Genomic DNA, 144,179 nt, shown 5'->3' on the forward strand with positions numbered 1-144,179 from the left:
TACTGAATAGAACTACCCGTTAAAGACAGCAGAAGTTAAGGATGAAAAACGTCCTACGAGGAGTCGGCCCTCACCCGGCGCCCCCAAACTGAGGACGGGAGAGGTTGGCTGCCGGGGCCTCCCCACCCTCCACTCCCGCCGCACCCTCCCGGGCAGCGGAGCGCTGCTGCTGGGCCGGCTGTCCCGCCCGGCTCTTTCCCTCCTCAGCTCCTTTCCGCTTTCCTCCTCTCCTGAGGAGATGCCGAGGCCGCAGCGCCAGGACGGCCGGCGGGCGGGTGGAGCCCCTCACCTGCTCGAGCAGCCCGCCCGCCTGCCGCCGACGGCCGGTTCTGGCCCCGCCCTCAGCCACACGCCCCTCTTCCCTACCTTGTTTGCTTTCTCAAAACCACACCGGGGGGGGGGGGGGGGGAAGGAAGGGAAAAAAAAAAGCGAGCAGTAGCCACCCTCCCAGGAAAAGCGGCCGCTCCGGAGGCAGCAGCCGCTTCGGCCGCCGCAGAGCCAGGCCCCCGCCCTTCCTCCGCCCGCTGTAGCGCACCCACCTTCTCCCCTTGCCCACTCGACCTTTCCCGCCACCCATCCCTCTTCCCCCTCCTCCCTCCGCAGCCGCCTGAGCGCCGCGGACAATCCCCCTCTAATTGCTTTGCACCCTCAGCGAGGCCGTTGGCAGTAGCGGGGGGATTCGTGCTAAAATCTCCTGGGCGTGGGACTCCATCCCCCACAACGCCTCGCTGCGGCGGACCCCGCAGTGTGCGAGGAGCCCATTGGCAAAGCCGCTGCTCCGCGGGAAGCCTATCGCCTCCCCGCTCCTTGTGCGGGGCCGGCAACCGCTGCACACAGAGAGCGAGCGATGCGCGTCGCTCCCGAGCGTCGCCTCAGCCTCCGCCGCCCCGCTCGCAGCCGGGCAGAGCCATGAATCTGGGGTAAGGAGGGAGAGGAGGAAGGGACTCGCTGGGCTGGCAGCGAGAGCCACTCCCACCGGCTGGGCCGCGGCCCTGCCCGGGGAGGGGCTGCCCGGGAACCTGCCCGGCCTTCTCCTGCGGCTCGGAGGGGAGTCGCGCGGCCCGCCGGCGTTAAAGCGCCGAGGCGCTGGTAACGGGAGCGATCTGCGTGACAAGGCCGAGGCGTTAACGGGCCCTTCTCTGGGGAGGGCCCCGGGAAGGGGTCTGGAAAGCGGTCTCGGGGGGTGAGCTATTCAAAATGCCCTGTTTCAGCGGCGTGAGAGGACCGCCTGTGCCGTCCGTAGGGTGAGCGAGGCGTACAGCTTTCGGACCCAGCCGGTCGCGCCCCCTCAAGGCCGGGCAGCCCCCAGCGCGCCGGCAAGGGGCGGGGGGCGGCAGCGGCGCCCGTGGGCCAGCTCCTGCGTGACCGCGCCAGAACCCGAACCCCTCCCGCGGCCCCGCCGCCGGCGTTCGTTGCATCCTGCCCCACCGCCTCCCGCCGACACAAACCCTCTACAAAGCAGAATAGGTGCTGGGCTCGGCTTAGCTGCCGTATACTACTTGAACGGCTAGAATTACAGCTTCGAGCACTTCTGTGCTGCCATGTTAATTAGAAAGTTGCTTGCGAGTTTTAGATGTATTAGATTTTTTTTTTAGGTAAGCGTTATTTTGAGCATTACTCTTCATATTAGATTTCTCAAATTAACGCATGGAAGAAAGAAAAGCGTTTGGGTACTTCACACTCATACACCTAAACACTGCCAACTTTTTTCCTTAATTTAAAGGCTTATACTAACGTTTCTTCCACTTTAAAATGTGGACTGTTTTGCATAGAAGCACAATTAAAGACTGTTTCCAGAATACAGCCCCTCTTTGTGATCAGCGCTGGCATTCAGGGAGACTTGTTTAGCATTTTTTTGTAGCACGCAGTTTATATTGTTGGACTATTAAGCTCTTGAGGGAGGTGTATTGCTATGTATAACAATATAGAGTTGCACCTTCGGCGTGAAGATTTACTTTGTAACATGCAAATCCAAATTTTCCAGTATCAATAATAAAAATATACCCTCTTCAAGACCTGTTGATTTCTTTGTATTAAGTAATTTCTCACAAACGTAAAAAGCTGGGGGTAAAAAAGACCATCTGGACCAACAGTAAATACAGTGTTATAATTAAATACAATTGTCATTGTTATTAATGTAAAAAATCTTACTGTTGTCAGATTACTTAATATTTCAGATTCCACACCCTCTCTCTCTCTCATTTTGCAGAGATGGACTGAAGCTTGAAACTGAAGTGTTGGATGGAAAGCCTAGGCTAATTTTAGCTGCTTCTGGTATTTTTTTTTTTTACTCATTTATCTCGAGTAATCTTTAAAGCTTCTTCAAGTTAAACTGAAGATCCAAGCAATATGAAGCACAGCTTTATCGAAATACATTTCAAACTAGGAAGAATATTTGTGTATTGTTATTTACATATCCTCTTACCTACTGGCTTGTCACTGGTCTAGGTTGATACTGAACTTCTGAGTAGTTTGTCCACTGGTGAACAGCTGGCAAATAGTCTTGACTCTTTATAGCTTGTTTCTCCACTCATAAAAAAACCCTTAAGTACTATTACATATTGACTGACATAACTTGAGACTTTCCGTAACTTTATAGCACCTTATTTACCAAGGGAAGAGACCTGGTAACTCTCTGCTTAATTTACACAGAATCATATCATTACAGTCACATTTGTGACTTTAAAGCAGCTTTAGTATTTGGCAGTTGACGTTTATAATTTTCAGTAAGCAGTTTATTTAGGCCAGATTTCATTACTACCATCTGAGGTCAACTTTTTCAGTATATGTTCATAATTAAGCTTTAATAAATTCTATTTTTGTGATTTGTCAGATGTGTTTCTATACAAGCACAAGTCCACTTTCCCTTAACTGTTCTACATAGCAGTGAGGATACAGAAATTCTCTGTTTAATGCCCTCTAAATTACATTTCATTTTCTACATTTACCACACAGCTGTCTAATGAGGCATTATGAGATATTTTGAGTCACTAAGGAATACCAGTCTACTGGAAACAAAACCTTGCAACACCTCTAAAACAGCAGTGCTACAGCTTTCACTTTTTCCAACCATCATTAACATCAGCAGCTGGCTAGGGATAGTGTACATTCCAGAGCGCTCTAAGATAAAGCATTACCATTGACATTGAACTAGCCTTGAACAAGCAGTCTTCTTCAGGAATTAGCATATTTATACAACTGATATAAACAGCACTTCCTTGAATTGAATTGTATCAAAAATTGCATCAGATTGTATTACTTCTGAATTTCAGTTTTCTGCACTGTCAAATACTGCTCACAGTCTTAGGGGCTAGAGTAGGATCATTCTGTAGTAGCTTAAGCTGCTACTTGAGATAGTTTTTTCTTTTTACACAGGAAAAAAAAGAAAATAACCCATAAGCAGCACTTTGGAGTTCCCCATTGTGTATCTCCCCACTATGATGGTGAAGACCCTATTTATGTCTCTTTATCCTTTCCGCAGAGAAGTTGGATTTGCATAGCACATAGAATCCCGAAATAGCCAGCAAGAAGTCAAAAAGTGTCTTTTACCTACTCAGATGAGTGTTGAACGCTTGAGAACCCAGTGATAAAGATGGCCACAGAACACCCTTACTACTGAAATATTATCACGATGGTTCAGGATTTAATGCCTGTGTTTACAAGACAACAATTTAGCATACAATATTCATCTAGGTTGCAAACTATTAATAGTGTAGTTTTGCAGACTTTTAAGAACAGTGTTCCCCAATGTCTTTTAATTGGTAATGCAAAAAGAAAAAAAAAAAAGTATGGGTGCTACCAGTGCAGAATGTGCAACAACCACTGCCACAGCAATAATTGCATAGTGCAGCTGAAGAAGCCTTGTTTCCAACAGATGTGTTCCACTAAAATATCATTCCTACTATTTTCTCCCCCTTTTCCACTAGCCATTAGTGCAGGATTTCTTGTGTTCAGTACCACATTCCCTGTATTAATCAATATTACCATATTCTTTATTAATAAGTATTATATTAAACATAGTATATTATTTTTGAGACCACTACATCTCTGTGCATCCTTCTAGGATTTTAGTTAAAAGACTGAAGAGTATTTCAGGGCATACGTAAGGGGCACAGTAATGGATGTTGTGATTATGCAAGTATTGTTCCTTTAGGCTGTCAGTGATGGAGAGAGAGAATATCGTGTACTAAGGTGGGGTTGGATGCAGGGACTATCCTGGGAGGATGTGACACACAAAGCAATCTGAAAAATCACAAAAAGCAAACAATTAAAAATAAGCCATTACCACAGGGCGCTCTGAGAAACAGAATGAATAGCAGGGGAGGATCAGACTCACACAATAATTTTATTAGAGCTGTATAAAACTGGAAATAGTTACTGAAATATGTCTAATTTTTTTCTAACGTACTTTCGAAGTATGTATACTGAAATAAAAAAAAAAAGTAAAATAATACAATTGGGGCAGATGTTATGGGGAAAGTACTTCCCCCCTGCCTTACAAAAATGAGATGAATGTAACAGTTTATTAATAATTTCTCAAGATTGTTTTTCAGGAGGAAGTTGTTATTAAATACTTCTCTTATATGTTTGCATTTGTTTCCCAAAAGATAAATCAAAGCCTGCAATGAAGGTAAGTGGAAAAATTACTTTTTGTTAGAACGCACAAATTAACTAGTTAATTTAACAGAAATTTGAGAACACATTTGAACTATCTAAATGCTTGTAATCATTGATGTTTATGAAAGATAAATATGTATTTCTCAGGTTCATAATAGCTGTTAAAAGGGATGAATTAGAAGTTCTATGACTACTTTCACCTTTGCAAAATGCTTTAGTTCACTTTGCCAAGAAGTTACAGCAGCACAGGGAATCATCTAAATCAGAACTTTCAGAGACCTTAAGGTGCTGTATTCTCTTCCAAGGTATTCCAAGTACTTAAGAAGATACTTCATTAGTTTATACTGAATTAGTTTCTATTGATATAACAGAGAAGAAAAATGACACTTATTTTACTTGTTGCTTCAATCTTGTTTTCGTTTGTTACCCATGCAAATTTATTTCCTTATTTAATATTTGATGAAATCTTACTGCTTTAACAGATGGGTAATAAAGCCAGAGCACCTAAACAGGCATTGAGAATAAGGCATACTGGACATGTTCCAAGGTCAACACAAAATGCTTGTATCAAGCAGGAAAACTTAACAAAACCAAGGAGTGAATCAAGCTTATCAATGACAAAAGGCGAAAAACTGCAAGTTACTAAACACTCCTCACATGAAGCCGCAACTAAAGATCACTCTTTGATTTTCCAAAGAGATAGCACAAACAGATGTCCTGATTCAGAGAATCCTAATGTTAAAAAAAGTAAACAGAAACCTCAAAACCCGTGTGTATCAGGTGAAGACCTAAGAAGTTTGGTGTATTTAACACAAGAACAGCTTCAACAGATTTTGATGACACTAAAAGAAGGAAGTAGAAGCATCTCTGAGACTCATAATGAAAACCAAGAGGAAAGGGGTAAGATACCAATAGTTGAGTAAGTTAGTTTCATGGAAACAGAGCAAAATGTGAAAGCTTAACTTTGAATTCATAATTTAAATTTATTTGCAGGTTGCAGAGATGTTAGGAACCAAGCATTGATAATTTTAACAGTAAAAACTAAGGATTGCTTGATAGTATTGCAGTACTTTGAAGAGCAAAACAGCAAGCAATTCTGTCAACATTTCATGCAAAAAAGGAACCATTTTACGTTGGGGGAATAGACATAGTAGAACTGCACTGTACCGTTACCATTAGGAGTTGGAGAAAAAAAAAAGCAATACCTCAAAGAGATAGGCCTTTCTGGTTTTCTGAAGAGTTCAGGTCTTGCTATGTGTCTCAAGAGCAGTAGTGCCATTTTCCTCTGGCCTGAAGATGTATATGTATCTTTTTGCCTAACTGTAATATTACTGTTGAATAGTATTTTTTTTTCCCAATTCTTCTACTCAGAAGTGTAAGAACTATTGCGTATCTTCTTGTATTACATCCTTACTCCTGTTCGTGGACCTATAGAGGTGGTCAGCTCTTTGCTGCCAAGAACAAGACACACTGCAATTAAGTAATTAGAGTCCCAAAGTCTGAGCTCTTAGCCAAGAATTGTGTTTACTGTAAGTCTAGCATTCTAAAAATACCCTGTGATGTTGTCACTTACGTGCCTTAACCATACAAGCAGGGCTGAAAACAGTTTTGTTAAGGAGTGGGAAATTTGCAAATTTCTGCCGTTCTTAAAGTATTTACTCAATGCTGAAGAAAGTTCAGTGATCATATATATATATTTATATATATTTTTATATATTCTACCACAGCTACTAATGAGGCATCAGAGGAGAACATTATAGTGTTGCTCCAAAAAGCTTGTGAAGTTTCATCTGTTCCAGATGAAGCTAACTCTGATCCAGGCAGGAAACAAGAAGCATATCCGCAACCAGGACAGAAAGTTATGTATGTAGATCTGTGTTATTGTCTACAAAAATGGTATCTCCAATAAATATTTGTACTGTAATTCTTAATCACAGTAAGAATCTTTATAAATACTAATTAAAAAGTTACCTTTAAAATTAACAGATTAGCTTTTTAGGTAATTTTTTTCCCCCCTCCTTTTCTCTAGAAAGGATTCATGGAAACCTGCTGACATGTTTAGTACCTTGGGTGAAAGAGAAGGGGAGAAAGCCTTACTAGAATTTAGAAGGACCCAATGGAAGAAGGAATTAGGTACTTATGATACACAGAATATATTTTTGATCAATTTATTACACTCAGGATGCCAAGAAACTTTGTGTTCCTTATGCTCTTTTAAATTTCCTTATATCAGTGCAGTTGCTACAAATCGGGAAGTATATAGTTTTATATATATTAGTCTCCAAGACAGATTAAGATTCTTGAATTTCAAAATTTTATGCAAAGATTATCTATAACTTCTTGTAAAAATGCTTTTTAGCCAAATAAATATTACCACAAATAAATATATTCAGTTATGCCTCATACTTTAGGAGTTACTTGCCACTGATTTTGTCACATTCTGCCAGTAGTTGATAGCCATTATCATTAACAAATTGATTTGTTTTTTAATGGGAAAAGTGTGACCCTAATCTACAAGCATGACTGAATATACCAAATTGCAATTTGAACTTGAAACAGTTTGCAGTCTTGCCCCATCACCAGAATGTTTAACACAGTAGTAAATTCTCTCTGACAAATTAAGCTTTTTATGATTCATATGCAGGAGTGTTCTGTTTTGTTTTCAACTTGGATGTAGACCATCTGGTTTCAGAGTTTGATTCTGCATTGTCAGTAGCTTCCATGTGTAGTTCCATTGGTTTTAATAACATTACAGTATTCTAAGACGGGTATAATAAAATGGAGAGAATTGACATACTTGGTTATTTCTGTTCGTTTTCCCTTTTCCCGTGGGACATTGTTAAGCCTTCAGTGTTTTGTAGTCTTCTCAGAGTTTCCCCAATTACTTCTGCAGCTCTGGGCAGAAACTCAGCCACCATCCTCTTAAGAGCAAAGTCATGTTTAGACTGATGGGTCAGTCAATGGCGACTTACTCTTGTAGTCCATGCATTGCAGGGGGGTTTTTTGTTTGTTTTTTTTTTTTTTAAAAAACCCTGCTACAGATCTGTATTAGGAACTCTTACTAGAGTTTGGTTTTTTGAAGATGAACAGGTAGCACTGAAGAAGAAACTGAAAGAAACTTTGGAGGGAGAGGTGGGTTATTTCTGGGCAAAACCTGGCAATAACAAAGCCCATAAAGAGAAAGTGGAAACAGCTAACCCAGATCAGGTAAGGTTATCAATAAACACAAAAAGAGCACACAGTTTCTATAGCACTGTTCCAGAACTGTTCAACTTTTAATTCATACAAGATTTTTTTTTCTGTATGAATTCAGTAGAATCCAATCTCAGTGAGCTCTTTCATGGCATGAACTGCTGCAACTCCCTGTTGCACACTTACCTATCGCTCCAGTTTGTAGCTTCACAAATTTAAGATCTTTGTAGCATGAACAACCCATTCCTGTCCTTCCATGTTGATTCCTAACTAAAAGGTATAAATCTTTTCCAGTTTTGTTTTGAGGAATAGTCTCAAATGTAATTCCTGGTTATATAATTACTTACATTGTTCATGAGCTCTCACCTATATTTGATTGCTTGGATAATAAGGATAGCAATTTGACTTTGATTCTAACCTGCCCTTTTAAAAGTCAGCTGTCACTCTGAAAATGCTGTGTCAGATAAATATATTGTACTCAGATAAGACTGCTTCTCTAGCAAAATTGATTGCTGTTAAACAGAAGTTAGAGTTGTAAATTGCTGCTTTTTTTTGTGGCATATTCAGCATTCCTAGAAAAGTTACCACTCTGCCCCATAAGAATTTGTTTCAATCTACATAATTAAGAAATACTGGATATGAAATGCTTAGTTACAAGTTTTGGTTGAAGTTTTAATGTATAGCAGCTTCTAGAAGCATAATTTACTTGTTTATTATATGATAAGGGCTATTTAATACAAATAAAACAGGTGAGCTAAATAAGTCTTAAACAACAGTGGTCACTTTATTTTCAGACAGTGTTTCCAGCTGACTCAGTTATTACCACTGAGGAAAACTGTGTCTGTACAACTGCTTTAACCACAGAGGCTAATAAAGTTCCACTGAATGTTTCAAGCGCTCCAGCTGGACAGTCTTCTGATTTCAGTTCTTCTGACTTAGCAGCTGTCAATTGCACAGCATTTGTTTTAGGGGTAAGATTTTAAATTGCATGCAGTTTTTTATTTACTTATTTATTGACAACAGAGGTATATCTTCAGTAGTTCTTTTAAACCAGGAGAATTCAGTAGACCTTTTTGCTCTGCCTAGAGAATTGTGTCTGAATGAATGTTTATCAAAATACTAATGCTTTGAAGACTGAGCATTTTCAAGGCTGATGTGAGGAACAGTACTAGAGGTGTGAGCCAAAGTGTTACTTAGCTTTTTAAGTATGCATTAAAGAAAGAGAGAAGTGGGAACCTATGAGAAATAGAAGACTTTAAAAAAAAATATTGATGGCAGAAGGTTCAAGAAGTAATTTTGGAGTTATTGCTAGTAGGCACCGATTGAAGAGTGGCTTTTGTCAGGTAGCATTGAAAGTTCTCAGTTCTGAGTTTGTTAAATAATACAGATATCCATTAAGAAGCAGGAACCGAAGATAGTATCTAGAATTTACTTGAGGACAGATGACCGCTAATTAGATCATGATGCTGAATCTACCTGGAACACAGACTGAGCAGTGAACCATAGGTAGAAGGAAAGGATTTTTATTCATGATACATATAAGTAAGTTTTTTTGGAGTGAGAGGCTGATGGTTCAAGTTAGACTAGTATTCAAAGACTGGCTTATTTAGCATCTTTTTAACAACTGAAGCATTTTTATGGAGCACTCAGAGACTTGCTACAGCTACAAACTTACTTACATTTTTTTGTGCAAGAGAACATTCCAGTTATGCCTAGCAACTGAAGGCAAAGTTTTCTGCCAAGTCTTTACTGTGTAGCTAGACAAGTTACTGAACGTTTTGTACAAGGAAAAGACTAGCACTTACCTTGTTTCAGGAAGTTGTGCCGCAGGAACGACCTTTTAGTGCTTTGAAGCATGAGCAACAGAGGAAGTGGCTTGAAGAGCTGGACAAACAGAAGGAAGAAGCTAAGCTACGAAAAATAGAAGAAAAACTTAATTTATCAAAGGTATCTGTGGTTTAGAGGGACTTTTTGGAATAATAGAAGTTTTTCTCTCCATTTTTGTTCTAAGAAGTAAGAGATGAAATCATAGACCTAATGAAGTAAGTAGCGACAAAAGATATAATTACCTGCAGCACGGCCAGGTTTTCACCATAAGTCCATAGGACAGTCTAATCGAACATTCAGCCAGTAGCTGCTCCAGTATTTAGTGGCAGAGAACAGACTACCATCTGTCTGGTGTGTGATATTACAGTATTATTACTATACTTTTTTTTTTCCCCCCACCATTTTATTAAAGCACTAGGGTTTGGAAGGTGGTGTAGAGACACTGGCCAGACACTTTGTGAAAAGACATTTTCTATAGACTACGTAAGGAGATGAGAAAAAGAGAAGGAAAGTTGTAAACAACTGCAGTCTGTTACAGTGGTGTTCAAATCCTGTTTCTAAAAATATTCTTTTGATATGCATGTATGTGCACACATGTATACTCTTATGAAACTTTTTTAAACACTTGTACTCCAAAAAGTATTGAAGAAAATAGCTTTACCTTTTTTACCCTTTGGTTTTTGCAGGCTGTTGAATGTAGGTCTCTTGTGCTGGGTCTAGAAGGAAACTGTGGCTAATACAATTGCTTTGCAGGTGGAACACCTGAAGGGACTTTTAATACTGTCACTGTTGGCTAATTTAGTTAATATATCTTTTACCCCTGGAGGTTCTTCATATAGAAGCTGAATTCTTTCCTTTACATGTTACAATTTCTACTATATTAGTAGTTTTAAGGTCAATGGAATACTCTGCATTCTTATACAGCCTGATACTGACACACTCTTCCAAAGGCTGTTTGTCGTTTGAAGTGAAGAAACGTGCAGTGAGATTGTACTATTGCTAGAACCCAGATTTCCAAATTACCATGTGCAGCCTTAAACCCAGGATTATATCTTTCACCATGCATGAGATGTATTCACATCATGAAATCTTCTGTATTACTAGTGGATGAGAATCTTGGTTACCAAAACTTGATTGATATGAATGCTCATAGTCTGTGGCCTTCTGGATTAAAAGGCTACAGTTTTTACTGTCAAGTGAAGCATTTACAGCAATTACACAATTCCTAGATAGAAACACTTAGTTTTTAATTCCACAGTTTGTAGTACTAGCAGAGAGCTTTACTACCCACCCTCAAAAAAAACCCCTTGTTACCAGGGTTGGTTACATACCTACACACAACACTAGTTTTTTCGTTTCCTGAGTTGTTGAAGGAATCAAATTTCCTTTGCAAATTGAGCTTTGTAACTGTGAAGGGAACACAGCTATGAAAGGTTCCTTCATTAGCTGCCTTGGTTTTTAATTTGATAGCTGTACTGTGGGAAGATGGTTGCAGTCACCTATTGGTAATCTCACTTCCAGCCTTTTTTTGAAAGGAATTATGTGCACTTAATCTCGTTTTCTTCAACATTTTTTTTTCAGGTCTTGTGTTATGCTCTCAACCCTTCTGCTTATTGTACCATAGACTTGCATAAGAATAAAGTAGATTTTCCAACTACTCTGATCTGCTTCTGCATCACAGAGTATTCAAAGGGAACAAAACTCAGGGAACAGGAGGAAGAATTATTTGGATTCTTATTATCTGGACTATGATTTTCTTGCTTCTTTTAAAATAGGTGTGAAACACGTCTGACACAAGGGAATTTTTGTTTAAGGAAAGGACTCCCAGAAAGCTGATCAGATTAGATTAGATTATGTTAAGTTTTTTCCTGCAGAATCAAGTTTTGAGGCAGACATTCTCCAGTCCCTCTAGAGAAACAGTTCGTCTTTTAGTCAGAAGAGAAGACCTTTTCAGTACCTATAGCAAAAACAAAGGCCCCTTAAGTAAAAATCTTTTATTAGTGATACATTGGAATGTCCCAATTGCCAACACTGAGCCAAAAAGATAAACGTGGGTGGTACAGAAGAGAGTGTTAAACCCTGTGTCACTTCTACAAAAGTTTTAGGTACTTTGCTAGGATAGTAGTGGTGGCTGCTGCGGGTGGAAGAGATTTTGAAAGAAGGCTTATTGTACAATGGGCCTGTCTAGCTGAAAATAGGAGGTTAGAGATTAATATCTCTGCCCAAAGCACATTAATTCTGTTATTATTCAGAATTAAAATGGAGGGGGTAAATGTAGGACAGTATAAAAGATGCCACTTGTTCAAGACCAGCCTGGTTAGCTCAGTTGGTTAGAGCATGGTGCTAATAATGCCAAGGTCACAGGTTCAATCCCTGCTCACTGCAGGGGGCGTGGGCTCGATGATCTCTCAAGGTCCCTTCCAACCCAAAGCATTCTATGATTCTATGTTACTAGAGAGAGAATATGTACACAACAGGAGGAGAGGAGAGGAGAGTATGGCAGAGTGGACAGGGTACTGACCTCTCAATCAAGCAGTTCCCAGAATTATTAGAAAAATGATGGAATGGAATGGTAATATAAATTGGAAAAGCAGTACAAAAAAAGCCTGAATCCATGTTAACTCATTTTTTTTATTTTTCGATTTATTTTTTTCACTTTCTAATTCTTCCCCCCCCACCCCCCCCCACCCCGAAAATATAAGTAGCAATATGTTTTTGCTGACCAAGTATATGGATCAGCAGTATAATTTCTGATCTGACTTGCATTTTAAGCAACAGAGAGAATTCTGTTTTCATATTTAGGGAATTAACTACTGTCTGTATTGTAGCCCCATAACAGAGCTTTTCGAATGTTCCTGTTTTACTAAATGTGTATTGTCTGTTTTGTTAACCATGCTTTATAGAAACAGTGTAATTGAGTGAGTTTCTGATTTTTTTGTTGCTTCCTATTTACTTAGGCTGAAGAGCATGACAGATGGGCAATGCATTTTGATTCCTTAAAGAACCACCTTAATGCTAATGCACAACACCCCTTAAATGGAATGTACGAAAAGCAGCCTGAAAGTCTTTGCCTGTCACCTGACCCTAAGGCATTGACTACTTTTATTCACCCTTTTTCACCTGCAGCTTTAGGCAACCTCATGCCGTCAAAGGTGGGAAATGCAGAAAAAGCTGCTAAAAACAGTGCTTTGGAACACAGTCAGAAAGTCAGGTGAGTGAGCTTTGTAAGGATGATCGTCTTTCCCAGACTACGTTTCTGATACCTCCTCAGAAATTAAAAAAAAAAATTGAATAAGATTCTTTAAATCTGATCTTTAGATCTTACTAATTTGGCTTTTGGTTTTTTTCAGAAATACCTGTTGTTTCACTTTTGAAAGACACAAGTGCTTCCATTGTTCATTAATAAAACTTACTGCAAATAACCTTACTTTGTTCCTTAGTAAAATTAATTTCACAATTGTAAATTAATACAATGCAATAACCTCAATATGAAGATATTACTTGAAATCTAACTGGTTCTAATTAAGAAAGGCTTTAGAATTATTTTCTTATGATTAAAAACATTTACATGTTTCTTTGTTCATAGTTTCCTCCGTTCAATGACAGCTCTCCTGGACCCTGCACAGATTGAAGAGAGAGACAGGCGGCGGCAGAAACAGTTGGAGCATCAGGTAGACTTCTGGTTTACTAACACTATTTTAATGAGAAGAAAGGATGAAAGGTAGTGTTGTCACATGAATAAAGCATGAGATTTAATACCAGAATCCAGTGAGGTACTTGACTTTTATGCTTCAGATTACATGTTTACAGTTGTTTAACAGTATTTCATTCAGTTAGACTCTACAGTTTTCTTTTGTTTGTACAGAGATGATTGCACTTCTGTAACTGAATTCTTGCCTCAAAAAATGTACAGTGCAGTCTTTAGAGCCTAGTAGGTTTGTGTGCATTTTTCTTCAGACTCTGCCATCATCAGGAGGACTGATATTTACAGGTACCCACTCCATGAATCTTTAAATTTTTATCTACTTTACTGTCATTTACATTACTTCTGTGTCACTAACTGAATGTATATCTGCATGATGATGTCTCTAGCACAGTGTAAAGAAGCCTTAGTATAAATGTACTGAGCCTGTTCTGGTCAAACTGTTATTCTGCTAGATCGGAATACTAGCTTTCAGTATGTAAGGTAAAAATCAGATCACCATTTCTTTACAAGAAAAACAAAAGCATTTTTGAAAACATAAAAAAAAAGGAAGGCAGCTACCTCTCTTGTGAGAAGTTAAAAGAAACAAAAGTGTTTGAAAGAAATTGTCTTGATTTTTTTTTTTTTTTAAATTTGGTCCAAATCCAATTGTTATACACATTGTATGGAAGTATATGAATATATAGCTTATCATACCTTTAATGTCAGATCTTTTAATTTTCCTTTTTTTCTGATATTACTAGAAGGCAATAATGGCTCAGGTAGAAGAAAAACGGAAGAAGAAGCAACTGGAAGAAGAGCAGAGAAAATGGGAAGAACAAGAGGAAGAACAGCGCTTAGCACGAGAAAAAGAACAAATGCAGAAACAGTTTGAAGAAGATATGCTGAAACAAAAACAAAAGGAGGTGGTGTTTTGCATTTTCTTTAGCGCAGATAGTCTGTAATAATACTGGATTTTGAGGAAAATGGTTCTTGTTCTTCACCTTCAAAATGGTGTCGCCGCATCATTTTGAAAATTAAAACTATCTGAAATTTAGATGTTTGAAACCAAATTCTGTTTCCTCAGTCAATAAACTCGTAACACCATATGAGTTTAAGGCAGGTTTCTTTTTTTGGACAAGGGCTTTTTAAGGAAGAGAAATGGATAAGAACTGGCAAAAATGGAATTGTAGTTTTAGATAATGCAGAAACATGCATTTTTAAATGCAAATTCTAAATTTAAAAAACCCCTCCAAGTATGTGATCCAGTTATTGTTGTTGGTAACTTGATGCTTTTAAGATGCTTCAGTACCATGAACTTTATCTGAGTGGATGTGCTTTCACTCTGGATTAAAGATTTTTCCAAATATATTCTGGAAAAATGATTTTAAAAGTTGTTCATGTTCGAGAGCTTTCTCCTCTGTAACTATTGCTGAGCTTTACATATTCCTTTCATATAAAAGTTAAATCAAAAGTAACATTTTGACTTTTGGTAAGTACAAATTTTGCATTTATATACATTCTTACCTGTTACAGAAGAGTCTGTAGGAGGTTAAAAGACTTGTCTGATGTTTTAGTCTTCCTTTTGGCACAGTAGCAGCTATTACTGTTTGCTTCATATTTGGAACAGTAGCGGAATTCCATGATGTCATAAGACAGTGCGATTCCAAAAACACAGCCGCCTCTAAAACGTGCAGAAAAATGGATCCCTGATTTCTCAGTGTTTTCTGGACAGAAATGTATAGCATCTGCCTGTAGATGCTAGAACGAACTGGTAAAAAATAGGGAAAGTCATCTTTCTCTGTAATAGCTCAGCTCCTTCAAAACATATTATGCTATCAGTTGTGTTTCTTACCACCTGCAAATGCTGTAGGAAGCGGGGATGAGATGGTAATAGCAGTCTGGAAAGGAGATTTTCCTTGGCCCAGTCTCCTGCACCTTTAACCTGCTGAGCCTGGAAACTGTAACCCTCATATTTAGGAATGTTCTGCCTTTCTTAGGGAGGCTTCTACTGTCTCCTTTCTGTGGAAGTAGGAGGAAGGTGGGTTTTTTAATTCTTTTTATTTAGGCTTCTTTTATTTTATTAAACCACATGATCTAGGAAGTCATAGATGGCTGAAATCAGATTATGTTTAAGAAAAGATGAATTTATTACAAAGGAGATAAATATCCAAATAACTTTGAGGATAAAAGTTACCTGTTACATATTGCATCTACTCAACTAGTTTTGTTTTAAAAAGAAAGGCTTTACTCAAGAATATATGTAAACTTGAGGATTATATGGAGATTAAATAATCCTATTTATTCTCCAAATAAATGATCACATGTATTTACTTTTTTTAAAGGAACTCGTGACTCTTAAAACAAATGAGCTTTATCAGACAATGCAGAAAGCTCAAGAATTAGCACAGAGATTAAAACAAGAACAGCGCATTCGAGACTTGGCTCAGAAGGGACATGACATCTCAAAACTTCAGAAGAATCTTGGTGGTGGTAAGTACAAGTCTTTTCACATTCAGTTTGCCTATTCCTTTGGTGTTTGCATGCAAGTTGGTGGTGGTTTTTGTTTTGGTTTTCTTTCCCCCTTCTGCATTTGGGTCTGAAATTGCTCCTGTGCTTCACAAACTGAATTTCATTTCAGCTTATTTAAAGAGCCTTCCAAACAAATATCAGTGTTAACTAATATGGAGAATATTGTATTTTAGTAAGCTTCAAATACTATATTGCATAAAGGAAGAAATATAAAGATATTGTCAGGATTGTATAGGGAATATTCAGACTTATGTGCTGTCAATATAGATTTGCAGTGAAAAAGGGAGGGTATTAGGATCTGAACCATAGTTCTCAGTCTTGCTTTGAGTTCTAAACCACAATAGTGTCATAACTTGATAGCATGGTTTAACTGGAACATATGTTACTAAATTGAACAATTTTACTTACTTCTTTCTATGTGATACAGAATTTGAAAATTGTAATACTGACCTTTCACATCAAAGTCACAATTTTTCTGATGACATTAAGAGCCACATTGATCAGCAGACTTCTCCTCGGAAAGACACTGCTGTACAGACAGGTATGCAGCCGTTAAATTTAATTACTCTGATGGAGGAAGTAATTGATGCCTACTTAAGAGGGACAGTAGAACAGCATATTGGTGAAACTGAGCTATAGGGCCAAATCAGTGTCATTCAGAAAGGAATAAAACTAGAAAGAAATACTTGGATAGACACAGGCATGTTGGAATATTACAATATATCACTGTATTCTTCTAAATAAATTATATGTCTGTATATTTGATACTTACCAGTTACAGATTCAAATCACCCAGTCTGAAATACAGCGTTGACTTAGAGTCATGGTCACAAGCCATGTAGGACTAAATTTATTAATGTATTTAAACATATATTTGTAGTAGTCTTCAGTGTGAATGTTCACAGGTTTACATAACGTGGTTTGGTTATCGAGCAGGGCTGGGCTCCTAATGAATCCTTGAAAATACTGGTAGGAACATTATCAATAATTCTGGAATTAGAAAACTAGATTTATTAGAAAATGAGAGCTTACATTCAAATGTTTAGAAGAGCTTTCTACAATTCTTAATAAATACCCAGATGCAATTGCAGGTCCATCTAGATAGACTACTTTCCAGTCTTTATCTTGATTTTTGTATCACACCATTAAAAAACCCAGATCAAACTTGGTCTGCATCTATTAATGTTGGAGATGAGGTGTGAATGAGCAGATTCAGTGGAAACTTACAGTCACTTTATGCCTTGTATTTAGAAATTTATTAGCTTCTTATCACTTGTGAAGTAGAAGCTTTATTTTATTTCTATTTGCTTAAGTAACAATTAATATTTTTGGTTTTGACAGCGCTGGTAGAAATTTTACATGAATTTGGAGAGTTTACAAATTAAATAATGGTTTTGTGTATGCTCCTTAGTAAAGAAAGAAGCTGGATTGTGAGTAATTGAAAAATTGAACAAAATACTTCCATTGGAAGACAAGGATTAGGAAAGTGAGTTATTCCCAGTAGCACTGTGAATATGACCAAACCATCAGCATACTGGAAAGACTAAACAGAAGCTGTGTTTTGCTCTTTACCATTGGGTACCATGACAGAAATAGAATTCTACATTTTAAAATAATAATAGTTTCATTTTACATAAATTATTTTGCTTTACAGTGACTTAATTTTGTTGTCCAATCTTTTTTTCCCCTCCTTACTGAGTTTGCTTCTACTAGTCCTATCTATCTTCCGCATCAAAAAGAATAAAAAACATTATAAAATGGTAACAACCAATTTTTGAATAAAATCAGTAATGGTAGATTGATACACATACAAAAGTCAAACAAGTCATTTGAATAGCTTAGACTTGGAGTTAATTTTTTTTTTTTTTTTAGATGACTTTAATACTTCAGCATACACTGAGTCAGCTGAGGAAAGAACTGTGTGTTGCACATCGCCTGATATTTCCATAGAATATAAAGAAACCTCTAGCAGCAAGAAATACCAGAAGGAAGTAGAGTATATAGATAAAAATAAAATTTCAGGAAAAGAGAATGGTGGCATTTACAGTGATCTATACGAACAATATGCCAGAAAAGAAAGACACATTAAGCCTTCAGAAAAATACAGCAAAAGACCTGACTGGAACATAAACAAGCCTGGGAAAAGATACATTCCAGCATCAGAAAGATACCCTAAACAGCTACAAAAACAAAGGGAAGAAAACAGAGTAAGACGACAAATGGAGCTGCTTCAGCTGGTAGAAAGAAATACCCCTGGGAATCTCTGCCCAAAAAAAGGTGGTTATTCAGACAGGTCTCCTTCACCTCACGAAGAAATAAATATGAAGAATAAGGGACATAGAGTCAGAAAGGTAACTGTTTGGTCTTTAACAACAATGGTGTGTATTTTTAAGACTTGTTTCACACAGTTTTGCCTGGATGTGAATGCAGCTATGTAACTCAAGCATTGACAATTTTCCTATTACTACCCTTTGTGTAAAGAATGGTATTACAGCATTGTTTCATTCTTCATGATCAGAATATATTCAGATTTTGTGACTTAGCTTTTAGTGTTATTTCAGTCTGCCAAAGTGTTTATTCTCTTTCATTTATTCATTATCATCAATTCATTATGTAAACAAGGAGCTTGATTGAAAGCAGTGTGCAGGATAGAATGACATCACTGACTTGCTCTTTTTGGTCCAGTCATTATGTTGTGGTGATGGTTAAGGTATAGGAGTACCTGTTCAAGAAAACAATCTTTATTTCTGCAAAGAATATGGATTACTGAGGATGTACTCTGTTGTCATAAAAATGCATCCTTCTTAGAGGAGTAATTTCTTCTCCATTTGCAGTAAGCATATATCTGTATAGCTTGTGGATGGGGGAAAAAAAAATTCGTTTAAAGAAAATACTACCAAATATGTTCATGCCTTCTCTCTTCCCCTCCCCCCCTTGCTTGCTCACTCTCTGTATGTGTATATATATATATGCATGTGTATGCATAAACACCTCACTTTCTCACACCTTCCAATAGAAAAAATCTGGTGTAGAAAAGGTAGCCACTTCACTTCTGTTTAGCCATTTGTCTGCTGTGGCTCCATACACGTACTTTAGAAGCTGTGGATGTTAAAAAGTATCTTTAAAGATTTATTAATTTGTTAAACTGAGTTTGTTGGTTTATTTGAGCTTACTGGTAAATCTAAGTTTTGTGCTTACGGTATTGAAAGGTAAATGTTCAAGAATTTTGTACCTGAGAAATGGGGCAATGAATTTTAAGCAGATTTTTAAGATAAATAAGCATTATCTGATACCATAAGAAGCATGGCATACGTTAATATTTTTCATTTAAATAGAAAACTTCTACTGACTGTATCTAGAAACACAACCTTTCCTTTAATAATCATTGTCTTGGGCTGAATCTTTCAGGTTTATAAATGCAGCTTTCCAAGGTCATTGGAAAATACAGTATTTTTGATAGTGCTTAGAGCTGCCGAAGACACAGAAAATTGGAGCAAATCCTCCTGTAATTTGTTTAATATAGTTCATAGACACTATAAGTCTCTTTAATGCAACTCTTTGATAAATACCTTTGTCCTGAACCCAGGTCAAACAGTTCTTTTCGTATTTCATAACAAACTTGTCTTGAAAAATGAAAGCTTTTAATATAAAAATTGTGGAGCTTTTTATTTTACTTTTGACTTTCTTGGTTTTCTCCTAGGATAAACAATTACATAAGAATCATTTGAATGGAGAAAGGTACGTCAATACTCTGCATTAATGAAATGTATACAAACATTAATAGTGAAATATACGTGCTTTTCTTTCCTGATTTTTAATTTTTTAAAAAATAATTTAGATGCCTTTCTCTGCTATTAAAAATACACAAGACCAAACTGCAGGTATAAAAGCACAGTAAATGTGCAAAAGTCCAGTCCTCTGAGGATTTTTTGTCTCTACTGTTTGAGAAAGTTAATCACATTACTTAAGTATTGTTTGGATTTTTTTTAACTGAAATTGTTTCATACAGATCTGAATCGCCACCTGTTCCAGCAGTTAAGAACAGATTACACCAAGTGCAACAAAAACAGATACATGCTTCTAATTTCCTGGTGCATAACAACAATAGTAGAAGAGAGAAAAATATCAAGACAGGTACACAGCAGAGGAGCTCCCCTCCTCCTGTTACAGAAGCTGGAAGACCTCCCTCTTCACAATTTATTCCGTATGTTCGAACAAATGAAGTATATCATCTTGATCCAGATGCACCAGTGACTAGACCTTCAACACATGACCCACAGTATCGACAGTTTAATGGTACTGAAATGTATTGTGAACTGATTCATGTAGAAGAGAAAAAATGTTACAGTGATTTAGTTCGAAGTGCTACAATTTACTCAATTTGGTATTTTTTTTTTACTGAATTTTGCAGTAGTCCATGTGTATCACAGCACTTTACAGAAAGCCTATGCAACCAAATGATACTCTGTATTAACCCCCCACCCCTCAAAAGTTTAAAAAAATCAAAAAAGCAACAAAATTTCTTATTCTTTTATCTGTCTTTTTTGTCTGTTTAATTAAGTATGATTGCACTTCTCTGGTATCATTGTATGTAGATTTGGGTTTAGGAATCTTAAGTGTTGTTTGACTTAAAAATAGCAATTGTAATCTAATAGCAACCAAAACCTGATTTTCACAAGCTGTGAAAATCTACTGCTTCAAGATTAAAACAAAACTGATAAAGAGTATTGTTAACTGATTTGATATACATTTACTTTTAGATTCTTACCAAACGCCACGACAGATTTTTAGCTCTGATCACGTTAGAGATCCTCTTCTAAATCCTGATGTAGTTAAAATCAGAGAGAGACAACAAGCAATTCTCAAAGGTTTGTCAGAATTACGCCAGGTAAGCAAAAATTTATTGGATAAACATATATGTATGTATGTACTAAAGTCAAAATGAAGACTGCAAACTATTACATAGTTGTAAATATTAGCCTTTAATTAATTTCTCCATCATATGAGGTAAATTTTGGGCCCTGTCTTCTACTTTTGTTCCATCTTACTAATTTTGCATTTCATGCACTCCTTTCACCTTTGGACTGTCCTTAGGGAGAGACTATGGACTGCTTAGTCCTTAGACTAGCTGTGAAACACTGGAGTACCTGAGAAAACTTGAAACCAAGAGGAATGGCTTTATTTAGTCTCCAGGTTTTGATACTTAGGGTTGCTTATAAGAATGTTTCAATTTCAAGGGGAGAAAGAATAATATTTTAACAAAACACTAGAACCCTTGTTAATGAAATTTCACTTCTGCATTTCATGGGTAAGCCAGGCATGACAGAGCAGTGTGGTTGGTGCAGAAGAGTTAGTGGGGTGGTAGTCATGTGTTGGTCCTGGAAGAATACTGTAATTTGCAAATTTGAAGTGTGAACACTTACAACATCCTTCCAAGATAGCTATTCTTTTGTTAACATGTGAAAGTAAAATTCAGGATTTGTCAGTCGGCCAGATTTAGTAAGTGAATATAAAATGAAATTTAGTTTAATACTACACACACAAGAGCTCCTGAGACAAAAGCCTTTACAGCTAGTAACTGTGAAGTTACTTATTTTCCTGATCGGAGTAAGAGTAGCAGGAAAAATACTGTCAGGCATCTAATTATTAAAACATGAGTGAATTTGATACTCCACCTGTGGGCAACAAGGTGCGTCCCATAGCAGATTCAAGCTGCAGGACTGGACAATCACACAAACAGTTTCATTTTATGCTTCTAAATGGCCTGACAGGGAACTACAAGACAAAAAAAAAAATTTACTTTTTGGTTTGCATTTTTTTCTTGAAGAACACTAAAGATAAACATGTATTGGTATCTTCCCTTGTTTTTGAATGGCTCCATACTAAAAGGACTTTATTGCTAGCAGCACTACTTATTTTTCTTTGCCTTAAGGGAGAAAAATTGCATAAATGATGAAAATAAAGGAAAAAAAATCTGACAGACTTAAGTACAACAAAACTACCAGTAGTTAACACTATTATTTACCTGCTGTGCTTTAGAAGGACAGAAGTTCTGCCATGCTTACATCATGCTTCAGTAGGAGGTAAATCCCTGATGCAAATGAAGGGTCATGGCTCTCCCCAAGTCATTAAGAAAAGTTGTGACCCAAGAACACTTGAAAGGTTGCCAGTTTCTAATGGCTTCCAAATAGGTTTGACTGGATCTGGTCTTCCCCAAGGCTCGTTAACCTTTTTGTTAAAGATCTACAGCTGTTAAGTATTTTGTACTCAGGCTTCATTTGCCAGTGGTATTTTGGTTAAGAATGAAGCCAGCTTCAAAACACAATTTGATCCCTGTGCTTGCTGAGGTGAACAGAAGCCATGGATATTTAACATTCAAGGTGATAATATCCATGTTGGCAAACTTACGAGACAGGAGCTTAGGGACATTTTTGATGCATAGTATATATTCAGGTCTTAACAGTGGCTAAAAACTAATCTTAAGGTTAGTCTTTCAGTGGACCTTGGTTCTGGAAGAGAGTTAACTTAAAACGTGCAGAGTTCTTTTTTAAATAGCCTAGCAGCTGCAGAACACATTTAGGAACTGCTGAACTTTGGTCTATCTTTTACATCTAAGTATTGTATATTCCTACAAATGACACCTGTTTAGCATCAGTTATTTCACTAAGAAAGGAAGAGTAATGCAATATTTTGTATGAAATACAATTTAGACAAAGAGCAGAATTTACTTTTTCTATTTCAGAAGATAATCTAGTTGGTTTTTAAAATTATAACCCAACTAGGGTGCTAGATAAATACAGTCAGGCTGTTTTGGTAACAGTCAAGCTGAACTGGCTGACCCATGGCAGAGACTAGTGAAAACACAGGGCAGATGAGGGCCTTCCTCTGCCAAAGGAAGGGCAATTCTGTCATTGCGTTTGTTACACAACAGCAACTCTGAGACGCGATATTGTTGTTTTCTCAAAGTTGTGCAAGTTTGGGTGCTAGGTGGTAATTCCACAAAGCTAACACACCTACCAAAGTTTTCTCTAACTTTTATACAATTAACACACCACACCTATCTACATAATCATTACATTAGCTACGCATTCTTGTCTCTTACTGGTTCTTATCTTCTTCGCTTAAATTTAAAGGTGCAATTTTAACTTACTACGAATGCTCTAGGAGAGCGTGGGGGGGTAGTCTCTCTAGTTGTCAATTGAGTCCGTGGTTGCGATCTCCCCCTGCCAAAATTACCTTTCTCCTACTTTCCTTCTTGGCAGATCTTTAGTAACTCGTCATGGTTGACTTAGTCAACCTTGTGTCCTGTTCCTGGACAATTTTCATTAGCAATCTATTAACCAAAAAAAGCTATAGATAGGGTAGGGCTTTACAGTGGACACTCTATAGCAGCATCAGTTTTGGATAACAAAAAGTGAGTGAAAGTAGGCAGCTGCTGCTTCTGGAAGGATGCAAAGTGAAGTCTAACAGGCTGAAGCCAGTTCTGCATGCCCTCCCCGCTTCTGTGCCACCAGGAATACCTAAATTGTTGTACCTGCTGGCTTGCATCAGGGCTATACTGGGCTACGCCAGCAGCCTGCAACCCTTAGCTTTGAGAAAGGTCTTGTAACTCTGAGGAAAAAATACCATAGAAACTTTTCCTATTTTTTTGTGTCTCTGTGTGTGTAAACAAACTTCCTTGATACCACATTACTTCTGACAGGTCTAAAATGGGTAGAGACCAAGGGGCCAGCTGTATCAATACATACAATCCTATTAATTACAGTACAAAGACTTACTTCAGATTTATGGTTGTACCTGCCATAGCTCTATAGTATTACTTCTCACATAGCCAAGGATACACTCCCAGGAGTTCTTTATTACAGGTTTTCTGCATTGTCTAGTACTTGCCAGAGCCATTAACAAAGCAGGAACTTTTACCATTTAAGCCTCAAGCATCTGACACTGTTCTAGTTCAAATGGTAATGCTGTCCTTTATCTGAGACTATAACCTATGTTAAGACTAAAAGCTGGTACCCATCAAGGTTTTGGGTTTAGCCTCATACAAGAGTATACTAGAATACCACAAATGTAGTGCCAATGCACAGAGTGAGCGAGTTAAATTTAATACAATGGAAAAGTCCTTTTTGCTCTGCACAGTCATCCCTGGAAACTGGAATGGCTTCCCCCTCAGTCACAGTTTGTTTTTTGCAGAAGACAGGAAATCTTGAGTTGCGTCGCTACTGAATGTATTATGTTGTACTGCTTTGTTTTTTTTTTTAAAGTTGCATATTTAAAAAGTGTTGAGCCTTAACAAGTAATTGTTTTAAAATATGAAACAGTGACACGTTATTCGTTCAGGCTGCATGAGGAGGACGGAACATTCACATTTATATTCGATTTATTTCAGGGCCTCCTGCAGAAGCAGAAGGAATTGGAGACTGCTCTGATTCCCACCACAGCTCAAGAAGAGAACTTTTTTCCGCCATTTTGAGAGAGATAGATATGAATGTTCTGAATTCTTAAAATGTAAAGGCACAGCACTTTGTTTGCTACTGTAATTAATTATGAACCAGCTCTTTTTTAATGAAAGAATTAAATTATGTGAATTTTGATAGATTACAGGGTCATGTCGCTTTTCATATTGAAGATACATTAAACGAATGATGGTCTGTCTGTTTAGACTGGTCTTCATGCTACCTGAAGATATGTAGCCCTTTAATATAAACCACCAAAACACTGTATAAAAATGTTACATGGGGTTTTGTAGAATGCAGTGTATGCATTTTGATAAATAAAAAGATGAAGATGTATGCTGAATGGCTTGGGTAGACTTTATTGGTATTTTTAACGATATGAAACTGCTTGTACTTAAGTATTTGGACAGCTTTTAGGTTTTGACAATGTATATTAACTCAAGTGATCCCAGGTTTTAAGACCACAGAAGTGCTGACTATAAACACATATAAACACCCACCCCACCCCCAATTAGAACAGGATAGCAGCACTTAACTTGATAGTGGGCTGGGCCCTAAGGCAGTAGAACTCACTTTAAGGACATTGTCTTATACACAAAGTCTGAACAGCTCAGTATTCAACCCTTCCGCTCAGAATTAAATGTTTACTTTCAATGCATTTACTTTTAGTCTCCAAAAGATAGGATAATCTAGGCTAAAACCGATTCTCTTCTAGATCTCTGCAGAAGAGGCATAGCCTGAATCCATGTTGGTTGTTTGGTGGTATCACATGCTGAATCCCACAGAACCTCCAGAGATCCCGCCCAGCAGCTGCTGCTCTTAGGTGTAACCTGCACCTGAAGGTAGCAGTGAAGGGAGCAAAGGTGCCCTCTTGCATGTGCATACCAAAAGTCATGCAATAGGTGAGCCTCTGCACGTGATGGTGGAGGTGGTAGAAGAGTTCTTCACAGAATCTATTAAAATTTATTGATAGGAGTGGGGTGTGGGGGTGGTTTTTTTGGTTTGTTTTTTTTTTTTTTTTTTTTTTTTACAAAAAATATTTATTTGCCATGTTTCATGGGAGAGAGGGTAACAACTGCTACAGTAGTCTAGTACTGGTTTTCTTAATCTAAACAAATAACTGTTAATAGAAGGAAAGACATTCAACTGTCTGTGGGGTTGGTTTGTTCTTTTTTTCAAAAGCTACCTTTTTTTAACCCAGTAATATCTTGTGAGTTTGGAGTCCTACGGTTTCAAACACTGTCATCTGGTACTAAACCGCATATCCTACGTAAAAGCACTAAAATCAAATTACAAACAGGAAAAAAAAAAAACCACCACACACCACACCACACCCCACCACACCACAACCCAATCCCATGACTGTGAAAGGGCTAAACCTCTGACAATACCTGACTCAGATAGTTTTAGTTATTTGCAGAAGCAGAGTCGATAAATAGGACAGATATTTCAAAGAATGTGACACCTTCTCTGACACAATTAAAACAGATCTTAAGCTCGTTAGGCTTACTAAAGCCCTGATAACATAGACTCAGGACACCTATGCCAAGATGAGCACTCAAGGAACTGGTTTCGTAACATTCCAAGGCCAAAGGCCTGATGAGCTAATTCAGTGACCATGTATGAACAAAGGGGGCCCAAAGTTCAACCAGTGGACAAGTGAGGAGGACCCCCCCCCCGGCAGACCACCAAAGAGGATGACCATGCCTGCGGATTGGACATTTGCATATGTTAATAAGTTCCAGGAAATCTCATGTTTATGTGTATGAATTCTCAGAAATCCTGTGAATATGTACGACTTTATAGTATATAATCTTTGGAAGTTTGCCAAATCATTGGAGCACTCATGGTGGAACGATCCCCAGCGCTGCAATAGAGGATGCCTGCTTAATAGTAACTTTGTTGCTATTGAGTTTTATTTCTGGAACTTACCGAATACTCCGTTTCCTCCTATGGAGAGGTTCGGACTTTGAAGAATAGTATCCGCAAATTTTTGTATCAACTGGACAACTTAAAGAGCAGTAACCATATGAGTCAAGAGTATATGGAAAACCGGCTGCGTAGTGACAGGGGTAGGCTTGAGGCTCCACAGCTATTTACTGTCAGTTGCTGTTTTCCAGAAGCCCGAGTCAAAAGATGATGTACAAAATGAGCCGATTAGGAGACAATCGCTGGGGAAAAATATAACTCAGCAGATGTGAAATTAAAAAGGATGAGATTAAGAAACAGACAAAACTCTGTACTTGTGACAATGCTAGGTTTAAAAAAAAAAAACCACACACACAACAAAAAACCAAAACACACACCCAACAAAACCACAAGCACCAGTAATCATTACACTGAAGTGAGAAGGTTTTTCTAATGCAAATTGAACTACCACCATCACTAAAACCAGGTTTGTCCTTCTCTTGTTACAGTAATTACAATGGCAAGATAGACGTTGTAAGATCACTCTGATAGTGCTGTAATAAGCATGGAGTAGCAAAATTAGAGGTAAAGATAATTGCTATTTATGAGATGAAGTTTGGGTACGTTTCTCACATACTTTGAAAACAATATAAAAACCACAGACAATGCAATGTGTTAGCAAGTCCCTTGTGCATTAAGAGTTTATTTTATTTTTGTAATGGAACCGCACCATTGGTTACTCTAATTGAGGTATTTAGCCAAAATCCAGTCAGTAAAATAACTACACTGCCTTAGAGCTATGTAAAAACATTTGTACAAAATTTGTGTCAAATGTCAAATAAATACATAAGTTTTGATATTTCTGTAAAGAAAAGTGATTTGGATACTCTTACAGTAAAAAAACCTTGCTGTTTCACACATTTTAGGCAAACATTCAGTTTTACATTAAAACAGACCTCAAACTGAAGCCCAGGTACATCTCAAATACAAATGTAGAAACTTAAAAGTGCCAACAAACAAGATAATTCAAGTACAGTAAATGTTAAAAAATATATATATTTATTTCAATTTTCAGATTTCCAACAGGTACAGGTCATCAGGATTTAAATAAGACAAGAAAACATTTGAGTTAAAGGACAAGAAACATTTTGTTCCAGAATAAAATAGAAATTGTTAATCCACCATTTTAGAAACAGAAAAGTCCACAGCAACTTATAAAAAGAGACTTACAGGTTTATTTCTGTTTTGAATATGGCCTGGAAGAATCACAATTTATATCCCAACCACCTGGTGATGATGACTTTTCTGTATCCATGCTCTGACTGTAAGCAGATAGAAAATAATTGCCCCCTTCTTGGTTTTGACTTGCAGAAGAAATTGGGTATGTTGTTCCCAGAAAAGTCTGATGAGTGAGTACATTAAAGTGACTGAACTGGTGGGACATGTTTAATTGTCTGCTGTAAACCTGGAAGTTATTGAAAGGAGCTTGTTCGACTGAATTGTGTTTTTCTCCTTCAGCGGTGCACGTTGTAGAAACTGGAGTAATGGGCTGTATCTCTTCCAAGTCAATTTTAGAAGTCTTTTCCATCAAACTGATTTGTTCTTCAGGAGATAACTCTGTAACTGATAAGCAGCTTTCTTTCACATCTACTCCATGTGAGCCCTTGGCCTCTGTCTGCAAAACTTCCAAATGAGCATCAGAGGCATCATTGCAGATTTCTATTTGTGATGTTTCATCCCCTGAATCCAGAGACATGTCCTCCTCATCCTTTTCATCGTTTTCTACAAGAACTACATTAAAAAAAAAAAAAAAAAAAAAAGAGAAAGTCCTATTCTATTGAAATACAAACTTTGGTTAGAAAAGCTATACACTACTCACACAGTGTTACGCTTCAGGTCTGTAAGTCCAATATCACTTAAGTCTTGATCTTCTGCCACTCTTGCTCACTTACTCAACATACACACTTAACCCTCTGTGTGAGTGTCCAGTTATTCCGCTGCTAAAAGCTTCTGCGCATTGTGTTCATGTTTAGTGTTGGGAAATCCCAACCCCCAGCTCCAAAGGGGTTAATGTCAAAACAGCATCTAAAGTCATACAGTAGGTGAGCATTTGATCAGACAATTGAAGGAGTACAATTACTGACATCTCAGTCCTTTTGTTATGGTTATCTAAAAGCTACCATTAAGTTTATCCTTTTCCTGAAAACAGATGGTTACACCACTTTGGCATATATCTAATTTCTCAAATACCACGCTAGCCTATAAATCTGCACTTAGGATCTCCTTTGGTGCTCCATCCCAGCTGCTTTTCCCCCATCATTTAAAACAGAGAAAGAGTAGCTTGAGAGTTGGGTTTTCCTTGCCATCTGTAGTGTTCCTTTACAAGAGCAAAGGCACACTATTTCAAGGACCTCCACCCCACACACCTAATTAGCTAAAGAAAGTATAAGTGTGTTTAATATTACCTGATTGTCTTTCGTGAGCATCAGAGGGAGGAAGGCTGTTTTCTTCAGTAACCGAGTTGTGATACCCAACGAGACTTTTAAAGTTTCGCATGAAGTCATCGACAGTAGCAACCACTATTCCATTATCAACATAATTTGAAAGTGTTTTGAGATTCTTTTCTAAGTATGTAAAAGGAGATTTTGTATTAATATTTAGCACCTATTACCAGAAGAGGGAGCAAAGGGAGAAAAAAAAAAAAAAAAAAACCAAAACCAACCCCATAAATTTCGTTTCTACCTGTTAAGAAAACAACATGTCTCTGCTGTATGTTTTGAGCCTGAAGCCTGATAAGACAGTCTAATTCTGGAGCATTTCGAGTTTGAGAATCACAATTATGGTAAGACAGAATCTCAACCAAGTGCTTCTTTTGATAGGTATTCAGAAGGGTCAGCAGACTCAGGGCATTACCATTCATTCTATAATGGGGGGGAAAAAAACACTATTAGAAAGATAATTTTAATATTTAGACTGACCTTAAATCAAGTAAGTCAAAAGACAAACATAAGAGTTAAGTTCTACTTAATAGGGTTTTGGAGAGCATAATTAAAGCTGAAGTGTTTTAACAACTGCCATTTGAAAAACACTACTTACCTCCCCAGCTCTTTAAGTTTTTTTTGTATTTTACAGTGGACTTTCCACTGCCATTTCCCATCTGGGGTATTGAGATCCTCCAGAAACTTTAAGAACTGTTTTAGTTTATCTGTTTTGGAGATATTGAATAGAAGTTAAGTGGTATGCAAACTGAAAATACTGCTTCAGTATATGCAAAAAGCTTCTTTCAGTTTTCAAAATATAGTTACACAACTATGAACATTAGCTTAGTACTTTAGGTTTTCTTCATAGCAGATTAGCCAACAACACTATTCCAAAACTGAACTTTTTTTGTAGGTCAGATGCCTAACAGTGCTATCTGCTTATATAAAACCTGAATTCATTCAGACATGGTCTGCCTTGCTAAAATATCCATGTTAAAAACTGGTAACTTCGTTAACTATTCAATTTCAAATAAAGAAAAAGTGAAAAAAATGTAGTTTTGCAATATTTTTTTCCTAGCATATTTGTGGATTGAGTAGCAAGGAATAAAAGGTTCCATGTATATAACTACACAACCAAACACAAACTTAGAAAGACAAAATCTCCAAGTTCACATGTTCCCCAGAAACATGTTCTCCAAAAAGGCTACTGAGGCAAGAAAGAGACTGAATTAGGTGAAGTTCTCAAAGAAACCTCACAAAAATTAGATAGAAGACTTTAAAATTAGAAGACTTGATTCTTCACTGTGATAAGTATGGCGTTTCTCTCATATACTAAAATGTTTGGCTTTTTTTGGTCTGTGTTTTAAAGTTTCAGAAAGCATCACACTTACCTGTAGTGATGGACTCTGGATTAAGGACAGATTCATCTGACACAACAAAACCACCAGACACAAATAATTCATTGTAAGTGTGATTTTTCACATCATCCAAACTATCGACACCCGCAAAGCTGACACAAGAAAGCCTCTTCAAAGTTACTAAGCCAGGTATCTGTTTAAAAATGTTATATATCAGAGATGTATACTAAAGATCATTAAAAAAAAAAAAAGATAACTTTCCTACTTACTAATACCAAATATCAACCTTCAAAACACATTTGCAAAGAGTTACTTTTTTTTTTTCTTGCCTTGGGAGGTGCTCTCTCAAAAACATTATAGGAGCAAGACAATGGAAGTTGAGCACTTCAAATGATTTTACTTTCTGTCCAGCAGAGGTTCATAAGCCACAGCTGTCAGGAATACTTAAGGTAATCCGACAGCTGCCTCCACTTGCCATTAGAGCATCACAGAACTAGAAGCAGAACTACTCAGGCCTCTGTACAACTTTACAGCTGCTAAGAATAAATACGCATTAGCACATATGCGGAGGTGGAAGAAGATATGCGTATCTGATGGAACAAGACTAGGTATTTACCACAACCATTTTTGTTTCTTCAAATGGCAACTGATCATAGGACATCGTTTAAGTGCTGTGTTGCTACGAGAAAGTAGCCTTGCTCAAAACGAGGTTTTTAACAGTAGCTTTCTATAGTATACATTTACTTATGCAAATACCTTATGGATGAGGTTGGCGATGTCTTCATTTTGAATAATTATCAACAGTTTATCTAAAGCAGCTCTTCTTTTAAGGAACTGTTCTGGATGGCACTCTGTATTACCTAACTTTGTAAGATATTCCTAACACCACAGAAAGAGAAGATGGTGAAGAAGTAGTGAATAGGTAGTTTGGCCAAAACAATCCCCACACAATGACCACGTTAAATAAGTTTTCCACTCCAATGAATCTCAGAGGGACTGGTTTCCTCATCTTTTCGACACATAAATTGGAAGGATGTAGCAACACAGAAATAGGCTGTTTCAGCAAGTCAGTCATTCTTACAGAATTGCACGTAAATGGCCAAGTGACAGTCTATCAAAACTGCATGAGTTTTCAAGTAAAGCCAGAAGTTTTTATTACTTCACTTCCAACTTTCGTCTTCTACATTTAGATACAGAAGAAGAGTAATGTCCAAAAGTTACCTGTACTATTCACTGGAGGGAAAGGGAAAAAACCCAAACCACACACATAGACTTTCCAAATATTCTTTCTAAAATGGTAAGCTATCACATTTTTGCCCTTGTTATCTTCTTTCTGTAAGGCTACCCCCCCAGGCAGTATTTTCAGAAAGAACCAAACTACAGCCTGTTCCACTTTCCCACTGTAAGAGGACAACTTACGTAAAAGCTAAATATAAGCAAGACTACCTCAGAACCCCAACCAAAAAGTGGAACAGGACAGCCTACTTTCACAATTCAACATTTTTTGAAACAAATTTCAGACTACCTTATGTTTGCAAGTCCAGTTTTATACATTCTGATTTGAAAAGCACTCTATTTCAAAACTAAAGAGAGGTCGAACTGGAACATATTTACCTTGATTTCTTTGCACAGAATGCTTTCCTCCTCTTCATGAATATAAAATTTCACAGTGTTTTTCTGCACATCTTTAATAATTTTGACCAAACTGTTAAATACTTCAGGTTTTAACTGGCTTATTAAATCAGAAAGGGCTGGTTGGGTTGAAACGTTTAAGTTCTCTGGGGATTTCTGTGTCTTTTCTGGTGGCTCCATCAGATCACCACTGGAAGAGGTCTGATCAGATGTCAGCATATCCTCTGCTTTAGCATTCACATGAGCTATTTCCTCCTTCACTAAGGGTAAGCTTGACAAACGCTGCTCGTTAGAATCCAGATCTTCCACCACGTTATTACACAATGGCTCTGATAACAATGCCGTGTCAGAGTCCTTGCAAACAGGTAACAGGTCAGGTGGAGGATTCAGCACAGCGTTACTAACCACTTCTGCTGATTCAGGACTGGAATAAATTGGTGGAGTATGCCTAATGCACGAAGAGGACGAAATAACACTATTCAACTTTTCACTCAGTGTCTCTATATATTCTTGGACAGAAATCTCTGATGCCTGTAAACATATGTATTCAGAAAGTCTCATTATCCTCTCTCGGGCAGAGAAGACTGGTGTGGACATACCACTAACATAAGAAATATTCTTTTGCTGCAGAATTTCCTGAATCTTTCTTGCAAAGAGATTATATTCTTCTAATAGTGTAGTCTCTATTATTGCACTAATGGAATGCTTAGTTGTAAAAGGGTGATCTGCTAGCCCACACTGATCTTCAAGTTTCTCCACTTGTCTTGTATAAAGTCCATCTTCTGCTGTCCCCTTTTGTGTGTCTGAAAATGGAGAGTATGGAAACTGATAATCAGAACTTCTCTGTCTATTTATTACCCGGGGGTCATTAGGAAAGGCATCCTTTGGCGGTAAATACACCAGTGGTTCTTCTGGTGATTTCAGACCTATATAGGAAGAGTTAATCATCATCATCTCATGCTTGAAAGTCATACATAACTGATATACTAAAACCTCCAAAACACAGTTTTGAAACAGCATTACTGTTGTGCCTCCCCCCTCCAATCAACTTAAATCCAAAGACTCAAGTGTTACTGTCTGCTGAGGTACAGAAGCACAGAAAATTTAATAGCTCCTAAGACAGTGGAACAATAAAGTCAAAGTTCGCTCAGAAAAGCAGAACACAGGTAATTTTCCCAGAGATAACATCTGATTAAGCATAACGGGAACTGCCTTAATTTAAAAAAAAAAAATAAATCAAATTAGACATTAAGCAGGGTGACAAATTATTCAAATATTTTAGTTTGCTACTAGGTTATAATCCTCAGACTTTCAAAAGACTTATTTTAGCCAGAAACTACCTTGTGGAGTTAGACTGCAAATTGCAAGCTCTATGTCTGATCTCACAATTGAGAGCAGAAGGGTTTTTTTGCTTGAAAAGGTAGGACATAAGTCTTATGGTAATTACTGATACACAGAATGAGTTATGCTGCAAGGAGTGCTGAAAGCTTCTCATAATCCAAACCTCAGATCATTTCTGCAGCACTTGGGTTTCTTCACCATCCACTTTCAAAACTATGGTTTTGTTTCTTTTTAAGCCAAATTTAACACGTTGTTGCAATTAATGATATATATACACACAGGTATTTCAGATACATACGGGCATTTCAGTATACATCTGTTCCATAAATACTTCAAAAGAGGTTTCTTCATTGGTTTTGTTTGAGGGTTTTTGGTGTTTGGGTTTTTTGGGGGGTTTGGTTTGGTTTTTTTTTTTTTTTGGGGGGTGGTAATTATTGTTAAAGCTAATACAGTTGTAAGCAGAAAACCAGATTTCTGGAACAGAAGCAATAACCAAGATAGTATTGACAGTTTCTGAAAGTTAGTATTCTTTTGGAATGCAGTCATTTTTGTAGCCAGTTAAAGTTATATTCAGTCCCTAATTTGATCATGTCCATCCAGATCTAACAGGAAAACATCTGCCACTAACAGGATCCCTTTTTCAAGGTGACAGTATCACCTCTTAGTTACTTTATGCCACTAGAGTCATACAGAGAAACCAGAAACGTGGTTCCATTTTATGTTCCTTATCAATGAAACTACCTGTTCTTTCTTCATCCTTCAAAGCACATCCTTTGAGTCAACCCAAATTTCTACTTATCTTTAAAAGCACTAAACGCAGATATAAATAAGGTTATTCCAGTTAGTGCCATTCTATTTTATTTGAACCTTTTTTCTGTTGCCCTGTACCTTCAGTGTTGATCTACACCTTTTCCATACTCAAGTATATTAATTTTAAAAGACTCTGAAGAACTCAGTACCAAATTATAACATTAACAGAGTAAACAGTTTAAGCTCATTTGAGATACAAGGTACCTAAGAATATGTTATGTATCTCATTCTTCCTGAGCTGCTCAACACTTACAAGCTACATCACTATTGTGGTCAAGAAATGTTGTGCTATAAGCAAGTCTTAGTAAGAAAATTAAAAGCTATACTATGGCTTTAAATTTGGGGCTATTTTTAACTTCTTACGTTTTAATACAGCTAATCAGTTGCACAGCAATTTTTAGCAATGAAATTTTGTTCTGTGGCTCTTCCTGCTTGCACCCCCAATACAGGTAAATTTTCAAATCCTAAGGTTATTGAAAAGATTAATATACAATTCACTCATCCTGATTTGATGGGAAGTTTCTGTAATAATTATATTAGGAAAAAAGTTTTCAAGATATATATGATTAAGAACTGATTAGTCTTCAAAGGTTATTATTTAAAGTTTTCCAGAAAGAAACTTTGTTTTAAAAAACAAAAGCCTTTCTTTTTACTAAAAAGGTTTTCATTAAAAACATTAAGCAGAATTTAAACAGAAAGATACACTGTGGCATATGAAATCCGAAGTATTTTCCAACATGTAAAAAACAGGATTAAAAAAAATAAAAGGATGATTTAAACTAAAGTTTCCCTTATTTAAATAGAATTCTCTGAAGGCAGCATCCTGCATAGATCTACACCTTTGGGTCACAAGTCTTCACAAGAAACAAATGCACAAGCAAGGAGCAAACCCCAAATAAACAAACACAGACTCAACAACTATTAAAGTATGATTTTTGATTTCAAACATAGTCTTTTTTGGGAATACCTTGCAACTGGATATGTCAAAGAAACCAGAAAGAGAACTGCCTGAAAACAATCTTAGAAAGAACAGCTGTTTAAGAGCTACTGAAGTAATTAACCTTGATGATTTAGAGTCAAATTCTTCACTGCTTAAGAGACATCCTTCTACAGTGACACCAGAAAGAGGAGTCTTGGGTAGATTTTGAAATCAGCAATTCAACCACCACCTGACAAACAAAGCCTAAAACATTCTGTGTCTTCATATTCAAGATGAATGTCATCAAAAGCCATCAATTCAGAATGTCCATTAATGCATTAATCTTCTCTTACAAGAGAAGGAAGAATAAGCAAGAACAAACACCATTTTTGTGCTTACTGTCTAAAGCCAAAGACAACTCTCAAATTCAAACCAAAACTGAGTTAGGATGGGTTTCCTGAAACACACATGTGCCCAAGTTAGCTTTCAAAAATATGACTCAGGTTTGCTTACCATTGTCAGAAGTTTGAGATTATGTCATCACACAGAAATGAACAATAACATGATACAGAAGCAGTCCAGACAAGTTGAGGACCTATGAACAACTATCTCCTCCCAACACTTTCTGATGATGTTGGGGAAGAAGCAAGACAAACCCCCCTACTCCTCAAGTCACAAACTATGAAGAGTTAAGTTCTTAAAGTAAGTTTAGCTGAACATGATCCCTGCATCAAAAGTAAAACATTTTTGTTTAAAAGGAAAAACCAGGAGACAGGTAATTTGCCTTCCTGCAATTGTGCAGAGATGAAAAAGAAAGATTGATGTTCTCCAAATTCCTTTCTATAGCTACCTTGCTAAAAAAAAAAAAAAAAAGACATGGAGAAGCTATCAGATTTAGAAAGCAATCGGTTTCAGAAAAGAACAAAGCTTCCTTTAAATTCTGTTACTGCATTGATCTTAATTCCCTAGAATAAAAATTCAAAGCCCTCTAGAAGATACTATACAGAAAGATATGCCCAGTAAAAATCAAGTGCCAGTAGCCCAAAATATTAAAGGCTCTTTTGACTATCCTACAGCTGCCTTGATGTACTTCAATAAAATGAGTCCCCTTGCTGAATAGCATATTACTGATCTAATTTTCTCATGAAATTCAATGCCAGGTGCAAATACAAGCTGCTCAGTAGTTCAGGCGGTAATGACATACGCAAACTGTCCCACCCACTCTTCTCTTTATCTTCATATTATTACAGCTGATCCTCTTGAACTCTTCCTGCCCCTCCTGAAGGGCAGCAGCAGTTAGCATTTGTAGACTTTCTTGGTATTTATATAGCACCTTTTGCATGATCATAGTGCAGAGCTAGTAAATACCTATTGTAGCAAGAGCTAATTTGAAGAACTGACCTCGTAGGAACTCAAGAAATCCAATGATGCTCAAGACAATTTCTTTCATCTCTAGAGGACAGTACTTCTCCCTCTCAGAAGACTTCAGAGACCTTTTTTTCTAGTAAGATTTATAGTCTCACAGATGACTGTGCAACGTCAGTCAATTGACAAACCCTTGCAAGAACTCCCACATCCAGCGTCTGTGATGTATTACAGTTTTTAGATGCTTAATCATCCACTTCACTAGTTCTCTCAGCAACCATATCTTCATCTATATGCACAGTGGCCATTTCCTCCAGGAGTAAAAGAAATAATGTCCTATCCAAACAACTTTACAGTCTCCATACTCTTTACGTTAGCAAAATATCAGAACAGATTTTTGATGTTTAGCCCTTAAAGAAAGTGCAGAAAACATTATCCAGAACTACCCTCTCATTTCGTTGAAAGGCCTATGAATCCTGTGATGGGAAACCTGTTTCCCCTGCCCTCTTCCCTTCTCAGCCAAACAAACAAAAAAGAGCTGCTGAACTACACAACTGGATGGAGATCAGAAGCGTCCAAGAGACAGATTCCAGCATTCCTGGAACATGATCAGAAATCAGCAAGTTTTTACTCAGAGAATGCAGTTAACAAATTCCATCTGGATTTAGTCATAAGACAACTTGATTTGTAGCCTTGAATTTAGAGCTCTTCATGACTGTTCTTACAGCCCAGTTTCCACATCCTTCAAATCCATGCTTTTATGCTCTCCCAAGACTTGACACTGTTGACTCATCAAGAAGTAGAACAAGAAACTTCTTCTGTAAGATCATTTAAGATTTAACTGTTTAGATAAAGACTTTGAATCACTTCCAGTAGAAGAGCTTGATGCAATAAGAAATAGACTATGTTCTATAAGGAGAACGCATTTTTCATTATTTTTCTGGATTACAAGTTGCAATTATCCACCCGTCCAATCTTTCAGGAGAACTTAGCAAATTCACACACTGAATTCAAAACAGTTATGTACCTTACCAGATAAATACTCAAGCATTCACATTCCTAAATTATGTCAGTATGTACCCAAAGCAATATTCTCCACCAGTATCTGTTTTCATCCAGCAGATTTCTGTATTAATCAAATATCAAAAACAACTACATAGGCTATATATACACACTTGTGTACCAACATGTGACCCAAGAATGGGATCTATGAAAGACAGAAACCTTTAGAACATGTTTTCATTCCCTATTTGTAGCAACATTAGAGTTAAACCCATCTTACCTGTAATTGGAATAAGTTTCCAGTGCATTCCAACTTCTCCTATATTATTTGAGTTGGAATGTTGCCTGCGGTAAACATGTTCTATAGGTGTGCTAGGACAGGGACTGTAGTCTTCAAAACTACTTACACTTCCAGTGCTTGCTTCCTAAAAAACAATAAAAATGCTCAGCTCAAAACTTTTTTTTTTGGTAGCTATTAAGCTTTTACATTCTGAACAGCTGACAGTAAGAACATACCTGAGTTCACAAGCATATTGGCAATTTTACTGTCAATCAAGTCAAGTCAAACTTGGAAATGTTTACATGAGGCACTTATACATTTCATTTACCTGTTGGATAATTTCTGAGACAGATGTCTTTGCTGATGGTCTATCATTAAGTAAATAAGGCAGACCTGAGCACATGCCTTAGAGTAGAGAAGCTGCGTGGGGCAGGGAGGAAAGGAAGCAGAGAGGGGAAAAAAATTAGGAAAACTGTCTGCTCCTTAGCCTTTTTCAGGCTGTCATCTTGACAGCTGACTAAAGCCATGAGATGTTGGCATTACTGAGGAACTGCCTGCAACCAGTATTAAGCCCTTGGACAATCCACTTTCACATTCCAGATGGTTAGAAACAAAACAGCACAGAGATTACAGGTAGGACAACTCTTTCCTGCTCCATGACTTAGAAACTGGGCTTTGTGTAGAAGTATCAATAACAGAGATCACAGAACAACCACTCTGTAGAGTAATGTGATCGAGCAAGCTGGGGCACTCTGAACCCTAAGCACAAGAGCCTTCTTCAAAGGGTGTTCTAACAGTTATATGCTGTCATGAGAAGTATGCGTGGAACACGAACACCACTGCACCAAGAGGGCACATAAAGAGAGCCAGGCATGTCTGTTAAGTGCTCAGAATTTTTGTAACTCTGCTCCCACCAAAACTAAAGCAAGCCAATTCCACAATAATCTTTAATATCCATAGAGCATTTAAGACCTTCCACTATGCACATTTCTTAGTGCTTTCTCACTCAGACACTGCTAGAGGGACAGAAACAACCCCATCATCTTTTCCACAGTACAAGACCAAAAAGGAGGATTGCAAGATCCTCACTTGTGCACACAAGTGAGGGGTGTTTTCCTGCCCCATGAAATGCCTGCTACTATTAAGTAGGAGAGAGAATACGCTTTGAAGAGGCTAGACCAAAACCAATTCCCCAAACTGGTGCAATAACTACAATTAGAGAAAAAGAATGCTTGATGATTGCAAAGCAGTAAGAACAACTTTATTAACCCTGAGGTATTGTCACTAGAAAAGGTCACTAACTCACACAGAGAAACAGTCAGCTGAGGTAAGCTGTTGCCATTGGGTGTTTTTTTGGTTTGTTTTTAAGATAATAGTCCAGAACCCATAAAGCATATTTAGTTTCCAAAGACAATTGACTTAGTTTTGCCAATCTGTTCTACCAAGATGAGAGACAGCTATCATTAAAAGGAAACAGCTCTCATGCTGCTTTTCTAGACTAACTATTGATCACCTGTGGATAAACATTCTTGTTTAAGATACCTCCAACCAACCCTAACTATCAAATACAGACTGCAATTTAACTTCTCTCACTTTCTTGCTTATAGAATAGAATCATAGAATCGTTTAGGTTGGAAAAGACCTTTAAGATCATCCAGTCCAACCATTAACCTAACACTACCAAGTCCACCACTAAACCAGTTAAGGGTAGAGTAGCAATTTCATGTTTTCTGGCTTGGTGGCTGGACTATTTATAATGAAAGTAAAAACTAGGAATCATTAAGATTGGAAAGGACCTTGAAGATCATCAGTCCAACCACCAACCCAACACCACCATGCGCACTAAACCATGTCCCAAAGTGCCACATCTACACGTTTTTTGAACGCTTCCAGGCATGGTGACTTCACCACCTCTCTGGGCAGCCTGTTCCAATGATTGACTACTCTTTCCGTGAAGAAATTTTTCCTAACATCCAACCTAAACCTCCCCTGATGCAACTTGAGCCCATTTCCTCTCGTCCTATTGCTAACTACTTGGGAGAAGAGACCAACAGCCACCTCACTACAACCTCCTTTCAGGTAGTTGTAGAGAGCGATAAGGTCTCCCCTCAGCCTCCTCTTCTCCAGGCTAAACAACCCCAGTTCCCTCAGCCGCTCCTCATAAGACCTGTGCTCCAGACCCTCCACCAGCTTTGTTGCCCTTCTCTGGACACGCTCCAGCACCTCAATGTCTTTCTTGTATTGAGGGGCCCAAAACTGGACACAGTATTCCAGGTGCGGCCTCTCCAGTGCTGAGTACAGGGGGACAATCACCTCCCTGCTCCTGCTGGCCACAGCATTCCTGATACAAGCCAAGATGCCGTTGGCCTTCTGGGCCACCTGGGCACACTGCTGGCTCATGTTCAACCGGCTGTCTACCAACACCCCCAGGTCCTATAGCATTGCATGGGGTTGTTGTGACCCAAGTGCAGGACACAGCACTTGGCCTTGTTAAACCTCATACAGTTGGCCTCAGCCCATCGGTCCAGCCTGTCCAGGTCCCTCTGCAGGGCCATCCTACCCTACAGCAGATTGACACTCCCACCCAGTTTGGTGTCGTCTGCAAACTTACTGAGGGCACACTCAATCCCCTCATCCAGATCATTGATAAAGATATTAAACAAGACTGGCCCCAAAACTGAGCCCCTGGGAACACTGCTCGTGACTGGCCGTCAACTGGACTTAACTCCATTCACCACTACTCTCTGGGCTCGGCCATCCAGCCAGTTTTTTACCCAGTGAAGAGTACACCCATCCAAGCCATGAGCCACCAGCTTCCTAAGGAGAATGCTATGGGAGATAGTGTCAAAGGCTTTACTGAAGTCCAGGTAGATGACATCCACAGCCTTTCCTTCATCCACCAGCAGGTCATAGAAGGAGATCAGGTTGGTCAAGCAGGACCTGCCTTTTATGAACCCATGTTGGCTGGGCCCAATCCCCTGGTTGACCTGCACATGCCTGTTGAGCGCACTCAATATGAACCACTCCACAATCTTTCCTGGCACTGAGGTCAGGCTGACAGGCCTGTAGTTCCCGAGATCCTCTTTCCAGCCCTTCTTGTAGATGGGTGTCACATTGGCAAGCCTCCAGTCATCAGGGACCTCCCCTGTTAACCAGGACTGCTGATAGATGATGGAAAGTGGCTTGGCAAGCTCCTCCACCAGCTCCCTCAGTACTCTTGGGTAGATCCCATCCGGCCCCATAGACTTGTGAGTCTATGACAAGAAAGCAACAGGCTGAAAAAAAGCCTACAACTGATGCATTTATTTTTGGTTTGCATTTGGGGGGGGAGAAGAGGGAAGAATTCTGGATGCATAAGCTTTGAAAGATATGACCTCAACTTCGATCTGGAAGGAGCCTGGTCAAGAAAAGGCTTGTTTCTGTGCCCGAGATGGAATTTCATAAACATGACAAGTTGTCATATCCAAACCACCTATCAGGTCTATAAGGTTAATCATTACACAATCATTAATGGCCTGCCCTGCAACCATTGCTGAGAGAGAGTCCGTATGGAAGAGCAACTATTGCCTTATAACCTACTTTCAGGAAGAGCAACAGCTAGGCAATGACTATGATGAGGAACTCTCAAATCTCTCCTTGCTGTGTTTCAGGTTCAAACAAACATCAATACCTTAGCCAGACCAAGAATCAACCCTGAAGGAGGAGGAGGATGGAAGGCAGTATGCAAGCTGTTACAGTAACACTATACCTGTTCCATGCAACAACTTCATAGATCGCTAAAATAACCCACCACCATAAGCAAGGTGAGAGTCAGAATACATTATCTTTTTTCTACAAGAGACAGAAGACAACTGCAAGGCTTTGGTCTCAGCAAACATGAAAAAACACCTCATATACAGCACTCAGCAACAGAATGACAGAAGTTTTGCTGCCGATTGCTGGAGCAGCTGAATATGACACTTACTGTAAAGCTAGTGAGGATGACTGACCATGGTTACTTTCCATCTTTCAGGTATTCCTAATTATATTACAGAAAGAGTAGACAAAGAACCAGGAACACACATCTTAAGAGTTAAATAAGTTTCCATATATGCTCCTACCAAACAGAAAAGCTTCTTCACAGAAAAGTTAGTGCTTATCTACGCTTACCTATGTAAAAAAATAGAATGCTTTTTTCATTATCTCATAATATTTATGGAAATAGTACATTCACTATCAGCATCTACCTACATGGCAGTTTCACTTACTTTTAAACGTAGCGTGTGTTCAAGGCCTACTTCATTAGCTGAAAGCCGTAGATCAACATCAACAGGGTAGGGTAAGCATGCCGCATCAGTTTCCAGTATCACTGGGCTCTGTGGGTCCTTAAAGTTAACATTTTCAGCCTGAGCAGTATTAGGAAGCTCATGATCATCTTTGTCCTGTGCTGGAATGGATTCATATTCATATTTTTGTCTCATATCCTCTTCAATTTCATCAGTGCTTAATCCTAAAGCTTGATTTACAGACCGTGCCAACGACGAATCCAAGTGTCCTGCACTAGCTAGTGTTTCTAAAAGCAGTTTAATGAGGCCATGTGTGTCAGTAACAGCAGGGTCGGATACATCTTGCTGCCTCAAGTCAGTATCACGTCCACCAAGACCAGTATTAACTGAGAAAACAGAGTGTGGCGAATCCGAGGTTCTGCCCCCTTAGAGTAGGGGGAGGAGGGGAAAAGTAATCCATTACTAAGTTTTAAAATAAAAGCAAAACCAGACAGCCCCCCCCAACACCTACCACATACCCACAGTCTCACTTTTTAGCATCAATTCATACAGTACACATACATTTATTTTCTTAATAAAAATTTTTAAACAGGTAGATGTTGATAAAAGGGCAGTTTCTAAAGCTAATAGTCTTCCCCCAGATAAATAATTACAGTTTTTTAGGTCACTCAATACCACACTATTTTATGTTTTAATAGAAGTCATATATTATGATCTATGTATTTTATGGAGACATTGTAAAATTCTCCATCACTTCTTGAGAGAAAAAGATTAGTTTGAGCAAAATATTTACTCCTCTCCATGATATCACTGTTGCTCCAGAAGCTGCTGAGCATAATTCTAAAACTTTACCATGCCTATTTATACTAAACATAACTTTAGAACAGGATTGTGATTCTTCTACTCATCCCCTTGGATGAGTGAATGCCATAAGTATTTATTCTTCTTGGAAAGAAACAGGCCAAGAACTATCTTAAGTACCTGATGAACCCCTAACTCATTTATCATATATGGAAATCTAATCATGTTTAGATACTTAAGCTCACAATATTTTAGGTAAGATTTTTTTTGCAAGACAAATTACTTTTAGGGTTATATAAAAACATGGAATTGAAACCATAGATAGATGGTGCTGTTTTAGTACCCCTGAAGGAGTTAAGTAAAAATTTGGTTTTAAATAGACAGTGTTCTGATTACAGCCAGGTAGAAATGCATCCACTCATTTTACATTAACAATCAACATAAGACGACCCTGAGGGTTCACAGACTTCCAAGCAGGAATCCCAAGATCTAGCATGTAGCCTAGCCTCTGTCTCCTCCATCCACACATGCCAGTATCTTTTGTCCCTCTCAAAAGGAAAACTTATTCCTAAGATCAGCCACTTCATCTTCCAAAGTGATTCATGTACACATGAGAATGACTGGTGCTTGATGTAATTCCCCCTCTTCTTTGTGCCATCCTTCTCCCCAGTTTTCCCCCTTCTGAAAGGGGCCTGTATCATTGCCTTGAGAAAAGGGTCAGGGAAACAGAAATCAAATGGGGTTTTTTGGCAGATCTTAAGTAAGTATCAGATAACACTTGTGATAATTATCTGAGGTTTGGATGTAGATAATTTCATGTACAGAGTAATTCAATCTTAATACTATTTGGTTGTTTCCTTTGTCCCACTACACACTTTACTGGCTATTTCAGAACTTAACTGTGCTCATGCTTAGGAGTTCAATCTAAATTTATCTAAATGTATTAGGTACTATATAGGGTATTGGAGCCATAAAGAATTACAGCTATGCCTAAAGTCAAACACTGCAGAAGACATTACGATATCAAGTCTGCTTAATGGTCTGTATTAGAAAGTCTTTGGACAGTTCCACAGCTAAGGAAACTCTTTGGAAGTCTGCCTTCTTTCCGAAGAGGCAGAACAAAAGCAATTTCCATGACAAATCCTGTTAACTTGTCTTCTAGAAAGAGGCAACCTATATAAAAATAAACATCTCTATTGATAGATCTCAGGGCAATGTTTAAATGAACTACCATGCATTAAAATATCCACAGTATGCAAAATGTATTCAATCTATAAAGATTAAATGTTAAGTATGCTTTGAATTACAATGTTTAAAGAGCAACTCTAGACAAAGACTTTCTTACCTTCATACTGACAACTATTCTCTGAAGATTCACTCATTTTTAAGTATTTCCGCAGATTCTCAGACTGTTTTTCCAGCTTCCTTTTCAGACCACTTTTATTTCTAAGGTCTTCAGACTCTGAATCTCCACCTACATTTTTTTTCCTACACTGGATTAAGTTAATAAGTTCTTTGAGTCTATCGGGATCATAATCTCCAGAATGAGGCAGTTTTCGCTTCGCAGCAGTGGCTTCATATTTTGCACGGATTCTTTTCCCGCTTTTTGCGTTGGCAAAATCAGAGTCGTCTTCTGTGGCTTCATAATCTGAGATGGGACTGAACTGTTGAAGTTTCCGATTTCCCTCCATCAATTCCTTAGCTCTAGAAACAGGTAGTTGATATGCCTCACAACCAAAAATATAGTTTTGCAAGGAGCTGTCAATATGAGATTTATTTTTTGGAGCAGAATAAAGAAATTTTTTGTCATCCAACCGTGATTCATACCGATGTAATACAAATTCTCTATATTTTCCAGAGCCACTACAGCATCTTTTCAAATACTCATTTATATACTTTTCCACAACAGCATTGAAGTCTGCAGTAGCGTCTTTACGAGATTGGATTAAAGCAAAGTGTAGAGACTGAATAAACTTTGTGAATTCTGGAATGATTTCCTGATTTTCGTGCAACACCATGGTAGTTGAATTTTTCTGTGTTCCAAATGGAACACTTTTTTGTGCTGCCATAAGAGAAAAGGGAATTCATAATTAAAATCAAATCATAAAGCTATAAATAAATGATGACTGGTTAGCAATATTCTGTATTATACATATTTGGTGAAACACAGTTTGGAATGACTGTGGAAAAATAACCCAAAAGCCAGGAAAGGAATTTTTTGTGAAGTAACCAGCTTTAAAGCCTACTTAAAAGTCAACCTACTCATAGTCATGATGAGCTGCTCATTTTCATAATTTTGTGTAACCTGTATCCTAGATACATATATCATTTCCAATTTAAACCACTTTATTGACCCTTCTAGAAGGAGGCCACTTCAAAGGCTTACTAAGGTTTACTAAGAAGCAGCCTAACAGCTCCCTGCAAGAAACAGGGGAAGCATTACTCCTTCCTATGCAATCCCAACGCGTTCACTGTGCTGCTTCTAAGCTCACTGGACCCTTATAAAATGATTCAGCTTAGTAACACAGCAGAAACCTATACAGTTTTTTCCATTCCTTTGCAAAGCAATATATCTCACTAAATCAAAGAGATGCAACAGGAGCATGTGCCAAGAGCAGCATTTCCCTGTCCTGGGAAGCTGTTAGATCCTTTTACCACATCCTTGAAACAGCAGCTCAAGGAAGCTCTAAGTTATATCGTCTTTTTATTGTATTTACTCACACTCTTCCCCCCTTCCAATCACAGACTGAAACTTTTTTCCATTCAACCATTCAAGCACCTCTGAAGACTCAAAACAGTGATTAACCCTGTGTTTGACAGAAATTGGAACTCACAAGTCTTTGAAATGTCATCTTATATCATATCTCCTCTTACCCAATCCGTAACGGATTGAATTTTCACAATTGTTACTTAAATAAGAAAAACCTAAGGGACTTATTAAAATAAGAAATACAGAGATAAGAATCTAGGAAGCTGCCAAGACTTAGAACAAGAACTTCTTTGTAAAAATGAAACGCCTGGAAAGAGCTATGTTTTGACAATATCACTTCTAACTCTCAGCAGGCCAAAAAGGACTGCATTCTGCTGCTAGTAGCACTTATTACAAATTTCAACCGTAAAAGATTAACTTTAAAGTCTCATCTGAAAGCATTAAAGTTCTACTAAAGCCAAGTGCTTTCAGTCATCTTTTATTACCTGGTTGCATCAATATTTTCTTTGCTCATTTACTCAGTTTTTGGTGCATAGCCCAATACAAAAAAATAATTACAAGTACATTAAACACTTTCAGATGCCTTGTCCTTAATGTTTTGGTTAAAGAAAGCCCTCAAACCTCTGAAGTGCAGTGCTATTACTAATGCATAGATCTCTTGGAATACTGACACTCAGTTCTACTAGAATATACAATCAAGAAATTTGAACAAAGTTTTGCCTTCTAAAATATTAAAAAACAAACCTAAAATATGTAGTGTGATAATTGTGAATAAACAAACACTTTTTGAACACCATCACCATGACTGTAACCAATGCAAACTGTTTTTCCTAACCTACAGTGACAGGCTATAACACTACAAAGACTTCAAGAGAATATAAACTATGTTTAAATAAGCACGTACACAACACTCTCAACAGTGAACAAACTCACTTGAGCTCATTACACCTCTAGGTTCTGGAAACAGAAACAATGCATGTAGCATGCGGGGCCGTCCAGTTTGGTGGTCTAGAACACAAGAAAATAAAATCAATTGAGAAGGAGAAAATCACTATGCTTCAAAAGTATTCAAAAACCTAACCCGTTAAAAAAACACCCAAACCAACTCAAAAACAGAAGATAGAGAGTATGCATACCATAAGGGGATGTCATTTGCCAAGGAGAAAGAAGAAAAAGAAATCCTCTGTCCAGAAGTAGTTTCACAAGAACCTGTTTTCAAGCAAAAGAAGTATAACATTTCAAACAATCAAAGACGTCTGCTCGCTACAAATACTCCTACTATCTGTAAGCTAAACTCCATTATGGGCAGGCAAATGCCCTGATACAATACTAAGAATATGCCAGCTAAGGAATTCCAGCAAGATCATGGATCTTGTAGTATGCCTCAATTACTAGTTAGTAAAATTATTTTTAAAAACAGGAATAATAAAATCCGTTACACTCACAAGGTTCTCTTTCTCTAGTTTTTGAAGTAAACCCTCCAAGTGACTACCAGAACGGGACTTCTCCACAACTTCATAAAGGCTACAGTACATGCCGTTCTTGAACACTGACATGATACAAGGGTAGAAAAAGAAGGTTAAGATAAACAGAAACAAAACTGTAATTCAAAAAACTTTCTAAAATTCTGAATTTAAAAAAAAAAAAAAAATCAAGCTAGAATTATTTACCTTCTTTTGCTCCTAGGTAAGTTTCTTTATAGAACAATGCTGGTGAAATTTTTTTCTTCAATTGATCAATGCTCACAACTTTTTCAACTTCAAGCTTCTCAGGACTGGCGACGAAGGTGGGGGGAGGGAGAGGAAAAAAAAAAAAAAAAAAAATAAAGACCTCTTTCCACCCCCATAGCCCTACCCTCATTGACTAAATAAGAACTATCAAATACACGCTCTTAAAAAATCAGTTCCTTGGACTATGTCATGAGCTAATAGTGTTTATTCCCGCAAAGGAGCGTGTATCACTTCAAAGGGAAAAAAACCCCAACCAACCAACCAAACAAGAGATGCTGACAAGAGTTGTGTGCATGAACTAAAAGAAGCTCTGGACACACACAACTCAAGAGTTTAGTCTGACGCATTTAAAGCGTCTAGTCAATGCATACTTTAGATTTTCATCTGAATATATCCAAAATTCATCAGTCTCTACCAGAAAGAGTTTTAACACAGCAATATTTTTAAATTGACTCTTTAAACAGTAATACTCACAGCTTGCATGGAAGGAAAGGGCATGCTGCTGATTTCAAGGAAACATGGCACAGAAGTTTGCCTTTATTCCAAAGCTGTCCCCTCCATAATGTATAGTTAGATTTATCTAAATTAAGATGGAGAAAGACAGACTAAGCGAAACCACTTGCTAGGTGGGACTGAAAGGAAATGGCAGTAAAGAGGCTGCTGAATCTCCAAAAGCAATTTAGGGAAAATATCATACTAATACCAGACCAGACAATAATATGTTAAACAGCAAGTTAAAAGGTAACAGAAAGCGTGTTTACAATCCTATCTTGTTTTAACCTGCTCTGAACAGAGTAAAGGAGGTTGGTATGTTACCTGTACCTGTCTACATAAAGATGCCCTTCATGCCAACATCCGTGGAATGACATCCTCTTTCCTTACCTTAACTGTCAACCACTTTCATACATATGAGTATTTTGCTTGAATGAGGTTCAAAAGAAAAGCAAGACAGAGGATCATATTATTTGAGGTGCCATTCAACAGCAGATTTGGGAACAGAAGACAAGTTCTTACTACGCTATAAGTAGAAAAGGAGGGGAAAAAAAGACTTTTGATTTTGTTCAGTTCTGGTTTGTTCTGATAAAAGAAGATGCACATTAAGGTGTCTGTTCGATCATTCAGTATCAGGAAGAAATGCCTGCAATCAGTATGGCAGAGGATAAAACTCAGGTATACGGTCTGCATAACTAAGCAATCATTCCAGTTAAAGACAAACAAAACTACATGGGGAAAAAGAGTTCGAAACCTTCCATGCCTGTATCATAAAAGCAGTAAATTTCAACTCATTCTTACCTGTACTTCTATCTGTGTTGAAACTGTTTGATCTAACAAAAAGAAAAAAGATAGAATGACTAGGTTGAAAGAGAAACTTCTGGCCACTAAACTTTACATTAAGGGTATTTTATCAGTCTAACAAAATAGCAACACTGATAATTCACTGTCTAACCTCAAGCTATCACTGCTACAGCATCTTGTGCTACTTCAGATATCTTGATAACTATTTTTAGCACTACATAGTACAGTCCCCACATCTGGATGCCTTCCTATCAGGATAGGTAACATATTGGTTCTATAATCAACTACCCATTTACATATTCTGTTCACCAGCAATAAGGCAACACCAGTGAAGAGTTCAGAGACAATGTACACAGAACATTTTTTTAGAATACCAAGCAAGACAACGCTGTGAACATTTTTATGTCTGTGAATTTCCTCACTGAAGCAAAAAAAACCCACTTTATACAGGGATTCCACCTCAGCACAAGGTCAGTAGGTGAAAAGAGCAGTGGAACTGCTTCCTACAGCAGCCAGCCTGCTGCATAAAACCAATTTTATCACCTCTTGCTTTGCATTAGAAGTATTTTTTATGCTAAGTCCCTGTGACATGTCCATTCATTTCAGCACTGTTCATCTAACTCAATTTGAAGCTCCTGCCAAGAGCTATGAATTCTTCATGCCGCATGCAGTCTTTCCAAAACCCAATTTGTAGTTTACCTTGATGGGGGCAAGAATTTTGGTACTTGCACCATTTCATCTTTGTAAGTAAATGAAACCACAGCATAAGGACAAACATGTCTTGGTCTTCGCCTTATCTCATCAAAGCCATATTCATAAAAATAGTACTGAAAAAGAAGTGAACCAATGTTAAATCAGAAGTCTGGTAAACCGTATTTTGCAAATATACTAACAATCCAGTACTGAAAGGTGTACTCTGTTTCACAGTAATAGCTTACAAAATATACCTCATGATTATTTAGATAAACAAAAGGGGTTTGTTTAAAACCTGTTATGCCAAACATTAACTGCTATATAAAACAAGCTATGAGTTACTATAATAAATCACATTTATGTTCCTTCTACCAACAGCCTATTTCTTCAAAAGCTGATGCCTAAAATACAGAAGCTTTTAAATGCCCTTCTCATCTGTACTTTATAACACAATCAATTAAGGTAATTTTTTCACCTTCTCCTCCCTCCTTTATCGAACACTGACAGGATGGACACTATTTCAGGAGCTAATCAAGAATGAAAAAATAATTTTGGAACATTTATTTCAAAGTATATTCTTGATGAGGTAAGGGCAAAACCCAAAAAAAATTCACTGAGCAAAGTAAATACTGCTATGAGTTTTGGAGTCCATCCTTAGTTCTGTCACAAAATTCTAATGTTAAAGAAAAACGTTAATTCAGGCAAGTTTGTAATGAGAAATGAAAACATACATTCATTTTCTAGCCATCTGATTCAGTGCCCAGGACTGATTTACAGAAGTAAAAGAAGTTGTAATACTGAAAAGAATGTGTTCAAGTAAGTATCCTGAAATCTATGGACTTGATGGAATAATCTGACTGCAACAGATTACTGTAGAAAGAGATGGAACAGCTGGAGGAACAGAGATGCTTGGAACCGATTCCATTCTCTCCTCCCTCACCATCTCCAAACCTGAGAATGTGATAAGGGAAACAAAAGATAGAAGGAAAAAACAAAACAAAAAAACCCCAAACCACCACATTGTTCTTTCCTAGCCCAGAGGAGCCTGCCTTAATGCCTACTACCCAGTTCTACCTTTACACTTCAAACTCCACATATTTTCTCCTCCCCAGCCTACATTCCAGTCCACATGTACATTCCCTAGCTATTATCCATCAGGTCCAGGTATATATAAGGGAAACAGGAGAGGCTGACGCGTTGTTCCGTAATTTGTAATACAAGCGTCTGTGGGCTACTGCTAAACATACACCAGACTGCAGCTTTACAGGACATGCTCAGTATTTGTTATATCTTCAGTGATTTTATCTCCGTCATTTCAAAAGTTCTGTTTATAAATTTCTTATATAAAAGTTAACGCATGCTCAAATTTCCTCTACCTGAGTAAGTTCGTAGGCTCGATAAGCCAACAAGGAGGTTACTTTATTTGCATTCTTTGAAACATGACACTCATGCTTTGGCGTTGGATCTAATGCACTCTTTACTGTTGATTCCATTGCTTTCATACCGATGTGGTCATATATGCTTTTCATTTTTCCCTGTAATAAAGCAGAATTGTAAGCATAAGCTTCTTCCCAAAAACTGACAAATGCTTCAAGTATCAAAGGAAGTAAGAGCAGGGAAATGAAAACAGGCCATTAAAAAAACCATTTATACAAGTACATTATTTTCATACTTTCAAGGAAAACAAGACATTTTTGCCGTTTATAAAAATTTATTATGCTTTATTTAAGCTCAGTGTCAACATCAGATTTTAAACCTGGTAGGGTTCTAGTTTCTCTATAAGCAGGTAATTGCATAAATGGAAGTTCAGTAAGTTAGGTTAAAACCACCTTTATTTTATCAGTAAGCAATATAACCCTTCAAGAATAAGAAGGATAAATTTACCTTTATTATTTTAAAAACAATCACATCTCCAGTTGCTCCAGCTTCTAGAGGATTAGGCTGCAATAAATCAGCGTACCTGGAGATATATACACCTGAGTATAAAAAAAAAAACAAAACAAACTGCATTATGCTGAATGTTAAAACATTATCAGAAGTTTAAGAAGCATTACATGGGATTAAAGTTGAATGTATACCAAACAATAAAGATACAACAATCTTTTTGGAATATGATCAGAGGAAAGTGTAAGGGCATGTTCACAATTTACCACTTCAAGATAGCAGAATAAATGTTTACTTGCACCATCTGCAGTATGAAATACCACAGCAGAATATGGACATTAGCTCATATTGAGAGGAGCACACCTACATTACCGAAAGCGTTGTGACCAAGAGGACAAGCCCTGCTCAAAGGCTATACAAATACTACTTTCAGGGGGTTTTTTTGTTTGGTTTTGTTTGTTTGTTTTTGTGTTGTTTTTTTTTTTTTTTAAACAGCTAAGGTCCTTCTGTACTATGTCCCACTGCACAATGTCAAGATAAGCAGTGAAGGTATGACTGAGAAATAAGGCAAAAAACCACTGGCATCCTCAGCAATCTTTCATCCTACACTGTTGACAAAAATACACTGGTTTGGAATCGTGAATTGAACTCAAGTGGAAAGGTAAAATAATTTCTCGCTTTTCAACACTTCAACCATAATTTCATAGATTTGAAGGCCTCAAACACACACCGTCATGTCTTGGTCTAGCTGACTACCTCAGATCAAATAACTGCAACTGACCTCAGGTACTTGGAAAAGCATCCATTTTGGTTAGGTTCCTCTCATTCCAAGTCTGTAACTGCTTTGATAAATTGCTCCAGAACCTTTACCGGCTAAAACAGTAAAAAAATTATATGCTCATATACCTTTGTTCCCCCCACCCTCACATCTGTTCTGCTTTCAACATTCATACTGGTACCTCTGTATCATGCTAATCTTACAGAGCATGGCAAAATTATTTCTTAGTTTTCTATTTGAAAAGCTTTGCAAAAGGAACTTTTGCATCTTGGACTTTCAAATCTCTTAACACCTTGTGACTCTTCCAAGTCTCCAATTTATCTATGCACTTCTTGGATTTGTGGATTCAAGAACTTTAGTTCTATCTACACCAATACTAAGCTGAGCTACTATTTCCATTAGCTATTTCTGAATGCATATACATGCATATATGTATGTACAAACACAGAGAAGCACACAGCCATAAGTTGCATTAGTTCTTTGGCCTCTGAGTTTTACTGGGAGGACATAATATATTGGTTTGACTTAAGTCAAAATGAGAACTAGGTCTTCCCTTTGAGAAAAGAATTTAAATGAACTAGTCAAAAACAGAGTTATGAAATAATGTTCTGATGACAATCTACTTTGCTAAAAATACCTAGCTGTAATGTTCCTGCAATGAGTGATAGAAAAAGGACTCAAAGTTTACACAGCTGCATCACATTATCTGCCAACTCATACTGAATAATACCAGCACATATCACCAAAAGATAGTTACCCATGGAAGGGCTGCCGAGAATCGTTATTTTGGAGTGGCCCACCTGCAGCCCTTTTTCGCATATGCTTTGGATCTAAACAGAACAGACATTTTTTTAGACAAGTCTATCAGGAAAGCCAGAATACGAACAGAACAAACAGTGAGAAACAATTACAGACTTTTGATTGAGCTAAAAAAACTCCCAAAACACCCCCCCACAAACCCCTTACAAACAAAACCACCCAGTGGTAAGACTAGTTGGAATTGCTATATAAACTGTGCAAGTCAAAACAGTCAGTATGAAGCAGTTACACAGATTCACCAGTATCTGAAAAAAAACCCCAGCCTCCCTATACCTTAAACACACTTCATGAACATTACTTGCTTTTAATACACAAAGCAGAAGTAAACTGCCAAATGATTAAAAATTTAAGAAGTCCTGGCTCTATAATAGCAGGAAAAGCACAGAAATTCCCTTTCCATCACTTTCATTAAAAACATGTGATCAAAGAAGAGACACAGAAGGTCCATTTTCTAATATTACAGGTTACCTTCTCCTTAAGATAACCTCTTCTTGAGTCAAAATAAAAAAAAAAAACCCAAAACACCACACCAATACCCAACTGCATTACTTTTCAATTAAAAAAAAAAACCCACCACCCACAAAACCAATAAAAACCCACATGCCATCCAGAAAATCTATCCTTTTATTTATACAGCAAAGCCTAAAACAGAGAAGGTATTTTACAGAGATATGTAAATGAAGTACCTTAAATAGAAGGGAATAAAGGATTTAAATGGTGACATCATATCATATCTCTTTCCCATCCTTCTACACTTTTCAGTGCTGAATTTTGCAAAAATAACTTAAAGATTAATAAGTGTGTCAATAAAAACACTCAGTTTAAAAAAAAAAAAACACAACAAAACCTCTTAACTGAAAAAGAAGAGAAAGCATTTTATATGCAGTTTTGTTTTCTTACCTCAGGTCGATCAACCATCAGAAATGCATAGGTTTCAGAAAGCTCTTTTTCTAGACGACCATCAAATTTCATCTCTCTGCGTTTTTCTGTGAACTATTATTATAGAAATAATGTAGACAGATTACTGCTGTCACATTCCAGGGTCAATGTTTTAAGACCCCATCTATGTTAGCAGATCCAAGTGTACAAAAATAATCAAAAGCCAATTTGGATGAAACTATAGTATACTAAAATTAAATTTCAAAAACATTATACCCATGGGAAATATCATTGGCTTAATCTGCCCCAAGATTTCTTTGTTTGTTTGTTGTTTTAAGGAAGAGACACTCTTCAAACAAACCTGTGCAGTTATATTTTAGTATTTTTCTTTGTAGCATAACTATCTAGAAGCATCCAGCTCAATACCTTCCATATCATCTTTGAATTTCCAGACATAAGCCTTTTTCCCTCTTTAGGAAACAGACCATTATCTCTTACATTCTGCATGTACTTTTGCAGTTGCACCTCACTGCTACGGAGGTGGTTTTCATCAGTTGCAATACTCCTTAGCTGTAACCATGAGTCATAAGTGTTAGAGTAGCAGAAAAAAAAATGCTTCAGAGTTTACCTTACAGTTTTGAGATAATAATTATAGCAAACCAATTATATATTTGATTACTCCATACATTAAGCTTTTTGGCACTGGCACCAAAAACTTATTTCACAGTTATGAAAGAAAGCCAAGGCTGGATTTAAGAGGCAGCAGATAAGGTACAGCAGAAGCACTTCAACAAACCTGCTCCACCTACTAGTTCAAGTAATCAACTCTTTTAGGTGCTTTTTGGAAAACAACAAAGTTACAGAGACTATGTAAACTTAGTATCAGAAAAATATTTTAACCTTAAGTTTCACAGGAAGCATCAGGCCTTTCAAATAAGACACTATGACATCTTTCTAGGTTATTAAAAATACATAAAAATTAAGATAATTTTTGAAAACTAAAAATGCACAGAGACAAGTGGTGCCAGATACAATTTTTCTTTTAGTCTTTTTGAGTATCTGGCAGGCAAGGGTTTATGTCTATGCAGTAATAAACGTGCCTGAAAAATAGCTGCTTACACTTCTGGGGATGTGAGTTTGCAATTAAATATAAAGCACATAAGTAGAAAATAATCTCCAGGTCTTTGCCTCTAGACTCAGAAAAAACATTAAATTTCATTTGACTTGTACCTTATTCATAAAGAGAAGCCACAAATATACTCACTTCCTTTTCCAACAGTTCACTATGAACTAAGCTGGCTCTCTTGTAATTAAAATTGGACACTGAACTTGGTTCCAAGTAAGATGAATGAAGAATCTTCACAATATCCTCAAATTCTCGAGAGCCTACAGCTACTGGCTGAAAGAGTGCTATAAAAGAGAAGAAATAAACTAATAAGCACCAATACACATCTGAAAAAATTCCAAAATTTTCCAGTTCTTTGGCAGTTTATGCATAAAGACAAATTGTTCATGATTCAATTTAGAATACAAAACACCTAAAATATTTGAAAGATGGAATTTAGGCTAGGAAGTTTAAGTTGCCTTAGAATTATAGCATCCTAAAAAAAAAAAAAAAAACAAAACAAAAACCAAAACACCAAAAAAAACCCAAACCCCAACAAACCAAAACAAACCACCACATCTCTTTATGCTGTCTTAATATTACTCAGAAGTTAGTAAGGGAAGCACCTCAAATCTGAATTCACCCTTTGAAAATGTCTGATATATATTGCAACATACTGTAATTAAACTTTTAGAAGTTAATTAAAAGAGCTAATTAGTTTAATTAAAGAACTAGGAACAAATTGTTCTAATAAAAACCTTAAGAACAGTTTCATAGCTTAGGCTCGCTTTAGAACCATTACAGGGTTTTTTATTTGTTTGCTTATGGTAATTAGGCTATATATGAATAAATTCAATACTGTCTTAAGGAATCCAGTAAGCTCCTATTATTAAAAAACACACTGCCTGTGTTCATGCTTTATGATCTTATCCCTTACGATAACTGCTTCAAAAGGAAAGCCTTTCATTTGTTGTTGCAGATTCACCTTCTGGGCAAACCTTTGGCTAAGTTTGCACAGTAAAGTGTTCATCTCCCAGAGCTTCTTTATTTGTATTTGGGTGCTGAAAGTGACAAACTGATCAGAAGAGCAACCTGAGAGTGGACCAGCAGAGAACCTGAGTGCAGATTTTGAGAGTACTGTCTGGGGGAAAGGAAAAAAAAAAAAATATTCCTCGGGGAACTGAACTAGTTCAGTATGGCAAGTGTTTTTCTCCCCAGGGTAACTTCCAAAATACTCAAAAGCAGCACAGTATTTTTGTGGTATTTGCAAACTTCAGCCAGAAAGTATTCCCAACAGATGTTTCTGAGACTGCTTTTCTCTTTTTGTAGGAGGGCTTATTTTTCTCTACCAAAATAAACCCCCAAACCACCACCACCTGAAATCACTAAAAGTTACAATATTTAGGAATGAACTACAGTAGTACTAGTCTCACATAAAAAACTATCTACCATTATTCTAACAGCAAATTAAATTTAATTACATCTTTAGAGTGTTATCTCCAACTTCATTAAATAATACAGTAGTAGATTTAGATAGTAGTCTTTTCCTCATTTGCAGGAAATATTTACTGCATTAGCCTCAATATAAAACAAATGTTCTAAATGAAAACTGAACTCTTTTGTGTTATCTCGTAAAAGCTGCATTTACATGCACACTTTATAATGTAATACCACATCCGCAAACTAAAGTAAAGCAACAATTCTAACACCAGCAACGTTGAATGAGTCATTTTTCAAACAGTGGAATTTATGAAAGTGATTAAGAAACCGTTCTTACATAACATCCTTTTTAGTAACAATGCCTTCATTCTTGAAAGGCTGACAGCAATATGGGAGGAAAGATAATTGGAAGTGAATGAAATTCTCAACTTAGTATTACTAAGATTGAAGGCACTTGTACTGAAGAGAGAAACACTTATTAGTAAAATACAAAACAAGCCTACTGCAGATATACACACACTAGAAAAACACCTCCTGTCCCACCCCATCCCCAAACACCTCTTTGGTCTTTCTGACAAGGAGTTATTAAACCCTAGTGCTGTGGTGAATGAGTTTCACATATTGCCTGCTCTTCTTCTGTCTAAAAGGACCAGTTAAGGCAGAAGGTTACCAACGCCAGCTGCTTGTCCAAATTTCCCCATGTCCTTAACGCTGATTACTGTACCCCACCCCTTCTCCTTCCTTCCCCCTAGAAATGCATGTCAAACCCAGCTTATTTCTTCCATCTTGAGTCCAGGCAAGTAGAAAACTCCACAGGACTCACTAGAAAGCATGACCACAAACGATATGCAATGTCTTGCCTCCTTCCCAGATGCAAATCTAGGAAGAGGCATATAATTGCATCAGTTAAGATCCTGTCATTCATTCAAATATTGTCAATTACGTCCCGACTTGTGGGAACACTTCCTGCTTTGTGGAAACTTCTGACAAGTAAGCTAAGACAGAGTTGCCCAAGAAGAGGAAGTCCCCCTGTTCTTCAGCTAGGGAGAACCTACATAAACTACTATACAATTAGTCCTCAACAGATTTATCGAAGAGCTCTCCTAATGCCTTAAATTATGGAATACAGCAAATTACAGATTTTTTTTTAAAAAATTGGTGGTTTTTTCTTCAATTTCTTAGCAGAGGACTGAAAGTATGTTTTACTACTATTGTTACTTATTACTCAATTATATACTTTCTTGTACTTCACCAAATTTATACCCCAAACAAACATCTTCTAAGTTCACCAGAGATACTACTGCAGCTAGAAGAAGAGCTGCTGCCACCTTTGTAGTAAAGACAGATCAAAACTGAAATATTTTTAAGTCCTTGGGCAGAAAAGTAACTTTTGAGATTCCAATTTTTCAATTTCAGAACATACAGGACATTAAAACCAGACTGATTCCACCTAATTGGTCACATCAGTCCAAGAACAAGACCTTACATCCACCTTTTAGTAGGGAAACGCTTAATAATCCAAAACTTCACAATAAAGAGAGTTCTATTCCTTTGATGTGCACTGCCCACTCAATACAAAGTGAACAAGAACAACAACTGCACATATAGTCTTGCCTTAGTTTACTTCATGCATAAATTAAGTGCCACTGGCTTCACGATCAGCTATTGATTGAGAAAAAAGGAATATGAATGAAATTTGTTATGTTCTGAAGAGTACTTCTAAGCACCAAATTTTATCCTGTCTGCCTGACACCTTTTAATATATAGTAGTGGCAGACAATCCACACTTGGTTTGAGAACTAGATGGCACCCACTAAGTATTTCTTCCTCAGGGACAGCCTGATAATTTTGTATCTATTGCATTCTATTTCTGAGTTGCCCAATGATGGATAGAGCAAGGACTATCTGGTAAACTGACTGCAGTACAGCACTGTAATCATAATGTAAAAAAAAATGAAGTCACTTAGCTTTGAATTTCAGATAAATTACCATATACAACAGTCAAAAAGCTTAAGAGTGCACGGCATACGCTTTTTTCCTTGTTCGAGTATGACTTCAAACACACTAATCATATGCTTCATGACAGGCTCAAATCCACTTTTGCAGTTCTTCCAGAACTTGAGGGACTGCAGGCTTCAGGCTCTTACTAAAAACCTGAAACATTACCTACTGAGGTAACTAGCAAGGCAATACTTTTCAATTTGACATTTAAGCATTAGTGCTAAAGGGCAGCTATTTTCTAAAAGGCTAAGGTCACTAGAGAAGGGCCTGTACCTCATTTAACAAAGGAGTTCAGAAGCAAGAAAAAAAAACCCTGAAAAGTACTAGACCTTCCATAGCAGTTACCAAAGCCTATAATCACAGGCAAAGGATGAGATTATTAAGCTTATCTCCAGTCCTACATCACTTCAAAGACCAGTAGGATGTGCGTATCTATTTTTCAGGCTCACTATACAAACCTGACGTGGGTATGCTGCACCTTTATTGGACCCATGTACATTAAACAGTCATTTATGTAAGGACTAACTCACAGTACCATTATAACACATACAAGTCAGTTATTGTGGTTTTCGCTGGCTTGTTCTGCAGAAGTAAAAAAAAAATTAAGTAAATAAATACTGGTTTTGTTTAGTTTCTACCCAGTGTATTGGAACATATGTAAGTATTTTGGGTTGGAAACTAAGATTAGCTAACATAGTACCTAGTCTAGGGACAGCCACTAGACTGGATATTTGGATGCATGTAATTCCCTAGAGGCTTTAAGTTTCTTTCACAGCTGTCCAATGCTTCACATTGAGAAAACTGAGTTTGAAGTGAGCGGGTTTGTGTTGGTTTGGGGCGGGGGGGTGTCTTTTGTTTTTAAGTCAGAACGTGAAGAAGAGGAAGACAGAGACATTCTCTTTAAGGAATCCTGAACTAACAAACTTTGAAGATAAGTAAATTACTTATTTTATTATCATCAGGTAAGCTGGCAGAATGCTAGCACTCTTCACAAACAAGGACTCCTGTTACAAAAACTCCACTGAGAAGCATCATTTTCTTTAAGTCTTCATTTTTTAAGATTAAAACCAAAAATCTGCGGTGCTAATGAACCATAATGTTGCTCCTTATGTCTTTTTTTTTTTAAACCAGAATGTCTTTTGCTCTCAAGAGGTCTAAGTAGTTACCAAGTTCAAGGATTGCTTACTGAAATCCCCATGTAGAAATAGCAAGTAGCAAATAGGAGATATGCATCTCTACCAAAGATATGGAAAATTAGAAGACAAAAGACAAGGCAAAAATGAAACATCAAATACTGTTAAGTACAAAAGGGACAACCTAGACCTCCAAGCAAGTACTGCTAAGAATTTCATGGACAAAAGCAAGACCTTTTTTCCCCCAACTCAGCCTCAGAAACAGCAGTCATTTGTTAACGTGGCAGACTACAGAAATAAATGTCCAACCTTTAGTAACCAGCAACCCCTTAAGTCACTGGTTGCTAATTGAGCATGGTTTTTGGAATTGCCTTTTGGTATGAAGACCACTCAAGTCTTCAGCAAGTCAAAGAGTGCCCTTCCAGTGCTTTATCTTGAAAATTTGTTTTCCTCATCCTATTAAACAAGGATCTTTGAAGTTTCAGGCAGACTTGGTCACCTGAGAAGATCTGACAATCAAATTAGAAGAGACCATGACAACTGGCTATAGTACCAAGATTAAAAAAAAAAAAAAAAGAGGTAAGCTACTCAAGAGAGCGTAACACTGCTACTAAACTATGTACCAAGAAAACAGAAACTTTCAAGACAGTTTTCTAAGTAGGAAAACAAATGCACGCACGTATTAAAAAAAATAAATCTCACAGCCAACCTTTTTTAGTTTGGTTTCCCAAATTCTTCCGCTAAGAAAAAAAAACGGAAGTCAGAAGAAAGATCCTCTGTGACAACTAACCACAGTTAGTTTTAAGAGGTATGTTTCCTCCAGATGCACTTCTCCACCTTAACAAGGTTCTTTCTGTTGACTTTCAGTCCCTCGCTAGTCTCCAAATAGAGGTGAAGATAAATTCCAGAAAGGCTAAAGAAGCAGCTAAATCGTAAGTTTTCTAGGATTCTCCCCTTACATTTTTGTTTTGCAGATTCAATTTTTAATTGCTTCACAATCAAAAATTGTTCCCAAAACACATTCTGGTGCTTAAAAAAAAGAAGAAAAACAAACCACCAAAAAACCCCAACCAAATAACAAAGTCATCCTGTACAGATTTCATAGTTTGTACATGGCAGATTAGTCTTCACAATCAAGACAGCAGGTATCTCTCAGGATGGTATGTCCAGCAATAAAATGGAGGTTTAAAAGGCAAACCAAGGATAATAGCAATACAAGAAAGGATGGAGGAAGCTTCCATGTGTATTGTTTCATGCTGGAATTTAGAATCTAGCCAAGAGAGCTCTTTCAAGAGGGAGCTATGATATTCTGATTATAATTTAACAAGATGTATTTGAACACTGGTACTAAGCATGTTGTAAGCGTATGCCACTAAAATGTCAGACAATCAACGCACTGCTAATCTTCTAGTTTAGTTCCAGAACTGATTTAATTACATCAGTTCTCAAACGCCAATACCAATTCCAATAGCAATTTTGTTGTCCTCAGTGATCATGTTGGCAGTTTTTATGCTAGCCCACTTTCACTGGTCTTGCCTATGACATGCTCTCTCAAAGCACTTTGCGTTATGACATCACATGGTGTAAGACCAACAATCAGCAACCATAAGCAACTATAGGATTGCAAGCACCACGGACAGAATGGAGAAAGGTCCGTTTTGAGAATTTTGGAAACTGTTAAGGCGCCAGTATGATTAAAGTGTCCAAGAAGCATCCTGCAAGCTGAAAGAAAAGACGACAAGTACACTAAAAAGTAAGCCCTTAAGAACGGGTCAAATGAACTTGATGTCAGCAAGTGACTTTTACAAGTAGGGTAAGAATGGCTTCATCTTCTACCCTAGAAGCCACAGAAGCCTGATGTTTGAACTACATATTCTAAAACGTTTTACACACTGTAGGAGACGGTTCTGTATAGGCAAATGATGAACTAGATGACGCAAAAAGGTATTTTGCAGGTTTTCTTTCACATTGGAACCAAATGCTAGAGAGGAACTTCAAATGTCTGTGGTTAAGTACTAAACATTTCTGAGATATATTTAAAAGGTATTCAAATGTAACCACACTTGGGTCTGACATATAAAAGTGCAAGAGGCACCATGTTTCATCCAGACATTTTTCTATCAGATGAATAATAAGAGATTTTTTTTTCCCTCCAAATCAACCCAGTCCTTTTTACAATGAATCTCTGCCACACCTGTATCCCCCCTCAGGGGGTGGCAACAGGAAAGAAAGGGAAGAAAATGAAAAAGGGGACATTACTGCCAAAAATGGAAAGAGGGAAAGGGAAAGACTGGATAATGAAATAAACCTACCTTCAGCTCTTCCTTACAGAAGAAAGCATTTCAAGAAGTTAGATGTTACACTCTTCTCTGAAGAACTAGAAGCCTATGCGAACAAGTATTTTTGTGATATGTACTAAGTTACTGACCCCATGTTGGAAAAGGTCAAGAACTGAGATAAGTTTCACGAAGGGAGCAAGACATGTCTTCAATGCCACTTAATAAAATCAAAGATAAGCAGAAGCCAATGGAGTCTCATGAAAAGCAAGAAATACCACAGGCTTTTAGAAGAAGAGTTACTCGAAAACCAAAAAACAAACCCTGGACGCTTGGAAGAGGAACGCTTCAAAGGTGAGGCACGTGAACGTGGGATGTTTGCCTCCTCCCTGCAAAGTAAGGAACTTTCACTAGATAAGAACAGTCTTCTGTGTATCACAACGAAGGACAACTCTGTCCAGTGTTTGCTAGTCTACCCTAAACAGGATTACACCCCTCTCCTGCAGAGAGGAGGTCAGAGGGAAGAGAAAAGCGAACCATCTTCTCTGCGCATCCGTGTCCCAGAACCATCTTCTCTGCATGCGATTGCATCTCCAGAAGCGGAGCCAGGATCAACACTCAAGCCCACCCTGATCACATCCAGCTTTTCCGTCTCTTTAAAGCAACGGTCTGAAATTCAAGCCGAGTTTTTGGGGTTTTTTTTCTCCTCCTTGTGACAAAATAAAAACGAAAAAGAAAAGAGGGAGGGGTAGGGAGAGGAAAGAATGTAAAAGCCTGACACTAAAAATCCTATCCCCAGCAGCCTCACTAGTCCGAGCCATGCCACAGCCTCCTCCACACCCGCAGGATTTTGCATGCAGTTGTGTGAGGTGCATAAAGAGCCTGCCTAATGAATCAGATGAAGAGGGGAGTGAGGGAGAGAAGGGAGGGAAAGGGAAGGAACAACCTTTCTTTTCTCTGCTCTTCCTGGGGATCTGAAAGTTCCTCCTAACAGGCAGGTCTTCTGGGGGCTTAGGGAGAGGGGGAGGCCCCCCCAACACACCGCTGGGCGGTTGCTGCTGTTGTTGTTCATTTGCCGTTGAGATGCTGCTCCTGCGCTGGCTGCTGCTAGTGATGCTGAGGTTTGGGGGGACCTTGTCCTCTGCAGCAACAGCAGCCACCAGCAGCGCCTCCCCAGTGCTACTGCTCTCAGAGCGTCCGCCATTTTGTGTGGTGTCCTCAGCGGCTCCTGCTCTATTACTCTCCACCCCGAGGAGGCCCGCGCTGATCTTCTCCGTCCGCTGATGCTGCTCCGGCTCCATCTCGCCACCGCGGGGGATCACGGCATCCGCCATTCACTCCTATCGCCGAGAAGCGAGCACGATCGCCCGCGCCTTCTCTTCGTCCCCCACCAAACTACCCCTTCCCCAGCACCATGCACCGCCCGCTGCCGCTATTGCTCCCCCTCCGTCCGCACGCTTTATGGCAGCCCCGCCGCCCCCTCCCCGCTCTCTAACATGGCGGCAGCACACACAGGGGGCGGGGCCGGAGCCAGCCCGGCTTGGCCAATCCGTTCGCGGCACAAGAGGGGCAGGCGCTCGCCTGCCCGCGCTGGGGGCGCCGCCATAGCCGCCTCCGCGGCGCGTCTGGGAGCGAGCGAGCGGCGGCCGCTGCGGCAGGCGGAGGCTCCGGCTGCGGAGCCGGGTTTAAAATGGTAGCAGCCCCCGCCGCCGCCGCCAGCCGGGTGAGGCCCCAGGCTGTCGGCAGCGCCTGAGAAAGGGCCGTCCGCCCCGCGGCCTGCCAGGACGGGGCGGAAGAGGCTGCTCGCTGGTTTCCCGCTTCCCTCCTCGCAGCGGTGTGGGCGCGGAGAAGCGGGAGGCTCCTTCCTCCGGCTCTGGAGAGCGGCCCGAAGCGGGCTCCCGGCGTGGCCGTGGGGAGAGCTGGGCGGGGCGGGTCGCGGTGTCCGTCGCCGCTTCTCGCCGGGAGCGCGACCGCCGCTGGGCCCGCGTCCCCGTTCCGCCGGCGCGGGGCGAGAGCGGCCGCGGTGCGCAGGCAGTGCCCCTGGGGAGCGGGACGGCGTATTTCACTTCAAGCCCCGCGCTTCGATCCGCGGCTAGCAGATGGCACATCGTTCATGCGGTGCAGCAAGTGGGCAGGCGGGTTCAGAACAGTTTCTCTGGGAGCCTGCTTAGCAGGCTCACCCTTGTCCAGGCAGCATTCAGGTCAAGTAACGCTTTGCCGTCAGCATCTTGCAGGAGGTTGACTGGGCGGATAAAGATGCAGCTGCGTAGGGCACGCTGTGTCGTATCTTCACAAAGCAGCCTAGCTGCTTCTGAAGGCATCTCGACAAACCCCCAAGGACAAGAACTAGCAGTGCACTAAGAGTGCCAGCGCCTTCCTCTTCCTCTCAAATTTAAAGTTGTTTTCAAGACGTTGGCCAAAATGACAAAACTTCCCCTCTGAAGAATAAAAATAAATTATTAACCATAATAAGGTTTGCCTGTAAGTCAATAGTCTTTAATAGAATTCTTGGATAGTCTCATGACAAATTAGAACAGCACCAAAGAACTTTTCCTTCCCCTTAACATCTTCCCCTCTTTATTGGAGGGGGGAGAATGGTACAAACACTGACAAACTTTTTCTCTCTGCACTAACATGCCTTTAGTGTATGGAGTAATTCCAATTAAACAGTAATGACAGCTTTGTACAAAGACTGTATAAGAGAGACAGTTCTTACTGAATCAGTTAAAAATACGAACAATGTGGTTTGTTACACTTCTTTGGGACATAAACTGGAAAGGAAATATGTTATTGCAAAGACTTCTATGTGTTTAATTGCATAACTTCATTGAATTTAATCCTCTTTTGTATGTTTAATCAAGTGCATGTATGTGCCCTTCTAGGGTCGTGACAAAAGACAGATTCTATAGTAAGGGTACCTAAGTGACAATAGCTATTTGTGTTCCATGGCTTGTAAAACTACAAATTGCAAGCAAGCTTCAACAAGAAAAAACTGCGTGTGCAAGTAATGAACTATTTGACCTTTTTCAAAACTAAAACAACTATAATGTCTCATCAGTAGGATAAAGAATTACAGATTAACTGAAGGCAACATAATCCATCATTCATATACCAAAGAATTCCATTTTTCAAATGCAGTGCAACCGAATGCTGTAATTGGTTTTGGTGTTATTGAAGCTAAGTAGGAGACTGTTTTTCCAGCAGATTTACTAAGGAAACTAATGAGGTAGTGTGCTGGGATGCTTATGTGCAACACATTTTTTCTTCTAGTGCCAGAGCTGAATAATAACGTGAAGCTGTTACAAGTTTTGTTTACCTACAAAGAAAACATAATGCTGTATTTATAGACTTAAGTGTGATACAGCAAAACATGGAGAGGTGCTAACTTAAATTACTTCTCTGTCACAAGATCATCATTCAGTCTATATTCTGTAATTAAAAGAATAATAAGAGTGCATTTAATCCTTGTGATCATGGATGCAAATCAGCTTTTAAGGAAAACCGAGGCTTTAAATATAATGCCAATAACTGGTATTTCAAAACAATAAGTAGTGACATTCCATCACATCTACAGAGTTGTTAAGTATTCACAGATGAGCTTTGTTGGATTCCTCTGCAGTACTTTGAGGTGTTGCTACCTCACGTTGTCCATCCTGCACCTGTATTGGAGGCCAGTATGGAATCAGAAGGTTAACATTTATTCACCCCTGCTGCAAGGCTTATAAGTTGTGGTAAAGAAAGGGTGTGACTATGTGAAACCCAACTCAGCTGAATGTTTTGATGTAATTATTGATAGGGATCAGAATGAAGATCACCATAGAGCATTAAAATGGTTAATTGACTAATTTTAAAAACCCATAGTGGCTATCACTTTCCAGCTCAGCAGGTCAGGTAGCTTCTTGCTATAGCGGGAGAGAGCAAAACGTTACAGCTTCTCTGCTCGTCATCATCAAATCTACTGTGCACTCTCAGTCCAATACTTCCCTAAATTGGCAAAGTAATTCATGGGTTTGAAATCACGTATCTGTAATTTCAGTTGTAGAAATTGCAAACAGAGTTGCCTAAGGAAAACTCATCTACAGAGTTTTTTGAATTTCCTGTGTGCTGACTTGGTAGTTGTGGTTTAAATTTGTTGATTCGTTGCCATGTTAGTTACCTAACGTGAGGTTGAACTCTTTGCTGTGTAAATTATCAGCAGTCACAAGTGCAGTAGCTGCATAACTCAGAGTAAAGCCACACTGATATTTTACATTTGAAATATAATGGTGAAATTTTAGCTCTTTTACTAAGGATAGCAAAGACCTTTCTTTGGCAGCTCTGAGGAATGCACTAAATTGAAAAGTGCCTGCTGAAAATAACCCATTCTGGCAGTGCCTAGGGAATACGAATACCAGATGTTCAGTTTTACAAGTAACTAGCAAAACATTAAAAGCCCATGATTTGTTTTCTTTGTTAAAGTATACTAGTGCTGTAGTTGTTGAACAAATGCATATATCGGTTAGTTACTTACACAAATTATCTTAAATCCTGATAACTGTGGCTATTTATATTACCATCTCAAAAGCAGCTACCAAGCTTAAATGCAAAGTTTTTCCTATGCAAGGAACAAATATTTTAACCTAGCCCTTTTATTTTATTGATCTCTTTTTAGAATACCTGTAAGTCAGAAAATATAAGTAACCTACCAACTCACAAATGCTCTGGTGCTAATGGTAGCTTCCAGGGTGTTAAAAGAAGATAAGCTAATAATTATTACTTTCTTCTTAGAAGTCTTTGGGGAGTGTTCTGGTTTTGGCTGGGATAGAGTTAATTTTCTTCATAGTAGCTAGTATGGGACTGTGTTTTAGATTTGTGCTGAAAACAGTGTTGATAATACAGGGGTGTTTTTGTTACTGCTGAGCAGTGCTTACACAGAGTCAAGGCCTTTTCTGCTTCTCACACCACAGTCCTTTTTGGAGCCCAGCATGGGGCTTGGAGGGTTCAACATAACAACAGGTTTGATTGGAATGTGCTAGATCAAATTTATAGCTGTTATTGCTGTTTAGCTATTAATTGGCAGGCTCCTGTGCTTGCCATGGGGCTTGCTTGCCTCACTGTATATTAGAGTCTAGTGCTCGTTAGTGGCTGCTTTTTGCTTTCGCTGCTTGCTGAACTGCTTATCACCTTACTTTACTGTGCCTCTGAACATTTTGATAACAGCAATGGTGATGTGTCTGGGCTGGCAGACGGGCAGGGCATCGCTGCTTTTTCTGTGCTGCTGTACTGGACCAGCTGGAACTCCAGTGTGAACTCGAGTCAAAGGAACTGTGATCTGCAGATGAGTCCACGCAGGAGCAGGACACGCCGAAGCGTCTGTGGCCATCAATAAGTCCACATCAGAGCAGGTACATCTCAAAGCGGCTGTGGCCATGGTTATGTCCATGAGGCAGCAGGTATACCTCTGACAGGATTGTGGCCCAAGGGTAAGTCCATGCTGGAGAAAGTACACCTTGAAGTGTCTGCGACTGTGGACTGTGGATAAGTCCATGCTGCAGCAGGTATACCTTGAAGCATCAGTGGCTGTGCATGAGGTCATGCTGGAGCATCTCAAAGCATGTGGCCATGGATAAGCCCACAACAGAGCAGGTATGCCCCTGGAGGGACTGCAGCCATGGGTAAGGCCACGTTGGAGCAGGTTTACTTCTGAAAGGACTGTGGCTGTGGGTAAGGCCATGCTGGAGCAGGTCTATCTCTGCAGGCATTGTGGCCCATGCAGAAGGCCACACCGGCACAGGTGCACCTCAAAGCGACTGTGGCTGCGGATAAGTCTATGCCACAGCAGGTATACCCCTGAAGAGACTGTGGCCCATAGATAAGGCTCCACTTGGAGCAGGTACTCCCCTAAGGGACTGCAGTCTGTGGCTAAGTCCAAGCCGGAGCAAGGGCAAGGGGAGGAGTTCATCGCAATGTGAAACCCTATGGTCTGGTCCAAAGGGACCAGAGGTGGAGATTGTTATAGAAATACCTTTAAATTGTTGTCACCCATGATCTGAGTTGCATGTTACAGGAATTACTTAGCAGGAACCACCTGAACCAGTGGAAGACAAGCCTTACAAGAAGCAGTGCAAGTGCAGCAGTGACCCGACCTGAGCTGGCTTTGATGCCCAGTAACTCCATGCAACACACTACCTCTCCTGTCCTGAGTGACCACCATAACAGATGGAGCCCAAAGTCATGGACTAAATGAATTCAATGGACATTTGTGGATATTTTAAAGACATTTTACAGGAGTGTTCCATAGCCTAAGGGAATGGTATCTGTGTATTATAGCAAAGGATGGAAAGGGGGTGATTGTTAATGAGGATGTGTTGGATAGTGTTGGGACCTGAGCATGACGTAAATGGTATGGAATAAAGGGTGGAGAACGTGCTGGTTTTGGCTGGGATAGAGTTAATTTTCTTCGTAGTAGCTAGTATGGGGCTACATTTTGCATTTGTGTTGAAAACAGCGTTGATAACACAGGGATGTTTTCCTTACTGCTGAGCAGGGCTTACACACAGTCAAGGCTTTTTCCTCTTCTCATCCCACCCCACCAGTGAGTAGGCTGGGGGTGCACAAGAAGTTGGGAGAGGACACAGCTGGGACAGCTGACCCCAGCTGACCCAAGGGATATTCCATACCATATGATGTCATGCTCAGCATATAAATCTGGGGGAAGAAGAAGGAAGCAGGGGGACGTTCAGAATGGTGGTGTTTGTCTTCCCAAGTAACAGTTACATGTGATGGAGCCCTGCATTCCTGGAGATGGCTGAACACCCGCCTGCTGATGGGAAGTAGTGAATTAATTCCTTGTTTTGCTTTGCTTGGCTTGCATGGACAGCTCTTGCTTTACCTATTAAACTGTCTTTAACTCATGAGTTTTCTCACTTTGACTCTTCTGATTCTCTCCCCATCCCACCAGGGGGAATGAGCAAGCGGCTGGGTGGTGCTCCATTGCCAGCTGGGGTTAAACCATGACAGGGAGCCAGCCAAGTTTAAATAGGGTAATTAGTATATATCATTTACATAAATTACAGAAATGTAACACCAAACATTTATCTAATTGCAGAAACATGGTGTTCAATTATCCAGAGGTAATAAAACCCACAAATGCAGTGTTCAACCTATGGGTAAATTAAGACAAACCTATGGATAAATGAAGACTCTCTCCCTGAGAATTTGATGTCCTGCCTCTGTGTCGTGGTTTAGCCCCAGCCAGCAACTAAGCACCACGCAGCAACTCGCTCGCTCCCCCTGCCCTGGTGGGATGGGGGGAGAGAATTGGAGGAGTAAGAGTGAGAAACACTCCTGGGTTGAGATAAGAACAGTTTAGTAATTGAAATAAAGTAAAATAGTAATGATAATAATAACAATAATAATAATAACAATATACAAAGCAAGTGATGCACAATGCAATTGCTCACCACCCGCTGACCGATACCCAGACAGTTCCTGAGCAGCGATCGCTGCCCCCCAGCCAACTCCCTGCAGCTTAAATACTGAGCATGACGTCATATGGTATGGAATAGCCCTTTGGCCAGTTTGGATCAACTATTCTGGCTGTGCCCCCTCCCAGTTTCTTGTGCACCTGGCAGAGCATGGGAAGCTGAAAAGTCCTTGACTAGCATAAGCAGTACTTAGCAACAACTAAAACATCAGTGTGTTATCAACATTCTTCTCATACTAAATCCAAAACACAGCACTATGCCTGCTACTGGGAAGAAAATTAACTCTATCCCAGCTGAAACCAGGACACTCTGCGAGGATTCAGTGGTGGTAAAGAGAGTATTACAGATGAGTCGATATATTATCAGAATAATTTTGCTGTGCTTTAACCTTGTTCAAATAGAATTTCCATATACAAGAAAAATATAGAAATACCAATCTAGTGTTATTTAAGTCTGTGTTGATCTATTATACATCGCCAAACATGTCAACCTGTTTTATTAAGTCTGAATTGGCAAAGCTGTTAAAATCACTTCCAGGCTGTGGCTGTGTACATCTTCAATACACAACTAGTTCAGTTGATCGGTGTTTGGATTTGATTGTATCTGGCTTGCCTGCATTCACAAATGAGCAGTAATACTACAGAGCTAAGCTGGTGTCCTCACTTTCATTTTACACATACTCTTTGTTACAACTTCTGGGAACATATCTAATGATTCTTTTGTGCTGCATGAATCTAAATCATTGTATGAGAGACTGGAAAATTTGTGTTGTTTTGTCTAGAAGGGAGAGGATAAATAATAGCAGTTATCAAATATGGAAAATGCTGTTGCAGAGGAGGAAATATTCTCTATATTCTTGGTGACTTGGATGAGGTTTAAATTGTATCAAAGAGGATTTAAGTTAAATGTTAGGGAAAACTGTCTAGCAAGAGAAGTTAAGTACAGGAAAAAAATTCTTTGGGGACACTGTGGGATTTCTTTAACTGGTGTTTTAAAGTTAGGTAAGACAAATTTCTTCCAGAAATGGGTTCACATTTATTTAATATAGGTCCTTCCAACCATATTGTCTATTCTCACTCCAGAAGAATTCCTGAAAAATGTATCTATGCTTTGGGCAGGGTGAAAGAATTTTCAAAAGAAAATGAGGTCTTCCAGTAGCCATTAAGTCAATATGTATAGATGTAGTAAATATTTTTTTTTCTTTAGGAAAACATAATTTTAGCATGTATATATAATACATATGACATTTATTTCCTTGCTTGTTTGAATTACCATAGCTCTACTGACATACTGTTCACATTAGATAAAGACCTTTCCACAGACAGTGGAGATCCATATAACCATATGACAGTAAGATTTCAAAGACTTCAGAAGAAACATTGAGTCTAAATTGCCTATCTTCACTGTATTCCAGTAATTCTGGAATTGAGCCACTTCGTATGGATCAACTATAGAGCTGTTCCAATAAATTCAACAAGCACTAAAGAAACAACTACAAAAAGAAGGCAATGGGTGGGGAAACTACTGTCTACTAAAATTACCCTGTAACTGTGAGAAGTATGCTTACTACCACTTTCTCTCACAACAAATACTGGAAAATATGGTAAAGCATGTGTTTACAATGTATTTAAATGTGTTCAATAATGAGCAATATAAACACCGTAAGCATGTATCATAACAAATGCAAACAATGTATGAAGTCTTGCTCATTTACCAACCAACTTGCTTTAAAAAAGATACATCTTCACAGTTGTACAAAATTATTTTATATATTAATTAACATAAGACTGGGAGAGATCATCACAAAAATTAGTAAGTACTACTTGATAAATGATGTAACAATTCTGGATCACTGTACCACTATGAATCTTAAATCCTCATAGATATAACAATAGATAGCAAGAATCCCAGTACATGAAACAAAGGTTCAGTGAAAAATTGCCATAGGAAGAGATTAGTTGAATACTCTGAAGAAAAAAAAGGTTATAAAATCTGTCACCTTATTGTCTTTCTAGTTTCTGTGGTTTCTGGTATTTCCCAAGCATTCAACCACGACTCCCTGACTTGCACGAAGTGGTTTCCCACCCAAGTACAAAGCAGCTGCGGATCTCTTTGATTCTGAAAACAGATGATATGTAATACATTAGTAATACAGATTTAGATCAGATTAATAGCCACAAAATAAAAGTCATTTATAAGGGAGAGTGACATAAGGCTCCATGTTCAAGGAACAAACTTGGGTGCTTGCTCCAGTGTGGTGGGTTGACCCTGGCTGGATGCCAAGTGCCCACCAAAGCTGCTCCATCACTCCCCTTCTCAACTGGACAGGGGAGAGAAAATATAATGAAAAAGCTCGTGGGTCAAGATAAGGACAGGGAGATCACTCAGCAATTACCATCACAGGCAAAACAGACTCGACTTGGGGAAAATCAGTTTAATTTATTACCAATCAGAACTGAGTAGGGTAATGAGAAGTAAAACCAAATCTTAAAACACCTTCCCCCCACCCCTCCCTTCTTCCCGGGCTCAACTTCACTCCCAATTTGCTCTGCCTCCTCCCCCCGAGTGGCAGAGGGGGACAGGGAATGGGGGTTGTGGTCAGTTCATCACACGTTGTCTCTGCCGCTCCTTCCTCCTCAGGGGAGGACTCCTCACACTCTTCCCCTGCTCCAGCGTGGGGTCCCTCCCATGGGGTGCAGTCCTTCAGGAGCTGACTGCTCCAGCGTGGGTCCCCCACGGGGTCACAAGTCCTGCCACCAAACCTGCTCCAGCGTGGGCTCCTCTCTCTCCACAGCTCCACAGGTCCTGCCAGGAGCCTGCTCCGGCGTGGGCTTCGCATGGGGTCACAGCCTCCTTTGGGCACATCCACCTGCTCCGGCGTGGGGTCCTCCCCGGGCAGCAGGTGGATATCTGCTCCACCATGGACCTCCATGGGCTGCAGGGGCACAGCTGCCTCGCCATGGGCTGCACCACGGGCTGCAGGGGAATCTCTGCTCCGGTGCCTGGAGCACCTCCTCCCCTCCTTCCTCACTGACCTTGGTGTCTGCACAGTCATTCCTCTCACATATTCTCACTCCTCACTCCAGCTGCAGTTTGTGTCCCATTGGGGTTTTTAGTTTCCCCTTCTTAAATATGTTATCCCAGAGGCACTACCACTGTGGCTGATTGGCTCGGCCTTGGCCAGCAGCGGGTCCGTCTTGGAGCCGGCTGGCATTGGCTCTATCGGACAAACTCAATACATCCAGACATTACCTCAGTATTCTTTTATGAAAGTAAATTTAGAAATGCAAAATATTATTTAGTCTGAGCGTATTGTTACAGTTTAATTTAAATAACTAGAAATTACTACTTTACTTTCCAGAAATTACTCCAGTGATGCAAAATGCATCTCATTTCTTGAAATATTTAAGTGCTAATTTTGAGCAAGGGTATTCATGCTGACTAAATTTTAGGTGCCAGGAGATCAAAGATAGGAGAACTGTATAATTAAACTTTCTTCATAGACCATGCAAAGAGAGGCACCTTCAGAAAATTCAGAGACAAAAACCTGATTTACGTACTTGGAAAGCGCTTTAGTATCATTTACCAGCCATGGAGAAAATATGCCTATGATAGTAAAAGGTGAGACAAACAGGGGAAGTAGTCTCAACTTGCCTCTGTAAAGCGAGGAATTAGTAGCAGAAATTCACCTAGAACGTTTTTCTAACAAATCTGTGATCCATGGGTGAAAGTCTGAAAAGATCTACTTGTATTTTTTAAAATACTGACTTTTGTTTTACAGTTCTTAATACATTTAGAACCTTGAAATAGTTAAAATTTAATCAAATCAGCTCTAAAAATACGCAACTTTTCCAGTAGATGGCAGCATCAACCTGTAGAACAGATTACAGTATTTTAAAATCAGTATTCATGAGTAAGTGTTAAATATAGAAGAACTGTCCATTCTGGAACTGGAACACCATATTCAAAAGAAACAAACCTTCCTCCATGTAGACAGAACTCAGTTTCCACCTCTGTTAGCAGACAGTCTTGACTCCCAGGATCTAAGTGCCAGAGAGTGTCATAAAAATGAACTTTTTCAAAAACAGCAGTTGATTAAACTGACACCTAAATGTTCTGATATATCTTTCAAACTCTAGAAATTTCTGTGAAACCTCAAGAAACCTGCTTCTCACTATTGCAGAAGCATTCCTAAGGCAGTATCCTTGGTTTAGGTGGGTCATGCTGAATAGGAGTCACCACTGAGAAATACCTTGTCTACCTTGGAGTTCAACTTCGGGCCTTTTACCCAGATTCTGGCAATTGATTCCCTGGTACTGAGCTTTACAGACTTTAAACTAAGTGCTCCTGCTGTCTCATAGCGGGCCTTGGTGTTCCAGGAGACAGGTCTTCATCTTTGCATTGTTCTTTTCAGTGCTGCAGACCAAATCTAGGGAACCAAAGACCACAGACAGTTAAATTTTCTTTTGTAGTCTCAGAGGACCCATATATTTCAAAGACTTCAAGGGCGTTCTCTTTGCTTACCTTTCTTTCTCAATGAAGACAATCTATGCTTTTACCTTTATTACTTCTAGTTCATCAGATCTTTCCACAAGCCAAAGACTACGCTGCCTGTCTGTTCTTGCCAGGAATAAAAGAGCAAATAGGTTGATAAGATTTGTCAAAAAGGTATGAAACTGTCACATCAGACTACTGACTTCCTGCTTTTGAGAGCAGGATGCCTTGACACTCACTCTTCTCGCAGATCGTGAGATCCAGAGTACTCATACCTCAGATTTAGAGGAGCTGGACTCATCCCCCATCTGCAGTCCTCTCCTTATTTTACCATCCCCTCATGGTGATCTCGGAAGCCCTTGACACCTCAAGGCTCTTCACTACCTCTTGCCCTCCCCCTCGCCCCCAACCCCTTGTTCTCATACAACTTCTTGCCATGGCACTATTCTTCCATCTGAGCATGAGTGATCCAAGATCCCTCGGAGAGCCAATAGGAAGATTACACAGCTTTGAACTATCTCATTAGTGGAAGCACTATGCAATAGTGGGTGACCACAGAAATCAGAAGCAGTCTCCGGCATACACGCAGGCCTACGCGTACTGCATGGCCGCAGTACGCTTGCCAGTTCATGGCTGCAACTTCTCAGACTCCATTCTGCCGACACCAGCATTACTAACCATGAAGATCACTTTGACATACTTATATTATGTTTCCTCTTTACTTTGCATTCAGCATTTTACATTTTGCCGATGCTTTTTGGTACATTTTATTGTCTATGCCCCGCCCCCCCCAATCAAAAGTCATTCTTTCAAAAGCAGTGGCATTTTAAAAGTGCTAGAAGCAAAAAAAGCTTCAAATGATAAAATCCAGAATGATATTAGGATTCTTAAAGTGGAAGTCTTATTCCTCAAGATGATTTGAAAAAAACATTATTAAGCTTTATTAGACCAAATCAGTTGGTAAGTGCATCTCAACTACAAAGCAAAACTGAAACACTTGCACTGCAGTATGTTGAACATGATGCTAAATGATAGTACACAAATGTAAATTAATCTACTGAGATTCACTGGCTGGTTGGTGGCTTTTTACGTGCCCCAAAATTCATCATCTCAAATATCTACTTAGTAAAGATGTGACCCACAGGGAGTCAGGAGATTAATTTTTTGTTCTACCTACTTACTAAATTGATTATACAATATAAAACTTTGGGGAATGTGCTGAATTGAGTGCAGTGACTTGTTTCTTCATTAATATTTTGTATCTAGTAAATTAGATCCAAGTATGTAACACTTCCACGAGAACTAAAATATAAGTGTTGGTCACATATGTTAAGACTCACGGTTGAAAGCTTTTTGTACTCATCTTGCACAAACAACCAAACCAAATAAAAATCAAAATGGTTTAATGTAATTTATTTGAAATGCTTCCAGAAAAGTTTAAGGCTATTGTTTAAAAAAAAAAAAAAAAAAGGTCAATACACACATTCATTCTTTCTTATCTGAACACTTTACATGCTTTTTGCTCTTTTTAAACTTTTTGCTGAAAAGGTTTTATGAACATAGTTCATCATCTAATATGCTTTCCTATGCCTTTTCTTCTGCAAAATTTTTCCTTTCATCTTCACTGGCATACTCATTCAGCTCTAAAAATGAAGCAGTTGAAATAAATTACAAAGCCTGAAACAGAAAATTGACTCTTCTGAAAAACTATAAATACAGAAATATGTTCTATAGGGTAAAAATGACATTTTTTTAAAAAATAAAAATACCTTGTTTTATATTGTTTATCATCTGATCACACTGATTTCTGTAATGAGCATCAGCAAATATATATGTAAGATACTTGACATTTACTATTTTCTGTAAACTTGTAGAACACAAGAAAAATGTTTTTGGCAATAACTTAGTAGTTTTCCTACTTTTGTTGGTATGAGTACTTTGCACAGGTTATCTGGTGTAATATCAAGGATCATTTAAATTTATTAATATATCATTTTCATAGCTTACCATACAGCACTGGCATTATCTCTTATACTAAGAAATAAAATACTCCCAGGGATTCCTGAAAAGTAACAGGATGTTGAACTGAGTGTTTTAGACTGCATTTAAGTGACTCATCTGCTTCCCATCATAATGAGTAAATTGAATCAGCCACCAGAAAACACAGTAACATTTCCAATTACAGCATGAGATTAAATGCAACAAAAACTTTTAAAACAAATCTTGAGAAAAATATAAAGGATGTAATACATCCTAAAGGAAAAGCAATTCCCTTTTTGTTTAAACTTTCTCTACATAATCCCATAGGGTATTTGTAGAGCACCATTTATATAAAATTGTCACTTAGTTTAAAAACCAACTACATGTAATTGTAAACAGACATGTACAGAAAATTAAATGTTTTAACATTAGTTTAGTCATGTTTAAAACCAACAGTGGAGGTCAGTGGAGTGCAAAATGCTGAAGAGGGCCTATTCACAAGCAAAAGCTTTTTCCCATTCTTATCCTGTTTGGGATAAAATATATATATATATATATATATATATGGCACTGAAAGCAAACTACCAGCTTATTTACAAATACCCAGTATTCTCATCATTTATTTAATTCAGTGCTGGCTGTAGAGGTTTGGTTGGGTTTGGGTTTTGGGGTTTTTTTTTTTGCAGTTGATTATTTTTAGCATTACATGCTTTGCTAAATAAACCATAGCACTATGCTGACCACTTTAACTGACCAGATTTTAATGTTTGGTTGCTGTATCTTAGGACAGTGCTTCATTTTGAAAAATTAATCCCTAAAGAGTCACTGGTTACATGGCCCATCGTTTACAGTTCTTGTTGATTTAACACCGCAAGAGTTCAGATAGGTTACTGCAAGATGTTTTCCTTTTTTTCCAAGAAGCTATTTTTTCCTTCCATGCCTTTATGAAAATTTATGAACTTGATACCCATCCTGAAACTCCATATTAAGTCCACATCTTCAGCTGCCCCATTAAAGGGCAAATAAAGTACTTTAAAAATTATGAAAGATTCTGTATGTAACACACATATAAACAGTAGTTTAGAGATTCTGTTTACAGCAGGACATTGAGAATAACTGGTCAAGTACCTCTTTCATCCACCTTAGATGTTTATGGAATATAATCACAAGACATGAGTTGCAAGAGATTCCAGCTTATACAGATCGGCAGTTACAGTACTACACTCATAGGTACGAATACAAGAAGGACTGCATTGACATTGTCACAAAAAATACTTTAAAAGTGCTTCTCCAAGTGGTTCCATGTATGGAATGCAAATACTGTACAGGTAAGAGACAGATTTTCTTCCATGAACTGTAAGGTTTTGTCAAACATTGGTTTCTATTTGCTTTTCATTTTCACAAGAGTTTGTCTGTTCCATACGTTCACAGTCAATGCTGATCTCGCTGGTGTCCATGCTACAGTCTGACTCACAGTCTGATTGGTCCATTTGCTCAAGCGTGGTTTCTCCCTGGGGTACTCTGCTTCCATTTGGTGACAAAAGAAAATGTGCTTCTGAGTTCAGCACGCCAGCTTTGCCAGCACACGTAACTTTTTCTTTGGCCTGGCGGATACAGTTAAGCCACTGTTGTTTGTTGAAGGAGTCATTGGCTTGGAGTGAGTGAGTCTGGCTTTGAGATCCATTTTTGAAGCTGACTCTAAAGAAGTTTTTGACTGAAAGAAACAATACATACCAAAACACTGAATGCTTTGGTCAAATGGATTTTATAATCAAAGCGTGTATTTAAATAACAGGATCTGCAAAATCTCTGACTTAAGGTGTTTTCCTGCCAATACCACGTTAGACCAGAGAGAAGAGCCTGGGTATCTCCTTGTTTTGTGGGGCAAGAACACAGAATACCACAAGCACTTCTATCTTCACTGGCTACTGTGCCTTGTGTCAGCTGGAGATTGCCTCATCTCTTCCATTCACTTCACTAATAAAGTGCATACATTCAAAAACCCCCCAAAGTTTTGACAAGATAAGTGAGATTCAAAGGACGCTTGTAATAGAAACAAGCGTCTTTATAATATGCTTAATTAGAAGGACATTAACTCTTAGCTCTTGACATTATAACATGAATAGCTGCAGTCTTAACACTGAGCACTACATGAATTATCTGTCAGCTGAAAGACTTAGTTATGGAATAGCAATCAATGTCTCCATAGTACAAGGAAAGTCACAACAGCTAAAGCTTAGGATTACAAAATACACTTGCTCATAATTTTGTGGGTTTGCCACTACATTCTACGTATTCTCCCCTTCTCAATTCAGTACGTAAGCAGGTGTGTGGAGAAATCCCATTATCAATATAGTGAACTGAGAAACAATCTAAAAGAAGCTAGTTACAACATCATAAACCAGTCTGAAATAAAAATCAAGATGTTGGATAATGTGAATTTTAGAGAAAACATTCTCATGTCTCATTGGTAGGTGTCTTAAGGTTACAATGATCCTATACGAGCAAATAAAAAAAGGTGTAGTCATACTTCTCTCATTGTTGCTGAATGCACCACGTATGGATCCACCCAATCGCACCTCTCCATCTTGCAAGTCTTCTAGCACAAGCTCCCTCACTGGAATTGGCTGCCGATACAGCTGGTAGCAGAGCTGTTCATTATGGGTGATAGCTCGAGTAATCACCAACACTTCTTCAAAGAGGAAGACGTGTAGTTTCTGTTAAAAATTAATAAATAATAAAGCATTATTCCTTCTTTAGACCATCATTAAACCAAATTTATTTAAACTCTAGTATGTTATAACCTTGTGTTTTCAACAGTTAAGCATTCCTCTCTTCCCACTATTTAAAAGTCTTATGGCGCAACAGCATATGAGTATGTAAATACAACAATTTAAAAAAATCTAAAGTTATTTTTCCTGTCCTCTTCTCAGTTTCTTATGTCACGATCCTAGTTAATCTTTTAGCATTGAGGCCTTGAAATGTGCATGACATTTCAAAGCTCCCTCTACAGCAGCACGCTTATACGCATTCTTCTTTCTGACACCCACTTTAACTTTTCTCTACTGCCTGTGTTACTAAGAAACAGGCAATCTTATTCATCCAAATATTTTCAATGAATATTTTCATTTCAATGAGAAATCTTTTTACAATTCACATGCTGCTCACAATCAGCTTCACCACAGCTCTTTGAAGCTCAGAAAATTACTTTTGCTCCTAGGTGGCACAAGTCACCCGTTATCATCCTTAAATTATGTTCCTCCTCACACTTTGCAATCTCCAGTGGCTTCCAACAATAAAGAAACTGAAATTTTAAATTTATTTCACTTGATATCATGCACTGAAACTATTTTTTTGTTTTTCACTGCCAAAATTTTCTTCCCAGTTATGAGTAACTGTTCCTTGCTTCTCAAGTTGACCTGACTCTAAATCTAAATAGATGCATTATTTGCAGTTTTAACACGAGACAGATCTTCAGATCCATTTAGCTCACTGTCCCATCTTCCAGTAGCCCATGTTTTCAGAAAACTATAATGAAAGAGGTAATTATAGCAGAAACCTTTCCCAATATGCCTTGGCAGTCTTCTGATATTGAAAAAGTCCATCTTCATTCTATTTTTCCATAACAGATGCCTCATTTTATATCCATGAATATTCCCATTTTCTTCCACTTGTGCCTTTCTAGGTCTTTGCAGGACACACACCTAAAGTTTTTGTTTGTTCCTTATCCCGCAGTGCTGACATCTTTTGTATTAACAGCAACTCTATGCAGAGTCTGGTAAAGAATCTATCCATTATGTGTTTTCGTTTATATGTTCAACAATGGTTACCTTCTCATACAAATGAAATATGAAAGAAAAAAAATGTGTGGCATTAAACATTTGAGGTATGGATGTTTGCTTGTTAAGTAGGGTTGGGTTTTGGGTTTTTTTTAATATTCTAAATGTGCAGCAAAAATACCTTGTTTATTTGGAAACTCAGTTTTTAAACTATCATCCACAAAACGTTGCAGATTTTTCACAATGTAAAGCTTTGTTATTGCTGATTTTAGTGGAAGTCATATGAAATTCCTTTCAATGGTGAGATCTCTTATTTGCTGCAAAAGCTAATACTCTGTAATAGCAGGTGTGAAAAGGAGACTGATAAGATTAAGATATAAGTGATCTGGTTTTCACCCCAAATCAAAGAAACACACAAACATAAAAATATCGCGCACTGTCAGTTGTATTCAAGGAATACATCAGTGTGGAAACCTCCCAAAAATGCTGGGAAATTTTAAATACCTTTCATAATTTGAAAAGTATTAATTATATACTTAATGTTATGCTACCAAAGAAAGGGAGGGGTAGTGTGGATTAAATAAATAAAGTTCACCAGAAAGATTAAAATTGCCAGTTTCTTCCTGCTAGTTTGCTATAACATTAACTGCCTGCCTGATTTTTATCAGGTGAACCAGAAAACAGCATCCATTTCATCTTTCCATCTCAGCCATGTGGTAAAACATGATCCTTCTATTGTAGGCATAAACATGCTACATAGAAGCGCTCCCAATGCTGAAAAATGCATTTTAGAATCCTGCTTACTTTGTTTGTTGGGTTTTTCAATAAAACTTCCATAAGCTCAGTTAATGAGAAAAAAAAAAATCTTTCTTCACTGTTTGTCCATTCAAAATTTCATGTTGTTTCTATTTAACCTGGGGGGGAGGGGCATGGAATCTAAGAATGATTGGTTTCTCTTCTATTAATAGCTCTATTAATCTGCATGTTTTGGGTTTTTTTTTGTTTTGAAAACAGAAAGCTCAGCTTATGACAATTATCAATAGTGCAGACTCCAGGAGACTGGAATTTGCAGTATCAAATACCAAATTTCTCTGGTCAATAAATTGACTTCAACAAATAATTAAGTAAAACATTCTTAATAACCACAGCCTTTGACAGATTTAAAATTTGTTAGTACATTTTGTGTGTCATTATAGACATTACTATCATGTCTCCGACACCAGAAATGTGTTTCTTATTTGCTTTTTTCCCTGCAAGTTTTATTGAAATTTATCAGATTTACAATTTAGCCAGGATATTGTTAGGTCCCCTTAAGAGACAGAGACACATATAAGCTTATTATCTCCCTATACAGATATTTGACTGCTAAGAAAAAAGATGGGTGTTACATATAATAGTTAATATTTATCAACTTCCTGTATATGAGAGGGTGATGTTTCTGTATGTATACTCACAGTTCTTTTAGCTGTCATGCAAAATGAAGGTATCTTTATAAGCTATTTATGACAAAATATTTATTCCTTACCACTCCCCTGTTGTTCTTCAGTTCACCATGACAACATACAACACGTGAATTATCAATCAATGAATCCCTTTGGCCTTCTTCAAGATAAATAAGTCTCTCTTTGTAATACTGGCATTCAGATTCACCAGTCTTTACGTTGATTTCAGCCACTATGCCCTGAATTATATTTATCTACAGAAAAAGAATGAAAACACATGAACTTTAATTAGACAGTCCAATATTCAGAGCTATCTCCTAATAATTTGAACTGTAGCTGCAAGAAAATACATTTTAATTTACATGAATTTTTTGCAGACCAGTCTGTAAGAGTATTAATATTAACAACAGAATTAAGCAGACTACAGTGTACAAAGACACTTTAGTTTGGATTTATTATTGTTTCTAGCAATGGCTTAAAAATCTGATATTTATCTCTTTAATATCAAACCTAAATAGGCAGAATTAAGATAATTAAGATAAACAGATGTAAGAAATGTAATCAGAGAGACATTTTTGTCAGCTGAAATGTGCTAATAAATGACACAGGACAAATAACCTGCCTCAAAAACCATTTTAAATAGGTTATAATCTCTGAAAACTGCTGCATTCCTTATACTACGCAGCCTTTATAGACCTTGAGATCAATTTATCCAAAACTTAAAATATGTCTCCTTAATTGGGCATGTGGATGTGAAGTTCTGTTGATTTTAGTCAACTGTAATAGTGATCATAGGTTGCTTAGACTGATCAAATTCCTCTGTTAAATAACTGGAGGTGGAGCAGGGGAATGGGTTGAGACATACATGTCCAAACATATAATTCAAGAATCTACTGATCCCAGGAGATTTATCTGGGATCAGCATGGCCCAATGTGCTTATAGCAGACTCAAGAGCCAACCTCATAGAGTAATTTGTTTCCTAATTTAACTTGGCAAATATACAATTTATGAAAGATAAAAGATAAACAGCGTTCTGCTGAAGCAGAATACCACAAAGCTTTATAAGGCTACTGAAATACCAAGAAAAAGAGTCCTGATTATATTTTATTAAAGAATTACCAAATCCAAGTACTGGAAGAAAGCATTTAAAATATTTTTTAAAAGATATTACCAGACATTATGTAGAAAAGCAAACCTTAGAAATAAGCAGAAGAATTCTTTGAGATATTTATGATTTTTTGTTTGAGTTTGAAAGAATATGCACAAGGGGAAAATGTACCATATATATTACATCTAAACATGAGTATCCAAGCTTTGAATTTTAAACCACAGTTGTCCAATTTTACAGAGAAGGTGAGCTGGGCAAGGGATTTGGGGAAGGAGTAGCAGAACAGCAGTGGTCAGGTACATGTGTTTTGAAACACGCACTTTCCAAAAAAAGCAGGGCTGTCATTTTTCAGCAAAGAAATACTAAAATGTACAAAATATTAAAGTCTAGGCAAATCATTAATTTTGTCCTCAAAATAGTAATGAAATTTACTTAAATACTATTCAGAAGCAGTAGGATACTGATGATATTTATTTACTCATTAATTTAGGCATGTGTTTCAAACAAATCCACTACAGTAAACTCATTTAGTCCCAGATTTGCATGTGTGCGCGTATTATTGGATTTTTTTTATACACACATACATACACACACACACACATACATATACACACATATATATATGGGAAAGAACAGAAACCTTAGAAACCTTTCAGAATATCTGAATCAGGTCCCTTACTATTAATAAGGAAGTTTTAAAGCCATGGACTTATCCCTCTGGTTTTACTTCAGGAAGTGCAATGCTATTCCGAATAAAAAACAGAATGAAGGCAAATTTCAGCAACATTCCGCAGATGATAATTAATCTAGATGCAGAGGTTATGTAAGGTCTCAAGCCAGGGAATAAAACTTATCTAAATGATCTAAACCCTGAAAAGAAATGTCCACATTACCCAACTTAGATTAGAATGGAAAACATCATTGAAAGGTAAATACAAAATGGACAAGGATCCGACAAGAGCTGTGGAAAACTACCTCCCATTTCCCACCCCCTTTTTTTTTAGTATCACTTTGCTACTGAAATAGGATTTAATTGATGGAGCAGGGCTAGGTATTTCATGTACTAGTTTCAGCTGTTTGTAAGTATTAGCATTTCCATATTTTATGTAGCATTCCTTAATTCATTAATAAGCTAGAAGTGCTATAATCTCCTAAAAAAACCCCAAACCCAACAGTAACTCACAGCTTCTTCAAGGTGCTGCTGATCTGGATGATCATTTGGTGTGTGTCTCAAAATCTCTCTGAGTAGTAATGGGTATTTAACCAAACGGCTTCTTGGGATGTCAAGGAAATTCCAAAGGTCCAGTTTGCGACTAAAAGGAGACTCTAAGCAGCGCTGTAGGAAATCTTGCACTCTATGATCTTGTTTCTTGTGATCCAATAAAGCTTTGGCTGCTACTTGATTGCTGCAGTAGCTATCATATGAGTTTAGGCATGGAAGCTGAGGAAAGGAATAAATTATTCTGCAGCTGAAACAAAGCACAGTTTGCTGTATAGAAAGTTTCAAGTGATTCAGGATGTCAGAACTCATGCTGAGAATCTTTTTTTCTGCAGATTTATCGACAATTTATTCATGATAATGTTACCAACAAAGGCAAGGTTTACAAGAATCCTCTGATGACCTTGTTCATCATTTAAATCATTTAGAAGCACTAGCTGATCTCTCAGTTCCTAGAGATCTCCAGTATTATTCCAAAGCATTAAAAATATCCGTGACTTAAGACTGAGCACTACTTACTGCAGACAATAGTTGAACACAGAAGTCTGATTTTAATTGTGAATGGAAGCAAAAGCTTAGGAATGAGTACTCCCAGACCTGGTCTTTTTTTAGGTGAGCAAACTTCTATAGTCAAACTTCTATATTGCCCTCAAGAACCTCGACTGAACTAAGATGACAGAACTGTGCCTTAAATCTGAAAAAACCCCAGCCTGTATTTTGATTAAAACAATAGATCCATTTACAAAAACTGCTATATTGACACATAATTATATGTAAAATCTTCAACAAAGGAAGTTAGACTTGGACATATTTGGACCAAGAGAAGTTCACTGGTGTTCAAACACACCAGAAAATAAATATATTTAAAAATCACTTTATGCAAAGTAAAACAGAGATAGTTTTTGACACTTACAAGCTTATCATTAACTATTTGCATTAGGTACTAGTAGTGATCGTGTTTCTCATGTTTACCACAGGCCACTGTTTCACACAGAGCTCCTAAATATATTACCTAATCCCGTAAACATTTCAAGCCCTTTTTTTCCTGCTCTATTTCATTACTTATGTATAGTTACAAGTAGCCTTCTCACACACTTAAATCCTTTTAAAAATAGCTCTCTTAATATAATGAGCAATTTTATCAACCAAACTAACAAAAGCTATTTTCTGTGTTTATATTGTTGGATGCCAGTGAAAGTGAACTACCAACTTTTTCTTTTGTGGGGCAGCAATAGCATCTCTCATGTATCCCTGTCTACCTTATTTTAAGAAACTTTTAGAAAATTACTATCTTTGACAGCACTAACAACTACCTTGACTGGAACAGACTGACATGCAAAAATAACTGCAGGGTGCCATTACACAATGTGACTGTTCAAGCTTCATTTCCCTAGGAAACCAGAATACAAATGGGGGCAGATTCTTAAATGATCTACATCAGACAAACTCTAGACTGACTCTTGATTTTTATTTGAAGTGTATTAAATACTGCTCATCTCCTGAATAGCAAAGGCTTTAAAAATTACATCCTAGTCTAAATCTTTTCATGAAAAATCCCTGAAAAGAAAAAACACTCCATTATGTCTCTAAATAGTTGCCTTGCCTTTTAAGAATATATTTTTTGACATGTTATGCTACACATGGAAAGGAAATTGTCTGATAAATGTAAAAACTATGTTGCAGCTCCAAACTGAAGTCCCAAAATTGATTAAAAACTCTGCCTTACCCAACCCACAAGGATATGGCCAACATGTTCTGTTGATCCATCAGGTTTCCTGACTTCTTGAAGTCGCCTAAGAAGATCTGATCATGATTTAAAAAAAAGAAAAAGAAAAGAAAAAAATAGAAACTTCACTTAATTAACCAGATGACTACAAATCTATGTGCAATAGTAACACAGACAAAGACTATTTGAGTTTTACCTTCATGCAGAGGAATTAGAGAGTCCAACGTTCCAAAAATTTGGTTCAACTCTTGCTCTGTCATTATGGAAAGTTTGAGCATTGGGTCATGATAAGCCTGGAAAGAAAAAAGGGGAGCTCTGTAATTAATGTATCACTGGTTTTTGAAGCTCCCTGTAAGTAAAACCAGACCAATTGCTGAGAATATTTTAAAGTTTCATAAGTGTATCTGAAGCTATCCATTTCATATGTTAAAAAATTCAAAGCAGCACATTTAACTGTTTCAGAAAGAATGGGAAAATAGAATTAAGTTTTGGGTTTTTTCCCCTCTTACTGTCTTAGCAATTATAAAAAGCAAGGGTTATTTTAGAAATGATAGGAACCGATGCATACTGCTTGTTGTGTTTTGGTTTTGGGGTTTTTTGTTTGTTTGTTTGGTTGGTTGTTTTTTTTAACAAACAGACCTTTTTTGCTAACTTCAGATCTTCTATCAAGTCTTCTTCTCCCTTGGAAAGTTCAAAGATAGCCTGTAAAGAGGAGAGACACAAACATTATAAAATATCTTTATTTAATCCGTACAGAACTTATTGAGTTGATGTTATATTCTGAACAGTTGTCTCAATACCAGGTAGCAGAATTTCTCTGCAAAATCTAATAGCAGAAATAAAATACGGCTTTATTCCATAGCTACAGAATCATGTGCAGTATTTTTAAAAACGCAGCTGGAGCTCATGAAATGCTTATCTGAAATACCCACAGATTTTTTTTTTTTTCAGATGGTTGTGTTTCTGGATGGGGGAGCTATCTTCAGTGTGATATTTTGACTCAACCATATCTTAACCGTTTATACAACTATTTGTGTAGGCGTTTGTTGCGTTCCATTTTTACAGATGCAGTGGTAAAAGTTCTAGGTGGTCTAGTAAGTAAAAGACGGACCTTCTTTAAAACATCTCTTTGGTAGTGAGTACTTTTATTTTGGTACCAGTTCGTTTTTTTTGTTATGAAGGCAGAGCTCTACTTAACTGTCTGCTGATATTAGTTACTTCTCTTGAAGCAGATTTGAGACTTTAAAGCTGGCAGATTAGAAATAACCACCACCTTAATACACTGGCTTATCAAAATACCATTGGTCAACATTTTGATCAGTTAGAATTACGAACTTTACAGTCAAGGCTTTCAGCCTCCATAAATCATGGAAGAACATCTTCAGCTAGTGCAGATTCTCCTAGCTTGATAATCTGCAAACATGGAAGGCTTGCCATAGTGTGAGTTAACTGACAGCACGTGCCTGGAAGTGGTTCAGATATTCTGTTGAGGCATGTAGTATAAGAACCAATATAAAGCAGCCCTCATGCAAAGCTTCCTGGAATACAGCTCATTTATTTGAGCTCTATGAAGGGTCCTGGCTTCTGTCCCAAGACAGTAATGACTGTTACGCTAGGCAAACAGTTTCTACAGTTTATTTTTCAATATGCTGCTTTGAAGTTCTCAATTTCAAAAGTTATTTCCTATGAATTCTTGTATAATTAAAATCTGCTCAAGAAATGCTTGATGTTACTGTTGTTTGATTTATGACTCAGTCCCTAAAGTATTCTCAGAGATATTGTTATAAACTTTGTTGATACTGCTACGAATTTCTGTAGAAAAAAAAATTCTTGATTCCACAGGTGCTCTGTCACTGGCTGTGACATGAACTATTTAGAATTTGTCATGCACAACACATTAAAACCACTGATGTACTCTTTCTTTGCTTTGAAAGACACATCTTTTGATCAATATTTCACCTTTCTAGCACTGAAAACTTCCTCAAAGACACTCTTGTCCAACAAGGCAAATGACTGTACATTTCTGTGCGTACGTATCACTTGATGAATACCTGTTCCTGAAATAGCATGCTCATCTATCATTACGAGAACAACAAAATGAAACATCAGAATATCAACCATCACTACAGAAACTGTCATACAGAACATGTACACACATGCAGCCAATCAAAGTATAATACATCTTAGTAACATCACATTTATTCAGGAAATATGACGAGCTGATTTTAAAAAAAAGAATATATTCATCTAATATAGCTTGAATTATAAAGACTAGGGATGGAATTCTGCTTCTAGTGGAGGTGGTGACTTTCTGTTTAGTTTCAGGAAAGCTTCAAGTGCTATCCTAATGCCTACTAGCATTCCTCAACTCCATGCTTTAAAGATGACTTTTGAACATGAAATTTATGGTAAAAAAAAAAACAAACAACCCAAACTATACCTCTTGACGCTTGATTTCTTTAGATGTAAGCATGTTATTGACACAAACATCAAAGGTCTCACTCCACAGTTTGCTGTCTCTCCGCTTGGTGTTAGCAGGGGGCATATTTCGAGACCATGGTCGTGGACTGAACAGATCTGGGCGACTGTCACTACGGAAACTGATAGAACGCTAGAAATAAATAGAAGAATAGTTTTTATTGTTATAACAGTTTCGCATTACACATTTTTTTCCCTAAGGAATTTATATACATAGTTCAGTACAACAAACAAATGTTACCTAATTAGTTTTTACTGTGACTTAATAGCAATGTTTAGTACTGGGAATGTAAGTGAAATTATTTTAATAGATCTTTATGGAATGCCAGTACTTCCATTACTGCAGTGAACTGTGTCCATGTCCTGTTCTCAACATGTTTAAAACTATACAATGCACTCATATACCTTGCAACAGGAATGAATACAGGGATACTGACAGAATGGTCCAACACACTAAACTAACATAACTGATCAAATACAAAGTTTCAACTCATTAAACAGACAGGAATTATTCATGCATTACACGTATCTGCCTCATTAGATCCCCAATAGTTAAAAATTTAGAATTAATGCAAATCTTAGAGACAAAACTAGTATGAATACTTTTTTGGTTCATTTTGAAAGAAAGACTCAATTGTTACACAGAAACTCTGGAAAGCTAGGACAGCAAAATCTGGTAGATAAACGCATCTTGTGTACCAACTGAAAGTCAACAGAATTGGTGGGTTTTGCTTATTTTTGAGGGGTGGGATTGCTCAAAGATGTCTGCACTGAGAAACAGTTAAGTCCTACCTCAAGGATACCAGATGAAAAGGTGCATTACATCAAACACATATTAATGGTTTAAAGGAAAAAAAAAAGTTTGCTCAGTTGGGCAGAAAGAGAGTTCATAAAGTAAGACTACCCTTCAAAACCTTTCCTCTTACCTTAGTAAGTGTCTTGCTACCTGATGGGTTTTGGTTTGGGTTTTGGTTTTGTTTTGTTTTTTTCAAACTGTCAGAATCATGAAAGCTTTGATTGGTATAATCATTCCAGATATATCCATAAGCAGGATTAAATAATTAGTGCTATAATGCTCTAACTGACCAAACTGGTTTTGATACATCGAAAAACCCTTTCAACTGGTAACATCCTGCCTCTTCAGATGTATAATGAGATCAAGAAACTAATTCACATAGAAAGCTGTGAAATGGATATCTTGACTGAAAAGAGAAGAACAATCAAATTATCCTTAAGGAAAAGTTATGTCAATATTCAGATTTTAATGTTTTTGACAAGAAACAAGCCAGATTCTTTTCACACCGCTTGCTCCTACTTATTTCTTAGCATTTGAAGAAATGTGTTAAACAATCAGTGCTAGCAGACAGCAAATTATGAAATACCAGTATTGAGTTCTACTATTGTAGAATCTTTATTAATATTTCTGGAGCCTCTAAACTCTGATGATGTGTACCAGCATCTCTGTATCTATTACGTGGTCTGGTCTTAAACTTCAATAAGAACAAGTCCAATTTTAAGTGAGACTTGAGAGTTCTATTTGCCTGTAGACTCTTAGAAGAGTTCAGGCTACAGACAGATACTTTATGCTCTCACTGTCCTATTTTGAAAAGATTCCTTTCTTGCTTCCTTAAAATTAGAGGCTTCTTTTTGAGGTCCTACCTCTGAAACGCCTCAAGTATTTCACATTGTTGAAATACTCTACATTTTTTTTGTTACGTAAAACCTGCCTTACATAACACAATCATCTTTCAATTGCCTTGGATAAGAATATTTAAAACAAAATAAATTCTCTTCATTTCCAGGTTGAAAGTAGTATATACAAAGTACAATATTTGAAATTCTCCTCTGAAGATAAGAGCCCATGAAATGCAAACAGTGCCTATAAATACATTTTTAAAATATCAGAAGATATATTATATAAATAAAAACTGTGCCTTTTAACAGAAGCCATTTTGAGCCCTACTTGGAATTGACAAAACCCCTAATAAACAAACACACACACATATACCAACCTTCCAAAACTTTGCAAGCCAGGTGCTAGTCTTCCTTCAAGAGTTAAGAAGATAAAGAAACACACGTGAAATTACATGCTTCATTTACACTTGTTACAATGATGAATCATGGAACCTGTTATTTTCACATGCAGGTGGAAAGCTTAGGGGAAAGAGGCAGAGTGTGTGGCATCCACAAATCACCAGCTATGAGAACGCAGCCAAGCAGAACAGTTGTCATTCCATGACCCAAGGTGGAATGCCCCTTTCCATGCATTCCCATAGGCATCCTCCAGTATATAGCTCCTTTGTTTGTGGTGCTGTTTTCTTAAAGGAATGTTTTATGTCGAATGAAGAAAGTACTTATAGTGAACAGCACCAGACAGGCTGATTTTTAAAGTAAATGCCTTGATCTTGAAACGTTTTAACACAAAGTCATATATCATATTATAAAATGGCATACACCTGTAACAGCAAACTGAAATTACATACAGTGTTTTGAGAAAAGTAAGCTTTCACATCCACTGATAGTAATGGTTCTTTATGCTGCATGAGAATGTTTTATACTATTCCCTACAGCCCTATACTGTCCTCCACTGGGCAGAAGGAGCACAAAAACGCTAAGAGACTCAAAAGGAAACCAAACTCCCTAAAATCCTGCTTGCTTCTTTAGCATCTTTGCTACCTGGACACTGTAAGTATCTATTTAATTTGTTTCTCTCATACATAAGCCTTTTAAGTAACCATACAAAGTGTACCTTGCTTAATATTAACGAGGAACATTGGATTGAGGGTATTTATTAGTGGAAAGGGAAAGAAATGTTTTAAGGTGTTATTTAACGAGTACAAATTTCACTTCAAGTGGTTTCTTTGTCCGGCATGTTTCCTTCTTTTATACACTAACACAGCAAAGGCAAAAACACTGACTGACTTATCCTGGTACACTGAAATCTAGTTAGGCTGGGAATCACATACTTCAGTGTGGAATCCAAGCTTATTTTATCATATTATGTTCTCCTTTGCAGAAATTAGCTTGTAAAGCTATGAAGAGACAAACCAACAGATCAGCAGGGAAATACTATTTAATGCTAAAATTAATACATTGTCATTTGAGAGTCGAGCATGCTTGAATCATCAATGCTGTAACAGACAAGGATAGAAATGAGATGTAAACCTGATATATAAACCTAATTAAAGAAATCCCCAAATAAACAATAAATTATTTCAATAAAACTCTCTCATAGTTTAAGATAAATGTACAATATCAGTTTAACCATCTCAGTTCTACTACTTTACCCATTTTTTTATTTTGCAAAAAACCAGACCCGTTTCAGTTCAGTGGAATAGAGCCCTAAACTTAAGTTCCACCAGAAATTTTTAAAAACAAGTTTAAAGGTACTCTGATGGTATCTTTGGTTCTTGCCATAAAGGAAAAAAAAATAAATCAGTCATGTGATAGAATTCCATGAAAGAATTGTAGGAATGTCAAAACAGCATTTCTAGGTCTCCAGTCTCTTAAAAATATTTTCCTAGTTGCTGGCTTCCTTAAAAAACATGTCCAGAACACTGGTTAAAAACTATGACCATCTGGGATTATTAAAATTTTCATATAATTCCAAAAACTAAAGGAGCTGAGGTAGAATCCAGCCACAACCCCTGATGTTGTTTACTGTATTTATCTGACTGCAATAGCTTTCACTGGCTGTTACAGGGCTGTTACTATGAAGGGTCAATGTGTTACTGATGTTAATTCATGCAATTAACAAACCTTAATTTCAGCTGCAGTGAAGCAAACAGCTTCATGTACTGGGAAAAGGGCACTACAGATCAAAGTCCTAGCAACCAATGTTAAAAAGAGTTTTCTTCTGAAGGATTTTTAGAAATTTCTGGTGTCCTAAGATAGATAAAAATAATTTGGACTCCCTACTTAAATTCAAGACACACTGATGAAAACTGAAGTTGCAGAGGAAGCTAGCCAGATTTTAATTTCTCTCTTCAGCATCTGCTGGAGCTCTTTTTCTGATCCTATTTTCAGCTTTTAAGCTGAACAGCACAGCTGTGAATACGACCAAGCAGAAACAGGCAGATCATCATAATAATTAGCCTAGCTTGATGCAGACTGAAAATACAGCTCTGAAATAAAGTGGTTTTCCGGGTGGATAAACAAATAAGAATACCTGCTTAGTGTTTGGTATCCTGCAGATATACAGACTCCGTCAGAGATGAAGCTAACAGCATTATATTAGTCAGCTAGTCTACAGTGCTCTATGTGACAGAAACAGAGTGACTACAAATAGGAAAAAAACCCCAACAGAACGAAAGCTGGAAAGACTTTATGTGTTTTGTTACTTGGAATCCTTGTGGAAAAGTATTGACAATGATGTGGAAAAAAGTAATAAAATTAAGACAACACAAAAAAAATCAAATACCTCTATAATCAATAAAATATGCAAAACATGAAAAGTTGCTAAGAACGTGTCTTAAAAGACACTACACAGCTCTCAGACACAGAGGTGTTTCTCTTCAACCTGCATGCAGAAAGTCCATTAATATAAAGTGGAAGTTACATGTACAGAGATAAGGAGAATTGTATAAAATAAACATTTTTTTTTCCTCTTACATGTATCTTCCATTCAGAAAGAATATACAAGAAGGATTGTTTGAAATGCCATAAAGGAAACTCAGAATTTTCTAATTCCTTTTATTGACGCTGTTGGAGTGGTCTTTTTGGATGGATGTTCTGTTGGCTTTGTTTTGTTTTCTTCCAGGGGAAGAAGTTGGTTGTTTTGGATGTTGTGGTGGTGATAGTAGCTTTCCTCATTTTACAGATACAGAACATCTAGCAGCAATGCAAGAAGAAACATGGGTTTTGACTGAAATAACTTAACAATAAAGATACATAGAAGTTCATCCAGTAAGAAAAATCCAACACTTTTCTCTTTTTACAGGTATTACACCATGGGAAAAAAAATCCTGCTCTATACTGTTCCACAAGGCACAGTGACAGCTATGTCAATACGTCATAAAATAAAAGAGCTATACATGCTTCCCAGAATGTTTCTAAATAATTCCAAATGGGGCACCCGAGCACAAGAAGGTCAGTCTTTTTTTCCCCTGTTCTATTGTTGCTGACAAAATCCGATAAAAGTTAATCTACAGCCAGCCATGAATGCAGTTTTGGGAGACATCACCAGCATTCATCACTTGGAAATGGATTCAGACCTAGGATTTGGAGAACACACAGGTTGATTTCTCATTGCAGCCCCTTCAAGCACGTAGTTACATAGAGGAGATGGTATGAATAACATCACTGTTTAATCTGCTTAAAAGCAGACAGTTAATGAAAATGTAATCAGTACGAACAGAGCAAGACAGAAATGCTTGCAACAGTAGGAGTTGCAACAAAGCCACTGTTTTCTCTCCTATTTTTGTGAAAATTTGCCCTGAAACACATTGTAGCTCTCATCTCGGGAAGCTGCTACTATATGCGTGAAAGGATAGTTTGTTTCGATAGTCTAAATCAAACTTTTTATTAAATACAATATTGCATTGGACAACCCAGTCTCAAAGGCTACAAAATGACAGCGTAGGTACTTAAATGAGGACAACTGTCTAAAGCTGTGAAAAGGGAAGCACCGTGCTCAGAAGCCGTTTAGCCAAAAAATTAATTCACTTTCCACACTCCTCACAACTGGAACTAATGTAGTCCTTTCAGAGTCAGGCCAATTTTTTCCTGGAGGCAGACTATGGCGGAGATTTATACACCCCAGGGAATACAGGCATCTCTGCTCCAGTCACGCTATAATACACCTTCTGGATCAAACCCAGGCTGAGGGGAGCGCAGCCATTTCGCCTCTCCTCCAACCCACACGTGCCGTTTTTGTATGCAGATGTCCGCACTTTCAAAATCATAGGAACAGAACACAGGAAAACCAACGTTAAAGCAGCCCGGTAGTTACCTGTTTTCTAGATAACTACCACTACAGAAAAATGGGGTTCTTTCCCATGACTTGGTAGTGTAGGTCAATGGTTGGACTGGATGATCTTAAAGGTCTTTTCCAACCTAAACACTTCTATGATTCTATGACTTTTTATTTAGTTGTCGTAAGACTCCTAGCTCTAAGGTTCTATTTCTTTCCTCCTTGAGATTAACAGATAACTTCAGTAATGCTCCAATTAAGCTAATTTTGATTAAGTCACATTTTTAATACATTCAAGTATTTTTATATTTCCTCTCATCAAAGAAATTAGGCTTGTTAAATAATTTTCTTTAGATTTTATACATACCTTCTTACACAGACCATTTTAAAGAGGAAACGGTCTGGCTTTCTAGGCCAGACCCACAGCAGTGTTGCAGCTCCCAACTGTTTGCCACTCATAATAACCATGAGGAGGTGGGAGCATGCACGTGTTTTGCAGTTTCTAGGTCTGAAGGCACACATACTTTATAAATTGAAGTTCCATTAGTCTCTAAGTATGTTAAATATTACGCACCTAATCTATAATACAGAAATTGCAACTACAAAGTTACTTAATTTCTAAACTGCATTTAACGTTTGCTTGCCCTTTATTAATTTTCATCTTCAGCTTCGGAAAATGACATTTTTCCAATTGTTCATGAACTCTTTTGTTTAGGCAAGGTCCAAGTTCACTACACAGAAGGAAATTTAGCAGTCCTACATGACTAGCTATACCAAAAATAACGCTTTAAAAGAAACCAACCGAAATGAATGGAAAGTGTCATGGAAAATTCCATTCATCAAATTTAAAAAGCAACCGTAATCCTTTAGTATAACAACCTTTATATGCCACAGGTGCAATAGCTTTCTTACTGGTAGTTAAAAAACATCAATTATCTGGACAGAGAAGTGTTTTTTTGAGGTGAGAGTTCTGAGTTTTTATGTTGAGTGACTCTGTAGTCCTACGTTGCCTAAACCTGTGTGGCACATTACAATGCTGTGTGTGTGCCCATATGTGTGGTTCACATTCCCATGCTAACCCTAAAAGAAACTGTGAACATGTATGCATTCCCCTTTTAGCAACACAGTTTAATGCAGCAATACATTTACTGTGATTACCTGAAGCGTCTGGCTGAACCGCTTCAATGGAGTGGCTCGTACGGGAGGAATGAGACTCGCCAGTGACGTAACTCTGGAAAGCGGCTTGACCCGTTTGTTACTGGGCTCCTGTAGTAGGGGGAGGAGGACGACAAGGGAAAGGAAAAAAAGATGGGGAGAGTGTGAGCATAATCAGGTAAACACTGCTACCGGTTGTGCCGATTTTCCTAAGAAAGCTTTTGTAAAAAGCAAGTTTGTAAACCTGGTATATAATTAGGGTAGTAAATAAACAATTTTAAACACTGACAATGACAGATTACTCTTGGCTGGTACATACAGATCCTGGAAACAGCTGAAAAATGTAATGATGGAGAAGCTGGCATGGCTGGGGGCAGGGGAAGGGAGAAAGGTAAACAAAGACAAAAATCATTTTATTATATTAACTCATTCTTAAAAGAGAAATTTTCAGCAGTGCTCTGCAGCTAATGCATGTTATGATAATCTCGTCATTGAAAGGAATACTTTCAAATAAAACCAATTCCGTTTGTTTCTTTGCCTCTGGCACCATCAGCATGTGACTATTCAGTTAAATGTATTTTATTCCAGAAAATATAATTGAGATAGAAATCTCTAACCGTAATTGTCCTTTGAGTGCATGTTCCTACGGGAATACTTCTATATACAGGCAAACACATTAATAACGTGTACATATATTTAATTTTTGCATAAAATAGAAAGGAAAATTATCAAAAGTCTACCATAAAGCATTCAATTAAATGTTTTTCTTTTCATATATACTGTTAACAGTGCTTGTACTAATACATAACCACTTCAATATAAAATGCCAATTGTCCTGCAGATTTAAAAAAGAAGAAAAAAAAAGTTAACAGAAATCGTAACACAAGAAAAAAAGTGATTATAAATACATAAAAATAGAACAGTTACCCTTGGCTTCCTAACCTCCATCTGACATTTAATGGATCTTGAACAGCACATGCAAAAGGCAACTTTTGACAGAAAAAGAGCCAAACCTTCCAAGTGAAGTTAAAAAACGCATCCAACATGATATTTCAAGGACATCCTAAAGCAGTTCATCTTTCTTTTTCAGCCATGCTTATAAAGTTTGTGTAGGGTTGCTATGCCTCCAATTTCCTAGACATAGCTTTAAGAAAATGAAGCATGCCTATTATCCTTTTGTTAAAAAATCCAAATCCTTCTGGAAATAATGCAGGTTAGTCATCCTTCCTGATACCAAAAAATAGTAAATCTCAGCAGCGATGATCATCATCTGTATTACTGGCACGAAAAATTCTCTTCCATTAGTACAGCGACACAGGAAAGGTGAGAAGCAGTTACATATTTAATTTACTTCTCAGCAGGCAGACCTGGAAATCCATAAATGCCGGCTGAGATGAGGGATAGAGTGTTTAACCCTCTAGGAAAAATAATGTATTCCATCACAAATTAAATCTGGCATTAAAGAATTTTAGCAGCCTAAATCAAGTTACATCCTTATCTTCACCACTGCACTGTATTCATATTCTTTCCTTTTCAGCAACCATGTCTTCGACACAGGATTTCGAAGGAGTATTTTTTTTTACGTCATTGCAGCACCACTAGCATACTTATCTACAGCATCACCATCCACAACCCCCTCCCCCCCAAAAAAGAAAAATCTTTGAGATTCCACTGTAATTCTTTTCTAACTGGTGGCTCAGCCATCAGCTGTTTCTTTTTTTTGATTATTAAGAACGTCAGTCCTGGTGCACAAACAGTATCCCATGGCAGAGTCTGCTTGTTAGGAATCGTGCTGCGCTGCAGCGAAAGGACATGAAGTCCGAGACAGAGCTGGGCAGTGCTGTGCCAGCAGCACAGCTTTTGCTAGCAGCTCTACCTTAGCAGCAAAGGCTGCTTAGGCACAAATATCACACCCCGAAAGCAAGGTCTGGAAATCAAGACTGCATGGACAGACTTTCCAGAAGACAGGGAGAAGGGGACTAGGATTAATACAAAAGATTTCTCCTTCTTTACTGCTGCGTCCTTTCTGTTATCTTACAACTTTGCTGCTACGTATATGTTCTTTGGTCAAAAGACAATACTCATGCGAAAAAGCACAAATTTGATTCATACCACATCATAGCCGTATCTTGCTTGAAAGTTAAATGCTTCCCATAGTCTTACAGACCTTTTCCACACACATTGTGATCTATTCATAATTTTGCACAGTCTTTCAGTCTTAACTTATAACAAAACTAAGCCCAGAAGGCCTTGGATAATGTTCTGAGGAGTCTACTGACAGCAAATGAAATCACAAAAAGAAGTAAGTCTGTATTTCACTGCACCTCTGCAGCATTTCATTTGAGTGCACTGCAAAAAACTTGAATGAAACTTCCTGAACAGTGTTTAAAACTAAGTAAGAAACAGCAAGTCAGTCTATCCTTATTTGAATACTTCCAAATACTCTGTGTGTGACTGCAGCTGAAGTTTATTAATTACTACCCAAAGCCTGAAGGCTAAGCACTCAGACCAGGACCTAATTTGCTTTGCCATGTGGGGCACATAAACTTCAGGCAGCTGTGAAAACTGATGCACAGCATCAAATAACCTTGGAGAAAATCAGCCTGAGTAAAAAGAATGGAAATCGCCTTCTTTCTGTTGGAGAGTGAGAGGAAGTGAAAAAAAGAAATACGATTTCCCCTTCTTCACATCAGACAGCCCACAGACTCTCTGAAACCTGCGCTGTCTCCTAGCCAAGGATGCCTGCAGTTCCAGGGGGAACACAGTAGAGTTTCAGCCTCCATCAAAAAAACATTATGTTGTAAGCCACCAGAGGTCAGCACTTCTCCCAGTAGTCAAAGGAAAATTAGATAATGGGTTGTGAAGGTACGCCCGCAGAGGTCCTACTCCTTCTGCCTCAACATCCCATTTTGTCTTCCATGAGGAAGACATGAGTAGTGTATCATGTTCTGATCTCACGCTGAAAAATCTGATCAGAGTTCAAAACAGCTAAAACATGTAGTTCAATTAGGAATTTGATCTTATTAAAAGAGATGAGCATTATTACAGGATTTTCTGCAATAGAATTATTTAAGATAATGAATCAATAATTTCAGAAGCCTAAGACTTTACACTTTTACCAATTAGGACTGAAAGTAAATCTTGTTAGTCAGAAGTTCTTCATTACGGTGAAAGCTTTCTGAATATTTCTAGTATGATTTCCACCCCACATTAGAAACAGTCTGTTAGGTTAAGATAGCCAGCTGGCAGTCAAAACTCATCAAACCTGAGTGTTCCAGGTGTCATCTCCCTCAGAGGAGTCTAACAACAAGAGCAGTCAGCACCCAGTCACCCTCTCCACTGTGGAATAATAAAGTTTGTAGAGGTAAGGCTCTGACCGCAATGAAAATATAGCACCACCAGAGCAATTCTAAAACTGTAAGATAGTAATACTGAAACTTAGACATTCGATCACAGTATTTCTGATGCATGGTCTACATCCATTCTGCTTCTACCTCCCCGTTCATCAATGCCTCATTCTCAAGCTGTGTCACCTCTCCACACCAGCACCACAGAGAAGCTGAACAAACTGTTGAGGCCAATGATGGGAACAGGGAAAAATTCCAGTCAAGTGCATAAAAAAAGTAAGTTTTAAACAGATAGTTGCTTTTCTTACCAAGGGCTCTGTTCTTCACAACCAACGGATCAAATGGAAAGAGGAGAGCGTATGAGCTGTTCTGCTTTACCCAGAGATACCGACCAGAATCTGCACTTCCACATTAGTCCAATAAGATCAGGGAGCTGCACTCCAGACGCTGCTTCCCAAGTCTCTTCAATTTTATTTATTTATTAAGAATAAACTGCTTGCAGTTAGGAATTCCTAATACATGTGTTCATTATTTTACTAATTTGTCTCTGAAAAATCTCTGGTTTTCCAGTTAATCAGGGGTCCTACAATCATAAAATCTTTTGGGCTATGAATCTAAGCACATGAGAATGCAGAACTGTACAATTCCACTGTCTGTCCAACATGAAGAGGCTCCAGTAAGGACATATTGTCCAGATAGAATGAACATCAGATTCCAGGTCTGTACCTCTGGGTGTGCTCAGAAGACTCAGAGCCACCCGAAGTCATCACTCCTCCTGCTCCCCCTCCCAATTCAGGGAACTTAGAAGCAGACGGGATTGAGAGATGGGATTTAGTGGCTGGATCCACTTGCAACAACTATCACCTGTCCAGCCTGGGAACTAGGCCAAGTTATGACACAAAAAATCAGGAGTTACAATCTTTTGCCTGGCTTTTTAAAGCTGTTATTACTGGTATTAAAAAATAATTTCAGAGTTTTGAAATAAAACAAAATGTTAGACTGCATTTTCAGAGTCACAAAGGCTTGCCGAAACAATATGGGAAGTTAAAAAATGAAAGATCCAGACTACAGTTTGGGAGAGTTTCCAAATTGTGAAGCTGGTATATGTGAACAAGTAATGTTAATCTGACAGGGCTTTAAATTTGATATAAGGCTAAATAAAGCTGAGGGAAACATGAGTGCAGGAACTTCAAAGGCTGAACAGTCAAGTGAAGTCAAATTAATACCTGACTAGGTTAGAACAAAGAGCAGATGGCTTTTGGAGGGAGCTGTATATTTGAACTCAAGATGACTTTGGTAATATTGGAATTCAGAGAGCAAAAAATTAAAGCTGGAAATACCATGTATATATGCAGCCTCAAAAAGAACTCTTGAAACTGTGAACAAACTGATAAAACAAGCAAGTCTGTGCCCTAAATCTGAATGGTTCTGGAAACCATACGGTGACCATTTCAAACAACTACTATGTCCTTCTGAGAGAGTATATTTTTATCATATATTTTTCTGGGGAATTCATAGGAAAAAAGATTAATCACAATGGCATAATCACTGATTATCATCAATTTAAGACAGGAAACTATCAGATAAGAAGTTTCAAAGATGCCATGCCTCACCATTCTTCTAATAGCCTTCTAGGCATGAAGGCGACAGTGCTCTACATTGATTCTTCATTGTAATTTATTCTGTAGATCCTATATATATATGTACAATTGTATTTCTAGTATCTTCTACATATTAAATGCTAACCTAATGGTTTAGACTGCTGAGTAAGAAAGGAAAGCCCTAGCTTTTAATGTATAACTCTCTGAAAATGAGTCTTTTGCTGTGGGACAGCTGGGAAATGCGTACAGCAAGCAGCTTCAGCTATAGTGCTACCAGGAAGCCATACTCTTCTGCGTAACTTCTGCCAGCTCCCTCTTCAGTAAAATTTAAGTCTCTTTGCCTTGCATAACTGAATGAGGTGTTGCTTTTTAAAACTGTGATATGGTCACTTCAAAATGACAACATCTTGGCAAAAAGGCAACTTTTGTACCATTATTTTCAGCGCTAATACACACGGATTACCATTTAAAAGCCTAAATCTTAGCACAGCACCCACTCCTGGGGCAAGCTAAGCACTCAGCAGCCACAGAAGCATGTTAAGGCAGAAGATCCTTCAAAGAATTAGGCACTTACATTAGTTGCGATGTACTAACAGCTAAGTCAATGTTATTTTTATTTCTTCATTAGTGAAACAGGCACCTAATAATTGGATATATCGTATCCAACAACACACCACACAGATATCAAAAGCTTCTAGGAGGCTATTTAGGGGAAGAAGCTAAACTTCTCATGCTCTTCATCCACAAAATAAAACAATTCTTTCACTAGTACATTTAAAGAATGGAATTTTCCCAAAGTGTAAAGCAGAGAGTCAGAGTGAGTTAAATCCATTTAATAATATCGATTAGTTTTTTATACATTGTCATTCAACAAGGCCACCCACAGCTTAATTATCACACTTGGATGGATAAATTACTCTAGCAAAAGATTGGTTTTAATTTTCTAACAGAAGGAAAGGAAACAAAAATAACTAGGCCAGCTTCCCTTTATATTGCCCACAGAACAGCAGAACCAATGACCCGGAAAACACATACTGAAGAGCACAGAGTAGTAATCTAGGTGCCGTATAAAAGGTCTTCATTTGCTTCAGTACCTCACTTCAAAATTCTTTCACTCTATGCTCCTGACCGGCTTAGCCACCAATTTCCTCCCAGTGAACAGTAAAAGCAAACGTACATTCACTGCCGGTATGATTGTTTTTCCACCTGACTCTCCCATCTCTTATCAGCAACTTCAACAACAGTCTCCATGTTGGAGAACTGGCGCTAAATTTGACAAACAAGGGAAAATATTTCCCTTAGGCGTCATTACACTTATGTCTTCAGCCCACGTGCAGCACTACTGTGACCACATGGTGTTGATTTTTCTGATTGTATTTAAAAACAAACTCAACAAAAGGAACTTAGATAGATTTTTAAGGCAACCCAGAAAACAAGTGCTGCATGAAAACTGGTACAGGAAATTAGCGTTTTAGATTAGAATTTACCCCATTTACCTTCAAAGGCAAACTAGCCTTCTCTCAATCCACACACAAAACTGCTGAAATTGGCAATGAACTTATTGGAGTTCAACAAGTTCTAAGATAGTTATTTACTGTAGTAATTCTGGATTTGGGGTTGTGAACTTTCTTGACATATTATAAAAAATACGCTGGTTATTTTTTTTCCCCTTTTGATATACTTTCTATTTGTGAACCAAGACAGATATCCAAAGCAATCATTCTGTGCTATGGGAGCATTCATTAGTGCAAAATGTTCTAACTTAAACTAGTCTCAAAAGAGTTAACAGTGTAATAAATGGAAGACACTATAAATTGAAACAGTACAGTAACCTTTGTTTCAAACATAATTCACAAGCAGTGCCAGCAAACTGAAACAGAACCACTCTGTTTCAGACTTCATGTAACTGGCTAAATTTCCATACTCCTATGCTTTAAAGGTTATTAGTTTTTAGTCAACTTTATAAGGGTAAGTCAACATTTTTCATGGCAGGAAGCCCAACATTATTATTTTTATTAGTCTGCTACTAGTTAAATTGGCCTAAGATTAAACAGTTCTAATAAATGCCCCCAAAACTCGGAGTTTAATAAAAAAAAAAAAAACCATCCCACATTCAAGCTCTGTTCCACAGGATGTTATCAGTTTTTAACCTTCAGCAGGATAAAAAAACAAAACAAACAAAAAAGGTTAAAATAGAAAAAACAACCTATGTTACAACACAGTCTCTTAATACAGCAAACACTTAACCAAAAAATAAATTCAGCCAGGCATCTCAGGCTTTTTGCACCTTCAGAGAGAAGCAAATCTAAAACTAGAACAACATTCTCAATTGTTACTGGTGCTAATAAAGGCTGTATTTTTTTAATACTTGAAACAGCAGAGAACTTGCCTTTGCTTCATAGTATCGTAGAAATACTCTGATCGGGAAATTCTAGAACATTCACTCTTTTAGAGCTAAGTGATGGTCAAGAAAAACAAAGTGGGTGACTCTAAAGCAGTTCTAAGTATAGTTCAGTGTTGCACAAAGGTTAACTGTAATCATCCACACAAATCCACCCTAAAACCTGGGAGAGGCATCCCACTAGTAAAACTGCCAGCATTGCAAGAAGACTTTATTAAGTGATTTAAGTAAATTGATACGTAAAGGCAACTTGATCGGCCAATAAATTGTGTGTACTAGTGATACAACTTTCCTTCAAATCCACAAGGTTCCATCCACCACCCGTGCTCTCTGATGGGAGCAGGAGGAGGTTTGTTATTCCTCCTCTGCCAGTCTCCGCAAAACCAGCAAGCAAATAAAGCAAAAGCCAGAGACATTTTGGTTTAATCACAGCGTTATAAAGAAGAGGACCCGAAATGGTAGTCGGGGTACAATGAAAAGCCATACAGAGAAGCGGTGACGTATTCTCAGTCGAAGAAGATCAGCTGAAGTTTGCAACACACTATCGCATCGTGCTCATCAAAGATTGGCTCCTTGCCACAAATAGGCTGCCCTCATTAGACCTCTTAAGGCCCCAGATTTCTTTTGCTGTATGCAAGATGGAACCACTGAAGTGTCAGTAGCGTAAGGACAAGTTGCATGCAGCTATCTTGACTGATCATTGGTCTGCAATATCCAGAAATCTATATGTCTACAAGCAGTTAGGAAATGAAGGCCAATTAACAGAAAAACCTCACACTGAGGTGAATTAACACAAGTAACAGAAACTCTGAAAAACCCAGACAACTAATGTAGAGTTGATTAAATAATGCATTTCCTCTCATTAGAAGCTGCTTGTACAGACTACCCAAGAAAGACCTTTTCCATTCTGGAACAAACTGGATATGAAGCTGGACTGCCAATTAACAAGCAGACATCATACGGCAAGTTACTGAATGGAAAAATAAAGGCAAGCTGTTTGTTTCAAACTGCCATTAAGCAGAACAGATCAGTAATTCCAAGTGTGGGGTTTTGACATGTTTCCACGTTTAGCTCACTGCAGTTACACTGCACATGAACCTACCTGAAATATATCAAAACTGCAGCTTGCTAATATTTCATTAAAAATGAAATACATACATTTATGAAGATCAAAGAAAATTCATGACTTGCAGTTTATCTCAATCTTTTGGCCCCTCTCCCTCTGGCTCCATGCCTGGTTCTCCTGTTAATGATGTGCCATGGCCCAGAGGCCTGTGGGTTACCCTTCAGGTTAGTTTTCCTGCACTCCCCATGCCGAATTAAACACAGTCTGGAGCACGAGGCAGCCTAGACCTCCTGCACACCAAAATAGTGAGGATATCAGGAGACAACAAAAGCCAGATTGCAAACAGCCCTGATTCCTAGGTCTAAGATTTCTGCAGCATGAAAGATGTAAGCAGACATACAACATACTGGAAACACAAAGGAATTCTATGCCACCGTTGTAGTTTTTGGAGCCTAAACCTAGGCACTGTATTAGATCCTGTACAGCAGAACAGAACATCCTTACTCTGAGGAATTCATGTCTTCCCATGACTTCAGACCTTTAAACCTCATTCTGTGACTGTGCGAGCTCTTTCTTATCTGCTGCCCATCCACTGCCTCTGCTTCACTTTGTTTCCTTTAGAGGGGTGATAAGGGAGCTGCTTTAACCAGTGCAACATAGCAAATGGTGTGTGTATATATATCATTGGGAAAGATGTGGGGCTCTTTATACCTTAAAGCAAGCAAATTTCAAGTTTTACTGTCTCTACTTTTGCATTATGGAAAAGCTGGAAAGAGCCCAACACCTCTGTACTGTTTACGCCTAGAATTGTACTACATTATTTTATGTGGGGTATGCAATGATGTATGTAAAGACCTTATAGTATTTCCTATATTAACTCGTTCCTCAAACATTGAAGTGTTTTGTTGCCCTTAAACTGCCTTTAGAAAGAATTATGATGACTGTACTTTGACTAGAGGTACACTACTAGCCTTTTCTCAGAATCCAGATTTTTACTCTTCACATACATTTCGGACATTTTATTTCTCACTGGTTTGCGACTGTGCTACTTCTACAGAGTTTATGCCAAGGAAGCCAGTTTTCTAAGTAGAAAACCTCCGTTCTCTTTTGCGCCACTGACTTGTTCCTCAAAAACATTCCTGGTTTTCCATTGCTGCTCTGCAGGCTCCTAGTGAAGTCCAAGAATAAGGAAGAATTAATCTATTGCCCATAAAGCTTCAGCTTGTTACCCAGAGACCCAGCTGGAAATTTGGGAAAATTTTAACAGTTCAGTATATGCTCAAGTTTTTGGCTGAATTTCATCCCATATAAGTACTATTGTACTTGATCTTCCAGACTATATTTTGTATTTGTTCAAAACAAACACTAAAAGATTACTGTTTAATAAGATCAGAGAAAATATTTTATAATCACGAGTTCTGATTTAAAACCAAAACACAACATCTCTACAGCAGAAAATCTGTTCTATTCCATGTTTATCAACATTTATGCACAAGTCAGGTTATTAAATAAATCAACCAACTTCACATGTTAATAATTAAAATGAAACTCCAGTTTTCAAAACCACAAATTCATAAACCCCACACAACAAGCTAGCTTTCTGGTGTAGTAACACAAAATTGTGGTAGAAGGCGCCCAATAGCTTTATTTAGACTTGTAAATACTAAAGGGTGAAAGAACAGCTTAACATTAGAGATTGAGAAGAAATGTGGATTTCCCCCCGGCCCCATACTGACAGACTTCAAAGAAACAGGCCGCATACATCTATCCTTTCCCAAAGAGTAGTTTTCACTTCTGCTTCCTTAACCAAATTTTTAGAGTGGCAGGTGGTCTTTTCATACCCTCCTAAGACAAACAGGAAAATGTTTAAAAGTTGATTTTTCAGAATGCTGGAAATCCATCATACTCTCAGAAAACAGCCTGAAAGCATCGGGTGCATTTTCTTAGTCATATAAAACAAACTGAAAGATTATAAATCCAAAACAACTGTTTGCACATTGTAATTTTGATTGATCACATCTGTTATTAGATGCTTCCTCATGCTCTAAGCTTCCATTAGGACTTTTTCTTTGAATTTTGACTGTAATTAAGCTGCCCTTCCTAACTGTAAGAGAGCAACACTCCAACTCTTCAGATTTGACAATTCCATTAATTCACAAAAAACCCTTCATGCAGTAAAGGCTAAACCCACATTTCTTTACTATTATGGTTAGTAAAATGAGTACCCTTAAAGAGAACCATTTGGTACTTAACAACTTGTGTTTTACATAGATGCATACGTACACACACACACTCTCTCAGGATGTTAGTTTTCAAAAACACACAGTTAAAAAAAAAATCCACTTTCATTAATTGCAATAATTAAATCCCTTTATGTAAAGGTACACTGAAAAGCAAGACTACAGCATCTTCTTCTTAGTTCTTTGCTTAGGCATCATAATGAAATAGTAACTTGGCTTATATTACTCTTACTTTAGATCTATTCAACTGCTGGAGATAATTAATCTTTGACGTAGTTATATTAAATGCACCCAATATAGTAAGTTGTCTTCAAGCTACTCAGCAAACACGACTAATGAAGAAGGTATATATTTAAGTGATAAAAACTTCCAGAGAGAAATTTTATCCTTCCTCCAGTGCAGCTACACAGAATCCTTAAGGTCACTCACTGTTTTCTTTCCAAACAAGCACACAAAGCAACGTTAACCTGAAGTATGAAATACTTAAGTCTTTCATGAATATTGTTCCTGAAAAGTTTCACCGTTTATGAGAATTTTGCAAAGGAATATGTTGAATTTGGGTGAGTAAGTAAGATTTTTAATGTCACTTGAAACGATTTCATGCTTTTTAAGAAACAGACAGAGTAGTCAACCTGCTGATGGGGCAGTTTTCAGTTAACTGTGTTATCGTATTAATTTCTTGGTTTATTACTGATGAGGAAAAGACAGACAATGCTTTAAGACACCGTTTTCCAGATTGCCTCCACTCAACAAAGCATATAAGCAGTTTCTGCGTAAGTCGAACAACTTGTAAGTAATGGTTAGCACTGGAATAAAATACATATAAGTGACTTTAAACTACATATCTAAAGCAGGTATTTCTCAATGAGCTACTTAAAAGATTAATTTCAATTGCTTAAAATGAGAGAGGACAAGAAACTAGATTCTTTGTTCCTTGCCTTATTCCAAAGGAAAGTTCGACATCTAGAGAGGGCAGTAAAGGATGCCTAAAGAAACCAAGTATTTATACACGGAAGCCTATTTTCAAAGCACATTACTTTTCCCCAAGGCAATACAGATGACGCTATAAAGAAAAATAAAGTTGCAACCGTATCACCAGCAGATTATGTACCTCCGTCTCTTTAGCTGGGCTGGTCACCGTCTGCACATCCAAGGCACAATTCGCTCTCTTGACGGAAAGGTAAAAAGGATAATCCTTGGCCACCATCGTGGCTGCAGGAGGAGCGGTTTCGGGGGTCACAGCTGAATCTGTCCGAGCACAAAACGCGAGGACAAAGCTGAGCCTCCCCTCCGCGGCACTCGGCAGCTCTGCCCCGGGCTCCGGAGCGCGCCAGCCGCCAGCGCTCCAATGGGGCAGGCCCGGCACCAGCGCCGGAGCCGCGGCGCTGCCCCTGCCGGACCCGCCCCGGGGCGGGCGCGGGGCGGGGAAGCGGCTCCGCGGCACCGGGGAGAGGAGCCCGCGGCGGCCGCTCCCCGACACCCGCCGCCCGCGCCCCTTTTCCCCTCCGCTGCGGCCTTACTCCCTTACCGGCCGCGCAGCGCTAGGAACATCTGTTACCAGCGGAAAATCTAACCCGGCGTTCCTGCTCGCTCCGCACAGGGTAACTGCAGTTCAGTTACTGCTGGGCTCTGCAGACAGCTAAGTACCCGACAGAAGCGCAGGACTTCTGGCAACTAACAGCAGCCCCAAATGGCACAGTCGGCATGTCCCAAATACCGACTGCAGTCCTAGGGACGGCAGCGGCATCTATATTCTGCGTGCAGAAGGAATGCCGCATCATGTTATGCTGCCACAACATACAGCACTGCTTTTTTTTTTTTTCTTTTTCTTTCCTATTTTTCTTCTTTTTTTGTTCACCCATATTGTTGCTTCTTCCTGTCTGGCAAGCAGGACCAGGAGTTTGTTTCTTGTGTTTTTAAAGTTCCACTTTTGTTGCTATTGTTTAGTCAAAGAGCTCCCCTGCCCGCACCCCTCATTGTAACAAGCTGAGAAAGTGGAAAAATACCTTTGCCTAACACATCTCATAGGGCATTTCAGCGTCTGTGCAGCCAGGCAAATTCTGTTTGATGTCTACCTTAGGACAAAGGTAGGGAAAATTTCCTGAAAAGACAGAGGAAGTGTTAGGGCCCCTGTCTGCAATACCGGATCGATCTGACAAAAAGAGCGTATGTATGGGAGACAAGGAAAAGGAAACTGAGGAGGAAGCTGGACAGGGGGAGGAGGAGGGAAAGATATTTTCAGCCAAAGGGAAGCAACACAACCAAGAATAACTTTACACAGTTTGAAAGAATTAACTGGTTTTAAAGGCAGACTGTACGATGGATGTTGCTTTACAAGCATTTATTTTCCTAAAGGTTGTTAATCAGATAACGATGTCTTTAGAACAGGCTTAGTCAAATGGCAGATGTAGTCCTCATTTGGACACTTGCCTTTGACTTCACCAATATCCCGAGCGTATAACATCTCTCACACTTACCTGCCTAGGCCTTTTCAGGAGCAACTGCAGTAGAGCCAGAGATGCTATCCTGCTGCCTCTTATGCAGACCACTCTATTTTGTAGCAGTCCCCTCATAAAACAAAAAACCCCACTAGTTTCCCAACTCCACAATTCCTGGAAAATTGCTAGAACAAAGTTATCAGTACTTCTAGATGTTCAATTATTCTAGAAGAAAATGTGACACCTGAACATTTTGAGTGTTATGTGCAGTACTGCTCTCCTCATCTCCATCATAGTAAGATGGGACAAGGTTCACTGAAAGCAAAAGTGTTGACAAGAGGCATTGAACAGCTTTCATGTAGAGAATAGTTAAGCAGACAGGATATTTCAGAGAAGAAAAGAGAAATCAGAGCAGGTGTGATAAAGAGCTACAAACCATGAGTGACAGAGAAAGCAAATAGGGAATAATTTGTCACTGCATTCAACTAGAGGGAAAAACAACAGTGCATCAGATGAAACCAGACAGTGGCAGATTCAGAGCAAAGAAAAAGGAGCTAATTCTTCACATTACGAACAATTTTTGTGTGATATACAGTGGAAGCATTTGTTACGAGATGCTGCTGCTAAGAAAGCTTCTTATACACAAGTTCTTGCCTACTGGGACAGTATTTTGGGGAAACATCATGACAGGCTATTTCTGTTTTGTACTCTTCCCTAAGCATCTACTGCTGACCACCAGTGGAGATTTGGTATTAGGTTAGATCAATCTTTGCTGCAGCCGCCTTCCTTTCCATATTTCAGAAAATATAAAAAGAATGTAGCATTTTATTTGAAGACTAGCTGTCTTACCTGAGGATTTCTGAAGCTACAAACAATTATTTCATTCACAAGGATGTGCATTCATTTTTGCAAGTCTTCTTCAGTGTGATGTTCAGAGGACATACCTCTGAGCGCAACCTCGCAACGTTGGACAGTTTCGCCTCACATTTCAACCACATCAAAACACCAATGCACACAGGTTGTATAAAATGGTCAAGAACCTCCTGAGAATGCTGCAGCTGCTGTGTAACCATTTAAGTTCAAGAAGCCTTGATTTCAAATACCATCTGTGTATGTTTGTATATGAATGTGTATGCTAACACCATTTTAAAAAATCAGTTTCACTTAAATCAGTTAGACAAAATGCCTTCAGGGCTTGTCCTCAAAGCATTCTAATCCTGTAACATGCTTCAGAGCATAAAGAGCACTTCACACAGGACAAGAGCATACCAGTTTGAAGATTGAAATAATGAACTTCGGTTTATACATGTAAAAAAAATATGCCAAGAAAGGGATTCTGTCATTTCGCCATTAATCAGGACAGTGCACTTCAGCTTGACTAAGCATTCTTGAGAAACAAGAGTAAAATCTATCTTAAGAGGAATAAAATTCTTAAAATAGGCAGGACCTTCATATCAATAAGTTTCAGAGCATCTTGCACCTACAAGATAGACTTCAATGAACATCTAAAACAGGATTCATTGGACTCTTTGGATGTTTACTTCACCAATAGAGTGTAAATACTTCACCAATAGAGTGTAAATACAGTTTTAGAACTGAAACGTGGACCCAAAGTTCATTGATGAATAGCACCTAACTTTATAAGTATCATATTATCTGCTGGAATAACGCAATGGTACAATTTCAAACAATTCTGTCTTCCAGAGGACTGAGTTCATCTGTAGAATGCTATGTGCATTCAAAATCAAAACTCTGTCAGTTTAGTCACGGTATTGAGTCCCTTCTGTATTGTCTATCATCAAATACAGCACTTGGGAGTCCATTCTGAAAGATATTACAAACTTAGTCAGTACTGATTTACATCTACATTTCACTTCTACATTAATTTAGACTGCAGAGTGACTGCCCATCAATAGCCACTGTATTGTGTGTGTGCACACACACACCCAAGCAGAGCCAAATGTCAGTTCATAAACTTGTGGCTGGAAGACTCCCTAGTGAACTCCAGTTATATAAGTTGGAGAAATAAATGTTTCAGTGATACCACTAAGGAATCTTGTAAGACTGGAGCCAGGGAGTCTACTCATTCCAAAAATTATACTTAGACTACAAATCTACACTAACACTATAAAAATTAGATCTGAATTGCAAGCTACTTTCAAAAAATAAACTATTATTTAAGAAAAAACAATGCTAGTGACTAGATTGTACAGCAGACCAGTGCATCAGTTTTACCATTTCTGGAACAGGTTTTTTGTGGGTTTTGGTTTTTTTGGAGGGTGGGGTTTATTTATTTATTTACTTGGGCCAAAGCTGCAATTTAGTCTGACAGTTACTTATCTGTGAGGGAAATGTGAGTAAACTCTTTGGTAACTCTAGAAAGCCCTGCTCAAGAAAGGTGCCTACCACCGTTGACCTGTTTCAGGACTGAAGTTCACTGACAGAGTTGTTCTGTTACTGGGGGTGTTGGCTGATGAGAAGCTCAACATGACCTGGCAACGTGCATTTGCAGCCCAGAAAGCCAACCATATCCTGGGCTGCATCAAAAGAAGCATGACCAGCAGGTCGAAGGCAGTGATTCTCCCCCTTTACTCCACTCTCGTGAGACCCCACCTGGAGTACTGCGTTTGGCTCTGGGGCCCCCAACATAAGAAGGAGATGGACCTGTTGGAGTGAGTCCACAGGAGGGCCATGAAGATGACTGGAGGGCTGGAGCACCTCTCCTATGAGGCCAGGCTGAGAGAGTTGGGGTTCTTTGGCCTGGAGAAGATGATTCCGGGAAAACCTTATAGCAGCCTTCCAGTACCTGAAGGGGGCCTACAAGAAAGCTGGAGAGGGACTTTTTACAAGGGCATGTAGTGATAGGACAAGGGACACTGGCTTTAAACTGAGAGCGCGTAGATTTAGATTAGATATAAGGAAGAAATTCTTCGCTATGAGGGTGGTGAGGCACTGGAACTGGTTGCCCAGAGAAGCTGTGGATGTCCCTTCCCTAGAAGTGTTCAAGGCCAGGTTGGATGGGGCTTTGAGCAACCTGGTCTAGTGGAAGGTGTCCCTGACCGTGGCAGGGGGGTTGGAACTAGATGATCTTTAAGGTCGCTTCCAACCCAAACCATTCTATGATTCTATGATTGTCTTGTTCACACCAATGCCCTTAGTTAGTTTCCTCACACATCCAGAACCTAATACTGAAGTAATTACTGCAAAAGCACCTGTCTGCATGGCAAAGTCCTTTGAAATATTTAGGGTTTGAACGTTAAAAATATCTTCATATGTGGCTAGAATTCCTTTTTATCTTATGCTAATTGTTGAGATTCATACAGCTTTGATCAGAGGAATTTTAACATTAAAATGCAGTTGATTAAAGATTTCTCAAAGGATCCAAAATATGATGGCAAAAGAATAAAAACCAACAAAAGCCCGTGTTTCCTTTTAAAGACTAGTTAAGAAGCCATTATGCTAAGCAGTAGCAAAAGGAACTGAAACATTTAATCTAAGTGTTTAAATAAGGAAAAGCCCAATGGAGTGAAGAATCTTCAACCATCGAAGTCATGGGCTTTAAGGAGTTCAGTGGAACTGAAACTCATCAATTAAGCTGAACTCTGCCTAACCCACAAACAGATTGTTTAAAGATTTGAGTTGGTGTTTTTGTTGTTTTGTTTAAGTTTTGTTTTAACATGATCTTTGCCAACACATTTTAACTGCCTTTGGGCAGAAATGCAGAATCTGTGATTAAACAGAAATATTTTGAGATGTCTACACACAGATCTTGATTACCTTCTTTGTCCTGATATGCTAATATGACTGCTTTCCTTATTAAAAGTCAAAATCTGTTTTGCCAAGCTGGTAAAAAAAAAAAATCAGATAAATACAATTAATTTTTGGTAAAATATTGGTATCCCAAGAAGTAAGACACTCAGAATGTCTGCCTGCCTGCCTCTGCTTTTCTTCCCTCACCCAATGTAAAACAGCCCTTGGCTTGTTTTTGGTCTGTTTGACTGTGATGCCTAAGAAGCAGCCTAGCCTTAGTTGCAACAATTCAGTCTGTTTGTTTATTTTCTTAATTACAGCTAGCAAAGCTAAAAAACCCACCACTATTTCTCCTGTGATTCATATTTATGGGAGCTTTTCCTTTTGGTCTGTCCATTCTGATGCTGTAGAAATACACACTTATGCACACTGATATTTTCTTGGTGAAATATATGCCTATGTGACAAGTTTCCAGCAACAAAACAAGAATTTAAGAAAAGGTGTAATGCTTAAAAAAGCCCCAAACAAACCAACAAAACCAACTATGCTACTGCTACCATCTTCAGACATGCTATATTCCCAGCTGATTTTAAGAAAATTACATTAAAAACAATACAGTCCACTGTGTTTTTTCCAAAACAGATGACTTGCTCTAAGAATATCAAGTTATCCAGTAGTCTCTGAGTCATCCTGAGTAGAGTAGCCCTGCTGTCTAGCTAAGTTACTCCAGGTTTATGGAGGGAGTAAAAGATTTAATGTAAACTGTGTTGCAGAGGACCAGAATCTCCTATACAATTTTGGTTAAGTGTGCAAAGAGTACTTGGCATATGATGTTTCTGGAAATTTTACCCACCATAAAAACCTGAAATTAAGTAGAAATATTGCATACACATTTCGAGGGGAAAAAAAAAATATCATCTCAGTAGTTCGCACTTTATGGAGTATTCTCTCATATATGCATCCATCCTATGCATGTGGTTTCACAAAAAAAACCCAGAAGCCACTGCCTAGGAGAGGTACAATTTTGCTAAGAATATTCAAAGAAAAGCTACTATTCCTACTGTTCTGAAATGACCAGTGAAAGTTAACCAAGGTAATGCTGCACATACATACACAATTCTGCACTTACTGAGTATCTCTGAAGCCTCTCTTCAACACACCCCAATCTCTCTTTAGGGTAATCATTAGGAAGCTTTCCTTTCAGAAAAACAAAAACCAAACACCAAACACCAAAACCACATGCAAACAAACAAAAGAAAACTTTTGAAGCAATCATTTCAACCAAACATTGTAAATTTGAATCTGCTTGGGAGCTGGAATGAGGAAAGACTGACAGTGATGAGTGAGTAGCTAGAAAACATATAAACTGCTAGATAAAGGGTATTTAACAGGCAGTTACACAGCTGTTCATGAAACTGCAATCTCCTCATTGCAAATATGGATTGTACACACGGTAATGAGTTACGATTTACTAGGTAATAAATATTAGAAAGAGACCACTTGATTAAACACATTGGTGCTGAGAAATTCCAATAAAAATATGATTACAGGATAAATGATTACCGTTAAAAATGTTCTCTCAAAAGCCACAGCTGTAATTTTTCCAGGTAGAGTCCTAATCCTGGAAAGATCAGTGCAGAACAAAGAAACACATCTCTGGGGAGCATCTGACATTACAAAACTGAACCCTAAATTTCTGTTCTGTCTAGATTCTCCATTTGAAGATTACTTTTCATATGACCCTTATTTGTGCAGCTTAGGGAGCAACAACAGAAGGAGGAAGTTACACTTCCTCACTGTTATCACAGGCTGTGCTTTGGGATTTGCGGCCAAGATGCCCGGAACTACTCCTCTGTTTAGTCAAATACAATAAATAAATAGGAGTCGTCTCCATTGTCTTCCACTGTGAACGATGACTATTTCAAAATACTGCCTTTATACTGAAGTACATTGATGTTGAACCGATGGAGAGACATCATTCTCATACAAATCATCATGAATGTTTTATTGTATAAACACACATCCAACTTGTATAGCAGTCTGCAGGCTTTCAAAGTAAGGCATGCATACATTGTTTCTTCATATAAATGTAGCGTGTGGAACAATTCTGCACTGGGAGACAGACCACACAACCTGCCAAGTTGGTTTGGTTTGGTTGTTTTCATTTTGCTAAATTTTTATTACTACAGAAAGTACTGTGCAGTTAAAGGATGCCTTCCAACAATTGCATTTGCACTGAGACAGAAGCACACCCTTCATGAACTTCACTTAGGAAGACAATAATAACCATTTTAAAAGCTGCCTCAGATTCATACCTAAAAACTGTTACAGTGACTGGTCTGCAGCTCAAGACTAGCGATGGCCTGCCTAGAAAAATCGGGAAGGATTCATGCTTCTCCACCCCTCTACCACACCCAGCAATGCAAACTAATTACGAACCACGGTGGTCCCTTGTGAGGGAATGCACAGGGTGTGGTGAGCCTGGATAAAATGACCCTTCACGAGTTACACTTATAACAAAGAAGTTGGCTGAGCTTATCTGAGTATAATTCCCTGGGGAGAGCAGAAAGGAGGAGATGGGAAAGATTGTACTCATTTATCAATGTAGACCTTAAACAGCCAGTCAAGTTCCGTAGAGGGTGAAATGATGACCCCAAGTGTAGTGTCCTTTCCTGAAATTTTACATTGAAACAGGCATTCTAGAGAGAGGAAATTACTGGAACCACTTGTATGACATTTAAATGAGATTAAATGTAATTAAAATACTTTTAAGTTACAGGCAGTGTGGAAGCAGGAATTTCTCTTCAGAGCACTCCCGCTGACTGGGAGAATTAAGTAACAAATTTCTTTGTAAGAAATCATTGTCTCTTAATGCGAAGTGTTTACCAAGACATCACAGCAGTGGTCTATTTTTTTTTTTTTGATCAAATTTTATTATAATAACATTTATATTACATGAGTAACTCCCTAATATTTATCGTCAGAGAGGATAGTATATTGTAATCTTTTGCTGTATGCTTAGATACGTGTGTATGCTTAGATATGAGCAAGAAGAAAATTCTATTCTATTAAGAAGTAACAGCAGTTTGCCCCACTCTGTAACCGATCTCACATGCAACACTGGCCAAATGCCACTTAATTTGTTCTTCCAATCATCCCCTCCAAGTGCAATATGTAAAGCAAAGTGTGGGGTTAATACGGTTTATCAGACCAAATTATAATAACTGGGGGGAAAAACAAAAAACCAAAACAAACCAACAAACAAACCCCCCAAAACAAAACAAAAAACGATGAACGACAACAGAATAGCTTTCAGGTACATAGGTCCTTCTTCAGGGTCAAATATAAAAGCAGCAAAAAAAGTAAGACTTGGGCCTTTTGAGTTTTCTTTTCCTATTCATTTATTTACCCACTTGTATGGATGTCAAACCTTGTTATACATTTCATTGTGTTGTTTGACACATTTTACTACATTTACCTGTTAGTATGATTCTCCCCAGTCCTGAGAAGTTATCAGAGTTAATCACATTCTACCCTTCATTAATATTTTATTATTTTTATTAATTTTGGAATGAGTTTTTACTTTGGGAAGTGCTGTACTCAAGATACAAATAAAGTCTCAAAGTGCTGACAAAGAATAGAATTTTACAGTATGGCTGAGGTGAATTAATGTGCCACTCGTAAAAGTATAAACCTCATTTCCCACTCCTCTATCTAAATTCCTCCTCCTGCCTCTTTTCATGCTCTTCCACTGGCACCGTAACCTCTCTCTGTGTAGTCCTTCCCTGCCACCTTATCCCAACCCTAGCACTCATCACACAGGTAAGTCAGCAGTCCAAAACCACAAAAATACTTTCTTTTGCCAGGTTTCTTTTCTGCTGGTTTTGTGAGCTGGACAGGTTATTGTGCCAGGAGAAAAGCACCAGAACTCACTGAAAGTAAATGGTAGAAAAGCACACAGGTACAAATAAGGACAGGACAGGGAAAAGGCTAAATTTTCTCCTCCTAATAGCTATAAATGGTTAGCTCAGCTTAAGTTGTTTCATAAAGTCATACCCAAAGAATACTGTCAGCATTTCAGTTTTTTGGATGAAAGTTTTGGGTCAGAAGTTTTATTTATTTATTTTAAAAAACAGACCCACCTATTAATTTCCATAACAACTGTGCACTGTTACTCATCTTCTAGTCATTCTTTTTGCCAATTTGACTATCTTGAAATTAGGACAACATCTGTGCTTCTTGAATAAATACTTAGAACAGAAACTTTGAGATTGATTTCGTGTTCTCCTGAGCACAATGTACCCTTTTCTAGACCACAGCCAAGGAGATGCCAGCAGGATTTCTAGAGCCGAAGTTAAGCAACTTACAATTCTTTGATACAGATTACAAGACATCCATGGGAAAGAGTGATGATAGCCAAGCAAAACAGTGAGACTATTAAGTGCTTTACAAACAGTATGAACAGTCTAATGTCTCAACTACAGTAGTGCAATCTTGAACCGGAGATGCCTTCTTTCACACCACAATACTCACTGACAACCCAGTGCAGAAACCCTCCACATTGGGTCCTGAGTAGAGTTTTGCAAATCACACAATGCCTTCCAATCCAAATTATCACAGTGATTATCCAAATTGCAATATTCCACTATTGTGGTCCATTCATCTTTTTAGAAATGTTGTTCAATTCCCATGTGCTATGACATACTGTACAAAAACAATCAGACAAAAATGAACAGAAAAAAATTAAATCAACTTTCTCTTACCCATGTCCTCTCCCTATGAGGGGGGAGGAAAACCATGCTATAACTTCAAAAAGAAGTGTCCTTGCAAATACCGATACCTCATCAACAAATGATAGAACTAACCTATTCCCAGTACCAACTGTATTGTAGATGTGTGACCTTAAAGATGATGTGGCATTAGCAGCAATGTGACTAATCTTTGAGAGAGAGTTGAAATGGGACATAATATCTTCAAACAGACACCAACAACTCACACCAGGACAGAATTTCTTTGTTCATACCCCTTGATCAAGAATCAGGGAATTGACAAGCCATTCCCAGGAATGTTTTACTTCAGGTTACAAAAGTTACAAAATAACTATCTTCCCACGTGTAAATATAATGAAGCAATCCCATACAGTACAGAAGTTACTATAACAAATTTTAATTGAAACATGAAAATATAAATAAGAAACAGTTTTCCTGAATACTTCTTTCTTGGTTCAAGAATGCTAACTATAATTTCTGAAGGCTATCTCCTCTCTGGTCAAGTTGTTACCACAAACTGCTGTCTGGCAAAAAGATCAAGTACTTCCTACTTTTACATGATCTCCATTATCAAATCTGCAACCACAATCCACCATAAGTGTTCCACTTCCCAACCACTATGAATTTGACAGGTCCCTTAACAACCACAGTTAACTTTGTTCCCAAAATAGCAGAGATAGTCAATAATTGAAAGTGGAAAAGAAAGTCTAAGAAAGTCTTAGAAAGTAATTGCCAATACCACAGATAAAATACTCATATATTATTTTAAAAGCTAAGAAACAACTCAAAATTGCACCAGAAGAGAATTTTTGCATCTATTAATCTTGAAAACACAGCGACTGACTGAACACAAAAGCAAGACGATATATTCATATGTTTTAGCAAACGTTCTGATTTTATTATATAATTGGGTTTGGTCTTAAATCACATGGATGTCAAATATTGTATCTTCAAATCCCTGCAAAAACATGAACATACTGCCCTCTTAAGACCCTAGTAAATAGTGAAGTGTTAACATAAGACACTTTAGAACAACATGAGGAGACTTAAATATGAACCCATAGCCATAAAACTCTTTTGGTCTTATGATGCATGTTAAACAGAAAATATAGCCCACCCCCCAGAAAAAATATAGAGACTGTATACTTTTAATACGAGGCACCAGTATTAACTGGAACCCAAGATGTTTATCAGCTGCAAGTTTGTTCTGACCGTCATGTAACTTTTGGGGAGGGTTCTTTTGAAAACATAGGGCTGTATAGGGGGGGAAAAGCACACAGATTTTTTTTTTTTTTTTTTTTTTAAAAAAAGTTAAGGATGAAGGCTAGTATTCTAGACCAGACAGGAACAGGACTGAACCATTTCAATGGCAGAATGATTTGTGGGATTAGGATAAATGACTTATCTATCCTTTCAAAAGCCTTTGTAGTTTCTGTTTGATGCAAAATAGAAGTTGTTAGAGCAATGCAAAGAGCAGCACAGCATGATCAAAGTGATCACCTAGGAAAATGGCTTTTGTAATAACACTTGGCTATATATATGGAAGGCAAAACTGGTTTTGTTCAAGTCAGAAACAAAAGGTTCTTGCAATAATCAAAACGCAACATACTAAGATCCTGAAGGAGAACTTTAGCTCTGTAAACAGAAAAGACCAGAAACTAATGATGACATGGAAATAATATGAAAAAGTAGACACAGGGCATATAAAAGGACCTACTTCTCTGGTGAGTCGGATGCCATTCAAGAACACAGTGAAAGAATTTTAGAAGAGATGACATTGTCACATTAAATGAATTCTTGTATCTGAATTTTATGTGTGGTAATTCCTGTTCCATAATTGATGGGTAGAACATTTTTTGTTTTGAAGGCTATGTACTATGAATATCCCACTAGCAAACTACACACAATACTGTACACTGTGAAATTCCCAGAGACATTCCTTTTACTTAACTGAATCTTTGATCTTGCACAAAAGCAGCAGCTTAAGTAGAGATGTAAGTGATCTTGAATAAAAAAATCCCTACCAAAAAAATCTTATTTCACTCTTCAACTCTCAAAATGTGAGTTTGTGTATGAGTTCCCGGCTCCTGAAGAATAGAACAAGATCAGATAACACTTCTCAGTAACTAAATTTGCTGTAGTTATAATGGCTTGCAAGCACCTTAACAAAGAACTGCTTTCTGATTTTTGCTACCTTGAAGGACAGTATAAACAAAGTATTTCTATGCCCGAACCAGAGAAAAAAAACCCTTTTATTTTGGTTTTGTTACATCTTTTAGACCATGAAAGAGAAACCCTGGCCATGCTGAAATCAAAGGACGTTTCACCAGAACTCCAAGCAGGCTATAGTTCACCGTATCAGAAAACCACTGCATTGATATTAATGTAATCTGAGTATCAGCAACTTAGGCTAATTTAGAGATATTGATACCAGAAGAAGGTATCAATGGAAGTCATCTTACTGGCTTAGCAATGAGCTAAATTCCTCTTCGACAAAAAGTGAATGAAAAAAAATAAAAATCACTGCACAGGGGAGGGGGGAAAGAAAAAACAAAGACACCAAAAACGAAGTTGCAACCATCTAGAACTGCTAATGTAGCTTGAAGCAAAAAAATATTCTGTTACATATAAAAGTTGAAAGAGGAAAACGGAAGTAAAAGGTGCAATAGGGGTAAAGATATGTTTTTCCAGGCTGCAGGATACAGGGTCTTCATTTTGATTTCCAGTAATAATTATCGATTAGAAGCATGATAAATTCCAGTGCCTGTACACTTACCTTATTCCAGATATGATAATTAAATAATGAATAGAAAAGTATAACCAAAGTACCAAACAATTAAGAGAAAAAGCAAGAGCAAAGAGAGTGCTAGCATGCGATCATATTGTGATAAAGTAGAAGGAAAAACATTAATCCTTAAGTTGTACTTCAAGCACGTTGTCTGGTACAGGTGTTCTCAGTGTGCTCTGCAAGCTCTCCTTGAATTCGCTACTCCATTCCTCCCTAAAACAAAACAGGATAGGGGAAGAGAGCATAGACTGGATATTCAAGACTACCCAAGGGAGTTGCAATGATAATCCAGAAACAAAAAAAACTAAGTGTTTAAGTCCTATGAAATGTCCAGCCATTGCACTGATGAATCAAAATTGAAAGGCTGAGAGGACAGCTTCATAAAAGCATAGCTGTATAATAAAGATTGGAATGCACTTCATATCTGGAATAGAAAAGCAGGTATATTATTACATACTGTTCTCTGGAATTTGGTGGGTTTGGTGTTGTACAAGCATTTAGAGACTACCTGCTTCTGTTCAAAATTGCTTCCTCTAAATCTGGTATTTGTATTAAAATAAAGGATATCTACCCTCCCAAAATGATTGCTGTTTTACCACAGTAAGAATCTATCTATTTTGTTAGTTCAGGAAGTTACATGTATTTTAGTACGTGCTATGTAACAGCAGATGTGCATTAAAATGTGTCGTTGCAGGATATATTAACCACATCACATGAATAAGCCAAACAGCTGAAATAAGAAGCTACAAAGACCTTTTTGAACATGAGCAGCCTCCCTGATCTCTATGAAACTAAATCACCTGTCTGATATTACTCGCACATATGGGAAAGATACAATAACCAGGCAATAGATCTTATGTAAGGCATAGTCTTATGCCTTACAGCAGTACACTTGTTTCACAACTGCTGCCTACCCTACTAGCACTTACCTCCCCAGCCCCCAGTTATGTATTTAGATATCCACAGTATATCTACAACACAATTATGATTCAGATATTATTTCCCCAACATACAACAGCTCGGGAGGTGGAGGGGAGTTGGTGAACTTACGGTTTTTGGGTTTGGTTTTTCATTTTGGGTTTTTTTTTTTAATCACCGCCTGCCCTCACATTCTTTCTCAACATCTGCAGCATTTGAGCTGCAAAATCCTCTAAATTAATCAGATCCTGATCTAACATTTCTGTCAGAATTGCAATATCCCTGCACCCTTTCTAAGGTGCAATGCAATCAAGAAATCACATTAGCCAATATTTACGTTTGTATCTAGACTATGAGAAAGCAGTTTTGAGTTAGATATTGCCAATTTTCCAAATAATGGTACCAGAGAGAAACCCAGTTAACAACCTACTACAAAGAAACATATTTCTTGCAAAAAGAGAAAACAGAAAGAGGAAAATCTTTAGCCCTGATGAATCCTTCCTGATTCCATCTCTGGTGTTTAAAGATGAGCAGCTTTCATTAGGACTTCATGTCCAACTCAACAGGAAAATGTCACCAAACACCATGCTGAAAAATTACATGAGAAACATTATGCAATGTTTCTCATCCTCTATCTAACCTTAGAAACACTGTGCAACATTTATCATCCTCTATCTAACCTTACAGAAGTATGCAGTATAAATCCAGTTTTACCTTCTGACATGGCTATACCCATGCTTGTATGCTATACCATGCTCAAGAGTTGGACATTCTTTGGAAAATAAAAGCTATGCAGATTTTACACTGCTAATCTCCAAACTTTAGGGATCATGGACAACAGTATTAAGTGAGTGATGTGCTTACTGACAACTACAGGCTTGTAATTAGGAATTTTTTTCTAAATTTCCTATAGCCACAAGATACATTAAGGTGATCTCAAAGACAGTGCTGTCTGCCATCCATAACCTCAGAACCACTGTTTTAGACCTTTTTTTTCTCTAGTAATTAATAACAGCTGTGCTTGTGAGGTGACCAATACTAACAAAAGTAATTGAACAGTTCACATGATACCAAAAAAAAAAAAAGATGAAACTCAGCACCCCTCCCAGTATTCACCAGTGAAAAAAAAGCAATACTACTAAAGATACACCCCTAAGAGAGAATATATTTGCTTACTGTTTTTAAGATTCTGATATGATCATTTTGTTAAATATTTTTCCATATGTGAATAAATTCCAATATCTAAGACCACAGTTTCTTTTCTACTGTATTCAGTTCTTATAGGATGATGATTATGTCTTGTTTGGGAAACTGGGTGGAAGTTTTTAATGGTCCTTTTCAGGAAGCATGCATCTGTTTTTTGAACTTGTTCCTTCCTAAACTTGCTAAAGTTGGCCCCAAAAATGTATCAGGAAATAACTGGAGGATGAGGGGGATGGGGGAAGAAACTTTAAAGACACCTTGTCTTAATTAAATCTAAAAGTGTTAGTTCTTCCTGTTCAACTGAGTCACGTACAGCTTCAGCATATCACACCTGACTGGGGGGAGGGGACGCATCAACATCAAGAATAGGTTCCTATTTCAGCTGCCTCCTGGAATTGGCAGCCAGGAATTAATGAAGTGGAACCAGCACATACTTGAATGCAGCATAAAATTAAACATGGCAAGCAGTATAGAAAAAACATTGCTGCTTTCTTCAGTAGTCTTTTATTGCTACAAGATGTGGAAAGGTAAAACAGTAAAGCCAAATGCAAATTAACAAAGGGATGACAGTGCCTCTAGCAGTCATTTTTACTATTTGGGTGTCTCAGCTGCTAAGCTATTACCTGAACAAACAGGTACAGTAAGAATAGATATCCCACTTAATAAGCAATAGCCTTAGTCTTTTGGGGTTTAGAATTATTTTAAATAATCTGTCTGAAGCCGTATGATTCATGTAGCTGTTACAAACAGTCTCAGCTGGAACCTCTCAGTACACAGAATCAACATTTCAACTACTAATTCAGCTGGAAAGCCAGGGTCAGGAATGCTGTCAGCTCCACGTACTCACCGACTCATGACAGGAATGTCATTTCTGTAACCTTTCTCCTTGATCGGCTCTTAGTGTTCAGCACAAGCCACCTTCCTAGAGATGAGGCCAGATATTTAACTGATGTATTTTAAAGAACAATCTTTGGAGGGGTATAGACTAAAAAAATACCCAGTTATTTGTGGAGCATTTAGTTTCATTTCTTTTTGTTGTTAAGTAACAGCAGATCTTGTAAGAATATTTCTAGTATCCTGAAAGAGTCTCAATGCAAATCCCCCTTTTTTTTAAAAAAAAAAAAAAAAAAAAAAATTTCTTTTGGTACCATTATTTTGGAAAATTGGCAAAAAAAAAAGTTGTTTTTTTTTTTTAAAAAAAAACTCAATAAATGTTAGAGAATCTCTGCTGTATGTTTTGGACTGTTTCTCTTGAATGAAGCTTCCCTTGTAAAGTTCTGAGCAAACACCTCTACCAAAATAATTTGCCTCTTCGAAATACCCTACAAATTTCTTATACTATCCCTGTAAAGCAGTAAAGAATGCCTCCTACTTCAGCAAGGAGAATTTCAAACCAGGTGAAAAACTATACAAAAGAGTTCAGGATGGAAGTCATATCTGGAATAAATTTTAGAATTTGGGAGTTCCTGATTCTGTATCTTCTGTTCCACACATTTAAGTGTGTTTTCTTCCTAAAGACCTCAGCAGAAGGTTCACCCTAGCAGCAGCTTAATGAGACATCCATCATGAACAGAAACCTAACAGCTCTTATTCTCCTAATCTGGCCTGAGTCCCTGTGCTGCTCTGTCTGGGAGCCCTTAGGGATACTTCTAAACAGACTGCATACTTAAATAAAAGCTTATGAGCAAAGTACGTCTAGTATCTTGCCTTTTTAAACCATTCTTTCTTCTCCTCGGTCAACTTCTGGTAATGAACAGCACTTCATTAGGCAACTCAGTCAAGATTCAGAGAGATTCTTTGTGAGAAATATCAAAAAAACACTCCTTCAGTAAAAACACAGAGGTGGGTTTTACTTTAACTGCTCTTACAGAGTATCTGCAAAGCAGCAAATAATTCCTTCACAAACGATGTACATAAAAAAAGTCAGCACAAATTACTTCTATAAATTTATAGCTACATCACATAAATAGCTACCAGAACCTAAGAGTGCCAGTGACTGCTGTTTACAGTGGACCTTGCACTGATTTAGAGCTTCACAGAGTTGTCGTTGATTCAGTTTGCTATATAAACACACCATTTCCAGTAGTTATCGATAATAATTCTATTAAGGAGAAAGAAGCCATTCAAGTATTTTTCAGGTGATGCCACTCCAAAATCACAAGTGAAAGCTTGGCTGGCTCAAACCTTTTCCGTATTAGGAAATTACAGTAACCTGAGAACAATAAATCGTTCCTTCATTAGCTTTTATAATCCCCAGGGATAAGACCTACTTTTTGCATCTAGAAGCTTCCACATAGAAGAGCTAGAACATTTTAGCTTTTCTGACAATCCTTTAGCAGGAGAAAGATGAATGTTCCCATTAACAGTTTCTTCCCACTTCCATTTCCTATTTCTTTACCCAATGGGCACTTTTAACTTACTTTTTTTGAGCTACTTTTGAGAAGTGGGAAGTTATGCAAGCTATAATAAAATAAGGCATAGCTTCATTACCTGTGTAGCAGTACCTACATATACCACAGGAACTGTTTTACAAAGCTCTATCAATGCTTTCTTTCTCACTTGCACATAGGTTTGCATTTCGGAATGACCTCACACATCAGATGAAAGAAAAAAACGTAAACGCTGCTGAATGCACCAGTTCTTTGCTTGTTAAGCTAAGGTCACTAAGAGGAAACTAGAGGATGAGAGGTTTACCAGTAAATCCATCCAGCACTTGTATATTTAAAACTTTGTGGTCTGTTTAATGTTAAGAACTGCTTTTTAAGATGTCCTCATCCATATCTCTCATTTGATGAGGGTTTTTAGCCTACTTAAAACAGTGAACACCACAAAGAGGAAGTTATTTTTAAAGGGCACTAAAGGTGTCAAATGTGAGCAAATGTAGCTAGCAAGAGATACATCATTGCTTAACTAATGGATGAAAAATTGTTAATATGTTGACACTGTTTATGTTTCCTGCTAATGTAAATAAAGACCACTGAAAGACAGATGACAACAGTAAGAATCACAGTACAGCTATACTATTGCTACTAAAGAAATTATTTTGGAAACAAGGCATCTCATTTAATGGAAAGGAACATTCATTCTTCCTATTCCCAGACACAGGGGAAAAAAAAAAAAAAAGCCAAGGAGAAAATTAATTTTCATGAGGCATAACATCTTAACTTCCTGAGGAGTTAGGCAAAAGCTGCCTAATCTTATTCATGAACCAAGATGCAGGTGGTATCCTATTCTATTGGTCTTTCCCTCTCCACCCCCCCACCCCATTAAAAAAACAAACAAAAAAAACCCCAAAAATAAACAAAAGAAACACCTCAATTTAAAAATACAAGTTAGAGGAATGATGGATGACCAATGGCAACAAAGGGGTGATATTATCCTCAGCTGTCTCTTTTGCCAGTTAGTGTATTTTGGAACTTCTGTAAATGTGAAATAAAGTGCCCATTTAACATGACATTTTAAAGCCTGTATGCAGAAAAATCAAGTGAGAATTTGATGCAGGTACGGGCTAGAAAATGTCCTGGCAGACAGAGATCAGTATTCACTGTTATGTCAGCCATGCCATAATGGCTTTTATCCTTCCCCCCTCTTCTTACTATGTAACGGAACACCATTGCATGGACTTCATGCAGTAAACTGATTTTAACAAATTTGTACTGAAGTACTTCCTGGGACCGCTTTTAATTTGCTTCTTTCACAGCTATACATCCTATATCAAAAGACTATCTCAACCACAGCAGGTCCTGAAATTCTGCAAGCAAAACAAGCTCTATCTCAATCACATAATAAAAGAATAACAGAATAATAGTTTCCATTTTAATAACATTCTGTATAGTCCCTTAAATTTGATGAATGAATTTTCTTAGTATCACTAAGGAAAAATAAGCTCATCAGCATTTTATAACCAGCGAAAACAAGCCACAGAACGGGTAAGAGATACATGAAGTTCATATGAGAAGTGTGTGCCATAACCACAAATAGTCTCATAACTCCAGATAGGCACTAACCCAGCCTCCACATCAGTTCTTTGGCCAATTCCACACAGACATGGGCAGCAACTTCATTATCTATAAACTGTTAAAAATTTCATGTGAGCAGAAAAGGGCATAAAAAGCTGCTTATCCTGGCAAGAAGTTCTACTCCAATAACAAAAGTGTCTTCAAACATCAAAATACACAAGCTGCTTGAATTGAGAGCAAATTTCACACAGAGTGCAGGAAGTTACTGTGCTATTCTAAGAAGTGATGGTACAAAAGAAAAAAAAAGTCACAAGAGGAGCACAATTAACATGCTTCAGATGTACGCAAGAAACAACAGAACATGAAGACAACTCTCCCAGAAATAACACAATGCATACAATAAATAACATGATGTATACAACATATATTCTAATACAACAATGCTCAGACAACTTTCAGCTTTATGCCCCAGAAATTACTCATTTGGCTTAATTAAGAAGCAACTATGGAGCTTTCAATAAACCAGGTAAGAAAAACTTCATCCAACTACTCTGTACTACCTATAAGTACTTACAGAACTTTACTTAATGGTTAATTAGTAAATAGTTAATAGGTATAACAAACACTAGTGCAGACTGTCAGAAAATGCTTCTGCTCTCATGATAAATCTAGTTGCACAGTTTGCCCCTTCTCAAGTCCCATCCTGTTTACATCCCATCACATACACATCACTGACCACCTTTTAGAACCAACAATAGATACATATTAGACAAAAATATCTGATTTAGATGCTGACAGATCTGATACAAAGATATCCAAGTAACAAATAAGAGCATATGCCTATTAAAACTTGCAACTTGTCTTTGTTAAAATTTTCACATGATCAGGTTCCCTATTCTTTGGCTGAAATCAAAGGTTTCTGGAAGAAATTCCATTAACTTCACAGGAAGAAGAAATTTACTGCCAGCTTCTCCCCCTCCAGCTAAGGGCTTGTATTTGTTTTGTTAATTATTGCCATTCTGGAAGTCTGCAATTAATTTAATTTACTTTCAAAGCTCTTCACTAATGTTTACAGAAAAGTAACAGCTACGCAAAGAACACAAAAACTCTACCAAGTTTATATATTTAAGCCTCAACTATCATACGTTTTCATTTGCATGTCCCATAATTCAAAACTAAGTGAATGAGATCTCTTGAAAGATGATGCATTCAAAAAAGGCCAAGTAACACATAGCCAGTTTTTACATTTCATTAAAGAACTAGCTTGTAACACAGAAAAGCAAAATCATAGAATTAGAACTTTGTGCTTAAACAGGTGAACTGTACTTCTAGGAATGCTGTGGCTACTCTTTGTAATTACCAGGGTATCTGCATAGCTTACAGTTACACCAGGAGGAACACAATATGAATTCCTAAAAGCTTTAATAATCAGTTATTAATAGTACAAATAGTACCTCCTCTGATTTGCCTAACCAAAAGATCAACTACTGCTGCATTTTACTTCACTAAAACTATCATCTTTAACTCTTGTAAAGCAAAAGGCATCATCTGAAATAACTTTGCTTACCAGTAGATTCTGGCTACACTGAAAAGTGTAGTATAGGATCCCCTGTCCATACCTGTTCAGTGGATTTTGTAGTCTTACATTGATCTGAACTATCATGTATGGTATAAGGCAGTGTCTTAAACTGGTTTGTGACTAGGAAAATCTTGTTAACAACAGACACAGAGAAGGTCTAGACTAGATTGCTTGCAGAAACAGCAAAGACTTCTAAAAAAACTTAGAGAAATATCTGTAATGAATAACTTCATTATCATTTAATTCAAAGACCGAGAGAGATGGATAGGACAAATGTCCTCATGAGGCCTATCCTAACCCTATGATGTTCCAGTGGCATACCAGTGTTTTTATGTACAAACATCATTTCCTGTTACGGTTGGCCACTTCTAGAGGCATAGCCCAAATGTATCTGGCATTACCAAAGTTTATGGACTTTAAAACATACGGCCATACTAATTCAATGAAATCCTGACCTGACTTCCACTCGAGACTTCAGTAAGCACTGGACTATGTCACAATTTCAAACACTCCCAGCAGTTATTTGAAGACGAATGGGCCATTCTTTCCCTCTTCAATGGAATAATTATAGGTAGACTGTTTTAATCAAAAGGATAACACAACTTGGAAAAACTCAATTCTCGGACTAAAAGGCACACAGAGCACATTGTTTACACGGCGCCTTCATTTTTCTTACGAGTTCTGTCTGTATGATCCTTATTGTAGATTCAATATAAAATAGTTACCAGTGATGATGTGTAAAATTTAATTTTAGAAAAGGTATTGGATTATGTATTTATCGCTATAGAACTACTGTCAGTTTTTATTTTCACCTCCAAATAAACCAGCCAAACTACAATAACTCTTGTTTCTTGTTTCAGTTTCATTATGAAAACGTATCTACATCTCCTCTGCAAATCTTCATCAAGCCAATCACCACACGCATTTCTTAATGGATATCCAACTTCATAGGTGTCAATAACATCTGGCTAATTTCTGTTCACAAATGGTCCCGATTTTGCCATGTTGAATATAAGCATATGTCAAGTCTGGTTCTGTAACCCAAAAGTAATTTAAACCAAATTCAAACTTCAATCGCCATTTTCCATTATAGAGGAATATCATAAGGAAAAACACCATCATTCAAGAAAATAACATTAAATTTATCAAATTACTACACTGCAATGAGAGATGAACAGTAAGTGGAAAATACCGCACTGCTAACCACCATCTGCCTAATAAAGTCACTGTTCTAAAGACAACATAGGATAGAAAAGATATTAAAGGAAATGAATCAAAACCTCACTTTTAGCATATCATACACAAAATAACTGCTGTAGCTAAGAAGTGCTAGACTGCAGTTTATGTAGATGTGGCCAAGAGGGCTTATAAGTACCTGCCACAAGCCGTATAATATGCTGCTTCAAAGCTTAGTACAAGTTGCAAGGCTCATTTAGGACTCTCAGTTTATTAACCAGGCAGCCAGACTGAACTGAACCTAACATATAATACTATTACTATCCAAACTAATTATTTTCAGCGTAACACAGACTTACGTATACCACTTTTGACTGAATCAGAGAGATAAGTAGAGTGTTATGTGCAGATGTCATAAAAATAACAATTTCCTTGAAGATAAAGTTCTCTTTTGTCTCACATATTTTTCAGTCAGGTAATTTGCTGCCGTTTGGAGCAAAGCATACAGACTGAATGGATCTTCTGGATGAAACATTTCTGACTTGGAGGCAAAACCTTAGTTCATTTTCTTTGCTTTTGTCGTTACAGCCAAGGGAAGAAAAAAATTGTATGACCGTGGTTAATCTCACCAAAAAACATTAAATCTAAGAATTGGTATCATCTGTTTCCAGTTTTGTACCACAAGTCTTCCACAGCTCCCAAGACTTTATCACAATTTAAGATTGGATCAACAATTAAAACAGATGGCAAGAGTAGAAGCGATAGCTTTGCAATATCTGAAAAGTATCCCTGCATTCCTGTAAGGGATTTCACAATATCTGTCTTGCTTCATAGTTATGCATGTTGTCAATTTAGGAACAGTAATACTGAGCACATCTCGCCCAAAAAACAAAAAACAGAAGCACATCAACCATTAGAAGAAAAATCGCTTTCTAGGAACCAATGAGTTCCCCACAAAATCTTGCTTTATTTCCCCCTCAAAGATTGCAGAATGCCAAGAACTGCACAAAGAAAGAATCTCAAAGCAGAGGAAAAGGCATACACAATAAATTGAATTTATCATCCCCCCCCACCACCACCACCACTCAGGCATTTCTATTTCATTTTTACTGTTTACCGTATCTTTATGCACATATCAGTCATCCTTAGCTCTGGAATTTGTGTTACTCCTTTTTCCTCTACTTTTACTTGTCTTAACAGTGCAATAACTTGTTTAGTCTAACTCTGGCTTCTGTAGTCAAGATCATAAATAGCAGATGGACATGCTTCCTTTTGTTCAGATGTCTTCAGACATGCCTTAATAATGCATCTTCTGATCTTTTAAATTCCATGCATTTTGTAAAATCTTAGAATTCTACAGATCATACTGCAATTCAGTGAAGCACACTTGAACAGGCTTATCTATCTTCAAGCATTTAAGTCATTCCTCTGACTTCCATTTCAATAAGGCTATTCAAGCACTTAAAATCAACCAAACTATTGGCTTATGTACTTTGATGAAGGAAACCCCTTAAGGTCTTCCCTTATTTTGCACATGGCTTCAGCAACTCTGCCTATTACTTATTGATCTCCTGCAGAGCAGGACCAGGCAAGCGTTCAACTAGATCGATTCCGCCATTATTAGCTGTGTTCGGTACAGCAGCATTGAAGCCATAGATACAGTGGTACTGGGAGAGGAGTGGCTGGAAAGCAGCCCTGCAGAAAGGGATCTAGGGGTGCTGGTTGACAGCAGGCTCAGTATGAGCCAGCAGTGTGCCCTGGCAGCCAAGAGGGCAACCCGCATCCTGGGGTGCATCAAACACTGTATAACCAGCCATTCAAAAGAGATGATTATCCCCCACCGTATTTAGCATTGGTGTGGCCTCACTTCAGGTACTGTGGGCAGTTCTGGGCCCCACAATTTAAGAAAGGTGTTCAGGTACTGGAATGCGTCCAGAGAAGGACAACAAAGCTGGTGAAAGGTTTGGAAGGCATGTCCTGTGAGGAGCAGCTAAGGACTTTGGGCTTGTCTAGTTTGGAGAAAAGGAGGCTGAGGGGCAACCTCATTGCTCTTTACAACTTCCCGAGGTGGGGAAGTGAAGAGGGAGGTGCTGATCTCTTCTCCCAGGTATCCAGTGACAGGAGGCACGGGAATGGTTCACAGCTGTGCCAGAGGAGGTTCAGACTTGACATTAGGAAGCATTTCTTTACCGTGAGGATGGTCAAACACTGGAACAGGCTTCCTAGCGAGGTGGTCGATGCCCTGTGCCTGTCAGTGTTTAAAAGGCATTTGGAGAATGCCCTTAATAATATGCTTTAACTTGGTCAGCACTAAATTGGTCAGGCAGTTGGACTAGATGATCCTTGGAGGTCCCTTCCGACTGAAATAGTCTATTCTATTCTATTCAAAAGGGCATCCATGCCAATAAGCTGAATGAGAGAAAAAGAACTAGAAAAGGGAATGCTAGGAAAGGAGACAAAAAGTCCTGCAGCTGTACCATGAGCTCAGAAGCATGTCAGTTTATGCATTCTTGCACAAGGCACACATGTCCCAACAACCTCCCCAGAGCCTATACCTATATTTTTCTTCCAGTCTCTTCTGTAGTGTCTTCCCTTTGCCGCAAAACACATTTCACAGACAGTATCAAGGCAAGATTCAGCTGATTTCTCTTATGTGGTCTTGTCAAAACAAGATCCAAATCTCAAAAGTATAAAGGAAATCTAGATAACTAACTCATAGCTATAGCTGCCAAAAGGTAGGCAAGATGAATCCTACCACCAAAGCACCAATCATTTAAAGACCAAGTAGACACTGATAGATCTCTGTGTGTTAGTGCAGACACACGCAATTTCTGTTTCCCTGAAAAAATAACAATTTGCAGATTTTATTTATACCTTCTACATAAGATCCATTTAAATAATGTCTCAAATTCTCTCTGTTCACCCCCACCGCTTCCCCTCCTATTTTGTCTGTAAATACTTTACCTAAGTTCAACTTACTGCTGATACAGCAACAGCTTCAGTAATTCTGCCAGAACACAATGCTCATTCTGATCACACTTTTATTTCATTAAAAAGAATATATAATTTCTTTAACATGGTAATCAGAAGAACTGATGTTCTCTGTACTGTAGGAAAGGACGTTGTATTCAAATTATGTCTTGTACATGAATTTAAATAGGGAACAAATACATGCTAGCAACTCACAGTAATATGTTGTTATAGTTTGAGTTAAACCTTGAATAAAGTTAGTTTTAACAACCATACTTCATTTAAGGTATCTATAGATCAGCTTAATTTCTAGAAACTGGGTGAATTCATACAAGAGACCATTTTCTTACTCAGTTCCCAGTTGCACAAGTATGTCTTTAGACAGTTTGGTCCACGTTTCCAAAGGATTTGGCGTATTTGTACAGACAGACTTGTACTGCAGATGTCCAACTTCATCACACGTTTGCTATCTTCACCAGAATAATCTGTGAGACTTACTGGAACAATTAGCCAAATTCTGAGAAGCTGTTCACGTAAATAAAGAGTAATTGCAACACTACACAGGAAGTCTGAGATCATTCCAGAATGTGGGGAAAAAAAAAGAATGCAGCATAACCAGCAGTTTATACATTTTTCCAATAGAGCACTTGTAGGCCTTGTTTAATGAGAAATAGCAAGAGAGTAACAAAACATAGCCTTAAGATAAATTACATTACTCCAAATAATACCCAACAGCAGACAGTGTCTAGTCTCTAACAATCATATGATGGATTAAAAATGGATTAAGAACAGTCACTTTATAATAACGTCTGAATCCAGATGGAGCACTGACCGCCCATGCCATAGAGCAATATTTAGAAGTCATGCATAATTCAAACATATCGTATACATCTTACTGGGCAAGCTGAAGGCCTTTTATACTATGAACATGCAACAGACCAGAGTTTATAGAAATAAAAAGACCCAGATACAATATATATTTTAATTATCTCAACTCTGATAAGCTGATGCAGAAGTAATCCTCTCTAAGCTTTTCAAAGCTAGCTCACCATACCTTAGCAATCAAATATTATTGAGTTTATAATTAAGTTTAATTAGATCAAAGAATGTTTCAGTTATAGTGACTCTCAAATACATAACAAATGTTCACTCAGCACTAAAAGCAATCAAAATTAATGAACTCTGATGTAGTGTATGCAAATGTAGCTTAAGTCTGGGCAACTTTTTTTTTGTATTTTATATTGGGGCATATTTTATTAACTTGCAAGTAAACAGATGAGCAGCAAGACTTCTCCAGTTCAGAATGTGCTAATAAATTACCATTGGTAAGCGTTTTATTTTCAGTAATAACAACTGTTCTATATAACCAAAATACATAACTTTTCTGAGGCTTTGCATATGGAATTTTACCTTCTTTATGGAAGTGTTTTACTTGTCTAGTTCATCATGTATTTGTTGTATGTTCCCTCTCCTCAATATAAAAAGAAAACAGAAGCAACTTCCATGAGTTTACAACAAATTTTGCATATAACCAATGGCACAGAAGAACAGCACACCATCACCTTGTTTCTTCTTCTGAACAGGATTTTGCTTAGGTAAGTATAATTTTATTCTGAAAAGTGCAAGTTTTGTATTAGGTTTTACCAGCATTTTGCTCTGGATACCTCCCGAGTTACTTATGATTTTATAGAGTTGAGACTCATGAGGCACGTGGTATCACCTATCACCATTACACGATTCCAACTACTTTGCAGTTACCCCTTTTGCAATGGCCATTAATAATACATTGCTTTTAACCACCTTGCTGAGTGCTCTACGTAAAAATCTCCTGATAACAGTGTCCATCAACACTTTGCTTCGTATGATATACTAACTATATGTAACAGTCCAAAATTCCCAAAGAGCACTTGGCCTACAGAAACTAAATGGATACCCTGTTTCCAAGAAAGCTACAGAGCATAGTGAAAGAACTGGCTACCTGACCCTGACTGAGGACCACAAACTCTTGCACTCCTCAGGCTCAGAAGAAGGTTGCACAGACTGAAGACCCATGTTTCAACATCTGGGTATCAGAAAAGAACAAAAGTGGCAGCAGCAACAAGGAGTGAAAGCACAGGCAGAAAAAAAATCTGGAACCAGCTCAGAATTTAAGTAAGGAGAGACATCATGTCTGCAGAAGGAGGAATACAGAGAATCCTAGAGCTCTAGGGGAGTGTTTTAAACACAAAAAAGTACTTAGCCCTCTATAATATTTAAAGCTGCCTCAGTTTCTCTGTCCCAGCTCTCCAAGCTATAAAAGGACATCTATAAAATCGAAAGTTTGTGTAAGCCATGTTAATTACATAATGTCTGTAAATCAATACGCATATGCAGATCACTCTAGAACACATCACCATTTTAAGAGCACAAGCATGAAACACTACAGGCTGAGTTAACTGTATAGACTGAATACAAGGTAAGCCTTCTGGCAGAGGCCAACATGAACAAGAGCATGTTGGATAATATGTACATTTTCATTGAAATATAGACTTCAGACTGCAGTGGCCTTGTATATTCATGCACTCAGCCTCAGTCTGTTGGTCACATCCGTCACAAGTTATCACAAACTATTTGACATTGAGGGGATTTACAGATCCACTTTTTTTTAAGCTGGCAATAAAATGAGCCAAGACCAACCAGCCAGTTTAATAAGCCAGTTTATCAACTCCTGAAGCATCAATACCAGTCCAGACCACTAAACAAATACAAAGATCATTTAACATGCTTAGGTTACCAGTCCTTGTCCTGAGTCAGCAAAGCTCCAACCAGCATTTCCTGTGAAAGGAAATTCTGTCTTTATGACCGATTCCCCTGGAAAAGACAGGTGTGTCTGGCAATGGTCAATCATAAAAAAGAAAAATTAAAATCTATTTTTATAAAAAGATTGTAGACAGATTATGTAAATTGGCAGGAGCCCCATATGTATGCTGCTTTCCAAGGTATGAAGCAACTTCAGTCTATTTAAATAGCTAAATATTTCCTCTTTCTTTCCCATCCCCACTCTCACCTGGACAAAGGTGATGAACAGATGCATTTACACAAATTGGAAACTTTAGACAGAGTAAAAGACAGCCAGATCTTTCCACTGGCAAGTACAAAGAAGAGGCATATCCCTGAGGTGGAGCCTGTGAAGCCTGTGCAGCAGCAACTGCAGCATGCGACTGACAGCGTTTCCTTGCATCAGCAGCTAAGTGAGCTGGAAGAACTGAACACGAGTCATTCACCTAATTATGTAAACCAGGAAGTATGCTGCACAGGGAAGTCTAATATGCTTATTTGTTAAATACATACACTATTTAATAAAAAAGAACCAGCTTTATTACAGAGCCTCAAAGATTTATTATCTGTAAAAATTTAGTAATATATAATTATCCCAGGTAGAATCTAAATTCATAATAGCAGACACATGCATTCAAATTTTGGTATTCTTAGCCACTGCCCTGGAAAATAAATGCTTTCATCAAGGATGTACATATAAGCAATTTGGCACATTTTTTCAAAGACCTAAGAGAGTTGCTAGACAAAGGAACCTGAATATCTAGTTATTTACATCACGCTACAACCCAAAGGCTCCAACTAAGAGTAGGGCCCTCACTATGTAATTTCAAAACTGTCCTTGCTTGAAATAAAAAAAAGGTAGTATATTGGGCTAGTTAAAGTCTTCTCAGAGTGGCTATGACTCAGGCCAAGGATGGATATCTGAGGCCAGTACCACAACTCCAGCAATGGTAAAAAACAGCTGTCCAGGCAAGCATGTGAAAGCGGAGTAGACACCTAGTGATATACACGTAGTGTACTCTCCCAGACTCCCCAAGTATGCAAGTTGGAGGATTTCTTCAGATGGATGGTTTCACTCAGTCTAATAGCTCCTGATGGATTGTTCTTCTATGAATTTGTCCAGTCTGCTTTTTGAACTCCTGCAAACCTCTGGTATCCAGAATACCATGTGCCAGAATTCTGCCGCTGCACGCTAGGTGAAGAAGTATCCCTTTTGGTTTGGTATATATCTACAAAGAATTTCATTTTGTGCCCTTAATCACAAGAGAATGAATAATCTTATACTGATCATATTTCATAGAACTAATCACCCACCTTTTTTTTTTCACCAGTATATTTGATTTCAGTTTATATACATTTCAGTATATTTGATTGTTTCTTATATGGAAACTGTTCCAAACTTTTGATTATTCTAGATACGTCTTTTTTTTCACCTTTTTTTTTGGGGGGGGGGGGGGGGGGGCCATAAATATACAAATAGTGGAGAGCAGCAGACTAAGGAAAGGTGATTTTACATAACACCACCCACAGCTAATTTCTGTGAGGTATAAACAGATTCTTTTTGAAATTTGCCTTCACAAACATGAGAACAAAAGCCAGACAACTTTCTGCACTGTAACAAAATCTCTAATTGTTTGGAATGTCAATTATGGCTCTCTAAGAGCAAAAACCAAGCTGACAAAAGACACATCTCTCCCCAATATAAATAGCATCATCTAGCATGTCTCCCTTCTCTTGTGCTTTTTAAGCACAGACACAGAACAAAATGCTTCTACAGATAAGTATTCAGCCACAGACTGTGGGATTCCAACTGCCCCTTCACGCTACAACATTCCACAGTGCAGCTAGAAGACTCTCTAATATTTTCTAACAACATGAACTACAATTTTCTAAGAATATAAACTTCAGTATGCATTTAAATTTAAGTAGTGAAGTTATTCATTGAAGACAGAGGGAATAGTTTTCTTAACAGCCCTTCACACGTTATATAGACAAGGTCCCTCTAAAATAGGGATTTACAAATATTTTTATGAAAATCAAAATTCAATACTTTTAATAGTCATTGTCTCATAGATCAGCACAGACACATTTAGTTAATTGCTTTATCTTTTCCCCGATTCATGTTTATAATCACTTGTCTTGCCAATAATAATGGTTACACAGAAAAGCAGTATCAAGGAAATGACATTTTATAAATTTTAAGTAGCATGTAATAGCTGGAAATGAAGGACATTCTATTGCTTATCAGTAAACCATGAACCTCACTTTGCTCTGTGCTTTCTGTCTGTATTTCTGTGGGCCAAATTCAGAGGTAAGATCACCCTTCACCCTCCTCTAAGAATTCACCTATTAACAGAAACTGTACCTTTTAAGCAGTACTTAAATTTTTGGCTAGTCACCAAACCAGAAGTTATACTCATCCAAGTATTTCTACAGCAGTATAACAGCTTCTACACAAGAGAATTTTACGTAACTGCCTTAACTATACAAGAATAAAAATGCATACTCTTTACAGAAACATGAAAATAGTTAAAACCAGCATTTTCCATCCCAGATCAGAGTCAGGCATCTAAAAAGCTATCAATTTGTCCAGAATAACTAGTCAACAATTTTGAATTTTCCCTGAAAAATAACAATTCTTTTAAAATTCCTTTAAAGGAATAACAGTTAATTTGAAGTTGGGCCCAATGTAAGGTCTAATGCGATTAACTAACATTAAAGTATTAGCTAACGGACAAGGTCAGGCTACTGTGGGTTTGTGATCTCCAAAACGGTGCTGAATTCTACCCAGCCCACTTGAAGTGCCTAAAAGAGCTTGCACTTGTCTGCAGCCATCCAGGCAGATGAACCCTTAAATGTATTTGCTTCTTCAAAGAAAGGTATACTTCAAAACCAAAAATAAAATCTGATCATTAAAGAAACCACAGCACCAGGTTTGACACTTGCTAATAAATAAAAAACTGTTAAAACAAGCAGCTTTTATTCTCTATTTTTTAACTTGCTTTTTCTGTCTATACTACATGAGAGGTCTACAGAAAGGGAAAACTGGTTCAACAGCTGACTATAAACAAAACACTGAAAATTATGATACAAATACTGACTAGAAGGAATGGTAAAATTTCCTACATCTATTTTAGTTCCATGGATTTGAAATTATAAATGCAAGTGTACCCTTATGTCACAACTTCATATGAAAAACAACATGCATTGCAGTTTACTGCATAATTACACTCATTAATACTTCGATTCAGCACCCACCAAAATCAACAGAAAGAGTTTGGCCCTTATAGCTTATTTTTAAAGTAAGCAGACATCACTCACTGTAGCACTTTTTTATTTTTTAAATAATAAAACCAGTTTTACCAACTCAGATGAGTCAATATTTCACCTTTAATTACAGAAAAAATTAAAAAAAAATCACAAGTCAGAAACAGTCTATTTGTACAGAAAAGTATGCACATTTAAAACTGCACAATTTACATAAAATGTTCTCTCATGGCTTCTTTACATCTGAAGTGTGTGATAGAATAGCATAGCTGTATGTGATGCGTGCATCACTTCAGCAGTGACACCCGTAGGTCTCACAATTGTATTAATATCACATTACACAGCTTCACAACACCGGCATTAACCACCACTGACATAACTGAAATAAAATCTCTCATACAGCCATGCAACAAGATAAAAAGGTCGGGTTTTAAGTCCTACAGTCACAATGCCCTTTTATCCTGATAGTTTTTTACTAATAAGAGATTCGCTGCTTTACAATACTCTGTCATTCTGACTTCATTTTTCTCTTTAAACATTTTACTACAGAAAAATGAACAGCAGTAATATATCAGATGTAAATTTTTAGTAATAAGCAGAACAAGTTATTCATGCTATGTACGAAAACAATACAGCTGAAAAGATGAACCGGTTTGTTTCAGAGCACCCATAATAGCCGTATTTTAGTTCGGGAGGTGGGGAATGAAGGCAAAAAGGAAAACAAAATTACTCACACTTGTATCCAGGCTGCAGATACTGATTGTATCTTCATCTTGAGTACTCTGTTTTCGTTTCTTCTAGGAAACAAAATGAAAAGAAAAAGCTCAGTTTTGATGAATAGTACCAACTACCACTAGCCTGATCCTGAAACAGGTATACCCAAAGTCACACACATATATATATGTGTGTATATATCGTTAATTATTTTCTCTCATCATCATTATAATCACCATGCATGTGAATATAAGCTCTTTTTTCACAGGTTGAAAAGCTACTTATTAGCACATTAGTAAATTAATGTTTCTTTTTCTGCTCACAGAGAGTTAAGTTCACTTCAGTTAAGAAACTTATTTCTAACTAAAAGCACGAGTAATTATTGCATATTGTAAATTGTACTTTGGCACTTGATATTAACTTTTGTAACTAATGAAACTGTCAGAAGGAGAAACTTATATTTTGTGTCAAAAGCCTATACTTAGATTTTTCAAAACATACATTCAGCAATCAAGTACTATTCCTAGACAGTCAATATTACATAGTGAGGATAATAGGTGAAATGTACTGCAGGACTTAAATTATCATATATTTGGATTTCAATATCCATGTCAGTAATTGCATTCTGCTCTATATTCAGGTTTTGTTTTGGAAAACGGCAAGCCCTCCCTGATGTCATTTCACAGGTTCACCACAAGATTAATCTTCATGCCCTTCAAATAAGAAGCATGAAATTTCATTTAACAGAGCTCTGCATTTTCTACCAGGCCAGGAATATTTAGGAAACAAGAGAAGTCACAGAATACATGATCCTTATTTATCCAGCTGTGTTGTCTTCCACTGTCAACTGGAGATAAGCATTCACCGATAGTAATAGTTGGGATTTAGTTTCCAGTCTACAGAAGTCAAAGATGAGCAATTTAAAGAAACAACAAAAAAAACCCACACAGATGCCATACGGAGCTCTTATCTTATGAGGTGACCAAAGTTCAGCTAAAAGGCAGGAGCTGCACATTGTGCAGGTATTTTTCTAATTAATAATTTAAAAAAAATATAGATCTATATAAACTGTATCCCCCCACCTCCCCAGTACCCACACCAGTAGCTCTTCTGAAGCCTAGAGGTTTTATTCCATCAAGCCAGCAAAACAACCACTGCATCTACTATGTCAAGCATATGGTTTCTAAGAACTTTCTTTGATGAATAAAGATACAGAATATTTGTCATAAAATCCAGAAGTTTTTATTTCATGTTGTTTTTCAACACCTACAGTTTCATTTTAACTTTTTATATTTACTCACTAGTTTTCAGCAGATCTTTGACTTGTGTAATCATATTTAAATACAATTTTGCTATTTTTTAGGAAGCAACTTGTCTCACTGTTTTCTGACAATAATTTCAAAGTCAAGGACAGCTGGTTTTAACATCATTATTATTCAGCAACAGAAACTGGATCATGAGTTCTCTAACCACATTACACAATGAGAAGTGTTTCATGAAAAGTAATTCCTCACCCTCAGACTACGCACAATCAAATCCCTCTTACCATTATAGTACAGGTTTTTAGCAACAAGTTAAAAGACAGAATAGAACACAGAAATTTCTGAACCAGACCACACTGAGCAACAAACAGAAATATCTGAAATAACACAATATATGCTTGTTTATCCTGTAGCAGTGTTTTATAAGGTTGGGGTTTTTTCCCCCCACAGGATAAACTAATTCTAGGGTTAGTCAACGTGAATTCATGATGAAAAACACAAAAAAGGGATGAGATCCGTAAAGTCTGTATTTTGCCCAGAGGGTAACATTTCCTAAGATCTTAGTGAACATGTTGCACACTATTCTTCAAACATAGTTAGACTTCTGTAGATACAAAGCCATGTTTCCTCTAGTTTTTCTCAAAAAATATATTGATTCTACCTAAGTCAACACTGAGTCTTTACTTTGCAAACAAGAAATTACAAAACTAAAAGGTACCATCCCTCCCACACAGTGGACACAAGTTAAATCAAAACGAAGGGTGTTTAGATTGGGAATACAGATTTCTACAAGACAAGGGTAAATTGAAATTGTGTATGGATCTGGTATACTGGAATCGATACTAATGGTGATTCTGGTGTATGGATGGACAAGATGCAACTGCATTCACAGCTTGTGTTGGTATTGGTTTAAGTCTGACACCTTTAGTTATAGAAATATAAAATGGTGTAAACCTAAGCCTCAGTCTGCAAAACACTAGAATAAAAGTTAATTCCAAAACAATCAACATAGTAATAGAATAAAAGGTATTACTCTATCACCCCCTGCTGCCCCCTTGGACCCCAAAAAAGTAAGTTAGGTGCTTGATTAGAGTATGTGTTCCCAATATGCTATAGACGGGTCAAATTTAAAAGAAAAAAAAAAAAGTCTCTAAACACTATGCATTTTGGAACTATAACAAACATTTTCTATAATGGAACAGGTGCAATTTCATTGTTAACAGAATGTGACAAATGACCACAGACAAAGCAAATAGGTAGCTCCTTTGTTAAATAACCGATCAAAAGACTCTTACTGGTGGTCACATGGCTACAGATTAACACAGAATGTGGCATTTCCAACACAGGCCAACTCTAACGAAAGTGGATTGAGACCAGAAATTACATAACGTGAAGTACAAGCATGCTAGCAAGGCTACAGGATTAAAGTGAACTTGAAGGAGACAGGACATCCTGTTACTGTAGAAGGAGAGTTACACAACTGTGTGGGCTTCTGACTACTACATTCAAAGTGGGTATAGGGGTCCAAAACACAGAGGTATCAGGGACAAAGCAGTGTCCATGAGGACAAGTGTCCAAGGCAAGGCTATTCAGGTAAAGCACAGCACAAAATGTAGTTAGTAGTAAATATTAACATGCTCATATCTTATTTAGAGACAACCTCTTTGGTTATACAACTGAATCTCAATACACTCACGAGGAACAAATCAGTATCAACTGTGACATACACACCAAAAGGGATACCATCAGCTACTGCAGTTAAGATTAATGTTTTAATTTTCTAAGAGTTTCAAGGACTATTATCACTGGGGGAGGGAGGAGGAACACCATGAAAAAAAAAAAATCCAATAATTGAGCTACCAGATAAATTTCTTTGCCCATAATAAGTGGATTAGAAGCAAAGATCGCAGTAGATATTGTGCAGGGAGCATAAGGTGCTCATTAAATTAATCCCTGCTCTTTGTGAGCATCTTTTCCCCAAAGGAGTTACAAGTCCTGTCTCGGCTGCCATAGCACAATGCAGCTGACCTCTGAATCTCTCATGTTGCAGAAAATTACCCCTTAAATGTTGCTCTTCACTTTATGTTTTAAGTCACACGGCACATCAAGTAACACAAACTTGACTCCATTTTGGTCTCAATGATTTGGTGTGCATTCCTTTCACAAAAGATCCTAGAAACAGTGTAATAGGTTTGGGATGAATCCAGAAGAATTATGTGGTAAAGCATTGTACGTATTGCACACATTCAGAGTGGAATAAGCTTCACTGCAAAGCCAAGGATCTTCGATAAAATTAATTTATAGCCCAAACACTGAAATCAGTTAAGCAGCACATTCATGAAAAAGTTGAACTTCCTGAGAGAATTTAAGTAAGCAGTGCTCTTGAGAAGTTCAACTATCTATTGCATATATTGCTTGAATGACAAATAAACACACCAAAAAATTCCTAATTGCATTGTATCATCTTACGGTAGATTTTTCATACCAGCTTATAGCGTCATGCAAGAGTACGTTAAGCCAAAAAACACGTGTGAATCTTTATTCAACATGACACCTGCACTGGCCCAGGCATAGCACTAGGGAGAAAGGACTGATTTCTTAATTCCATTTTATTACCTTGCACATGAAGTATCCCTAGTTCTTGTTAATATTTCTTACAATTATCTATGACTGTAGCAATCACCAGTTTCAATACAAATTAATAGCTTTTTTAGGACTATATGGCTTGAAGAAGCATGTGCAATAGGGAGAAGGAAAGCCCACTCTCAGTGTGCTATATTAAGATGACATACACTAACAATGAGTCCATGAGTTTACCCATGCAGAGATCTTACAGAAAGTTGCAGAAGATTTAACCACAATCATGTCAAGGGATAGAAAAGTTGAGGCCCTTATGGATACCTAAGCATGCCTGAATTATATACACGTTACATTCCTTACATGTGTAATACATAATCACGTTCTAATATACTGCATATGCAAGTTGTTTTATCAGAACCATGTCCAGTTAGATTGTATCAGGTTTTGTTTTAATTAAAATCCAGTAAGAAGAGCCAGCATATTACGAATACTATGAAACAGGGACAAAGTTGTAAGACATGACCATTAGCGTGTGCTGTCTTTGTACTTAGGAAGCACATTAAAGCTATTAATGTGAATATTCTTGAAATTTTAAGCAGAACTATCCAAGTAGAACCCATCCCTATTTTCACTTCAGAGTAATAGTATGAAAAAAATAGAATTAAAAGGTAGTAATGCTATCCTTATACTAGACACGATCACTCATTATCTCCAATGCATACTAATTTCATGAGTAATGCCATACTGCAGCATTGTATTAAATACAAAATAGTGTGATTACCCCGTATCATGCTACGAGCCATGGCTAAATGCCACCTGCTATCTCACTGCAGAGTATTTCTTTATTAGAATTTTTATGTACTTGAAACAAATGAAATTGAAAAATGTTATGAAGCTGTTTGCCTTGTTGGGAAAAAAAAGGACAGCTTGCAACACTTCAACAACTCCCCTCTTCTGCACAATATCTGTAGACCTTAAAAAAGGTGTACATGTCTGCGTGAAAAAAAGTATACCAATAACAAATATCTATTCTGAATAGAGATGGGTCTGTGTTTTCTGACTGACCACACAGATGCATTACATGCATCTGAATGTGTACCTCCAGACTGAAAAACGTTTCCTACCACACTTGGGGTACTTTTTTGTCTTTTGAAATACAAAAAAAACCCAACACAACACACCCCCCAAAAAAACCCAAAAAACCCCAAAACCCAAAAAAACCTAAGTCCCCAGACCACAGGGTGTATAACAAATTTGACTCTTGATCCATGTTTGGGATACTGTTGCCTGAAAGGCTGGGATTACATCCATAGTTATAGAGACAGAACACTTCCTGATCTTAACATAGCAGGGAAGAGTTGTTCCCAGTAATTATCTCACAGGAGATGAGAAAGTAAGATATCCAATTATATATTAAAGCAGTGATTTAATTAAAGGAATTAGAGCAATAAGACGTTGTTATAGGAAGGCTGGATTAACAGCCTCTCTCCATCACAGGGTTTTAGTTATCAATAACAGAGATTTATATTTTACCACCTGGGAGATGAAATGCAAACATGCACAAAAATAGCTTGATAAAAAAACCCATCCTGTGATGGGGAAGGAAATGCTTTTCAGAAGAATTGCTGACTTTTGCTAAATCATCTATCCATTCGAATTGCTTAGAAATGTGTCTGCACACAGACTGGCATCAAAATAAATAATAGTTCAAGATAGCGTATTGGCATAGGCACATAATATCCTTAAACCTTCTAAGTCATAGACAGACTTGTTTCAAAACAAAACACAAAACAAATTACTTTTTAAGCCCTTTTTTCATACAGAAATCCATTTAACAAATGAGGATCCATTCATTCTTTCAAAACAGACTTTCTCCACCCCCCAAAACAAAAAGTCCAAAATAAAGAAAAATTAAAAACCATTTAATCATTCTGTATTTCAAATTTTTTTCATATGAAAATATCTAAAAAACTTAAGTCTTTCCAGAACATATATCTGGGCACAGTTCAACACTGCTAATTAGAAGAAAGCAACTTTGTAAAAAATGCAGTTGTAATATAGGATTTAAATAAATATACGTAGGTAGAAGTGCACAGATATATATACACACACTTATATGAAAGTATATGTGCATATGCAAATACATATATACATGTATATATCATGTACATGTTTTTCAACAACAAAAAAATTCCTTTGAATGTCCTATTAAGATTTTGGGGGAGGGAAGTAGGTGATGAACTAAAAAAATATTTGGGTAAACATTGTTAAGTCTAAGTTAAAGAAACAGTTTTTCATACGAGTAGTAATTCAAAGTGTCTTTAAAAGGATTTCTAGGTGGCAAAATGCAAGTTAACATATGTTTTGTGAAGTTCAATAATGAGAGCAATTGTGGACTCCCGATCCCAATTCTCATAATAGAACATCACCACACACTGCATCTTCAAAGGAAAACATCTAAAAAGGCATGAATGTAAACATATTTTATGTCTCTGACTACTTTATGTGAATAATTTCCTAATCAATTGCCTACTTTTATGAAAGAAAATTCAGTCATGAATAATGACCCAATGAAAGCATTAATTCATTAAGGCATAAACACTGCATTTTTGCTAAGTCTGTCCTATGTAATACAACTTTAATCAAAAAATAAAAAAAACCTCCAACTAAACAAAAACAAAATTTGCAGTAATACAGAAAAGGGAAAACCATTTAGGCAACAAAATTTTTTATCATTTTTACTGGTGGAGAACAGGCAGAAAGGGATTCACTGTTCTGGGTTTTATGCTCCTCTCCAGTTTATGGTACGCTATTATCAAGGACAACCCAAAGGACAGTATCTCCAACAGACTGAGTTAAAAACCAAAACCAACCAAAGAAGAACAGTTTGAAGAGATCAGGTATAGTCAAAAATAAAATCCAAAAGGGCTTAATGTGGAAGGAGGGCGGAAAACAGACCAAATACTTAACAAAAAGTCAAACATCATAGGCCAGAAAGGGTTCAAGCCACACTCCAAATGGCGGACTACGTCTGCATGAAAAACAGCTCTGCTACATGATTTGTTTTAATTTTAAAAAGCAATCAGTATCTCCTTAGTCAGCTGAGAGCTCTCTCAATCTACAAGGAACCTTCATATCAAAAGCCTGATGATGGCCTTCTGCACTAGGAATCAGAGTCGGTATTTAAGGAGCTGGGAATAAGGCAGGTACATACCATCATTTTCTTTCTGTAAAGACATCAAATCCCAACAATAATCCAGACTTTCATGTGAATTTCTACTTGTACTGTTTTTATACAACATTTCTTCAAAAAAATCCAGTTAACTTAATTTCCTTGATATGTAAATAATTTTTATCAGCAAAA

The 144,179-nt window shown here is 37.8% G+C and overlaps 3 protein-coding genes across 4 annotated transcripts; 1 reads left to right on the forward strand and 2 right to left on the reverse strand.

Annotated features, from left to right (window-relative positions):
* The first annotated feature begins 909 nt into the window (after positions 1-909).
* Positions 910-24,528, forward strand: CCDC66 (coiled-coil domain containing 66). Its single transcript, XM_075713780.1, has 19 exons — positions 910-920; positions 2,210-2,274; positions 4,608-4,630; positions 5,100-5,517; positions 6,345-6,480; positions 6,647-6,750; positions 7,700-7,824; positions 8,604-8,780; positions 9,625-9,756; positions 12,594-12,847; positions 13,223-13,307; positions 14,083-14,244; positions 15,664-15,811; positions 16,269-16,391; positions 17,723-18,201; positions 19,551-19,588; positions 19,860-20,146; positions 20,611-20,738; positions 24,240-24,528. Exons 1-19 carry the CDS (start codon positions 910-912, stop codon positions 24,321-24,323), a joined length of 2,979 nt encoding a protein of 992 aa, XP_075569895.1. The 3' UTR covers positions 24,324-24,528.
* Positions 24,529-27,431: 2,903 nt separating this feature from the next.
* On the reverse strand, positions 27,432-62,545 carry TASOR (transcription activation suppressor). The gene is made up of 23 exons (XM_075713893.1): positions 62,158-62,545; positions 54,521-54,666; positions 53,278-53,370; positions 52,316-52,388; positions 50,781-50,872; positions 50,273-50,431; positions 48,903-49,030; positions 48,201-48,232; positions 47,382-47,487; positions 46,848-46,951; positions 46,623-46,726; positions 46,314-46,386; positions 46,111-46,185; positions 43,813-44,529; positions 41,649-42,091; positions 37,402-37,546; positions 31,667-32,610; positions 30,809-30,931; positions 30,086-30,245; positions 29,311-29,419; positions 28,957-29,135; positions 28,680-28,838; positions 27,432-28,005 (listed from the first exon to the last, which is right to left on the reverse strand). The coding sequence occupies exons 1-23, from the start codon at positions 62,543-62,545 to the stop codon at positions 27,449-27,451; spliced, it is 5,109 nt and encodes a 1,702-aa protein (XP_075570008.1). The 3' UTR covers positions 27,432-27,448.
* Positions 62,546-76,320: 13,775 nt separating this feature from the next.
* On the reverse strand, positions 76,321-105,832 carry ARHGEF3 (Rho guanine nucleotide exchange factor 3). Of its 2 annotated transcripts, none has more exons than XM_009489216.2 (10): positions 105,737-105,832; positions 93,974-94,081; positions 86,867-87,037; positions 85,066-85,128; positions 84,623-84,719; positions 84,427-84,503; positions 82,665-82,922; positions 80,456-80,626; positions 77,682-77,868; positions 76,321-76,865 (listed from the first exon to the last, which is right to left on the reverse strand). In XM_009489216.2, exons 1-10 carry the CDS (start codon positions 105,830-105,832, stop codon positions 76,519-76,521), a joined length of 1,575 nt encoding a protein of 524 aa, XP_009487491.2. In that variant the 3' UTR covers positions 76,321-76,518. The 2 variants fall into 2 exon arrangements, with proteins under 2 accessions (XP_009487491.2, XP_075569906.1); XM_075713791.1 differs by having other exon boundaries at positions 76,686-76,865; positions 77,731-77,868.
* Between the last annotated feature and the right edge of the window lie 38,347 nt (positions 105,833-144,179).

This window comes from Pelecanus crispus, chromosome 7, assembly GCF_030463565.1.
Source record: "Pelecanus crispus isolate bPelCri1 chromosome 7, bPelCri1.pri, whole genome shotgun sequence".
In the NCBI taxonomy this organism is placed as follows: Eukaryota; Metazoa; Chordata; class Aves; order Pelecaniformes; family Pelecanidae; genus Pelecanus; species Pelecanus crispus.

Coding starts and splice junctions, on each gene's coding strand:
- CCDC66 (XM_075713780.1), top strand. Junction 2,275..4,607: donor GCTAATTTTAGCTGCTTCTG/GTATTTTTTTTT, acceptor GTTTCCCAAAAG/ATAAATCAAAGCCTGCAATG. Junction 15,812..16,268: donor TCAGAAGAATCTTGGTGGTG/GTAAGTACAAGT, acceptor ACTTCTTTCTAT/GTGATACAGAATTTGAAAAT.
- TASOR (XM_075713893.1), bottom strand. CDS start 62,545: ATGGCGGATGCCGTGATCCCCCGCGGTGGCGAGATGGAGCCGGAGCAG. Junction 46,387..46,622: donor AACTAGAGAAAGAGAACCTT/GTGAGTGTAACG, acceptor GCTTGAAAACAG/GTTCTTGTGAAACTACTTCT. Junction 28,006..28,679: donor TGCTCACGAAAGACAATCAG/GTAATATTAAAC, acceptor TTTTTAATGTAG/TTCTTGTAGAAAACGATGAA.
- ARHGEF3 (XM_009489216.2), bottom strand. CDS start 105,832: ATGGTGGCCAAGGATTATCCTTTTTACCTTTCCGTCAAGAGAGCGAAT. Junction 80,627..82,664: donor AGCAGCACCTTGAAGAAGCT/GTGAGTTACTGT, acceptor CTTTTTCTGTAG/ATAAATATAATTCAGGGCAT. Junction 76,866..77,681: donor ATTCAGCAACAATGAGAGAA/GTATGACTACAC, acceptor TGTTTCTTTCAG/TCAAAAACTTCTTTAGAGTC.